This window comes from Hakea prostrata, chromosome 8, assembly GCF_041222555.1.
Source record: "Hakea prostrata isolate BN-2017 chromosome 8, UWA_Hpros_2, whole genome shotgun sequence".
Lineage (NCBI taxonomy): Eukaryota > Viridiplantae > Streptophyta > Magnoliopsida > Proteales > Proteaceae > Hakea > Hakea prostrata.
The window spans coordinates 37,624,187-37,762,355 of NC_142607.1; the positions used below are offsets into that span (position 1 = coordinate 37,624,187).

The 138,169-nt window shown below is 36.4% G+C and overlaps 6 protein-coding genes and 1 non-coding gene across 8 annotated transcripts; 5 read left to right on the top strand and 2 right to left on the bottom strand.

The window, feature by feature from the left end:
* Positions 1–2,892: 2,892 nt before the first annotated feature.
* LOC149007752 (ethylene-overproduction protein 1-like) lies at positions 2,893–10,423 on the top strand. Its single transcript, XM_089165866.1, has 4 exons — positions 2,893–5,543; positions 6,886–7,177; positions 7,282–7,591; positions 9,739–10,423. The coding sequence occupies exons 1-4, from the start codon at positions 3,574–3,576 to the stop codon at positions 9,975–9,977; spliced, it is 2,811 nt and encodes a 936-aa protein (XP_089021992.1). The 5' UTR covers positions 2,893–3,573; the 3' UTR covers positions 9,978–10,423.
* Positions 10,424–27,020: 16,597 nt separating this feature from the next.
* Positions 27,021–31,584, top strand: LOC149007753 (ARM repeat superfamily protein). The gene is made up of 3 exons (XM_089166521.1): positions 27,021–27,368; positions 27,807–30,235; positions 30,351–31,584. The coding sequence occupies exons 2-3, from the start codon at positions 27,819–27,821 to the stop codon at positions 30,547–30,549; spliced, it is 2,616 nt and encodes an 871-aa protein (XP_089022647.1). The 5' UTR covers positions 27,021–27,368; positions 27,807–27,818; the 3' UTR covers positions 30,550–31,584.
* A 1,808-nt stretch (positions 31,585–33,392) lies between these two features.
* TRNAK-UUU (transfer RNA lysine (anticodon UUU)) lies at positions 33,393–33,465 on the top strand. The gene has a single exon. It is a non-coding gene; the product is annotated as a tRNA-Lys (tRNA).
* A 15,066-nt stretch (positions 33,466–48,531) lies between these two features.
* LOC149007755 (Mad3/BUB1 homology region 1) lies at positions 48,532–54,769 on the top strand. Its single transcript, XM_089165156.1, has 5 exons — positions 48,532–48,689; positions 48,817–48,961; positions 49,059–49,216; positions 52,813–52,894; positions 52,986–54,769. The coding sequence occupies exons 1-5, from the start codon at positions 48,598–48,600 to the stop codon at positions 54,222–54,224; spliced, it is 1,716 nt and encodes a 571-aa protein (XP_089021282.1). The 5' UTR covers positions 48,532–48,597; the 3' UTR covers positions 54,225–54,769.
* Positions 54,770–55,203: 434 nt separating this feature from the next.
* LOC149007756 (putative inactive receptor-like protein kinase At3g56050) lies at positions 55,204–60,528 on the bottom strand. The gene is given in 10 exon segments (XM_089165155.1): positions 55,204–56,095; positions 56,638–56,770; positions 56,855–57,045; positions 57,372–57,916; positions 58,338–58,478; positions 58,569–58,712; positions 58,822–58,893; positions 59,999–60,070; positions 60,072–60,135; positions 60,226–60,528. Coding segments are annotated over 10 exon segments (2,067 nt in total). The 5' UTR covers positions 60,335–60,528; the 3' UTR covers positions 55,204–55,499.
* A 14,399-nt stretch (positions 60,529–74,927) lies between these two features.
* Positions 74,928–75,716, bottom strand: LOC149007757 (Glutaredoxin family protein). Its single transcript, XM_089167145.1, has one exon. The coding sequence runs from the start codon at positions 75,714–75,716 to the stop codon at positions 74,928–74,930; it is 789 nt and encodes a 262-aa protein (XP_089023271.1).
* A 10,586-nt stretch (positions 75,717–86,302) lies between these two features.
* On the top strand, positions 86,303–108,629 carry LOC149007758 (LRR repeats and ubiquitin-like domain-containing protein At2g30105). Of its 2 annotated transcripts, XM_089164711.1 has the most exons (10): positions 86,303–86,624; positions 86,723–86,817; positions 86,946–87,122; positions 89,395–89,505; positions 89,620–89,720; positions 91,800–91,937; positions 92,448–92,496; positions 92,639–92,704; positions 107,465–107,584; positions 107,674–108,629. In XM_089164711.1, exons 1-10 carry the CDS (start codon positions 86,444–86,446, stop codon positions 107,782–107,784), a joined length of 1,149 nt encoding a protein of 382 aa, XP_089020837.1. In that variant the 5' UTR covers positions 86,303–86,443; the 3' UTR covers positions 107,785–108,629. The 2 variants fall into 2 exon arrangements, with proteins under 2 accessions (XP_089020837.1, XP_089020838.1); XM_089164712.1 differs by lacking the exons at positions 107,465–107,584; positions 107,674–108,629 and adding an exon at positions 104,986–105,348 and having other exon boundaries at positions 86,305–86,624.
* Positions 108,630–138,169: the final 29,540 nt, after the last annotated feature.

A 138,169-nucleotide genomic window follows, 5' to 3' on the forward strand; every position in this document is an offset into this window, starting at 1 on the left:
TTTTTTAGTGTCAGGGGCCCATCTAGTTATAGGACAAAATTTCCAAATATATACACGTGAATCACAACTACATACACCATTTGCACAAAAAAAATTTCTAGTTAATTAATTAAAGTGAACCAATGATGGTAGACAATTATTGCTTACCTAGACCCGCGGTGAAAAACACTTTTTGAAAAAAAAAAAAAAAAAAAATTTTTTTCACCGGTAGGACCTATTGGTTTTTGTGACCAGGAAGCCATGAGGAGAGGAAGCCATGAGGAGATGATCCGGGGTGATAATCCTTGGTTCACCATTCATGGTGACAAATTTTTTTTTTATAATATAATATGAACATCCTGTTCTGTACCAAGAGGGAGACAAACAGAATCATCCATATCATTAATTGCTGTCTATTCTTTTGGAGTAAATAATTGAAAATATCTTTTCTTGAAATAAAAAATAAAATAAAACTTATCATAATCAAATATATGCATTTGGTTAATATTAAAGAATGGTAACTTGATGTACCAAAAATGAAAAAGAATAGTGAGTTGGGATGATGATTCCACTACTACTAATTCCTTACACGATTTTATCCAAAAATCCTTACAAGAAATACATAATTAACTTTCACCCTGAAACCAATTAAGCACATCCATAGACACGCCAATGCTATTGGTGGTTGGATGTCAAAGGTGCATTTGATATTAAAAAGTTTTGGTGTTCTTCCTTAATCTTCTTCTAGAATTGGAGGAGACGAAGGTGGAGCTAGAATTTAACATTGAATCGGGGGCAATCACTGGTATTAGATATTTTCGTATTTTTTGCTGTTAAGAAACTTGAGGCTATTTATAAGCATTGAGGTACTTCTACTGAACAGTTCATGACTCGCAAGGGTGCACCTCTCTGTAGCGTTGCAAATGCCTGCATTCAGATAAGTGCCGTCGGATCGTTCGGCCGCACGATCTGACGGTCTAGATTGAACCATCAAATAGACTTTTATGGATTTACTTCCATCGCCCTACCCCCCCCCCCCAAAACACCACCCCCCCCCCCCCCCCCCCCCCCCCCCCCCCCCCCCCCCCCCCCCCCCCCCCCCCCCCCCCCCCCCCCCCCCCCCCCCCCCCGCCTCTCTCTTTTTTTTAATCAGTTTAGTAGTTTTTGGAATTACTATTGCCCCCCTGTACTTTGATTTTATTACTAATGTATCCCCTGTATTTTGCAAAATTACTAATCCAACCTTTAACTTTGTATATAATTACTAATGCCCCCCTACTGTTAAGTTCCGTTAGTTTACTGATGATGTGGCATCTCCATATTTTTAAAATCCCAAAATACCCTTTTACTTATCTCTTTACTTATTTACCCTTTTGTCAGTTCGAATACCCTTAATTAATTGTAGAGAAAAATAATCATAACTGCTTTACTCTAAAAAAATCACCAAAATAAAGAAATAATAATTGAATAAAATTAAAATAGAAACCGAAGAGGAGGGAAGATAGAATTCAACTCAAATTTGGAAACCGAATATCACCTACTTCGTTAATTCCTTCTCGGCAAGATTTTGTGGTTTCGCAATGGTGGGTTAGTAAAGCGGTTAAAAATCTAAACTCCCATGGGGAGGTGTTACGTTTCATTTCCAATATTAAAAGCACCCCCCCCCCCCCGTTGTGGTTTCCTTCCCTACGTATGCTAGAGGAGAGGTGGGAACCATCGAATTTGAATTTTGCCAATTTCTTTAATTCAAAATAAATAAGTTTAGTGAAGGTGGAAAACCAATATTTTTTTAATTCAAAATAAATGAAGTTAGGGTAAAATTGACATTTAATCTGGTTTTTATAAATGGGGTAGTATCGTCTTTTGATTTCTTAATTTTAATGAAGGACAAAGTGGACATTACATATTCAAACTTAACGGCTACTTAACACCGTTATAAGGAAGGGGGGGGGGCGGTTTTTTTTTAAGGACGGGGGTTTTATTAGTAATAAAATCAAAGTACAGGGGGGCAACAGTAATTATCCCTATTAATTAACTTGGATTCCGACATCACGGTTTCCAATGTAGGACTATATAAAAGAACATTTTCCTAAAATAAACAAAAGGAAAGTCTTCCGCACTTATAAATTCAATAATATGAAACATATATTATTTTATTATATTAAAAATAATACAATATTTCACATATGGAAAGAGGAATAGAGGGGTATTTTTTTTAAAAATTGAAAGATAACGACCAAGTGCTAGTATTTCACGCATGAAAAAACAACCAAAGAGCTCTAGGGAGACTTCCAAAATTCGAGAATTAGAGGGCAAATGTTGGTATTTGACATACAAAAAGAGGGCTAGAGAAGTCTCTCTAATCTAAGGAAAGTAGAAACTTTAAAAATTCGAAGAAGTGGACCACAACCCTATTAGCCTTAAGAAAGCTCTGCCACTTTGAAGAGATTCTTTAATTGGATTTTGCAGGTTGCTCCTTTGAATGGGTTTTCTATTATTTGGGTTGTTGATCTATTTTATGTAGTGGAAAAGAAAATTTGAACCCTCTTGGTCTGTTCAATCTATTTTTAGATGGGCTAATTCAGTAGCCGATTGTCTAGCTAGGAAGGCTCATGTCCTTTGCTAAGTAGGACGGTTTGGTCTAATTCCATATCTTGGCTTCTTAAAGCTTGTACTCAGGATGTTTTGGCTTTTTCTTGCCACTCTGCTAATTAAATTTTGATTACAAAAAAAAAAAAGATTTTTTTTGACCCAAAATCGAGTCAAATAACCAATTCAAACCAGTTTACACTGTTATCAAGAACTAATAGAACCAACTAATGTAGAATTGGTTAATTGACAAGAACAACACCTACTAGTGAAAATGTTATATATTCAACCTTGCTAATGGCATTATGTAAATGGTAACAAAACTGAACTTGTTGAAAGTTGAATATGGGAAATTTGTTGAAAGGTGAATCCAAATATGTTCCAGCTTTGGAGAGAGATGTGCAAGCGTGAGCCTGAGCATGAATGTCCGGGGTGAGTTCTGCGGCTCTCCTCGTTTGACGGGAACTCACTCATCCAGGCATCCAGCGTTCTAAGCCAGAGACAAAGATTAGAGAGAGAGAAAGAGAGATACAGAGAGACACAGAGACAGAGAAGGGCAGATGGTATAAGAGTATAAGACAGAGAGTTATCGTTCCAACAAACGTCACCCAGCAACATCTGGTTGGCGACTAACGAGGGATGAAGATCCCAAAGTTATTCTTACAATAATGAATTTAAACTAAATAAATTTTAGTTGGGTTTCTTTTTTCTATTTACTTTTTTTAATTTTACCCCCAAAAAAAATTGGGAAATGAGAAACGAAGAGATATGATAATCTGAAGAAGGAAAAGAAGAAAGAAAATGAAGGAATTACCATTAATCTCTCCGTCAGCCAAGTTCTTCCGTTCTGCCGTTTCTCTCTTGGTTCTTCCCTCAAGCTGAACCTGAAGGTGGTGGGTGGGTGTTGCAGGTCAGAGGTATTCAACCACTCTCTTTGTTTGTATGATTTTTCTATTTAATTTTTTGTGAAGTTAGATCGAAGTGGGTAATAGAAGATAAGATAAGATGCAACACAATTTGTTCACCACGATTCGTAGTTTGAAGGTTGTGGATGGATGTAAGGGTACGCAAGTTTATGCCCTAAACCCATCTGCAAATGCCGCCGGAATTGGTGGTGGAGGAGATAAGCTTCATGATCATCTTAAAGCAAGCTCTATTCGTTGTAAATCTTTGCAAAACAACTCCATAAACGAAATTCTTCTTCCTTTTGGGCTTCCTGTGACTGATCTCCTTGAGCCCTCAATTGAACCACATCTCAGATTCGTGAATTTCGTTGACACCCTTTCGGATGTCTACCGTCGTATTGAGGACTCTCCTCCCCTTGAAAAATCCGCAGTCTACCTTGAACAATGCTCCATTTTTCGTTGTCTCTCGGACCCAAAACTATTCCGACGGAGTTTGCGTTCTGCACGTCAACATGCGGTTGATGTTAATTCTAAAGTTGTGCTTTCGGCGTGGCTAAGATTTGAGAGGAGAGAGGATGAACTCGAGGGATCATCTTCCATGGATTGTAGTGGACGCAATATTGAATGTCCCAAGGCTGCTTTGGTCTCTGGGTACTTTCCAGATTCAGTCTACGATCCTTGTTTGTGTCGTTCGAGCTCGGCGGAGGAGGATTGCGATATGGCAGTTTCAATGGAGCAGGAAGAATGTTCGACCTCTGATGAAGAGGGGGACATCTCATTTTGCATTGGAGATGAAGAGGTTAGATGTGTTCGATACAACATTGCGTCTCTTTCGAGACCATTCATGACAATGCTTTATGGTAGTTTTACAGAGTCAAGGAGAGAGACGATTAATTTCACCCACAATGGGATATCAATAAAGGGAATGCGAGCCGTAGAGCTTTACAGCAGGACAAGGAAATTAGATTGGTTTCCTCCAGATATTGTATTGGAGCTTCTTCGCTTTGCAAACAAGTTCTGTTGTGAGGAAATGAAGTCAGCTTGTGATGTCAAATTGTCATCCCTGGTTTCTGATCTTGATGATGCCTTAATGTTCATCGAGTATGGATTAGAAGAGATGGCGTATCTTCTGGTTGGTTCTTGCCTGCAGGTCATTCTGAGGGAGCTACCAAAGGCTTTGCAAAATTCTAATGTGATGAGATTGTTTTGTAGTTCGGAAGCCAGGGAGAGACTAGCCATGGTGGGTCATGCTTCATTTCTGTTGTATTACTTCTTGAGCCAGGTGGCTATGGAGAATGACATGAAATCAAACACAACCGTCATGTTATTGGAAAGGATGGGAGAATGTGCAGTGTTGGGGTGGCAAAAGCAGCTGGCGTTGCACCAACTCGGATGGGCAATGCTTCAGAGAAAAGAGTACAAGGATGCCCAGAAATGGTTTGAGGCAGCCACGGAGGCAGGTCATGTTTATTCATTGGCAGGTGTTGCAAGGACCAAATACAAACGGGGGCACACATATTCAGCATTCAAGTTGATGAACTCCCTCATCTCGGAATATACACCAGTTGGATGGATGTACCAAGAACGATCTTTGTATTGTATTGGAAAGGAGAGGATGACGGATTTGCAAACTGCAACAGAGTTGGACCCTACCCTTACATTTCCATACAAGTACAGGGCAGTTGCTATGGTAGAAGACAATATGATCGGAGCAGCCATCTCTGAGATCAACAGGATCATCGGGTTCAAAGTCTTGCCTGACTGCATTGAGTTACGTGCATGGCTTAATATTGCCATTGAGGATTATGAAGGAGCTTTAAGAGACATTAGGGCACTCTTGACTTTGGACCCTAATTACATGATGTATCATGGACAGGTTCATGGAGATTCTGTGATAGGGCTCCTTTGCCAACATGTTCAACAGTGGAGCCAGGCTGATTGCTGGATGCAGCTTTATGACCGATGGTCCTCTGTTGATGATATTGGCTCTCTGGCTGTTGTACACCAGATGCTGGCCAATGACCCTGGGAAAAGCCTTCTACGATTTCGGCAGTCCCTCCTCCTTTTAAGGTGAGCATCATTATTTGTATTTCCTTTTCATAATTTTGTTAACCCCTTTAATGCTTTGTTCAAATGTCTTCTGTCCATAGCATCTGTAGACTCTTTATTTCTAGTGTTCTTGTTCCTTTTGATGATTCTCTGAAACAGATCACAGTTTCTTTTAATTGTTTAGCAATTATATCTATCGAAGAAGTGGGGGTAATAATATCATGAGAAGAGCCTTGTATGTGGTTTCCTGTTTGTAAATGCATGCGTTCTCAATCTACTCACAGAGTAGTGGTTGTGGAGCATGGCATGGACACAGTGCATACATCAGATGTTCAGCGTGTTTATTCTTGTTTCCCTGTTTTCTGGTTAAACCTTTCTTATGATGTTGCAAAATATTGGACATGAATGAAGCCTATTGTACATGGATGGCACATTGAGATTTGACACTAATCCTTTTTTTTTTTTGGTACAAAGGCGCTTTATATATAGGGGGTAGGGATATTACATATGCCGCCGGTAGCGTGTGTTGACACTAATCCTTTATCCAGTGCTGTGGTGGTCCATAATTTCCATATTAGGGTGAATGACAGAAATTAATAATCGTTTCAAAAAGCAAAAGATTATTTCGCTTCTGTTCTTCAGCTCTTTATTGGCGACCAATTTTATTTGGATACATGTGGCTGCTTCCTGCAGTTCTCTCACTGTCAAACAGTAGGGAAGAAAAAAATGTTGAACCAATATGTCTAAATCTTCCATCCACTCTTCAAATCTAGCCAAAAATGGAGTTTTAAGGTCTAGATCACTTGCCTTCTGAGCTATCATTTAGGACGGAAGCTAGGTTCTAATCTATGGTTTTAACAGTGAAGAGCTAAAAATCAATGGTCAGATATGAAAGGAAAAAGGATGATATATCTAATGAAAGCTTGATGCACTTTGTAGGGATGAGTGGTGCATAAGATGTGATCTTGAAAACCTCCAATGTATTTTGCAAAATCTGTCCTTCATGTGGCTTCTCTACACTTCTGCAGTGTACCAACTTGATAAATATGTCATTTCTTTTCAGTACTATGAATTATAATCACACACATGCACACAGAGGTCTTATAATCAGTAGGAGTCTCTGTTCGTCTTCTAATTTATTTTTCTTTTAGAAGAGGACACAAACCGATTTGTTATTATTCAGACAGCTCGCATTGTTTAGTTACATGATAGGAAAACAAATCATAATTGCTAAATTTGACAAGCTGGAACTATTATTCTGGGTATTAATAGAGGAAATTATGTTAAACTCCACCTTCTATCTTTGTCACTATTCTGACCTACCATATTGTTGCAGAATCGCTGATATTTGTGAATCATGTAGGTTAAATTGCCAAAAGGCTGCAATGCGCAGTTTGCGGTTGGCTAGAAATCATTCTAGTTCTTTGCATGAAAAGCTTGTCTATGAAGGATGGATTTTATACGATACAGGTCACCGTGAAGAAGCATTAGCTAAGGCTGAGGAGTCCATTTCAATTCAAAGATCATTTGAAGCATTTTTTCTTAAAGCATATGCTTTAGCCGACTCTAGCCTAGACACTGAATCGTCATTGTATGTTATTCAACTTCTAGAGGAAGCTCTTAAATGCCCTTCTGATGGTCTTCGGAAAGGACAAGTAAGTATTAACCATGTTCCAAGTCGTACCAATTGACAGAGAATGTTATTATCTTGGTCATATTGTGTGAAATGTGTTGTTTTTTGCAAATGTGATACATGCAGGCATTAAATAATCTTGGGAGTATCTATGTAGACTGCGATAAGCTGGATCTTGCTGCAGATTGCTACTTGAATGCTCTTAACATTAGGCATACAAGAGCACATCAAGGCTTGGCACGTGTTCATCATCTCAGAAACCAAAGGAAGGCTGCCTATGATGAGATGACAAAACTGATTGAGAAGGCTCGAAACAATGCATCAGCATATGAAAAACGTTCAGAATACTGTGACCGTGAAATGGCTAGGAATGATCTCAGCATGGCAACACAATTAGACCCACTAAGAACTTACCCCTACAGATATAGAGCAGCAGGTGTGCTCCATGGTCACTCTCTAATAAATCTGTTTCCTTGATATCTAGTTATGCAAGTTAGTTAACTGTTTATCTTACAGGCATGTGCTCAAGTCCTACAGTTCACTTGTTATTTCTTCTTGTATGATCATCTTAATTTTTTTCCCATACCCTCTTGGGTGTTGCTAGCTATACAATCTTGAAATTTCATGAATGACTAAAGTCAACCTTGTTATTTGGAGCTTTCTAACGGGCATAAAGCTCAAAGTTTGTATCACCCATCCATTGATGACAATCATTCCAAGTGCATTTGACAATGTGACCTATCTACAAACACTTTTTGTTTCAATAGCTTTTGCAGGCTTGTCAGATACAAGCCAGTTAATTAATCATTTAGAAGAGAAGAGAGGGAGAGGGGGGGGGGGGGGGGGTTGACAATTTGGAGGCTTGGGCCCTAAAGGCCTCTGCCTTTTCAAACTGTCACAGTTTTGGTCCTATCTTTTATGGGGGTCAAGTTAGTGGCCTGGGAGAGCTGGAGTGTTCATTGTGGTCCTTGGTTTTAGCTGTTGTAGTAAAAGTTTGTTTTTTTTTTTCAACTCAAAGAGAGGCCTAAAAGCCTGTTAAGTAATTTGATGTATACCTTGCATTTTCCGTTTATGAGTTGCAGGATTTGATTCAGGTCTATAAATTTGTCTACCAATGTAAATGCAGAGATGATGCAATAGACTGAACTGTGAAATGCCAGCATTGCTCATTGAAAACTCTATAGATATACTCTACTTTTCTACCTCCCTTCTCTGCACTAACTGTATAATTTGTTCTTCATATATTTTGCACTCTTCTTCCTAGTGCATATCTTGTATCTAATTTATCACAAGTCTGTCTGTCTTCTTGTACTTTTTTTTCCCATGCGTCCCTCCAGTTCCTTTTTCATCTGTTTCTAGTAACCACCAAATTTAACACCAATAGCTATTCCTACACCTAGAATTCTGGATATCTTATACTTGTTAGATAAACCATTGACTTCTGAAACTCACCCTGATTCTTTTTTTAACCTGAACTTTCATTGTACAGCTACCTCTTCTTTTGGCTGAGTATGTTAAGCTATCCTACTTCAGAAACCCAATCGAGATATTATCCTTTTCCAATCATTAGAGCGCTCCGTATTTTCACAATTTTATGTATAGAAAAAATGTATATTTAGCACTATTTTTCAACTATAATGGTCTGTTAGTTCTAGGTTTGAATTCATGAATTGGTTGCTAGTTCTCATGAATCTAGTCTTTGTTCAGATACATTCCTTTCTGCGTTCATTTTGAGTTAATTCTTGCTTTATATGGTTCAATTGTCTTTTGATTTATGCCCATTATTTATATTATGATCACATTAATTTCCTAGTTTTTGCTATGCCAAGTTCCATAAACTGACAAGGTATGCATGTGAAATACTCTGCTTAAACTCATTGATTCATTTGCACCCCTAATCAAGAGTTCTGTTGGACTAGACTGTCATCTCTAGGTGGTGGCTTACTTGAATCAAACCAGTCTAATTATTCTAAACATCATATATGAAGAACATGCTACGGTACATTCAAATAGCAGTCCATGATCTCCATCATGCATATTATTAGGATAGTCTAAGCAATTTCAAGGAATCTTATATGCATGATCCAAGTACAGGGAAATGATTGACGTGAACGGTGGGAGCATTAAATACTTGAAAAGCATTAATTCACACCCCCCCCCCACAGAAAATAATAATAATAATAATAATAATAGTTGATTCTCTTGAAAGCGTCAGCTAACTTTATTATGACATACCTGAATTGAGTGGTTCCCTGGTTTGAGGTTGCTAGATATGTTGGTTCTCCATATGGAGAGTTGGCTCTCAGAAAGGGAGAGACTTGACTTGCAGTTAAAACCCAGTCATAGAATGGCAAGGAAGTTGGATATGATCTTTATTAGTAATTATGGAGTTTTTTTTGCAATTTATGTTATAGTGGACTGACATTTATACCATTTAGTCATTATATCTACTTGTTCTGTTTTCCAAGTAATCTTTAGTTTTAAGTTCAGGACAGAATAAACAGTGACATACTATCTGCTTCTTCTAATGGTCCTAACCTTCAAATTAATTGATTATTAACATTCTATATTGGGTCCTTCCAGTGCTGATGGATGACCACAAAGAAGCCGAAGCCATTGCGGAGCTTACGAAGGCCATAGCTTTCAAGCCAGATCTGCAGCTTCTTCATCTTCGAGCTGCATTTCATGATTCAATGGGCGCTGCTGCCCCCTGTTTGCAAGACTGTGAGGCAGCTCTCTGCCTTGATCCCAGCCACACAGATACGCTCGAACTTTATAACAAAGCGCGGGAACGAGCTGTTGATCAACAAGGTAAGAAGTGATGAAGCAAGATGGGTTTTCCAAATATTTCGTCACCGGTGGTGAAGCCAACAGTTATCACCTCATCCCTCTCTGGTTTTGGGATTCTGGACTGTTACCTCTAAAGCAACCGAGTCCAGATTCATCACAGACCATGAAAACAGAAGATGAAGATGAGAAGGAGAAGAAGGAGAAGCTGAGAGTATTATGTATATATATTCATACCCCAATTATGAAATTAGATATGATTACAGCACAGGGTACAACTGCTGCCCATTAGACTGCTCCAGTGTTAGAGAGAAATTGTGTACAATATGAAACGAAAGCTTGTGATAAATTGGGTGCCCAGTGGTAGTCTTCACTTTGTCTTCTAACATTTCATCCACATTATGTTGTTCTCTTTCACAAGTTTTGCTCATGAAAAAATTTAAAAAAATAAAAAAAGGGCAAAAATGCTTTCTCTTGGACTCTCCCTGTCAATGCCATGGCTTTTGTATTTAGTGATAAACTCTAAGGGCCTGTTTGGTTATGCGAATCCAGAGATTTCAAATCTCTAGATTCACAAATGGGAGATTTTTACCTGTTTGGTTGTGTGAATCTCTAGATTCATGAAATCTAGAGATTCACATTTTTACACTAAAAACGTGAATCTGTAGATTTATGGGTATGAGGTGAAATCCAAAGATTTCATCCATACTATCAAAGCGTTAAAGATTTGAACCATAATTCAATAAATATTTTTTTAGGATAAATCTAGAAATTTCATTCCAAAAATTCAAACTAATCAAACAGTTAATTTTACGAACCATGACTCTAGAGATTTGAAGTCCGTAGATTTGAAATCTCTAAATTTTTGAAATCTACAGACTCAAGTAACCAAATAGGCCCTAAACCACTTTGAGATTCTTGTAAAGTTGAGTCTCTTGTCTCATTAGAGTAAATTGTTCTCAGCACTTGAAACCAAAAGACAATAAGGGCACGTTTGGTAACGGGCCAAAAAATACTTTCTGTCTTTTTTCGTTCTCAACATCGAAGAATTCCAAAAAGTGTTTGGTAAAATGAGTCTTTCTATCACTTTCAAGATGAATCGGTTCAATTTTCTTATTTAAAAAGGTTTTTTGCAAAACAACTGTAATTTGTTTTGTCGTTTTCAAAAAACAAAAAGCACGTCAAAGAGGGACACTCAGCCCAAACTCCATACACATGTAACTCTTTAACTCCTTTTTGCCTTCATAAGAAATTAAAAGAAAAATTCCATTGCCTCAAATGTTCTGGTCAGACCACCATTCTTTGATAAAAATACTAGAAAACGATTCTCACAAAGAACGTTATTTTCAGAAAAGATGGTTATCAAAAGCACATTAAGAATCCAAGTTCTCTTTGAAAAGCATGGGTTTTAAAACGGCTAGAATACTTAGTGGTTTAATTGTAAAGACAATTATGCCCTTATATATAATGGGATGAAGTGATTATTTTATTTATCCGTCTCCATTAAATTTATTTTCTAACAAATTTTCATGATTTCTTTTTCATTCTAGTCATTTTCTTTTCTTTTATCTTTTGTAAGGGTATTTAGGTTATCACATTTAATCCAAAAAGGTATTTTTAGAATTTAGAATGGCACATTACAAGTGCAATTTTGAGGTATTTTGCTTTTCAAAAGGTAAAATTGAATGGTAATGTTTAAAGATTTCTATTTTAGGGTGTTAAAATAATTTACAGAATTATTATGATTATAGTATAAGATCGTGTGAATTCATTATGCTCTAAACTTCAATTATGACTTTTTCTTTCTTTTATTTTTTTTGGGAACAGCGAACAGAAAATTAGTAATAAACTTAATTTTTGGGTGATAAACAAATAAAAAAAATAAAAGTCAATGGGCTTGCCATGTGACTGACACATGAAACTTCCTTATATTACTGAACCAATAATTAAAACTAAAATTTGTAATTTAGCTTTGTAAAATTGTGATTTGACAATTATTGCAAATGACCATTCAAAATTTTGAATTTGATTATTTATATTTTTACCACCGAATAGTTAATTCGGTTAGCTCCGACCAACACCTATTAGTAAACAAGTCAAATTTTAGATACATAGGTATTTTTATATTATGCTAGTAAGAACTGCACGTGACCATACATGTAAGAAAAGAAATGAAATGTCTTGAAAATCAATTTTTAGTTGTATTGTAATTTCTTTATATTGGTACTTAGGTTTGTATAGAAAGAGTCACATTTTTTTTTTTTTTTTTTGGTTTGCCAACCCTAGTTTATAAACCGGTGGTTCGACCCGCGTCGCACACCTGGCTGTGGTGGGTGAGTCTCCCAAATGAGGATTTTTGCATCCACAAGGATTCGATACCGGAATCTTGCTTAAGCGATCCAAGCTGCTTACCACTTGGACCAACCCCCGTTGGTAAAGAGTCACATTTTTACTTTGTTCAATACTAACTTTAGTTGAGATGCATCTTCTTAGTACAAAATTTGGAACATTAATCTAGCTGTTCCATTGAAGCAAAATGATCTAAGCAATGAAACTTAAATAAATATTCAAAATCTGGAAGATGACAATACATAAAAAACAATGAATTAGCGAAGATTTAAGGAGAAGTGAACCTCTATAATGAAATTTACAAGAACTTCCTTGCTAATGCCTTGCTCTAGGCAAAGCTGCTTTTCTGGCGACATTCATCTTTGGTGATCCATTGGAGAAACTCTAATCACCAAAGAGTCCTTCCCTTCACCTGGTTATTCTCAAATTTGAGAATGTGACAGAGATGAGAGTGAGACTCACGTGGCGGTGAATGGATAGGGAATGAAAGATATATGTTAATGAGCATCCACTTGAATAAACCCATGATCATAAGCTTTTCACAATATTTCAAATAATTAATAACATGCTCTAAATTTTCACGGAAGAAGAGTATATGATTTTATATAATAGTATGATATAAGGTAAGGGAATAATAGATATGCCTCGGCGAGAGTTGAACCCGTGAACCTTGATTACCAAAAAAGAAGAAGCCAAAGTTGAACCCATTGCCTCTTTACTAACAGGTGTTGGCCTTGTTACTAAGCAATTCTATGTTGACATATGTCAGATTTTATCTTTCTTAATGATATATGTAATAACTATAAAGCCTTCAATTCCAAACCAACTTATATTTTTATTTAAATATACAGTTTTATTTTATTTTATTTATTTATTTATTTATTTTTATTTTTATCTCATTAGAATAAATATCCAATTATTTGTCAGAAAGAATTGCAAGGCTCTTACCAATTTGAGATTGGAGGGAGCCTTTTTTTTTTAGCTGAGGTTTGCTTGGGTAATCTTACGCCCGCACCTTGACTACATTCTCATGTGGTAGCTGTTACATTTAGTTTAAATATAAGACGAGGCTTCGCCCTTGATCCCGAGGGAATTTATACTCTTGACTTCCTATTTAGAGGTGTTGGTTTTATTCCAATTGAGCAACCCTTTTGTTGTTTCAATCATAGAAAAAAAAATTCGAGGGAAACTCAAGTTTCGACCAGGTGAAAATGGGAACCAAAGTGGAAAACTGGAAAATTTCAAGAAACTTAAGACTTTTTTGTATGGACTTTGCATTTAAGTTAATTAGAGTATAAAGAACACATTGGTTGTATTTTGCTAAAAAAATCAATGTAGATATGTCATTCAATGTAAATAACATCAATGTAGAGTTGTCCAAAAAATATACTATAAACTTAACTACTTAAGCACATAACATTCAATATATAATTTCTAACTTCAAAATAGCTGACAATAAAAAGAAAGTACAACTTAATGTCAAGAGGAGTGCCAATAATGGATACATCCTGTGAGCTGAGTAGTAGTAGTATTATGCCTATAACATCCACTCCTCTAACCAACGAACATAAACATCCCATGACATTTTATGTCTATGGTTGTCAAGGTAATTGACAATTGTAACTTTATGAGTCTGGTCATCAACATGCTTAAGATAACCAGCTTGAGGGAATACACAATTTGGATTGGGAAGTCCTGATGGAGGGGGTATTTGTCGTGGTATTTGGAAAAACATGAAATAAACAAAAAAATTAAAAATTTGGGAGAGCTACAAAATTTACAGGAAAAAGTGTTAGGTTTCCACGAAATTTCCCAAGTTTACATGAAATTTCCCATGTTTCCCATGAAATTTGGGAATTTTTTTTCTCTAATGAACCAACTAGTCCAGCTGGGTTGAACTAGGCTTCGACAAATTTCGACGAAATTTCGATCAAAACTGAGGACTTTTTTTTTGTCCTCATGAGTTTCGTTTCGACTTTTCAAAAATGCAAAATTTTGACCGAAATTTCATATGTTTCGACCGAAATTTGTACCGTGGTTTCAATTGTAGGTCCTATATTATTGTTTTCCACACTTTTCCACAAAATCTCACTTATTTTGTGGGACTTTATAAAGTAATGAGGTTAAAAGGTTAGCATCTCATTCAGCACACAAACTTTTTTAAATTGCTAACTTCCCCACCCCAGTTAATTGTTAGTAGGGCTCAGTCCACTTAATTCCAACCCAAACTTAAAGCTTACGATTATTTCTAATCGGATCCCACTTTCCTATTTTGATTCAAATAGTTAAATGTAGTTTTTTGGGTTTTTTCTTTAAATCTACAAATAGGGGCCTGTTTGTCTTCATTGAACAAATTTCACATTCTTTTGAATCGGTTGCCTTGTTGCGTCCAGTTTGGTCTGGGCTGTATTCTCCTTATCCCGCGCCTATTATGTTGCGCAACAAATAGTTTGTCTTCATTTGAACAACAGAAATTTCAGATATGATTTTTCTCTGTGAGAGCCTTGCTGTGTGTTACCGCTAGAGAGAAAAGCAAGAGAGAAAGAATAAGAACTACAACAAGAAGGAGAAGGAAGAGAAGCAAAGAGATTTTGGTTGCCATTAAAATCATCCATCTACAACTAGAGATTTATTTACAAGAATGACACTTTGTTAGATCTACTGCAATGTGGTATTTTTCTTACTTTGATTTCTTCTGAGCTAACCCTAATCTTTGTTATTACCAATTGATTGTTCTCTCAATTTGAGAAGGATATTTGTACTCATCTTTTTCTCATAGTGGATTGGTGCAATATTTGTCCCGTGGTTTTTTTCCTCTACACTAAAAGGTTTTTCCACGTAAAATTCTTAGCGTCGTTGTGATGATTATTTTTTTCCATTGTCCTACTTTATTATTTCTCAAATCCATAGTAGGTTATTGTGTTTGTTAATCCCAACAAGTGGTATCAGAGTCTGGTTGTGGTTAAATTATTTTTTAGTTATTAGTGTATTTTTGAGATGGAAGAAACAAATGCTACCATGATTAAACTTGATTGATCAAATTATGCAATTTTGAGACAGAAAATAGAGGATATTCTTTATTACAATGACTTGCATGATCCAATTAAGAGAGGTGAGAGTAAATCAAAAGATAAGAGTGACAGAGAATGGGAAAGGATGAACAGAAAAATTATATGTACCATTAAAAAGTGGGCTAATGATTGCATGTTTTATCATACAATGCTAAAACACTTTGGAAAATAATTGGAGAATCTTTATGAGAGGAAGACAACAAAAATAACGTTTTTTTTTTATTAGAAAACTTATTAATTTGAAGTATAAAAAGGGAAGTTTTGTCGCTAACCATTTAAGTGAAATTCAGAGTTTGGTGAACTAGCTGACTACAATATAGATGATTTTGGATAATGAACTGTAAGCAATATTGTTATTACTTTCTTTGTCTGACACTTGTGAGACTTTGGTTGTTTTATTAAACAATTCTGCACCACAAGCTTAGTAATCCTTAAGTGTTGTTAAAGACAGTATGTTCAATGAAGAAGCCAGAAGGAAAGATGTTGGTTTAGATAATTCACATGCTCTTATCATGGAGAATAGGGGGAAAGTAAAAACAAGAGATCAAAGAATCATAGCAAATCAAGAGGCAGATCAAAATCTAAAGAAGGTAGAGAGTGTTTTCACTATGATAAAAAGGGTCACATGAAAAGAAATTATTGAGAATGGAAAAAGGAACAGAAAGGGGGAAATGATCAAAAGAATTCAGATTACAAAAATACTACAACCACTATATATGATGATGAGGAATTTGTGGTGTTTTCTTTTGAAGAAGATCAACGTAATCATGTTGCAGACAATGATGTTGAGTGGGTTATTGATTCAGTGGCATCTTTCCATGCCACTTTCACAAAAGAATTCTTCACTTTATATAAAGCATGAGACTTTGGGACTGTAAAAATGAGAAATGAAAGTTGTTTAAAAATTATTGGAATAGTTGATGTATTGGTGGAGACCAATGGTGGTTACACACTAACCCTGAAAGATGTGCGCCATGTTCCAAATATACGTTTGAATTTGATCTCTGTTAGTGCACTGAACTGGCTTGGTTATGAAAGCCATTTTGGAAATTAGAAAATGAAAATTTATCAAGAGATCACTAATGCTTGCGAAAGGAGAGGCCTACAATACACTTTACAAAGATATACATGAATGAATGCATAGATGGATTGAATGCATTAGATGATGAGACATCACCAAACTTGTGGCACAAGCGACTGGCTTACATGAGTGAAAAGCACTGCAAATTTTGGTAAGGAAGTCACTCATTCCCTTTGCCAAAGGTATGTCATTGGATTCTTGTGATTATTGTTTATTTGAGAAACATCATAAAGTATATTTTAAGAAGTCTTCTGTTAGAAAATATAATTTGTTAGATTTGGTTTATCTGATGTTTGTGGTCACATTGAAGTTCAATCATTAGGTGGTAATAGATATTTTGTCATGTTTATTGATGATACTTCACGAAAAGTATGGGTGTATTTTGTGAGAACTAAAGACTATGTATCTAAGCATTTTCAAAATTTTCATGCTATAATGGAGAGAGAAATAAGAAATAAATTAAAGTGTCTTCGAACTGACAACGGAGGGAAATACATATCCACTCTATTTGAAAGCTACTATTTAGAATATAGAATTTGACATGAAAAGACAGTTCCTAGTAGCCCACAACATAATGGTGTAGCTGAAAGGATGAATCACACCATTGTGGAAAGAGTTAGAAGCATGTTAAGAATGGCTAAGTTGCCTAAGTCATTTTGAGGAAAAGCAATTCGTATAGCTTGTTACCTAATCAATAGATTTCCAAAAGTGCCTTTAAATTATGATACTGTCGAGAAAGTTTAGACTGGTAAAGATGCTTCTTATAGTCATTTAAAGGTATTCGGATGCAAAGCTTTTGCACACGTGTTTAAAGAACATAGGACAAAGTTAGATGATAAAGCAGTCCCTTGTGTTTTTGTTGGCTATGAAGATAAAAAAATTTGGTTATAGGTTATGGTATCCAGTGAAAAAGAAAAATTTTTAGAAGCAAAGATATAGCATTTCATGAAAATGAAATCTTGGTAGATATTGAGAAGACTAGACAACCTAAAGAAAATGCTTATATCATTCATGATCCCACCCTAATCTATTCTCCATCAAATAATATTACAAATGGATGAGAGATAGAAAAACATGATGAAGATGTGTCAGATGTAGAGGGTGTCGAGAGGGGGAACAACCCCTTCCACTAGGGATTATAAAACCTTTAGTAGAAGGTCTACAAGAAAGGCAACAACTATCAACAAAGTATTATAGTATTAATTATATTTAGCTTATTGATGGAGAGCCAAACAAATTTTAGGAAGTACAAAGTCATGAAAATAGACAACACTAGATCAAATCAATGCAGGATGAGATAAATTCTTTGAAAAGAATGACACTTATGATTTGGTGGAGCTTCCAAGAGGAAGAAAAGCATTGAAAAATAAATGGGTGTTCAAGCTCAAGAAAGATGGTGAAAAAGTGGTGAAGTACAAAGCTCGATTGGTGGTAAAAGGCTTTGGCCAAAAAAAGGGATTGACTTTGATGAGATCTTTTCCCCAGTTGTAAAGATAAACTCCGTTCGAGTTATATTGAGTTGGATAGCTAGTTTGGATCTTGAGTTAGAGTAGTTAGATGTGTCTTTCTTCATGGTGATTTGGAAGAAGAAATATATATGGACCAGCCAGAAGGATTTGAAGTGAATGGGTACAACAAGACAAATGCACAACTATATATGGTTTGCAAGTTGAAGAAAAATTTGTACAAACTGAAACAAGCATCAAGACAAGGGTTCAACAAATTTGATGCATTCATGATGAACCACAGCTACACAAGAACCTTTGCAAATCTTTGTGTTTACTTTAAAAAAGTTTCTGGAGGTAATTTCATTATACTTCTTCTTTATGTTGAAGATATGCTAATAGTTGGACAAAATTGCAAGATGATTGACAGGTCAAAAGATGAATTGTCTAAGTCTTTTGACTTGAAGAATTTAGGTCCTGCAAGATAGATTTTGGGGATGAAAATTGTTCGTGACAGAAAAGCAAAGAAATTATGGTTGTTACAAGAACAATACCTTGAGCGGGTCCTAAAGATATTTAATATGGAATATGCTAAGCTAGTTAGCACACCCCTTGCAAGCCACCTCAAATTGAGTAAGAAGACTTGTCCCTTCACCAAAAGAAGGAAAAGAAGAGATGTCATATGTTCCTTACTCATCTATAGTTGGAAGTTTGATGTATGTAGTGGTTTGCACACGCCCAAACATTCGTCACGTTGTTAATGTAGTGAGCAAATTTTTATCTAATATAGGCAAGGAGCACGGGGAGGCAGTGAATTGGATCCTCAAATATTTGAGAAGTAGTTTCAAGTTGTGTTTGAGTTTTGGAGGTTCTAAACCAATCTTTGAAGGCTATATGGATGCAGATATGGTAGGAGACCTTGATGGGAGAAAATCCACTTCGGGTATTTAATTTACTTTTACAGAGGGAGCTATGTCATGACAATCCAAGCTGCAAAAATGTGTTGTTTTATCTAAAACTGAAGCAGAATACAGTATTGCTACCAAAAGCAGGAAAGAGGAGGTGTGGATGAAGCATTTTCTTGGTGAATTGGGTTTGAAACAAGAAGAGTGCATAGTATTTTGTGATAGTCAAAGTGCTATGGACCTGAGCAAGAATGCTATGTATCATTCCCGTATGAAGCATATAGATTTGAGATATCATTGGCTATATGAGGCAGTAGAGAAGAAGTTACTGCAATTTGAGAAGATTCATACTATGAAAAATCCTTCAGATATGATGATCAAAGTTGTTCCCAAAGAGAAGCTCAACTTTTTGGTTGCATTGGTCGGAATCGACTCCAAGTAAGAAGTCGTGTTGTGGATCTCCTTCCTCATGGGATTGAGGGGGAGATTGTTAGTGGGGCCTAACCCACTTAATTCCAGCCCAAACTTGAAGCCTACAATTATTTCTAATAGGATTCTACTTTCCTATTTTTAATCAAATAGTGACAAGTAGTTTTTGGGGTTTGTTTTTAATACCTATAAATAGAGGCAACAAGTAGTTTGTCTTCAATTGAACAACATAAATTTTAGATATGGTTTTTCTCCATGAGAGTGTTGCTGTGAATTGCTGCTAGAGAGAGAAAAGCAAGAGAGAAAGAAGAAGAAGAAGAAGGAGGAGGAGGAGAAGGAAGAGAAGCAAAGAAATTTTGGTTGCCATTGAAATCATCTATCTACAACTAGAGATCTATTCAGAGCAAGGAGATTTTGTTAGATCTACTGTCATGTGTGATATTTTTCTTGGTTTGATTTCTTCTGAGGCAACCCTAGACTTTGTTGTTACCAACTAATTGTTTCCTCAATTTCAGAAGGATATTTGTATTCATCTTTTTCTCATAGTGGATTGGTGCAATATTTTCCCGTGGTTTTTCCTCTCTACACTGAAGGGTTTTTCCACGTAAAATTCTTTTTTTTTTTTTGATAAATTTTCCGTAAATTCTTCGCTTTGTGGTGATCATTTTCCGCCCATTATTATTTCTTATTAACGGGTTTTGGGTTGTTAACTCAACGCCAATAAGCCCAAATTCTTTTTCAACTTTTTACCCCATTTAGATTCGCGCGGAATAGGTTGGAGGGAGTTAGGACTAGCAAGGAGCTAGAGATAATCTAAACCCCTTGATTCAAAGATTGACATAAAACATGGATTCTGATAGATAAAAAATTACCGAGAATGATGCTGCTTCCTTTTAGTTTTTCTTTGAGTCTTTGACTCCGTTGTTTTATTATGAGAATTTTTTTTTATCAAAAATGATGCCACCTAAATTTAATCAAAAGTGGTTCTTCGTTGTTTATTATTGATTAAATTGATATTATAATTTAAATTATATAAAAACAGAAATTTTAAAAAAGAATATGAAAGATCTTATTTAGATGGAAAATATCCACATAAAAAAAATCGATTCAGGTCTAAATATGAAATCAATAACGCAATTTGACTTCAAGAGAAAGTTTTGACCCAGTTATTTATGACTCATTTCACCTTCATGATGACAATGAGATTAAACTAATAAATGAATCAAATTTGGCTCAAATACACCACTATCCATATCCGAATCCGATAAGTAAAACCGATTTTTTGAATTTGATCTAATATCTAACAGAAATTTATGAAAGATATCCGATTTCAAATCTGAAACTTTATCTAATATGTGATAATTATCAAATCTATTAAAGTAAGAACGATTGATCTATTTCCGCACCTTGAATTTTAAAATTACAACTTTATCCTTCGTATTGTGTTAGCTTTGACTGTTGCTCCCTTGCATTAAGAAACCGTTTCTTAACTAATGACATGACATTTTTCTAATTTTTGAAATATCAAAAATAACCTTGATTGATGATTACTATTAATTTAATCTTTAGTTAAATCATTTTTTTATTCTTAGTAAATAATAAATAAGAGACTTATCTCTCACGAATTTCCGTCAAATTAAAGTTAGCACATGGAGAAAATAGTCTGTCGATGACTCAACAATGAGGACAAAATGGTAATTTAACATATATCTCATTTTATTAAAAGGTAAAAAGGACTTTTAGATTAATACTTTAATTTGAAGAAGGGTACAATGGTCTTTATCACACTAATATCTAACAGTCGCCTAACTCAATCTGAAATGTGGGAGTATAGTAATTTCATAAAGTACATGGGTCAATATATAATTTTACTATAATACAAAGAACATCAGGAATTATTCCAAAATTGATAAATGGGAGAAGTATAAGTGCCAACATGTGAAATGTGAATTCTCCTTTTAGAAATTTTCTTCCTTCCACTAGAAAAGTAAAGTTACGTTGGGGGTGTAAAGTAATATTTTTGTTTATGGGAAACGGTTTTTCCTGGTTCTATGTATTTTCATTATTTTCCACTTTTTATAGGTGCAGAATCATTTGTGGTTACATAAAAAATAAATAAATAAATAAATAAGAGATTTTTGTAACCGCCCTCACCCAACCCCAAAAAATAAAAATGAAACAAGGAAGAAACTTTGGGATTTTAGGGTTTCAAAATAAGAGGTTATGTTTTGAAGTAAAGAAGACAAGGATGCCATTATACTTTTTTTTTTTTTTTTTTTTTTGATAATTTTTCAAAGTGAGCTAAAAACTGTGCCAAGCGCCGACTCGTTTAGTAAATGAAAAAAACACAATACAAGGAAAATTTTCAAAGACACCCCAAAATAAATAACAAAAATAACACACCCCAAAAATATATTAAAATTGGCAAAAACACCCTTAAATGTCTCTTAAAATGGCAAAATGGTACACTTCGTCAACAGATTCCCTTAGGGCCTGTTTGGTTACATGAGTCTAGAGATTTCAAATATCTAGAGATTTCAAATCTATAGATTTCAAATCTATGGAGTTATAATTTATAAAATTAGATGTTTGGTTGTGGAATGAAATCTTGGATCATCCTAAAAAATATTTGATCGCGGTTTTGTGAATGTGCAATGTATGCTTTTGAAATATCGGTTTCACCCTTACCCATAAATCTCGTTCCGTTTAGTGAATGTGAATCTCGTTTCTAAATCGGTTTTCCCCGGTATTCTCGATCATGAATCCAGAGATTTGAAATCTTCAGATTCACAAATGGGAGATTTATACCGGTTTGGTTGTGTGAATCTATGGATTCATAAAATCTAGGGATTCACTTTTTTACATTAAAAACGTGAATTTGTAGATTTATGGGTATTAGGTGAAATTCAGAGATTTCACCTATATTATAAAAGAACTAAACATTTGAACCATGACTCTATAAATGTTTTTTCATGATGAATCTATAGATTCATTCCAAAGATTCAGGCAAACCAAACAATTAATTTTATGAACTATGACTCCATAAATTTGAAATTTACAAATTTGAAATCTCTAGATTTTTTAAATCTCCAGACTCAAGTAACCAAACAAGCCCTATACATGAATCCAGAGATTTCAAATCTTTGAATTCATTAATGGGAGATTTACACTCATTTGGTTGTAAAAATTCATGGATTCATGAAATCTAGAGATTCATCTTTTTACACTAAAAACATGAATCTGTATATTTATGTGAGAGATTTCACCCTACTATAAAAGCACTAAACATTTGCGTGCAAGGTTGACTTGGCTCAGTTCAACTAGAGTGGAGTAGGAGATTCCGGTTTTGGTGCCCTATTGTTGAGTTTTCACAAAAATTACGTCAACCAAACAATTTTCATAATGAAAATTCCAAAAATTCATGTTAATATAATATTGCAATATAATTCGATAAATCTCAATTACCGTTTGGTCATCCATCATCTTCCTTTTACCCCCAAAGAAAAAGGCCGTCTATCTTGGATTCACATCCTCTGTAATTCCTTTCCCTACAATTCCCTGCAATTCCCTCATTGGATTGTGCCATGTGGCATTTAAGTAATCCAATGGTTATCCAATTTAAACTAAATTTGAATTTTATTTAAATCCACTCATAAATTTGAATTTTATTTATACTCTTGTTTGTTGGATAACCATTGGATCACTTAAATGCCACATGGCACAATCCAATGAGGGAATTGTAGGGAAATGAAATACAGAGGATGTGAATCCGTCTATCTTCCATCCATGTGAGGATGAGGATACCCATCAAAAGGTTGTCGTTTTCAAAAACTACAATCAAAAGAAGAGGCACATTGGCCTACTTGCATATTTTGGCAAAAATAAACATTGTTGATTTTCATTTCTTTTGAATGAAAAAAAAATCATTTCGACTACAAAAGGTCTTGATTTCAGGCAACATTGTTTTATTTTGAATCAGGAAAAGCTTGACAACGAGGGATGTCACACCCCACCCGTCGGTCTCGGTTACCCACCCGACAACCAGTGGGAGTGAACAGTCATAGGATCCACGGTCTTACCATCAATGATAATAAATGCAAGTAATAGATAATCATGAGCAAGAATAAGTGCAATAATAAATAAAAGGATTACATGAGTCCAAATACTCTAATAAAATAATAAATAAAAGAATCAATGATCAAAAGAATAATGAGTTCAGCGGAAGCAATCAAAATGATTAAATAAGTTTATTTCCGGTTTCTTTTTCTTTAACTAAAAACTGGTCTATTTAGCAAGGAAAGGGGTTCTCCAATTCTTCTCCATACGATCGGCAAAATGTCTGGCAACATGTCTCCTCCGTCCATCAATGAGTGCTATAAGAACATTCCATGCATTCGCAGGAGCTCTCACACAAGCTATCTTCATCTCCCATTGACGGTGCCACATCTTCTTCATATAAGAAGGGTCTTTCATACGGATCACTTCCAACTTCCAACGTTGGGCCACTATTTTTGTAGTTTATATAATACATACAAGAAAAGGAATGAGTCCTGACAAACTCAGTAATGACAACATAATTCTCATCCATATGTCAACAACATCAGCAATTCATATATGATATGTATGATATGCAAAAGTATGAATGCTACTAAGATCTAACTGTGCAAGTCTCTAACAGTTGATATGCTTTAAGATATACACCATCCCTCCTCTGGGTAGGTCTGGTTACTCTGATCCCTCACGGACTAGATACCTTTGTTGGGATCCTGGATAAAGGGGTAAGTCCACACCTAACTCACAAACCATGGTTGGGGTTTAAATCAACACTCTCTTACCATGACCATTGGCAGAAGTACTGGCGCATGTCGGCGTTTCTAATCCAATGCAAGTCATAATGGTAACACACTACATGAAGTCCAGATACTTCCCCTATGGCACCAACCAACTCGGTTCCGTATCCTTTGCAACTTAGGAATGAGAACCCTCACGGACTGGCTACCGCTATTGGACTCCACTCCCTAACCCTATGGTCATCCACATATTATTGGGGTGGAAAGCTCTCATGAATCCACACGACACCCGGTCCGCTCCTTGACATTCATAAGCCCAACCCTAACATATGCAACCCTACCATTGCATGAATAACAGTGGACCACTGAATCTCTGCGCGGATTGGTTACCACTGTAGGATGAATCAGAGTCATGTTACCACCGTCACGGGTCATCCGACTTCAATTCTCCTACCAAAAGGGTAGTAGTATGTGGAGTACCTAGCCATGCAACTCTAGACTCTCCCAAGGTATGTCATCCAGTAGTTATGATAGTGTTGGAGGCATCAGTGAGCATGTGTCCCATACCACAGCCCTCTGATATCTCAAGCCAAAATATCCCAATGGAATACCCTTTCTATCAGAACCACAATACATCAATCATCATCATACCACAATCATAATTGATAAAGTACATACAAGAATATTACAAACAGTAAGTATACAATAAGATCAACATGCTTATTACAGTTACAACAAGATATGCAATTAAAAAACAGTAAGAAAAGACATTGATCTAGCATTCAAGTCATTGCATAAAGACAAGAATGTATATCCTTACTTGTAAATAATTAGAAGCTCTTTAAAATGCAATCCACAAATAATTATAAAACTTTTAGTAGAAACAAAGGACACTTATAAACAGGGTTACAAGATTATATAAATCAAATGAGTCAAATAGACCAATAGCCAAAAGCCACATACTTACTGTGACCCAGCCGATCGCTTGGCTCAAGCGACCATCTTGAGCAATCGCCCTAAAAACTGTAAGTTTCCAATCCGAAACTCAGGCTTTTGATCATTCGATTTCAATCCGATTTTAGGATGATCTCAATCCGAATTTCGAAATAAACACTTCTAGAACCAAGGGGCAAAACGAAACCCTAAAATTAACGTAGATCTGTCACAAAATCCTCCCTTTGATTAGATCCATCATTTCCACGAATACAGAGATTTGTTTTCAGATAGGATCCCATCAAGACATTGGAAAGGAAGCTACAACTAACCAATTGAGTTATCACTAACAACATGGGGATGGGTTAACACCAATTAGAAGCTAAAGGAAGAGAAAGGGTGAAAGAAGATCCAATTACCTTAACCAGAATCACCAAATAAAGAAAGGGAAAAATCTCCATATCTCAGTCCACGCTTTGCTCACCTTCCAGAGTGTCTCCACTGCTTCTTAACCACCAAAAACAGCAATTCCCAATATAATATTCGTTAATTGGGCGAGGGTTGCTATTTATAGAGGTTTGGGGGCAGGGTAAAACCCCACAACCAGACCCGGTGGTCGCTTGGGGCGGTCGGTTGGTTCAATCAACTGCCTCAAGAAACCGCCCCCTAGTATATTGCTATACAAGGGTGCTTTGCTCAAGGGGTTGAAACCCAAACACAACCTAACCCTAATCAACACATGGGGGAGGTTTTACCTTCATTTCGGACATCTCCAGACACCACTTGCCTTGATCCAGAGATCCAACTTCCAAGTAAGGCAAGTTCATCATCAAGAGAATTAAGATCTATGAGTTTTGGATATGGATCATGGACTTTTATCCGGACACTCCACAAATTAATCCGGCTAGATCTTCGGGTTTTCGGACCTGCAATATGGATCCGGGTTAGAAATACAGGGGTTGTTCAGGGGATATATATTGTTTCAATGATGAACCAAAGCGAGAGACTCCTACTATTGTTTGCACTAACCATTGAGGCTGCTTCCACTATGATGAATGCCAATAATTCTCTCTCAGGGGTTGTTACAGGGGATATATATTGTTTCGATGATGAACCAAAGCGAGAGACTCCTACTATTGTTTGCACTAACCATTGAGGCTGCTTCCACTATGATGAATGCCAAGAATTCTCTCTCAGGGGTTGTTACAGGGGATATATATTGTTTCAATGATGAACCAAAGCGAGAGACTCCTACTATTGTTTGCACTAACCATTGAGGCTGCTTCCACTATGATGAATGCCAAGAATTCTCTTTCTGATAGAGTGTTTGATTTTTTTTTCTTTTGGTAGACCAAACAGAACATTTGATCAGTAGGCAATTTTCTAATTCTGAACTCCTAATGAGAAATTTTGTTTCGTCATACTTGTGAGAAAGCAGATTGTATTTATTTAAAAAAAAGAAAAAGAAAAGAAAAGAGAAAGGAGACTTTAGATTTTGGAGGATAAGAAAAAAGATAAAGTGTATTGGTGTTTCTAAGTTATAATATATCAAATAGGATAAAATTGTAATTTTAATTTTTAATATAAAATACTAATAAGGATATAGTTGTCCTTTTCACTTTGGATTGTCTCTTAAAACAGCAAGAACCCCTTTCTGGAGTATCAGTGATTTTTGCTATCTATTTTGGAGTGTTTCTCAAAATTTTTCAAAAAATATAATAAACAAACCAGGATTACACATACATAATTTGAACCGTTTCTAATCCAAAAATGCAAAAATACGGAAAAAATTACAACCAAAAAACATAAACATTGCCATACAACTCCTTGTTTGATAGTTATATATTATCATGTGACCCTCACTAAAATGAAAATTGCCATTCAAGGTCTTAGACAGATGTAAATGCCTAACTTGCCCCCCGCTATTGCAGATACTACAAGATCAGGCAGCTACCTTTATTTGTTTTGTTGCTTTTTATTTATTTATTTATTTATTTATTTTCTGTTTGGTTACTGGAGGTAACCGGGAAACGGGAAATTTCAAAATGAAAATTAGGGTTTTGGAAAATGGATGGGTAAACCCGGGCCTACTGAAGTGGCTCAGAGTCACCAAACCCTGTGTTTCTTTCGCATGAGATTCCTGCCGCTTCTTTCTTTGCATTCGAAATTTTGACAATAAAAACCATTTCCAACTCCCAATCCGAGTTTAAAATCTCAAACCATTTCTTCTCTCTCTCGCTCTCTCTCCCCTATCGATTCAGTTCGGAGAAGGCGAGTGAGTTTGAGGGGAAAACCTAAACCCTAATCCTGTTTCTAATCTCGCTATTCACATATTCGGGTTCGAACCACTGAACGCCGGAACCCTAGTATTGTTCTTCAACTTCAAGCGGAGAGTTTTTCCGTCTCGTCGATTTCGATCCAAGGTATCCCTCCTTCTCTCTCTTATTCAATGATTTGTTGTTTGTACTTTCTTATGCCATGGTGGATCTATTCTTCTCTGTTTGTTTGTGGTTTAGGGTTTTACGTTGGAGTAAATGATTGTGGGTTATTGTTGTTTCTAAGTGGGTTCTTACTTTTTTTTGCTGGAATTTATGTCGATGAGTGCATTTCTGGATGGGTTTAGGTTTTAGTTTAGAACTTCCGTTGGGTAACTCAACTTTGATTGTTTGTTTACTGGTTAAATGTTGAATCGATGAAAATGGATTGTTGTTCTTATTTGTTATTCGTTTTATGCCCCTCTTGTTTTTTTTTATTTAGTTGTGTTGAGGGTTCTTCTGAATTTGACATCTTTAAGATCTCTGATATCGTTTACTCTCTGTTTTACTCTCTCTCTCTCTCTCTGGCTGATTTGTCTTGAGTAGTTTGGGAGACAAATGGCAATGGAGATTACTCAGTTCCTCTTGGCTGCGCAATCAGCGGATGCCAAAATCCGAACTGAAGCAGAATCGAACTTGAGGCAGTTTCAAGAGCAAAACCTTCCTTCTTTTCTTCTATCCTTGTCGGTTGAGCTCTCAAATGATGGGAAACCTCCCGAGTCCCGGAGATTGGCTGGTATTGTACTGAAGAACTCATTGGATGCCAAAGAGGCTGGCACGAAAGAACAGTTAGTCCAACAGTGGGTGGCGATTGATGCTTCCTTTAAGCTTCAGATTAAAGAGCTTCTTCTGAGGACTTTAGGATCATCAGTGTCAGAAGCAAGGCATACTTCCTCGCAAGTGATTGCCAAGGTTGCAGCAATTGAGATTCCTCGCAAGGAGTGGCCCCAACTCATTGCTGCTTTACTTAACAACATGACACAGCAAGACAAGCCGGCTTCCTTGAAGCAAGCTACCTTGGAGACTCTTGGATACGTTTGTGAGGAGATATCTCACCAAGATCTTATGCAGGATGAAGTAAACTCTGTCCTCACTGCTGTAGTTCAAGGCATGAACCAAGCAGAGCACAGTCCTGAAGTTCGTCTTGCTGCGACTAGGGCATTGTACAATGCTTTATATTTTGCACAGACCAATTTCGAGAATGAGATGGAGCGGAATTATATCATGAAGGTGGTTTGTGAGACAGCCGTGTCTAAGGAGGCTGAGATACGGCAAGCTGCTCTTGAATGCCTTGTCTCAATCTCGTCAACTTACTATGAGGTGATTGAACCTTACATGCAGACCCTCTTTGAGCTAACTTCAAATGCTGTGAGGAATGATGAGGAAGCCGTTGCACTCCAAGCAATTGAATTTTGGAGCTCCATCTGTGATGAAGAGATTGAGCTTCAAGAATTCGAGGCACTCGAGAATAATGATGCGCCTCAAAATTTTCATTTCATTGAGAAGGCTCTGTCGTCTCTTGTACCTATGTTGTTGGAGACTTTACTGAAGCAAGAAGAGGATCAGGACCAGGATGATGGAGTTTGGAATCTGTCCATGGCTGGAGGAACTTGCCTTGGTCTTGTTTCAAAAACTGTTGGGGATGCTATTGTGCCCCTTGTTATGCCTTTCGTGCAAGAGAACATACAGAAACCAGATTGGCGTAGCCGTGAGGCAGCCACTTATGCATTTGGTTCTATTCTTGAAGGCCCAACTATTGATAAGCTATCCCCGTTGGTTGTTGCAGCTGTAGATTTTTTACTTAATGCAATGAGAGATGAGAATAGCCATGTGAAGGACACTACTGCTTGGACTTTAAGTAGAATTTTTGAGCTACTGCATGCCCCAGCTAGTGGATTTTCTGTGATTTCTTCAGCAAACATCCAACGGGTTATTCAGGTGTTGCTAGAGAGCATTAAGAGTGCTCCAAATGTGGCTGAGAAGGTTTGTGGGGCAATCTACTACCTTGCACAGGGCTATGAGGATGCTGGGACAGATTCCTCAATCATCTTGCCTTACCTCCCTGACATGATCAGTAATCTCCTTGCAACAGCAGACAGGAGTGACTCTAATGATTCTAGGCTCAGGGCCTCTGCCTATGAAACACTGAATGAGGTGATCAGATCTGCCAATCTTGCTGAGGCTTCTCACGTAATAGCACAGCTCCTTCCAGTGATCATGACCAGGTTGGGGCAGACAATGGAGCTTCAGATTGTATCATCAGATGATAGGGAAAAGCAGGGAGAACTGCAAGCGCTCCTATGTGGTGTTCTCCAGGTCATCATCCAGAAACTAAGTGCATCTGACGATACCAAGCGTATAATCCTGCAGGCTGCTGATCAGATGATGGTCTTGTTCCTTCAAGTTTTTGCCTGTCGCAGCTCTACAGTTCATGAAGAAGCTATGCTTGCGATTGGTGCTCTTGCTTATGCCACTGGAACAGAGTTTGGCAAGTACATGTCGGAGTTCTATAGGTATTTGGAGATGGGTTTGCAGAATTTTGAGGAGTACCAAGTCTGTTCCATCTCAGTTGGGGTGGTTGGGGACATATGCCGTGCATTGGATGAGAAAGTTCTACCGTACTGTGATGGCATCATGTCCCACCTTCTCAAGGATCTTTCCAGTGGAGTTCTGCACCGATCTGTCAAGCCCCCAATATTCTCCTGCTTTGGAGATATTGCTCTTGCCATTGGTGACCAATTTGAGAAATATCTCCCTTATGCAATTCCTATGATGCAGACAGCTTCAGAGTTGTGTGCTAAGTTGGACACTGATGATGAGGAGATGATGGATTATGGCAACCAACTAAGGCGGGGCATTTTTGAAGCTTATTCGGGTATCCTCCAGGGATTTAAGAATACAAAGGCAGATCTTATGCTGCCCCATGCTTCTCATCTTTTGCAATTTATAGAAGAAGTCTGCAAAGATCCACAGAGGTGGGTTGGGTGTTTGGCCCGTGGTGCTGAGCTTGCTTACTGCTTCTGTTTCTAATTGTAGTTTTTCCTATGTTTAATATTCTATCTCACTTCAATATCTTGTTGCTTTTTGTAGGGATGATGGTGTGGCAAAAGCTGCTGTTGCAGTGATGGGAGACTTGGCAGATGCACTTGGTCCAAAGATAAAGGTTCTGTTCAAGGATCGTACATTCTATGTAGAACTTTTGGATGCATGTCTCGAGTCTGATGATGAACAGCTTAAGGAGACAGCTACATGGACACAGGGAATGATTGGTCGTGTGTTGGCATCATGAGGTTATCATCTTATATCTGAATTGGTCTAGTATGGTTTCCTTATCCATCTAAACCTCTTGTTTGATATGGTGGTCTGGTCCTGGTCTGTGTCCTGGTCTGCGTCCAGTCTGGTCCGGTCGGTTCCTCGACTCCCTTCTGGTCATAATGGGTAGAGGGTTGGGAGTTTAAAAGAAAGTTGGTCATTCAATGCTGTTTTTCTTCTTTGGGGGTTGGGGTTGGGGGAAGATCCATGTATGTCTCACTGGGCAATTGCCATTTTTAGGACTAGTTTGGGAGGCCACTGGGGAAAATTAGTGGTCTGGTTCTAGAACTCTATTTTGGGTTAAAGCATATCCACTAATCGGTGGTTCATTTAGTGATTTATATTTTTTTTGTTATCTTGTTCTCTCCTCATCTTTCTTTCTTTCGTTCTGTTTTAGCCTCTCCTTGTTTAACCAGTTGATGTGAAGTGTTACCATTCCAAGGACCAAAACCAATGTTGGACCGGTATTTGTAAGCCATAGTGGTGCTTGGAGTGGTAAACTTTGACCCTCAAATATAATTGTTGAACTGAACCACTTTACAGGGTTGGGAAATGGTAATTTAAAGCTGGCCATTCCCCCTTTATGCTATGTGATGGAAATGATCACACAGCCATTTTCACAGTGAATTGCTGGAACATATAAAATATGACGAGTCTCCAAGCATTGTTTTTTGAGTAGTTCTATTATGAGTAATGGTTTCCTGAAGCCTAAACCCCCCTAAATTAATGGGGAAGGCAAAGAGGGATGTCAAACTTGCAAGAGGATCTATTGGAGACAAACTTGCTTTGGAATGGGCAACACATATGAGGCCAGGAATGATTTAATCATCATCATAACCCGCAAAACTTGGAAAATTAGCTTTCCATGTAATCTAGTAGAAATTGATCTACTGAAAAATTGAAATCACTTATTCTTGATTTAGAATGGAATTAGTTTGTGGTTAAACACTACTTTTTGAGTCCATTGAAGGAATTCCAACAAAATCACACAACTACTTGCTCTTGAGTTCATATAAGACATCAGCACCGAATTGACTTTCAGTTTTCAGGAAATTGATTTCTTGATCGAGAGGAGAAAAGATCTGAAGTATCTTTAACCGATTCTCCTCAACAACCCTCTTTCTCTTTTTCTCTTATGGGGTTCCATAATGCATTCTAAAATGATGGGAGTGACATTTGGTATACATCCTTTGTTCTTGGGATGGGATTACAAACGGTCTCTTGAGCAGATTAGATTTGAAAATTATTTGAAAAAGTAAGTTCTTTTTGTTTAGGATTTTGATAAAAATGTGATCAATAACTCTTAGTGAAGAGGTCATGGGTTCAATTCTTCTTAATGGTATCTATAATAATCTCCCAATCATGGTACACTGTGTCGGCGATATATCGCCGAGTCGCTGGGGGGCGACACGACTCCCCCAGCGGACACGAATTCTCAAAAAGTCGGCGAAATATCGCCGAAATGTCAAAATTTTGGGCGATATATTGCCGAAAAGTCGACATTTCGGCGATATATCGCCCAATTCACATATTTATTAAAGATTTATTTGATTTTTCACCGATTTTTCGTTCAATTTTTGCTAAAGTGATGTAGGACCTCTATAGGCTCCGGGAGCGCTGCTCACACCCCCGCTCACTCACCGGGGAGCGGGACCCGTGTCTGTCGACAACAAAATATGAAGCATGAACCATACTCAACATAATTGTATAATGAATTGTAAACTTTAATACATCTATTCACTAGTTGTGCATTTGTGTTCTCTTTGCATTGTTTACATTAGTTTATATGAATTTTCCAAACTTCCAGTTTTGTCCGCATATAGCCAGACATGTGCCAATCAAAAACTTAGATTACGTGATGTTTCAGGCCAAAAATAATGTTTCCAGTGTGTTTATTAGTATCAAATTCGGCTACACGTCAAATTTCATATCAAAATGACCTTAATTACCCTTTGAAACAGGGGTTCGATTTTTCATCGAACCCCTGCAAAAAGCTGGGCGACATGGCGACACGGCGAGTCGGGCGACATGTAGCGACATGGCGACATGCAGAGTCGGGCGACATGTAGCGACACTGTCCGACATGTCGGACCATGCTCCCAACCCAATTTCCTATATATAAAAAATACCTTTTGAAGAAAAAGAAAAAAGACAAAAATTCTCCAAGTTAATATTAATATGAATTTTTTTTTTGTTTCTCCCTTATACATACTCTCTATTTACTCACTCCTCTCTCAAAAGTTTTATCTTTGATTTTTCCAAAAAAATGACATTTAATTTCAAAAGTTTCCCTTGATATTTAAAAATGACCAAACTACCCTTTATTTTTACTTTTTTTAATAGGTTATGCTGATATTTTTTTAACTATACCTTGATGTATTTTTATAAAAGAGGGGAAGGATATAAAAAATAAAAATTCCATAATCACATATTTAAATGGACGAAAGAGACAAATAGAAAAGGTAATTTGATACCAACGTGCGTTGGTCCAAGTGGTAAGCAGCTTGGTTCGCTTAAGCAAGGTTTCGGTATTGAATCCTTGTGGATGCAGAAAATTCTCGTTGGGAGACTCACCCACCACAACCAGGTGTGAGACGCGGGTCGAGCCACCGGGGTTGGCAAACCAAAAAAAAAAACAAAAAAAAAGAAAAGGTAATTTGATTATTTTAAAGTATTACGGAAAAGGATAAGGACGAGTTCAATATTTTTGGGGAATTAAAGGGGAATGTTTTTGAGTGGGAAGTAAATAGAGGGGAGAGGGAAATTTTCTCCATTAATATTTGTAATTTTAATTTAAAATACTTATAATTGTATATGCGAGCCGTCTTAGCTCAGCTGGTAGAGCGCGTGGCTTTTAACCACGTGGTCGTGGGTTCGATTCCCACAGACGGCGAGATTATTTTTAAATTGTCCTTAAAATTAACCATTAGCTGAAGAATGTTCGTTTTTTGTAGTGGCTTTTTTATTTTGGCTTTTGTTGGTTTTGAAGTTGATTTATTTTGCAGGAGGGATGCTCCTGAACAGAGAAATCTCACTGGATATTGATACTATTCAACTCTCCTCTCATTTAGTTCAGTTCTTACCTATTTTCATGTAATCTTCACACAAGCTATAGGCATATAGCTATGGTGGGGTCACACCACACGCCAATTAAGGTAACATTGCAACCAGTGAAGAGAAACCCCAGTTAGATTTGATTATGAACAAATGGGAAGAACATCCAGAACAAGATTAATCATGGATGGAGCACTATAAAGCAAGGATCAAATGCCTACAAACTCCAACTTAAAGTTTACAATTGCACTCAAAACTCTTGGAATGTAGAGCTAGTCATCAACTATATTAATGGCAACCAAGGAAATTTTCAAGATACAAATGGATTTGGAGGAGCTGCAAGCCTGCAACAATAGGATCCATCAGATGATATATCCTCACAAGAGGCTAAGTTGACTCATAGAATTGCTTCCCTGATAAAAGAGGAAGAGTACTTATACTAGCATCAGAGGTCAAGGATCAAATGGCTACAAGCTATGGATAAGAACACTACTCCTACTCATTCACAATTTAGAGGAGACAACAACATGCAAATCACAGGTTGAAATCTAGTACAAGGCAGTGGCTGAAAGAGGAAGTGGTTATTTCAATAGATTTATGGTCTCATTTCTCAACTCTATACACCTAATATGACCCAATCCCCTACCCAATTTTTGTCTAGTTTATCATCATGCATCGACTCTGGTGAGGATAATAACTTATTGTGTAGGGCTTTTTCAAGAGGAAATTAAAAAAGGGTTCATATTCCAGATGATGAAGGGGAACAAAGCCCCTAGAGTGGATGCCCTACCACCTAGGTTTTATTTTAGAAATTGGGATATAATTGAAAATGATCTAGTGCTAGATGTCCAACATTTCTTTGAGTGGGAATACATCCTTAAGAGCTTAATAGACTAATCATTTTCCTAATCCCCAAGGGAAGTAATCTTAAGAGTAGACCATTTTAAACCTATTAGCAAAGTGCTTGGCTAACAGACTGAAACCTATTCTCCATTCTATCATTGGTCTCTTCATTGGCGAGACCGAGAGTGCCTTTGTACCAAGTAGGTCTATTTCTGATAACATTGGCCTTGCTCATGAGTGCATCCACTTCATGAAGAAATCAAAATCAAATTTCAGTATATGGCTTTAAAGCTTGATTTTTGTAAGCATTATGATAAAATGGAGTGGAATTTTGTGTAATAAAAAAAAAAATCTTTAGTTTCTAGATTTCTACCACACTTGGATACAATGGATAATGCGATATGTGACTATAGGGGAATACCAAATAAAAGGTTAATGGCCAACTGACTGGGAAAATGATCCCTTTAAGGGGCCTTAGGCAGGGATGTCTTGAGTCCCTACATTTTTATTCTTTGTTGTCAAAGATGTTCAATTCTATTTAGAGATACCCAGATTGCTAGGAATTAAATTGTCTAGAATAGATCCTCAACTTAATCATTTATTTTTTTGCAAATAAGCGTATGCTATTCTCCCCCATTAAACCTAGACAATAATGCAAATCATATTGCACAAATCTATCAAGAATACATGCAAGTCTTTGGTCGATATATCAACCATTCAAAGTTATCGGGAAAAAAATCCTCTGCTGTACACAATAGTGCATTTCTATACCAAATGATTGGCTGAGATTAAAAACTTAATTTTAAATTTTTGAAATTCTTCAATAGTCTTGTATTTACTTTGTTTTCTTAGTCAATCATTTGATATATATGTCAACTGTTGTGCACAGTAGAAAAGTGCACAACAGATGATGTGTTCCCCAAAGTTATCCATCTTATTTAGTAGAAGTACACCATCTCAAATTCAAAGGTATGTCTCTTCACTCTTAATATAAAAGAAGTCTCTTCACATGGAGTGTACCTAGGACTACCATCCACTTTTAGCCAATCAAAAACCAAATTTTCTTATCCTATTACAAAGAATGCATAATACATTGATACGATGGAAGGAAAAACTTTTCTCAAGTGCAGGAAAAGAATTTTGATTTTTTTTAAAAAAAAATCAAAGGGTGTTGATATATTTCATTACTGGCAAGTAGAAATAATAAGTCTTAAAAACAATAATAAGTAAAGTTCTAAGCATCCCCTTGCACTAATTCACGAAGGTGTTCAGGAATATTAGAAGAAGTAAAAGACATCTTTAGTCTACCTTGGAGCAACCTAGGTAGGAATTCTGTTGGAATATTCACATCCTGGTTATGATGGTTAAACACACACAAATGGAAACTAGATTTGAGGTCCCAAATGTCCTCTACCAAGCCGATGACCATGTCACGTGTATCTTTTCCCGAACAATCTATATTGCTCACATGGAGTCCGATCACAATTGAATTTGATCATTACCGCAAGCCAATTCACACAACATCCTTTTGTAAATTGCCATGAGTTAAGTTTCCACCACGGTGAGTCTCGCAACTCACCTACGATTGCAATAAGAACAACACCCGTTGTATCTTGGCTGATAACCCGTACCCACCAATGCTCCCCATCACCAAACCATCCCAATTGACTAAAATCCAAGTGTGTGGTGGAGGCTATCATTTGACTTGCCTACATATGCCATGTCAAATTTCCTATACCAAAAGAAGTCACAGGTAAACTGATCCAACAAATTTGGCAATTTTGGTGGGGTAATGGGGAAAAGAAATGGACAAATTGGGTGAGGTGGGATCATTTATGTCAAGCCAAAAGAGAGACATGGCTAGGCTTTAGTGTTCTTGATCCTTTTTTTTTTGGGTGGGATGTTATTGATACTTTCATTAAGGCTCTTTTAGCAAAACAAGCTTGGGGTTTGATGCATTTACCAAACTCATTATGGGCTCAAGCAATGCAACACAAATACTTTCCCCATTCCTCTTTCCTTAATTCTACATTTCCTAAGGGACTTCATGGGGTTGGAGAAGTCTGATGATGGGTAGGGATGTCTTGGAAAAAGGCTTGCTAAAGAGAATGGGAATTGATTGAGGTACATCATTATATAATGAGCTTTGGGAGCCAAATCTTCCAATCCAACACATGACAAGTCCTCCTATCTTGGGTGGACATGCATGGGTTAATTAGTTAGTGCATTGGAATTCTAGAACATTTGAATCTAAGGGGTTGTATGGTAACAATTCTGGCACACTTATGCTTTGCCATTTGCCCACTTTGGCATAGAAGTCAGCAAAAACATATATGGTAAACCGGTTAAGCTTTTGTGTGCTAGTTCAACAAAACGTGCTGAACCAGGCATTTGGCACATAAATTCCTTGTGTCAGAATAGCTCCAAATTGGAGCTTCTGGTGAAAACGCACGGGCACAAGTCTCAGCTGACGGTGATGGAGGTCATCGATGTCATTTTACATTAAAACCTAATGTATCTCTCGTCGTTCTCTCTGCACTCTCGTCTCCCATCTCTCTCTGGTCTCTCTCAGTTCTCTGAACTCTCTCGACTCTCTCTCGTCTCTCTCAATTCTCTCAACTCTCTCAACTCTCTCTGGTTTCTCTCTGAATCGTCTCAGTCGTCTCTTGTCTATGTAGAAGCATCTCTGCAACCGATCTTTTTGTGGGGGGCATCTCGCACCGATCTCCCTTTTGGAAGCATATCTACAATCGATCTCTCTGTTTGGAAGCATATCTGCAACCGATCTCTCTACCAGAAGCTGAAAACCTCTTGTGCAAGCAAAGCCCTGTCTTTGCAACCGATCTCTCTTCAACCAAAGCCGTGTGTCTGCAACCCACTTCTTGATTTCGTTGATTTGCTTCTGATTTGAGGTATTTTCCACTTCCTTATGCATATTTTATTATTAAACATGTGTTGTTTACAAATCATTCTCCTAAACTCATTTTGGGTGTTTCAGGTTGTGTAATTTGTTAGCCATGCTTATCATGTTGGCTTTGGCTAAGTCAGTTATTCGGTCTTTACGTATGTTCACCTCTTATGAATGTGAAACATTTCCTATGTATCATCACTAAATTAACTAACGAAGGTCCTTCAGATGTTCTTTATTCAAATCTGGTTTCATGTATGCAACATCATGATCAAAGATAGAGAAGTGAACAACCTTCAATCTTTCCATATGAAAGGCAGGGTTTATAATCTTCCTGTGTTTGGCCCATTTCTCACCCTCATAGGAAACTACACCACTCACAAAATATTTTAACAGTGGACTTCCTTTGATCTTTGCAAAGTGTCCAAATTTGTTGCTCATGATATCCCTTATGAGGTAAGGATCCATGAGAAACAACCTTGGAGAGGTTCCAAACCAAAAGGCAACATTGTTACCTATATGTTTAACTTTACAATTATCAGAAATTGATTCTCTTTTACACATACAACTAAGATATATATTTTCAAAACTAAAATGAGAATAAAAAGATGCAACAAATTAAGACCATAACCGAGACTTATTTATACTTGTAGTTGAATGAAAAGAACTATGAAATTAACAAAGAAAATAATGGTAATAACTTGAAAAATGCATGGGTAATTGCTGCTTTTATTAGTCTTGCATTCAGAGGGTAGTGGTTATTATGAGCCATTTCTAATTTGTCTTGATTAAGTAATATGCAAGTGTGTGTGTTAAGTATATTTGCTATATTTTTATTTGTCTTTACAATTGTTGAGCAAGGAAACATTTACTTATTCACTTGGGGGAATGGCTTTTCTATTTTGTTTGTTTTCCTATATTGAAATTGTTCTTCTTGATGTATATCATTGGTTTAAAAATTGTAAGTTCATAAGATGATCCAATTGTTGAATGCATAAGATGAGACAATTTGGTTTGACTTGTTCATGATATGATCCATTTGTTGATTGCATGAGATGAGAGAACTTGGTTTGAGTTGGACTTGACTTGATTTTAATAATTTTTTCTTTTTGGTTGTAATGAAGCTTAATGAATTGGATATCTTCTAGTGTTGGAGAAAAATGAACTTTGGTATTTTTGTTTCATGTTGTATATTTATATTTTCTTTTTGGAAGCTTTTCAAAAGCCAAAAGTTTATGTTGAATTTGGAGTCCGATTGATAGAAAGAAAAAAAACACAATGTTTTTACTAGGTCATCAGTCATATACCTTTTCTTGGGAAAGAGAGACAAACCCAAAACTCCCCCATGGTGGTTTCTCTTGTTAGTTTCAAACTAAGTTTTCACATTTTCCAATCTCTACATGAAATCTGAACTTGGTTAAAGTTCTTCCCTCAACTCCACTCCCAAATTCTTACAACATAGAGAACCCCCACTTTTCCTTGATGCGATGAACTGATGGCAGAACACTTTTTATTCTTTCTCTTTGGTTGATGGTGGGCGTTGGGTTCTTTGGATATTTAATTGAAGTAATCTCATCTTTTATACCTTATAAATATTCAAATGGGTTAAGGAAGTAACCATCAAAGGGAACATAAAATTGGTGAAATGACAGAAACTAAAGTTGTGGCTCAGATCCCTATTCTCACCCCATACAGTATAGAAAAGTTTAATCTTTCTCATAGGTCAGTGACACTAGTATTGCATTTCTTCCTTTTCTGTTTTAGTATCTAATTTGGTTCCAGAAAACTTGGAAAATCATGTGCTGCTTGGTTTTCTTGTACTAGTAAACTATGAACTATTCTGTTGTAATTTTCTTGAGGTCTAAATGGGTTTGAAAGTGGATGTTTGGTTTGACAAGATTAGATCTTTTTATGCTTTACTGCTAATTGTAACCACTCCATTATTTAATGAACTTGATTTTGCTTAGTAGGATTTTTGCTCTAAATACTCATTTGGAAACATATCTAACTTGAAAGTGCTAGGATCAAGTTGGCTTTTTCAACAATAAACGTGTTGTGTTATTGTTTGATGAAGTGATGACCTTATTGAGTTACAATTTTTTTGGGTTATAATGATGTGCTTCTCAATTTCCCACTATGTTTTACCACTGCTTGATTTCATCAAGGAGGCTGTGGGCTGATCCAAGAGCTCAAGTTTCAATTTGTGCTACTAAGAACTATTTGCAGGAACCCCTTATCTAGCTCTTAGACTTAATTCTTCAAATATTAGGAACTTCTTGTGGGCCTACTTTTGATAATTGTATTTCTGATGTCATTCAAATTATCTTTGTCCATTACATTACTATGCCCATTTGTATTAGGATGTTAACATCCAATGCCAATGATGCCAGAAGTTCTTAGTTGAAATTCAACAATACAAATTGCAATTGTGGGAACCTAGCTGCAATCAAAATTTCAACATTAGTCCGACATCCTAATAAGTTATATCAAGTATGTGCATCATTTTCGAGGGGATGTAATTTTTTTCAATGGTGTAAACCAATAGGAGAAGTGCCGACACCCACTCCTTCACATGGGATTGAAAGAAGCCAAGATGACTCACTAGTTAGGGAACTGTTGAAGTCCCAAAAAAGGGGAAGGAAATGCATGGAGAGCATAGAGAAGGATGTAATGTTAATTAAATATTTAGTGATAGGAATAGTTGTATTATGTGTGTATTTTTTTTATTACTTGGTTCACTTGCAGTGTAGCATTTTATTATGTTGTTATGGACTATTAACTGATATTATGACTGCTCTTATGTAATTTTTTTAAATGTTAGAAACATTGTCAGCATCTTTATTAGTTATAATTTGATTAGTATTACATATATTGCTAACTAGTATGACATATCATCATTATTTGTATGAATTAGTAGTTTCAAAAATGTCAACGTCAAACACTCAAACTGCCAATTGGAGTCAATAAAATACCCAACTTTTTATTGAAATAATGGTTGAAGAGGTTAAGGCAGACAATAAAACAACATCCACATTCAACAAGGTAGAGTGGAAAAATATTCTGGAGAAATTTAGAAGTAGGTCAAACATTAATTATGAAATGAAGCAGCTGACAAACAAGTTCAACAAATTAAGGCAACAACATGCTAGTTTTCAACAAGAAATTGTTGAAAACTACAAGATTTGGGTGGAATGCTATTACCAAAACTACCATTGCCGAAGATGAGTCATTATGAGAAATGCACATAAGGTAATTTCGATTAGGTTTATATTATATTTATTAAAATTCAGACATTTTATGGTATTAATTTTTTTTTTAATAATAGTATATGAACCCTATGCTTATATTGTACAATGACTTGTAATGTTTATGATAGGACAACCTAAGCTGGGCTAAGTTTAAAAAACATGGCTTACTGAGTGAGAAAGACTTGTGTAAAATTTTTTGAGGTAGTTATGCTACCGGTGATGAAGCGATTACTCCTGATACACTGCAACCTTTAGTGGACTTGAGCATGGATAGTTATGAGTTTGTGGATGATGCTAGCTCAGATGAAGATAACTTGAATATGTTTTCTAATGTCAATCTTGCGATGTCATCTTCCCATCAACTTCGTTCACCTAGTGGACCAGTCCCTTCCTACTGAATGACAAGACTCTAAATGCAAAGAGAAGGAAGAGAAAGAGCACAGGCCCATGATTCTCCAATTCTACTGCACTTGAGTCATTCTCATAAATGTGTTTGGCAAAGTGGGACAAGTACCTAGCTTAGAGTACAGCAACATCCACTGATAGTAATGACTTCAGCGTTGTTAAGACCTTTGGTGTTCTGATGTCAATGAATTTGGATCCCGACATATTAGGCAATGCAATCTTACATGTTAAGTTGGATCCAACTTTCAGAGAAACGATAATATGTGCCCCCTTGAAGTCAGACATCTTACACTAAAACGGTTGCTTCAGCCTACCTAGCCACCTCAGTGTTTACACTAAACCATTTTGTGTTTGCATGATGTTTTCTATATTTATTTTTTTAGGATTATACTTTATGCAATTGGTATGCATTATGTTTGGATATATATTTCTAGCTTTGAATTTTTTTTTTAGAGACTCTTTAGTTATGGATTGTATGGATGATAAGTATTTTGAAATATGGTATGGACCTTCCTACTTTGAATTTGCAATGTATGCATGTGTTTGCTTTTAAATAGGGTATGGAGTATAAAAATTTGGATTTGCATGTTATGCATTATGTGTGATTTTTAATAGGTTATGCACTATGAAGATTTAGTTGTGATTTCTATTTGAACATGGTTTGTATGATTATTTTCAGGGACTATCGTCATAATATGGATACATCTAATGATTCAGATGAAGAGAGTCTTATCGAGTTTTTAGGTTTCGAAATGTTGTTGACGGATCAAACATAGATGACCCGTGTCCTTGAGCCAATAAGAGATAGCAAACTCAAGGGACTGGAACGTGTTAGAGAAATATTAGAGGGACACGTAGATCATGTCTTTGAGAGATTCAAGATGGAACACCATGTGTTTTGATTACTTAGAGGTTAAGATGTGGCATCGAGGATGGTTCGATGATGTTAGGTATATTTGTGTTGATGAGCAACTTGGTATATTTATGACATTACTTGGTCGAGACTTTAAATATAGAGATGTGGCCGAAGATTTCCAACGTTGGTCTGAGACAATCACAAGAGTATTCAAGAGAGTGTTAAAAGCTTTTGTGATGTTAAGTAGAGAAAACATAAGACCTCCTAACCTAGATGCATTTCCGCCAGAGATACTGACAAATCCCCAGCCTCAAAAAAACTTTCTTTACTTTAAGGTATGATACAAGCCTTCATTATTGGAATACCATCTCGCACATGTATACTTTATGCTTCTCACCACTTCTATTAATGGGTTTGAGAATGTTCATTGTACTAAGATTGTATTGGTGCAATTGATGGCACCCATGTGCATGCAATGGTACCGGCTGAAAAACAAGTACCATATTGTGGAAGGAAAGGAATCACCACCAGTGGGAGCCACATGGACAGGGGCCATGCCCCCGATTTTTGTTGAATATCCTTGTTTTTTTCTTTATTTCTCTATCTTTAAATGTAAATACCACTTTTGGCCCCCTCCAAAATTAAAATAAAAATTTAGATAAAATTGGGTACAAATGTCATTCATAATCTCTATTTAATGGTTATCATTCAATCCCTAGTTTTAGGAATAAAATGTTAATTCTATTAAAAACTAACTCGTTGATTTCTCTTATATATTCTCTCTTTTTCATTTCTATTTATTCTCTCATGGATTTCCTCTTTTATTCCTATTTTTCTCTTTTTTTTCCTCACCGTCTCACAAATATTGAAGTAGTTAGCAAACTTTGGAATTTTCCTAATCTTCTCCACATCGTATTCACTCTCTTTCTCAAATTATTCATTTCTCTCTCTCACACTCATGATTTTCTATTAATTTACCTAATTTTTAATGTAGACTCTCATTAAATATATAATATATTCGAGTGGACCTCGTGTCCCACATTGGCCCCTTTTCGCCCCTCCTGTTCTCCTTTTGGATATTTTATTAATGTCACACCCACCCGCCGGATCCGGCCATACCCGATCCGTGGGGGTGTCCCGGGACCTGGTTCGTGACATTCCATACAACACAAGATATAACATAATTGGACAAGAATAAATCAAGTTCAAGTATAAGTTATCAAACTTGATTGATCAAAATGTTACAGTCATCCATTATCTAAAGTTAATCAAAATGGACATCGAGTTTAAGGAAACATAGTTTGTTGCGCGGAATTAAACTAAGCTGATTCCCTTGGAATCCAACCTCATAAGAATAGTCTTTGCACGGGCATGAGCTCCATGCAAGTCTACATCTTCTTCAGTCCCTCCTTCAAGACCTTGCGCGAATCCTCCACTTGGGTTCTCATGACCTGCGATATTCTAATAGCACATACAAAGGGTTCAACAACTCGGTGAGGTCAACTCAACATCTTATCATCATTCGTCCACAAGATTCTACATCATATCATGCATTCGTACATAAGATTCCACATCACACATATAACTTGAGTATCGATAATGTAATTAATGATAGTAATATGATGTATGAATGATTATGATATTATGCTCCTAATTCTATCATGAAGTCTCTATGATAGACACGCATTAAGTTTGTATACCAATCTCCTTTGGGCGGTCTCAGTCACTCTCCCTCAACAAGAGACGTCTATTGGGTTCTTCGCGTTGTTGGGTAAAGTCCTGTCAAGCCATGGTTGGGGTATAGGTCACCACTCTCTCACATCACCGTTTGGTATGAGATTGGCGCGTGTCAAGGATAATCTTAGCCCGGTGCAAAGTCATCGGTCTCGTACTACATATGGTCCGGATATCTCCCCTCATGCCTAGTGCCCTTTTGGTTCAATACCTTTCCACCTATGAATGAAATCCTCAACGGGAGGCATCTGTTGGATCCCATTCCTTAACCCAGTGGTCGTCCACATATAATGGATAGGATGCTCTCCATGTCCTCTCACGGATCATTTCACCGGTCTTGAGTGCCCAGGAGCTCTTATCTATTATATGCAACCCTACCTCTCTATGATGATAGTGGGCCTGCTTGACGCTCAGGACCCAGCCACTAACATCACGGGTTAACCGGCTTCAATACCCCTGTCGGGGGTAGTGTACTCTGAGGTTACCTAGCCAAACACTTCTAGACACTTAGCATTCATGTACTTAAGTCTAGATGCATACTCATGTAAGTTCACTAGGGTAATGGGCGAACCCACAACCCTAGTTTGAAACATAAAATAAAAAGAGTAATTTAATTCAACATCATCCATATATCTTCATATCAATGATTTAGAATTTGAAAGTAAAAGAAAACATTTAATCCATTCAATCTCATCCATCCCATACATTCTCATATTGTTTTCAAAGAATATTGAAAATAGAAGCAAATATACTTGCTTACCTTTCATTCGTGCAAAGTCCCACACATAATCACAAGATAAAAAATATTAAAACAAGGCAATATTATCAATAATGAAATTTAATTACATAATTAAACATGCAAGATAAGGTTGAGTATATTTCTCACCTTTTTAGTTAGCATAAGCTCTCCAAAGTTCCACAAAGTCACACTTACGAGTTGGTGATTATAATCAAAATAAACCTAATCATGTAAGAAGATCAATAGACATAAATTAGAAGTCAATTGGGTTTTAATAGAGTTCCCAAAATCACCCAACAAAAGCCTAATCTGCCAACTAGTTTTGAACCCACCTTTTCAACCTAGTTTCGACAAAAATCAAATTTCACCATCGATTCGAAGTCGAATCGAAACAAAACTTTGGGAATGTCTAATTGGTAGCAATTGGGTCCTAAGTATACCTTCAATTTGATCTAATTCCATCTCAATCAAAAAGCCCCAATTTTGGGCTCTCGCGAGTGCTCTCGACTGGGTCTAAGAGCCAAAATGCAAAATCGTTTGCAACGACTCGCACAAACCACTCACAAACAAAAGGGAAATATAAATGAAACTATTTGCAAGCATTCAAAACACCTATCATGTTACAACTACTCAAATCCAACATTTATAACGAAGAACTACTCCTAAAACAAAGCCCAAAGAAGAGGGTTTGATGATTCTTACCTTTCCTAACGTTTCCGCAATGATCCGGGTGCCGACACGCGTCTGAACAGTTAGGAACCTTCCTCTCCCTTGCTTTCTCCTCCTCCTTTAGCCTCAGCCTCGTACTAGCCTTCTAAAATGCGAGTATGAGTGAAAGAAAGCTTCAAAATAGGGTTTTAAAGGGTAAAACCCGATTCTGCCCCGAACTGGGTTGGGTGCGGTCTCCCGGCCGTTCAACCGGCCGATCGACCGGTCCTATTTTGGAGGGTCAAACAAGGTCCAAATCAAGAGATCTTTGGCTTGTTGGAAAGGTCTTTCGACGCTCTTCGTTTTGATACCTTATTCGCGTCAATTGGATTCTCCATCACCGATCTATGGCCGTTTCAAGATCACCCTTTTTACACCATCATGATTAATCTTCTCTCTTCAATTAAACTTCAGGAGAGTTGATGAGTCATCACAAGGGTCATCCACCAACATTGGTTCCATTTCCAACCCTTCAAGCTCCACTTGAATGGCCCACATTTGCTGTCAACTCGAGGCCCAGTTTTCTCGATTTCGAAGCCACGGGTTAAAGGGGTAGAAATCCGGGGGATTTCACATTCCTCCCCCCTTAAAAGAAATTTCGTCCTCGAAATTGGGAGAGTACTAGGCTTTCGAAAGAGATGGAGATACATCGTTTTTACCTTGACTTTCTTCTCCCAAAATCTACGGGAATCAAATAACAATAAGTCTTTTGTAATAAAAACAAAGGAGTAAATCTAAGATGCTTTGAAATCAAATCGAAAGTATGATCATGGCTTCATGAAGATTTCACAAGGATCATGGAGAAGATCAATATGAAGATTATAAAACCTTAAGAATGAAAAGAGATTGTAGAAGAGATGGTTGCAAGGTTGCAACATCTTCTTCATAGTCTCAATCACAAAGAATAAAACATAGTAAGAGTAGATCAATACAACACAAGAGAGATTATTAACCTTTGATTGAAGAATAGGAGATGAAAAGCTGGAAGTCTTGAAACAATTAGAAGGAATAACGAATCATGAAGATCACACTTAATTTCTCTTCGAACTCATCATGTGGAGAATTTGCAAGGTTTTAGAGTGTATGGAGGTCCACTCTAGAACAGTAGGGATAGAAGGATCGGTCATGGGAATGGCTTGAGGTCACCCTCCTATCAAAGGGAATAGAAGGCACAAGAAGAATTCGTGAGAGAATAGATCAGCGGGGTAAACTTCTCCAAATGAAACTAGGCAACTCATATGACAGAGAATAAATCGAACAATGTATATGGTAGGTATGCATTTGGCACAGTAGCAAGGTTAGGAATAGGTGGGATTTCACAATTAACCCTTCATCAGATCTAAACTTATGGGACTAACTTTTGTTATCTTAAATTGTCGTAGGTAAGTATTATGTGGTTGACTCCGGATACCCGACTATAACTAGATTCATGACACCATTCAAGGGTAATCGGTATCATTTGCGAGATTTCAGGGGGAGAGGTCGAGGGCCTAGGACTTCTATTGAAATTTTCAACCACAGGCACTCTTCGGTAAGGAATGTTATAGAAATGTCATTTGGATGCTTAAAGAGCAGGTTCCCAATTTTGAGTAAAATGTGTCATGGGTTCACATTACGTACTCAAGCCAAAATTGTCATAGCTTATTGTGCTATTCATAACTTCATCCGCGATGAGCAAATTGCTGACAAAAAGTTTGAAGAGTACGGAGACCCACATTGGATATCTGAAGAAGTAATATCGGATCCGTATATTTCCCTTGAAAACACCCAAGCAGAAGCAAGATAAATGGAAGAGCAAAGGAAGAAAATTGCAAATGAATTGGCAACAAGAGCGAGACTCCCATTAATCACTTGAAAACATTATAATCTCATTTGATTGTATGTGAGCACCTGTGTATGAATTGAACCAGAATATTTACATATTTATAATTATTTTATATTTATCTTTTTAAATATTTTATTAAAAGAATGTGCCCATTTTGGCATAGAAGTTGAATATACCATACAAGATTTTGTGCCAAGATGGGCAAGAGAAAGGTGTCCATCTGTGTCCAATTATATAAGATTTTGGCAATGATTCTGTGCCAAATTTGTCCACTTCAGCACAAAAGCATAAAAAGTGAATTATGTGCAGAAGTGGGCAAATTGGCACAGAATCATTACCATACAACCCCAACTCTACTTTGGTCAATTCTCTCCAACAAAGAAGTGCAAGCTATACAAAAAAAATCCATACTCTCCTTGGATACAAAAGATAAATAAGTTTGGGAATTCACAAAAATAAAAAAGAAAAAAAAGAATTTTAATGTTAAATCTGCTTACCATATGGAGTTGACTTCTCATTCTTCGCGCTCTCAAGGCACATCATCTTCCTACCATCCATTTTGGAAAGAAAATATAGAGTATGAATACCATAACAAAGGTAAAAAATTCTTATGGAAGCCTAGGCATGAAGTGCTACTTACTAGTAAGGCTTTGTTTGATAAAAAAGGATCTTACTTTCGTATTGCTTTGATGTGCATTTCTTCTTTTGAATCAGTGGTGCATGTTTTATTTCATTGTTATCATGCTCAACAATGTCAAAAAGCATCCCTTTGCGGCTAAATGCAAAGCTCTTCACAAGTACTACTATAATGGAATGGTTAGAAATTTTGTTGGTGGAATAGGTGATTTATTTTATATATTAAGGATGGAGGCATTACATAATCTAAGGTGAGGCTACCCCTTTGGCCCCAAGGGAATTCAAACTCATTCAAACTCTAACCTCCTACTTGGAGGTGTTGGTTTATTACCAACTGAGCCACCCCTCGAGGTTGGAATGGTTAGATTTTATTAAAATAGAATATCAACATTTAGGTAATTTAAATCTAGTTCATATGATGGAGTTTAAGAGTTGGGTGATTTAGAAAGCTCGCAATGAATTTCTTTTTTCCTGGAAAAAATGTCATGTCTCCACAGGTCTCTAACTCTGTTTAACAATCTATTAGATGACATAGAGCATCATATATCTCATTCCCCTCATGTCCACAATTGATTGAGCAACATCACACTCAAAGTCAGTCATTGAGTGAGTAACCATATAAATTGTGTTAAATCGTATTGGGTCGGGTCATAACCCGTACCTAGGTAGAGAGGGTAAGGTAGTGGAAATTAAGTCTATAAAATTGTGGATCAACGTCTGCTTGGATTTATGGAAGGCCCATCCCAGCCCAACCCAACCCAACCCAATCAAGGTGAATTTCTATCAGCTTGGGTTAAGGAAAACCTTGACCAGATTGAGTTGGGTTCAGGGTATCTAGGCCTCAACAGTTGGGTTGGGTTTAGGTTTGATTTAGGACATTAAGCCTGGGCTTGGGTTAATGGGAGGCCCAGCCCAACCCAACTAAATCCAAACACACCCTTATATGTTTTGTTGAGGCGCCTCTCGTTTCAAATTTAAATCGAGTGCTTTCTTTTCCCTCTTTGCCTCTTTGCCTCTTGATAATTTCTCTTTATTGTGTTTCTCCTGAGAAATTTTCAGCGAAGGGGAAATGGCGGAAGGGCTCCAGAATGAGCTCTTCTCTTCGTTGATATCTGACATAAAGAACTATACGGGCAGAGACCCTCTTCTCCCATGGCTTCGGTAAGAAAAACCCATTTCTTCTTTCTCTCTACTTTTTCCGTTTTCGATTTTTCTTTCCATTTTCTTTCGTTTTGCACTTCTCCTTATTCCCCTTTTTTATTATTATTTTAATCGAATATCATACCAGAGGAATTCGAAAGATGAAGGAATCTCTTTCACCTCATCTTCTCAAGGGAAAGCTCCCCAGATTTCTGCAGAAATGCGTTCAGACCTTCGAGTCTGATCGGCGTTACCGGAATGACTTGCGATATCTTCGTGTATGGATACAACTGGTAACTGAAAGAAACCATCTTCTTATTGGAGTTACATTTAACATTTTTGTGCTTCCCCCGTCAAATTATTGAAAATTTTTGTACTTCATTTGGGTAGTTGGATTTCGTGGATGATCCTCGAGGGCTACTGAAAACGATGGAAGCGAATCGGATTGGGACAAAGCTAACCATATTTTATCAGGCCTATGCTCTGTACTATGAGAAGCTCAAGAGGTTTGAGGAGGCAGAGAATATGTATCGTCTGGGGGTGCAGAAGTAAGCCATCTCCGCTGATCCTATTTCAGTATACTTTTTTTTTTTTTGTTCCAGCAGTCTATACTATTTCCAATTTTCAGTTAAGAAGAATTTCTGAGTTGCGATCTAGTTCCAGTGGATATCGACTGCTAGCAAGTTAAAATATTCTTTTGGTTGCTGAGTTAGCCGTATTAATTTCTTTAGGGCTTTCTGGCAAGGAAATTGAATTTTGCCATTATCCTCACCAATTTCAACTTTAGTTTTAAGAAGTATCTAGTCTTAGGGTTCTGTTAATAGTCACTTACCTTCATTGACGTTGCATTTCCTTTGAAGGATAGACATAGACCTTGATGAAAACATTTGGTGAAACATAGCAGAATCAGAAGGGGGCTTACCGTACCTCAATCCAGATATTTTAATTGGAAAATAGTTTCACTTTTGTTATTTATAGCTACCACCGGATTTTATTGTCATAGCCCTATGGTATTCTGTTTCAGTTTTAGTTGCTTTAGAGTTCAGTTTTTTAAATATGTTGACTATATTACAGATATGTATGATGGTTTGTTGACTAGCATCAGAGCTGTGAAGGTTCAAAGAAGTGAACCAAATTACATTTGGGTTACACAAAGGATCATACTTTTGCCTTTACATTTTTGCTCTTATCATGGATGATTAAGAAGAGGCGTCCAAGTTGAAGTTCCTTGATTCTTGGTTAATTTTGATTACATTGTTTTGATGAACAAGGCAAAAGATGAATTTTAATTCCATCAGCCTAGTGTTTAATTAATTTTTAAGATAAGCAGAATGAAGGCAGTTATATGGTATGTAACTTTAACTAGTTTGGGACAATAATGAATGGGTGAAAATTTTGATGAGATGGATATTCCATGAAGTGGCCTTTTTAGGTATAGAGGATCAATCATAAGTGAAAGACCATAACGGATCTGTTGTGGTCTTTCAATAAGGAAGGGATGCAATATAGAAGATGCTATCTCAGACTGGGTATAAGTTAGGGTGGATGAATGGAGCAATGCATCCGGAATGCTATGTGATCAATGGATTTTCTTGAAAAGCATAGAGGTACCTTTTGTAGGACAGTCATAAAACTGACTATGATGATGGCATAGAGTGTTGGTTGGTTTATGGATAATAGTGACCATATTAGAGTTGGTTTGGGAGTGACCTCGATTCTAGATAAGCTTCAAGAAAGTTGCTTGAGGTGGTATAGCTATGTTCAACAGAGAATGCTGGATGCTTCAGTTCAGAGGAGTGATTTAATTCAGATTGAAGACCCTAAAATAGCACCAGATGAAGTAGTGAGGAAAAACATGCACACTTTAGGTATTGTTGCTGGTATGACATCAAATAGAGCTGCTTGGAGGGAAGGACCTATGTGATGTAACTCTTCTATTTTTACTGTGAAGTGTTATGATGATCATTCTGTTTTTCTGCTGTTAGGACTCTACTGAGGTAATTGTCCTTTTTGTATATGTCCATGATAATGATGATATAATAGGCATATCTGGAAATCATGTAGATGGGTTTGCAGATGTTAATCTTATCTACAACAACATTTCAGGTGAAAGACCTGGTAATTCTTGGTATTGATGTGCTTCAAAGTAAGAAAGGTCTTAACCTCTCATAGATAAAATATTTGGTAGGCATCATTGTATAAAACTGTTATTCTTTCTTCTAGACGAGTTGATACTTTGATCTACATTAGCAAGCACCGGTGCAGAAGATTAGAGGGGAAATACACCTACTTGACATTAGCTTAGTGGTTGGAATTGATAGTCAGTTTATGGATTCATCTATAAGAATTCGCTAGGCGAGCATGTTGAATCTTAAAAGTAAAAGTAACTTAAGGAGGCTTGAGTGAAGGGGCTTATTTACCAACCTCATCAGTATATTGGTTTGGTTGGTTATTTTATGCAGACTGAATTGGTTCTGATGGTGATAGGTGATCTACCACTGGTTTTTGTATGTTCATTGTTGGCAATCTTGTCAAATAAGAAGCAAATGACTTGCTAGATCTGGCGTTTAAACCGAGTCTAGAGCTATGGCTTATACTGCAGTTGAGTTAAGTGAAAAAGTATGAAATCATTGCTTCAATAGATGGAGTTTTCAGATACCAAGTTGATGAATATAGCCTGTGATAATCAAGTTGCTACTTATATTGCAACAAACACACTATTTTATAGAAGGAACAATTTCAATTTGTGAGTTATGTGGTGATGAGAAAAGTTGATTGATGCTCCATTTATTTATTCTACAAAATCAGTTGGGTGATATGTCTACCAATCCTCGGTGTGTAGTCTTGTGATAGGCCTCTAGTATTGCTAGTGTACACTGACAAAAATAGAAAGAGAAGCGAGGGATCATAAGAGCAGAATTAAAAGAAAGGAATCAGATCTGAGATAGAGATTGCTGTCCTGAAACGGAAATAACTGAATCGGAAAGGGTGGGGAGAATTCATTATGAAGGGAACTATTTGTATTGGGGAAGGATAGCAAGGTAGGTAGTTTTTTATTATTCTTAGGGAAATTGCAAGGTAGGCAAGGTAGGCCTTGCACAGGGAGAGCTGTTGCTCTCAGGTAGCTATAGGAGGAAGAATGGTTCACTGAATAAAATTAATTATATTTGCTGAGTGATGTTCTGTTCTATTCTTGAATGCATCATCAATAAAGTTATTTTCTTCATTGTAACCTCTGTGTTGCTGTGTGTTTCCTGAGTGATTGTGGAGTGTAGAGTGAGAGAGAGGAGCCACTGTTAAGCCAAAATCAGGGGCTTAATATCTTGCTTTCCAGAAGGATTGTTCCAAACTGCAAATGGGTGTCAGTTGTGAGGGTCAAGTTATCTATAGGTATCACATGGTTTTACTTTTAGAACTGTAGGGTTCTGTTTCTGTTTTAGTTGCATTTTAGCTGATGTCTAATTACTCTATTGTTGCCACTCTGACAGAAGTGTCCTCTAGTCCTCAGGTGTTTTAATTCTTCTACCTGTAGTTAATATTGGTGAGGGACTGCTGCAACTATGTACTGTTACTCTATGCCACAGTCTTTTCTTGCTCTGCTTCCTTCTTATAGGTTGTTAGTTTGGTTACTTTCTTCTAGTATTGTTTCGACTTTAAGATCTCTAAATTTTCACCTCACTGAGAAATTGCCATTTCAAGTATAACATGCTTTCCTACTGTTTGGTCATTTCGTAAATCATCATTTATGACTGCAATAACTGAGAGAGATAATACCATCATGCGATCTGGAGTTGCACATCTCTTTTTTAAACAGATCTGCTTCTACAGGTCTAGATTAATCACTCAAATGCATTGCCATAACAATAAGGTATCAAACTGCTGTAAGATTCCAGTAGTTTCTAGTTTGAATTGGAGTAAAGATAGTTTGCAGTCAGACTTGATTTTTCCCTCCTAAAGACAGATTGGAACATCTTTTCCCCCTCCTATACTGTACTACTTACTCTGCTCCTTATATGAACTACTCAATTACCACTTATTAGAGCAGCAATTAGGTATTAGCAAGTTTAATTGGTTGACTAGTCATTCAGCTGCCCTTGTTATGTGGACTGTGGAGCCAGTTTTCCATGTAATAACGTCTGAACAGTCTTGCAGAGCCTGCTAATGAATTGCAGAAATCATACGAGCAGTTCCTTCATCGTGTGGAACTGAAGAAAAGGAAAAGCAGGGTAGTGCTTCTGCTGTTTTATTAGTCTATTTGATTTTGTTGGTGTTGTGTCCTCAGTTACTAATTATTGAAGAAATCTGACTGGTTGCCAGAACGGAAGAACTGCAATGAAGACCCTAAGTACCAGGACAAATCCTGCACCCTCTAGAGAGATCAAAGAAGATAGCCAAGGAAATGCTGAGAGGAAGAAGGCTGTAGAAGAAAGCTATCTTGAGAAGGGAAAAACAGATCATCCTAGTCATCTTGGAATATCCAGTGACTTTTCTCCAAAATATGAAGTCATAGGAACTGTGGCCCCAAAAAGCTCCTTCAAGCATCAGGAGTCCATTTATGTAGAATCAGACAAATCAAGCAGAGTCTGCAATGAAGACACTGTAGTTGTGAAGTTCGTAGATACTGCAATTGTTGGACAGTCTGAACCTGAAGATGCCTGCCATCATGGTTTGGTAGATCCAACAATCAACATGAAGGAAGTCATGAATGCCATTAATGGCATGTTTCAAGAACCTTTAGAGGCAGAACCAGTGGGTCGGAGAAAATCACATAGAACCCAATCCAAAGTAAACCAGATGGTTGGCAATGAATTTGAGGTGTTCATTGATGATGACCTGGATAATGGGGTTGTGTTATCTGATCAGAAAGTAGACAAGAACTCTCCACTTTCATTGGACCTTGCACATCCTACAAACACATCACCCAAGAGAACCATTGGATCTGAAACAAATGAGAATCTTCGAGAACCGTTCAAAATATTTGTTGATAATGCCAATGATGACAACAACAAAGAGAACTGCAATTTAGGATATCATGAAGCTCAACATCCTCCTGGACGTACTGTGTTACCTGCTCCACATGTAAATGCATTTGTATTTCCATGTCCAAAGGATCTTTCACCTGGTAGCGCTGATAGTCAGAACATTGGGAGCTCAGGAAACTTGAAATTCCGAGAAGATACTGTTGTTTGCAGATTTGTGGGATCTACAATTTCAGATGAGCCGGAGGTGGAGAATGCATGCCACCATGGCTTAGTTGAACCTACAATCAACTTGAAGGAGGCTATGGATGACATAAACAGCATGTTTGGAAAACCACTAGATTTTGTGAGGACTAACAGACCAAAGAAACAGCCAAAAGTATCAGATACTAAGAGAGAGTATAGTAGTTTTTCCATTTTGCCAGATGATGACGTAGAAGATCAACCAAAAGCACAAGCTCCGTTGAGTTCATCTACCAAATTGGTCAGGGACTTTGATTTATTTGAGCCAACTGCATTTACAAAGGAAGCCATGGCTGATATAAATGAGTTGTTTGGCAAAGCACTGGACTACTAGAGTGTTAATTCAATTCAACTGCTTGTTCAAAGCAGTTACAGCTTTCTTTCTTGGAAGAAAGAAAAGCCAGCTGCTCGCTGTATCACCCTATCTCATCCTTTGAATAGAAGCTTTAAGGGTGCTTTAGTTCCTTGTTCGTTGTAAGATCTACAGTTCTTTCATAATTCAGTACAAGTGAAGAATTGTGGGCGGTGTTTTATTTACTGTGTCAAGTGAGTGGCAATTGTTCTTGATAGGGAGGATGAGAGTTTCAGGGCACAGGCCTTGCTGATTTAGTTTCAGTGCTTTGATGAGTCTTATATGTGACGACTGGAATTTTTGAGGCAGAAAAGAAATGAAATCAAAATGAGTGAATTGTTGTTTCTCAATACACGTTTCTTTTTTGGGTATTTTCCATCATTCGTAACTGCAGTCCATGTTATCCAATTGGTTGCTGAGCCAGAAAAGATATCAAGTCATCCAATGAATGATTTCTGAGTACAGAGAGCGTCCAGCATCATCAGCTACAAGCGCAGATTGAGGAGAAGAAATTCTGCTACTTCATTATTAAAGAAGGGGAAAAAAGCAGCATAAACACTATTTTTAAATGGTGATGCAGGTATTTTTCAGAAGGAAATACTTGTTTCCTTTTCTTCTTTTTCCTCATTGAAGGAAATTTTTTGTTGCACAACACTTAAAACAGAAAAGAAATTGATGGAATCTGATCTATGATATCTAACATATTACAGCTTTGCCTAGTTACCCTATTAACAACCATCAACGTTTAATCTGCATCCATCTGAGGGTGGGTGGTCGCTTCCACTTCACTTCAATCTCCAGAGCTAAGGGATGTATCATCTCTGTTTTTTTCTTTCCATCCGTATGTCATGTTTGCATGAAATTCCTTAGCTAGATGTAGTGAACAGGGTAGTGGGAATTGGCATCTTCAAGCCTCTGTTTTGGAGCAGTTCCCACATAAATGTCCCTTGAGAGCTCCTCTGAAAGAGTGAAACAGGATGTAACCAACATATGGAACTCGGATATTATTGATATGATAATTGAATTTTGGTGTTTGCACAATTTTAATTCTAACTTGTACAGCAAAACAAATCCAGAAATTACACATAGCTTCTCTTTATCTGTGTTATATACAAAAACCAGTATAATACTTGACACTAGATACGAACAGTACCTACCTGCAAACACACCGTTGCTTTAGTGCGCCAAAAAAGTTTAAAAAAAGTAGAGGTTGGCTTATTTTCACAGTTGCAGAATTTGCAACTTCAGAGCTCCCCATTAGCATGCCTCTGTGGAAAGAATCTCGAGCTCTGCCCACCAAAGCGGAGTTAGTTTTGGTATCGCCCCATCAGGTTCCAGTCCTGTAATATTCTTTAATTGGGTAGAAACCTCTCTCATTGTAGGTCGCTGTTTTGGGTCAGGATGTATACAAGATGCTATTACTGAACAAAGTTTCTCAAATTCATCCTCTTCGAAAGATTCAAGCATTGGATCTACCATATCAATGTAGGGCTGCTCTCCTCTTAAATAGATAGATGCCCATTCCTCAAGCATGCCATTTTCCTCTGAGTACCGGAGTCTACCTGTTATCATCTCCAACAGTATTAACCCAAAATTATAAATGTTATTCTCAAAAATGGGTGATGGCACATCCTCGATCTCTGTGGCATCCGATTCCACTTCGGGATTTCCTTCATGCCAAAATACGAAATCTGAGATCTTGGCTGCATAATCTTCAGTCAAGTAGATGGTGGATGAGTTCAGATCTTTATGTGTTACAGGTGGGTTCAGTTGGTGCATGTAATCCAGGCAGTATGCCATTCCCATTCCGATCCTCAACCGTGCTCCCCAGTCCAAATGCTCAGATTCTTTTACTGCATGACACCACCATAACATGATATAAGTAAAACTATAAGGCCATCTCAGTAGGTATCATTAACCCCAAAGACCCAATTGCTCCTATGAAAGGAAACAGAATGCATAATGATCACTGTACTGCAGTATGAGACACAATGTTAAGACTAAAATATGGTTTTCCTATCCAAATCATCCATAGCTAAGGTTAGTTAGTTTCTTGAAAATGATAAGTTGTTTTAGGTCATCTAAAAAGGGTCACTTGATGGTCAAAACGTAAATAGAATGAATCAAACCCCCAACACTAAAAAGAGTCGTAGGCATTTTATATCTTAGTTATGGGCGGTGCAAAGGAATGTGACTAATAAGATCATTATGATAATGTGATGGTTTCAACTGAAGACCTCTGAGGTTGGATTCGTCAATTGTAAGTCCCAAACCTTGGGCATGGGTTTCTTACCATAGTTCATGGTCTAGTTAGTGGCAGTCAAAAGAAGGGGAAAAATTGACCAGATTACCATATGCTTCACCACAATACACAGATTAAGATTATGCAACTCACTGTGTAGATGCTCGAAAAGTGTTCCATTTGGAGCATACTCGAAAACCATCATCCTTGTGAAGGGTTCTTCCTCCTCACAATACCCAAGAAGGTTCACAAAATTCTTGTGGTTCAGTTTTGATAATGTATCTACCTGAGCATAACAGAAGGAAACTATTAGGAACTGCTGAAGGTTATATAAGGTCCCATGGACTCCATTCTGCAAGTAATTTAATACCTTCTTCCTGTACTGGGCCTCAAAATGATTTGACCACTCCTTGGACGATGCAACTGCGGTAGATACCACAGCTATTTCAACTCCAGTTGACAGTGTCCCCTTGTACGTAGTGCGATTTGATGAGGAATCTATTATATTACTGAAATCTTCACAAGCAGATTCCAGCTCCGATCGCTTGAGCTTTGGTACGCCTGAAGTGCAAACTCTCCATTAATAATAAAGAAAAATCAATAGTTGTGGCAGCAAAATGAGAAATTAAAGGATGTTGAGTCCTCCAAAAATTTAGCAGTCAAGCAACACGGTAGGACACATCATATTTTGGCAATACAAAGGTTATGAACATTCAATCTATAGCTGGCAGGTGGAGACCACCAGACAGTAGGTCCAATCCTACTGCATTATTGCTGTGTCCTGGAGTTTCTGTAGTAGAACAGCCTCATGTAATCTAACTTATGTTCAACTGAAATCAGAATCAGACACAACCAAATGATTAAATTCAATATGAAAGAACAATAACCTGTTACGAATGCTTTCTGTAGTTGCCCACTCAATCCTGTGGCCCACGGTTTGACGGTGCCCATCCTATTTTTTCGACAGACGAAAATACCAGCGACAACTAATAACGCAAAACATGAAGACCCCAAGCTTGCACCTATAATTATACTGCTCTGATGAGAAGAATTTTGGGGGGCAGCTGTAGAAGGATTTTGGGCAATGCTTGCTGGAGGAGATTGTGAAAGGCTTTCTGGAGGAGAAGGAACTGGTGTGGGTGGATCTCCTGGAGGAAAGGAAGGTAAATCTGGTGTTGGTACTGGTGCTGGTGCTGTTGCTGGTGTTGGTGCTGGCGCTGGAGCTGGTACAGGAGAGGACCCTGGTGCTGGTGCTGGTGAGGATGACGGTGTTGGAGAAGGAGCATTAGGAGATGGTTCTGGGTAAGGTGGTATGACTGGTCGAATTGGTGGAGACTTCGGTGAAGATTTTAGTTTCTCTTCATTTTTTCTGTTAACGACATGCTCCAGTAGCAGCCTCCTTTCAGCTACATTTCCAGATTTCACCATGTTCCTGAAATAGATAGAAGCATTTATGAAGATGCCACAGAAACATCTATTAGTCGTTCTGAATAATTCAATACCGAAAAGCATAGAATTTTATAAAAGCTCCAGTGAGAAGGAAGAATCAATATAACAACCTGCAAGAGTCTGAGTAACACATTTCAAATGCAAGTGCAAATACACCATTCAATTGAACCTGGATTGAGATCTAATCCATTCATACCATGTCAACTATATGAATATTTTTCCACATGATGAAAGAATGAAGGTATTGAATGGACAAAATCATGCCTGTTGTCTATTTCAATAGAATGATGTAGCCCAACATGCCACAAACATCAATGGCAAATGCAGGAAGGTCCTTGTTGGCCTCCAAATGAATATACTGAACCAGACAGATAGATAATCACCTGGAAAATATATAATCTTACCTTGCAAGTAACCTTCTTTGGCATGATGTTCCTTGAACAGCATCATTAAGGTGGCTTTCATCAACCTGAAGTGCAGAAAGCATATTAAGCTCATGAATTTCAGGAGAAATGTCTTCCAGAAAGTCATTGTTGTCGAGCAAACTGCAATATTACCAGAAGGTGATGTTAATACAAGTTTCCTATGTCAACAGAACAAAACGGAAACTTAACTGTTAGATAGCTTTGACTAACAGGATTGTCAGGGATAGGTTGTTGCCGTTGTCCAATGGAAGTGGTCCGCTGAAGTTATTAAATCCCAAATCTAACACCTCTAGATCCTTAAGTTCTCCAATTTCTTTAGGAATGACACCATAAAATGAATTATTGCGTAAGATGCTGCAGGGGGACAAAAAAGGGTTATACATGTGACAGAGATTGTAAGAAGACGTTAAACACTAGGACTGCATAGTTTTAAGAGATTAGGCCATGAACTGCATATACTTACATAGACTTTATGTGTATGAGATTCCCAAGTTCAGAGGCTAATATTCCTTGAAGACACAGATCTCTCAAGTCCCTACAACATTTTTTCAAATGCCAAAAAACAATCAAATGCAAATTTACAAAGACTTGGAAACCACATTGATGAAATTGTACTAATATTCCACAAAATAGTATATAACAGTATCTGTAGTTTTAGTTTCTCTTTGTAAGTCCAAATGACTTCCAAAAGAATTTGATAACTTCTCATGTACTATTCAAACAAGTTGGCTATAGATTCAACAATGCTGAGAGCCTTATCTCAATTTATTGGGTCAGCTACATGGATTCCAAACATATTATAGATAAAACCAAGGTCTAAACAATGAAATGGGGAAAAGACAGAGAAAAGGAGGGAGGGGGAAAGATTTCTAGCTTTCTTAAGAGGTATTCAGATATGACTTCAGCTCCTGGAGGCTCACTAGATATGAGTTCCACAACAAGATGTTATACCTAAGTGTTTGTTATCATATGATAGCTGAAGTCCTCCATGATTTAGGTGCTTATCTTACAATGACCTAGCACCTGAATGGAACAGCTTTGCTTATCAGTATCTTTCTGTGCTGTACTCGATAAAAATGTCAAAACTTTTGAATTATTCATCATATTCTGGTTAGGAACCCAAAATTATTCCACCAATAGCCAAACAAAGACCACTAGATTTCCATACTTCAGTAATTACTTAATAATTTCATTAATGAAAGTTTTTCTGGCAAAGTAACAAATCGAAATCATTGGCATCTGTTCTGTAAAACTATAGATTAGCTGTTGCTTTCCAACAGAATATGGTTCTTTTGCCCTTAAATCCACAAAGATAGCACTGCAGAGGCTTTCTAAATCTCTTAAGAAACAATTCAATCGCACAAGAACAGGGTCCCGGTTCATGTTCATCAACTAATTCAAAGCAGCTCAGATAGTTCAAACAGAACAACTCATCCAAAAAAATACAGGAAATTGCTTCCAATGTCTAGTTCATGTACCAAATACTCAACACCCAAAAGTAAATTTGAATAAAGTTTCTTTCATATTTATTACATCAATTCATTCGCACGAAAAAAATGAAAATTTGCATCATGATTTTGGGGTGTGGGGGAATAATAAAACAGAGTATATTTCATGGACACAGGAAAAGAATCGCTTACAAAATCACAACTTTTTCGTCGGAGCACTCGACTCCAAACCAGGAACAGGGATTATTGAGTCCATCATCATCTCCAATTCGAAAGAGCCCCAAAAGGATCTACCTCCACTCCTTCACGAAATCTCAACAGCGCTAAACCTGCACGCAATCAACATCCTCAATAAATTACATACCCTCCCAACTTCAAAGCCTGCAATAGTTTTGATCAGAGTAGCAAAGCTCACACACCCTCATCGTTGAGAGACAAGCACAGCCACAAATTATGATTCAATAAGCACAGCACCAGGAATGCGACCATGCGAAACCGGAGCCCATTGAATCTCCATCTCTCAACCATTTCCCAAAAGTCATTCAACTGCAGATTGTATTGAATGGAACAAAGCTTTCACACCAAAAAAAAAAAAAAAAGAAACAAATTCCCAAAATTTCAGAGTTTTGGATTAAACTGTTAGAACAAGAGAAGAAGAAGATAACGAAGAGAAATAACAAACGAGGTCCTGGGCCTCATGGCGTCTCTGCAAGCATTTTTGGACCGATAAGAGTTGACATTTTAAAACGCGTTTATCGGTGCTATTTGACTAAAATAAAATAACCCGAAAAGTTGCCGAAACTTAGCAAGAAAGGGAACGAAACAAATACTGAAATTTGATCCCTTATTCTCTACTCTATTACGAGTTACATTATTTGACCCATTCCAGTAACCGGTTCAGAAATTTGAGATTTGTTGGGATCTTACTCGTGTGTTGCGTGTGACGTGGTAGTGCCTGTAGTGTTCATCGTTGAATGTGTTCCACTGGACTCTATTCAATTTCAACTACTCAAAATATAGCCCGGTTCATTGTGTAGAAAAATCGATTTTATTTTACTTAAGTTGGTTAAATGTGCACATACTCCACATAGTGTTGAATGACTGAAATTTAATGACATTCACGTCGCATGCATCCAACGGAGTTATATGCACCATCATGTCAAATACACCATAGAAGCATGATCCGTTTTGTTGTCCTAATGTTTGAATTAGGGTTGTAACATGGTAAAGTTGGTCGGGTTTTTTTAAAACTTGGCTCTAATCCTGACAACCCCCCCCCACCCCAGGGTTAGTATTTCGAATTTACACTGGTTTTAGACTCAAGATAGGCCAAGACATGTTTGAGGTCGAAATTTTGAACATCCAAAATTGCATATTCTAGTTTGATTATGATCCTGACTCACTTGTAGGACCATTTTGCACTCAGATTTTTTTCGGACTCATAACAAGTAAAGACGCATTTAGTGACAAACTTTTCAACATCTTGACATAAATATCCTGATTCTGTTTCGATCTTAACTCACCCACATATCGAATTCAGACTTTTCCAAATTTAGAATAAGTCAAGTCACTCATCCGAGTCAATAAGGCTAAACTTACTTACTCCCTTAATATCAATCAAATACTGAATATACAATGCTCTCTCTCGTGGGCCCACCTTAGATACCAATCAAATGGTCATAAGAAGGAAGGGAGGCTCAAGTTTGAATTGTTCAATGTTGATGGGTTTTTTTTTTTTTTTGGGGGGGGGGGGGGGGGGTAGCATCTTAGATCTTATTCCCACTCATATGAGAGACCAAGGTGGGAGGTTCCGGGTATTTTCGTAATAATAATTAAAAAAAACAAGCCATGTGGAAGCCAGGTGAGATGTTAATATATTTAAAATAATAATTAATTCTAAGATGCTTTTTAATTTGGAATGATTGGATCTAGGTCACCGTCGTCAAGGGTTTTGGTGGGCCAGCATTGACGAAGTCCACCTCAGTGGACTCCAAAAACAGCTTGCGTCGTACATTCTAAGACAGACGCGGCGTGGAACCACTTGCTTGACAAATAACACATTTTCACTCAACCTTTATTTTTTGTTTTGTTAAGAATCTTTCTTCAATTATTTTTTTTATTTATTTTTTTAACTTGAAATTTTCCTCCGACGAAATCATGAAAATGAAATCAAAACTTTTTTCTAGTGACTTTGCATCAGCCAGCGTTGAGAAGCTCTATTCATCAGGGTTCACAGTTGGTACTCTCTCACATTCTTTTCGGGTCTGTCTGGTTACATGAGTATGAAGATTTCAAATATATTGAGTCATAACTCATAAAATTAACTGTTTGGTTAATCGAATATGTGGAATGAAATCTGTTGTGAATTCATTTGTAATTTTTATGAATATACAAATATTTAGTGTTTTTAGAGCCCATTACCCATTTTAAGTATATATATATATAAAATCTCCCTTTCAGGAATCTAGATCATGGTGCAACCAAATGGGTGATAAACCTCATCCATTCAAGAATCAAGAGAATTCATTTGTAATTTTTATGAATGTACAAATATTTAGTGTTTTTATAGTAATGGGTAAAATCTACCCATTTTTAGTGTAAAATGATGAATATCTAGATTTCATTAATATTTTCACAACCAAATGGGTATAAATCTCACATTCATGAATCAAGAGATTTGAAATCTCTAGATGGCCGGATGAACCTCATCCAAAAAAAAAAAGATTATATTTGAATCATTTGAAAATTTTTATTAATGTAGCAAATATTTAGGTGTTTTTATAGGTAATGGGCTAAAATATTCACCATTTTTGTGTAAATTGAATATCTAAATTTCACTAAGGCTATTTGTCACAACCAAATGGGTCTAAAGATCTCACATTCATCAATCAAGAGATTTCAAATCTATAGACTTCAAATCTATGGAGCCATAATTTACTAAAATTTAGTGTTTGGTGGTGCATTTGATGTAGTGGATTCATCCTAAAATAATATTTGATCGCGTTGTCTATTTTTGTCATTGTCCTCATAAATGAGTAATACGTGTCCAAAGTCAAATTCCCTTCCAAAAGTAAAGATTATATTTGAAAGGTGAAAATTTTATTTTAATTTAAGGACTAGAGATTTTTACAACCGAACGGATGTGTGAATCCAGGTTCAGTTGAATCGATTTAAAATATTCACCTCAGATTTGTTAAATTAAATCTAAAATCCTCTAATAAAATTCTTTTTTTTTTCTCCCATTATTTATGAGTTAATTAAATTTAACATACTATCACCGGTTGTCGATTCTTGTTGGTGGTGCCATCTCTTTCTTCTTCCTCTGTTTCTTCTCTATTTCTTCTTTTGTTTCCTTAATTTCCCAATAGTATTATCCATTGGAAGAAGTCCCGGAGTTATCTCATGAACTAGAATCCTCTGTTGACAACAATTAGATCTAACATTAGACACATATAACTTATCTGTAAGAAAATTGATGGTCCATTTCCATCCTAGACATGGATAAAAATAAAAATCTATATCTACAATTGGATGTATGCGACGTGAATTTTATTCAATCCCGACCATTTAAAACATGGTTCATTTAAAAAACTAGTTTTGTTTAACTTAAGTTGGTTAAATATGCACACAGTGTTTTGAGCCTCTAAAATTTAATGAAATTCACGCGGTGTGCATTCAACGGTGGACACCACAGGCACCACCATGTTAGATGCACCACACAAGTAAGAACCCAAGTTTAATAGATGGGTCCACCTCTAAGTCATTTGGTTGGTGCCCCTCTCAAATGTATATTAGAAAAGTTTGAGAGGAGGTTAGTTATTTATTTTTATTTATTTTTGTTTTTTGGTTTGCCAACCCCGGTTTCTAAGGCTTTGTCCTGACTAATCCAGTGTTCGACCCGGATCACACACCTAGCTAGGTGTGGTGGGTTTGTTATTTATTTCTACTAGTTGATGATCCAAACACCGTACACAATGCATTTAATTTTTTTTGTACATCAATATCAAAGGGTGTAACATCACTATTAATGTCAAATGATCGAATGAGATTGGTTTTCAGAGCCAGCTTGGAATTGTCAATATTATTCGATTATTATTTGATATTATCAATATCCAACTTTATTAAGTATTAATATTGGACAATACGTCTCTTACCCATCTCATTACTTTGCCTAATTAGCAATCTGGCGATGGTTGTTTTCGAATTTGAGAGTTGGGCGATAATTGTAAATGGTAAACGGAAAAAAGTTGGTTGTGGTGTTGCTTGTCCCCCTCTTCCAAACTTTGTCCCGTTTTTCTCCTTGGCGTTCTTTGGTTGGTTTTTTTTTTGTTGCCCTTTTTTTTCTGTTCCATTAATTAGTTAGTTAGGTGGTAATTGTGAATTTCTATTATATGGTTAGGTGGTGGTTGTGAATTTGTGTTGGAGGTGGGGTCTTATAGTAAGTATGGTATTATTATTTTGCCCAACAAATTAAATCATGCGTTTAGAAGATCCCCTTTAATTTTTTACATAGAAAAGCCATAAATTGAAGCACGTTTGTTTCGATTTCTAGGCAACATTTTTATCTTCAAGAATTTTGACATTACATTAACATTTAATGTTATTCATTAATAAGTTCTAAATATAAGGTGCTCAAGTCTTTTAACTCTTGCTGTCAAAACGGATTGGGGTAGGATCACTTGGTAAAAATCAACACCTCATAGTACAAGATCAATCGTTTAAATTTCGTTGGGGCCATGGATAGACCTGTATATATAAAATTGTAGCTATGAGTTCTCAAAGAAAAATGAAGATTCTATCATTTGATAGCTAAAGTACTACATCGAAGCCAAAAATTTCAATGAAATATTAACGATATTTTAAACAAGTTGAAAAAAGGTAGAGGCAAGTTCTTACGGTAAAGATCAATTTTCACTAGGAAAATGTTTCAAAGCCTGTTTCGGGCCTAAAGATGTCCGGGTGGCTGCTTGTCAATGTTGGCCATCCTCAAGTAGGATGTGTTTTGTTCAGAATTTTGAGTTCTTAAAAATGGCTAATTATGGATCTTTAACATTTTGGAAGTCTTGCCTTGCTGTTTTGAGTGTTCTGTATGTAGTACAAGACCTTTCGATCTTTTTCATTGAATTACTAACTTATTGTCTCTCAAAATAGTAGAGAACGGCAGAAAACAACAAGCTACTGTTCTTCTTCATTGTGAAATCCATCCATCTCTACTCAATCGTGGGCATAACCTCCTTTTTAAGAACTCAAAATTCAGAATTTTGAGTGAGTTCTTAAACATCATCGTAACCCCCTTGAATATAATAGGGTGAGAAGATCTTATTTACCCTTTTCTTAGAGGAGTGTTTTGGGATTTTAGCACTTATATTAATTGATGTTAATTAAGGGTTTTAACCAGGGTGCGAAGTTTCGTTGAAGTTCCCCGGTTCATTGGCTATCGAACCGGCAAACTTTATCGAAAGTTTCGCCGAGCTTACAAAGGCCAGCAGAAGAGCAAAGAAGAGCTCTGTAAACGGCGCTATCGTGAGGAACAATATCAGTCCCGTTGATTCTTCCTGCTTGGATTGGATGGTAGTCTTCTGCGTAGAACACACAGTTTATGTTCCTTCTACTCATGAGTTGTCTCTGTTTCCGCTTACCTCTGTCGACCTTCCTAGGTCCTAAGTTTGCAGTAAAGTCAGTTGCGGGTGCGCCTAGTCCAACGAGGAGGATGAAGAGGAGGTTGCAGGTTGGAGCTGTTGTCTGACCACTTCAAGAGCTCTCGGTGGTTTTCTCAGCCACGAAAAGTCGAAAACCCCCAGTATTTTGCCAATCGTCGGAATATCGTCGATTTTCAGGCAATATTCCAGCGACATATGGTAAAGTCGGTTTCGGTGGTGGATTTCGATTTGCTTACCACCGAAATGAGTGAAATTTACCGAAATTTCGGCGAATTTCGCCGAACTGTTGTTCCATAGTTTTAACTATTAAGGTAATTGAGGATTGCACTAAAATATTGTCATCGTTAATATTAGTTTAGGATTTACATTAAAATATCCTCATAGTTAATGATACCTTGGGGTTTTTAACAAAAATATTTTATAGCAAAGGCACCACTTAATTGAGAAATTTAATAGTACATAGAGAGATTTGTTTCATTTACCAGGTAAGTGGGGATTTAACTGCCATTATCCAAATAAAGAGTCCAAGTGTTATTTAGTCAACTAAGAGGGAAATTAATTGTGATTAACCGCTTTTAATATAATCTAGCTTCTAATATATCAAGAGAAATAAGTTTCACTAGAGAAGTAGAGATAAAAGAATTATATTTGCTTCTACTTTTTGGAGTCTCCAGGGGTCCCTAGGTATCAAATATTCTTTTGGAGACTTCTCCAAGGGGTTCTGGTGGTTGATTCGACAAGTTGATGGACTTCTATTGACCCTTTTTGTGGTTTTTGTAACAATTCTACTAAAACTAGCAATCATTTCTTTTAAAGATTGGATGAGAAAAATAAACATGTAAGACCTATATGTAATAGGGTGGGGGAACATGAAAAGATTTTGTAAAAATGCGGGTCCTATTTTATAAGTTTTTCATACTTTTTCCACAAAATTCTATATATTTTGTAAGCCTTTGAAAAAAGATTGGGTGAGAAAGTTAACATGCCACATCAGCAAATGAATATCAACTTTCTCACACCCAATAAACTAAACAAACCATACTTCAAATTTTCGTGAAAAAATTAAAATTTTCAAACTTTTTCTCAACTCACTTCAAAGTTAGCACACAAATGATATGCATATTTATTTTTTAAATGCAACATTTCATAAAAATTGTTGGTGGCTGGACATCTTGGGTTACATCTTAGAAGAGTTCAATTCAACTCTTCTGTAGATAAGAGTTTTGTATTCTAAGTTATTAGTCAATTGTTTAAATGGAATAAGGTGGACATCTCTTGGGTCTTCCAGACAAATACCTCAACTTGTTACTTCATTTTTCATGCTAGAAATAGGTTATGAATTTCTCAGCTGAATGCTAACCCTTCAAAGCTAATTCAAGTCGTTTGTAACAAAGTTGTTTTGGCTGTAGACACTTTGGTTGCATTTGTTTGCAAAGGTGGCACGGGAAAAAAATGGTGGGAAAAAAAAAGATGTGTAGTGGGATGAAGGAGATGGAAAAGAAAGGAAAGGAAAGGAAAGAAAGGAATTTTGTGAAAAAATGTTAATTGTGGGTTTTACTTTTTACTTTTTCACACTTTTTTCACAAAATCTTATACATTTTATTGGGTTTTGAAAAGACTTGGGTGAAAAAGTTGCCTTACCACCTCACTAGACTTGTCTTTAATTTTTTTCACCTCAAACAACCAAGCAAACTACACTTTTAAGATTTAAAGGAAAAGTTTGATTTTACAAGAATTTTCTCACCCCACATTTAGTCCAGCAAACAAACATAGCCAAAGAGAATTTGTGCTATTTCAGCTAGATTATCACTGCAACTCAGTTTAGCGGAAACGGTGGATACTAGAGGGGAGGGGGAAAAAACCCAAGGTGCTATATAAAAAATAAAAACATATAAATGATCCCTACATTAGGAAACCATTTGCCTTATATTATAAGGAAAAAGAAAGAAAAAAACCTGGTTGAAAAGGATTTAAGGTAATCAAAAATATTAAAAATGATAAGATTTTGCTTTATTCAAGCGAGCTTACATGCACTTCGACTTTCTTTAGAGATAGCCTTATATATAAAGGTGGGGAATACCTGTTTTATATATAAGGTGAGGCTTGCTTATGGTCTTAAAAATATTCTAACTCTTAATATCATACTATGGAAAACGGTGTTAGCCGAATCCCTTGAGGTTGACATAACTAATAAATTCATGTCAATTATTCTATCAATCAAAATAATAATATAATATTATCAATCAATAATAATGCATTACAGCATAACCAATTCAATTTATACACTCTCAATCATCCTAAGTGTTAAAAATGTATTAATTATTGAATAGTAGATCTAGTGATTCTTCCTTAGATTAATGGCCTTTTTATTTAGTCCGAGATATAATTATTATCTTATGATATTAGAGAATACCATTAATTACCCCAAAAACAAAAGATATTAGAGAATATCATTAGATATTTAGCAAATTTTTTTTTTTTTTTGAGAGATAACATTGGATGGTACATCCATATGAGTCTGGATCCTCACCCCGACGGCAACCACACAAATACGTGGGGCCCACAAGTGAAATTTTGAAGTTTTTTTTTTTTTTTAAATTTTTTCAAAAAGTGTTTTTCACTTATGGGCCCCACGTATTTGTGTGGTTGGGAAGCTGTCGGGGAGCAGTTTGTGCTCCCCTGACGGGGTGAGGATCCGGACTCCATTCGTATCAAGCATTGGCCACAGCTGTTACTTGATTCACTTATAAGAAACCACACACGCATGCTGACATTGTTTGGAAAAATGGAAAACTCTCCTGGTCTAGTCTGAATTGGATAATCACCACCACCACCATATGGCAATGCCTAACGTCGGCCAAAGGACTAGCCACGACCGATTCGCCGATCCCCAATCCGAATCCGTTACATCCCTCCTCCGATCCATCCGGCAATTTAGAGGCTCCGCTCCCTTTTCGGTTCGTATAATCCGATCCGATAAATATCCGTTATTTTTGATAACCTTTTTACATGTTTTATTCTAAATTTCTAATTTCCGGTTACCGAATACCGCTATCCGAATCCGGTTACCGGTATCCGAATCCGATTATCACCTATTTTTAAAGAAAAAATGTTAAATACTCTATTCTATCCGGATAAAAATTTATCTGGATATTATCCGATCCGATAAGCAATTATCCGAATCCGAATCCGGTTGCTTAATGAACGGATACGGATATTTTCCGGTAAGAAAATTTTCGGATACGGATACCCTTAAACGAATACGAATGCGAATTCGGAGGTGGATTTCGGTTATCCATTTGCCGTGTCGCTGGGACAAAGGACTAACCCCATCTCAAAGGCACTGGATGGGTCATGTGGAAAAGAAAATTTTGTCATGAGTGGGACCCAAGGAAAATTTGTCATGAGTGGGACCCATGAGACAATCAGTGGTACAAAACCTTGGTTATTAACTCCTTGAAATGGGCCTTGCTCCTTGAGCCCAAGTCACGCGACAATGGGTTATCATGAGATGGGAGAGACGTGTGGTCGCGTGTCCAAGGGTATCAAATTCGAGAGTCTAGATCACCTACCCATCAGGGGAGCACACCTAATGTTTTTTCAGCACACACAAATTGTAGTGGGCCACGTCTGAACAAGATAAATAATAACCCAAATGTAGAACTCCCAGTGGGTCCCACATGGCTCCGTACGATATGTATAGTGTAAAACGATCAAGAGAGCACTTAAGGGAGGTGATTCGAACTCTCAATTTGGTTTGGTTGGATCGAATTTGTGGTGGGCAAGCATGGAAACTAGGATCCCTTTATCTTTAATAATTTTTCCCCTGTTATTGTTACTATACATTTAAGAGGGAATTCACCTCTAAACACTGACGAGATGGACCCCAATTGGATATATGGCAGCCAAAATTAAGAGAAAGCTATCTTTCAACCTTATGATTGGTAGAGGAATCGAACTCATCAATTATGATTGGTTTTTAATTAAGCCAGTTTTATTCAAGCTAAATGGGCATTAAACGGATTTAAAATTTAAGTAGTATGGGCTTAGTAATTGGAATGCTTTGATAATTTCAAAGTTGGAAGAGGAGTTGAAATTATACCAAATAGGCCTAACTCAATATTTTTTGGTAAGAATAAGCCTAACCCAATTTTTTTTTGGTAAGAATAGGCCTAAGTACCCAATTACGGTTATATAAACAGGCTTAGTCAAGAAATCAAGTAAAGACCCAACAAGCCCATAGAAAGGAAGGATTTTTATCGGCTGCTGTTCTTACATGGTACAGTTTCCTACTGTAAGTCATTAGATTGTCGACTAAACTGTTTCGGTACGCAATTGACACCCTTAAGGTTGGGAGACAGTCGAAGGAAAATGAACCTGGATTAAAGATGGGTTAGCTGCTGTTGAACTATTACCGTAAGATTAGAATATCACACTTGTCAGTAATCTAACCACTCACAAAAGGAAACTGTACCATGTCAAAACAGCAGCCGATAAAAATCCCCAAAGGATCAATTGATTTTTGATAATTTTCATTTGGACCTCCTGAGGTTCCACCTTGATTAGGTTATTTTAAATTTATAAAAAGAAGAATATCTTGCATTTGCCTCTCGTGTGATATCCAAAACAATCAACTAAGAATACATCATTATTTTTATGACCAAAATTCATATATGCCTTTGTGATTTCATTTTTCCAACTTACTTACATCTTAAACGAAAGTATAAGTTACCAACAATTTGGCATTGGAGTTACATTAACATTTCAAATTTTAATGCTAATACACTTCAGATTTTGGAGAATGGCAGGATATATTTCCACAATTGCTTATGGAAGACTTAGAAATTCTAGTGTGCAAGTTTGCTCTTGACAATTTGAATCCGCCCTAGGCTTGAATAAGGTTTAGGCTCAAAATTTTGGTGTCGAATGCGGGTTAAGGCTACATCAACACGCCTCTTAGAGTCTAGACCAGGGTTAGTGTCAGGTCATGCATTTAACCTATATCAAAAGGTATTTAATTGTAAAATAAATTAAAATTCGATAATGAAATGTATTATGCTTGAAAACGAATATTGCATTTTTATGATTTAAAATGCTAAATGATTCTTCATGATTTACTAAATACCCCTAAACTAGGTTAGTATGTATTGTTTTATTGTTTTGTTATTAATATTAATTACGATAGAGTCAAGTGATCAAAATGAACCAGCGGGTTCAAGACATGTCGCCAAACTTGCACCCTAGTTTATATGGTTTGGAAATTGAAAGGATTTGTTCCTGAGAAAAAGATTAAAGATCACAATACCGATGGTGCTAACGACATGAATATTTGTCTCTCTGTTGCATCTAAAATTTCTTTGAGAGCCTAATAGTTGAATAACCTCTTTGAGGCTTCACCAACCGAATAAAAGTAGCTAAAATGCCTGCACCCACAAAGAAAACAAGAACGGGCCGGGCCGGCCAAGTTTTGGCTGGGAAACCGCCTCCAACGCCCAAGTTAGTCTAGGCAACAATCGAAGACCTTGAGAGAGTTCTCAAGGCGTAGTGAATAATGGTAAGATGAAACTCGTACCTTTCTCCATATAGGATGAAGGCTTATATAGAGGATACCTGGAGGCGGTGTCTACTTGTATTTCGCCCTTTCTGTTGAAGAATGGGCGAGAGATCTAAGGAAGCACACTCCCTTCTTTGTCGGGCTAATAGAGCCGTTATTCGCCTATCCATTTCCCCAAGTCTCGAAACGGATATGTTGAATAGTTATCTGTAACTGACCCTTGACTTGGTCGTCTTCAATGTCACTCTTGGTACTAAAGGTCTTCTTATATTTCGAACTCTTTTCAGACAAGGCTCCCGAGGGGATAACGCACCTGCACCTGCCCGAGTGGGTATGTGCTCTCTCCTCAAAAGGGCTTTCTGAGTCTCCCGAGGAAAGGGACACACTTACCCTAGTGGGTGTGTGTGTTCCCCCGAGGGAGTTCTTTGAACCTCCTGAGGGAGAGGGACATACCTTCCCGAGTGGGGCTATGTGTCTCTCCCGAGGGGCTTTCTGAACCTTCTGAGGGAGGGGGACACACCTTCCAGAGTGGGGGGTGTGTCTCTCTTGAGGGGCATTCTGAACCTCCTGAGGGATGAGGACACACCTACCCGAGTGGGGGGTGTGTATCTCTTGAGGGGCATTCTGAACCTCCTGAGGGATGGGGACACACCTACCCGAGTGGGGGTGTGTGTCTCTCCTAAGGGGCCCATTGGGCTATATGTTCTCCACAACACTCTCAAATAGAATCTTGTAATATATAATAAAGAAATCTAACATTCATCAGTGAGAAAGTTCTTGTGCAATCCAAGTTCTTTTGCTGAGGTAATTCTAATTTCACCCCAAAAAAAAAAATTTTGACCCGATAAATTGCACAAGAGGAAGGGTAGAAAACAAGATACCATCGCACAATCTTGAATGGACATGGTTTAAGGGATTTTTATTCGCGGCAGTGAGCGGACGATAGCGTTTCATCTAACGGCTAAAAACCAATAAGCGGGGACGTAATCGTAAATCTGAATTTTGTTTTACATGTGAGGTTCTAAAGTTTTTAAATTTACAATCAAACCCCTCAAATTTACAAAAGAACTCTCACTTGATTCGTGGGCTCTTTGCCGGCAACCCCACCGTTGGTAACCACTACCTCCCCCTCTCTTTGCGGCAACCACTGCCCATCTTCCCCATGCCAGAAATCACCACCGCCCATCACACCCCCTCCATCATATGGTTTTATCTTGTTGTTGAATCAAGTGAGAGTTCTTATGTAAATTTGAGGGGTTTGATTATAAATTTAAAAACTTTAAACTCTCACATGTAAAACGAAATTCGGATTTAAGATTACGTCCCCGCTTATTGGTTTTTAGCCGTTAGATGAAACCCTTCCACGTGTCATGTTCGCGGTAGTGAGCGGACGATGTCCGCTCTACCACGAACAAAAATCCTAGTTTAAGGTATCGATATCGTTTTGATAAGTATCAATCTTGTGACATTGTAATACTAACACTGCAATAGTTGGGATACAAACAAAGATAATAAAATCTAAAAATTCATTCTTAAAGATAACTATGTTCGATACCATAAATACTCACTGATATCCAACCCTATATTGTATCAAATTCCATGTCAATGATACTTATTCAATATATACCATGCATTGAAACCATGATTTAGATTCAATTTTGACAGTCCACATGTTCGATCACTTTCATCTCCCCTCAATTCTATTATTATTATCATTTTTTTTTTTTGCAAGTTATTTAATTTTTCCAGTTTCAAAATTAAGCTAGTAATGGACGAATCTGGATCATCACCCCGACGGCCACAAAAGAGGTGGGCCCCACCGCTGAAAATGTTAAAAAAAAAAAAAACAAAAAAACAAAAAAAAAAAACACCTCCCATCACCACCTTGGGCCCCCTGTTTTTTGTGGCGGTAACCCGTCGGGGGAGCGGGTTGCAGATCCGGACTCGTAATGGACGCGGATGCAGATGAAGAATGTCCATTCCATGACTTCAACCCCAAGGATGACAACTAATTCTACCCAAAAAAAGGGAAGACAACTTATGCCTGGAGGTCCAAATCTCAGAACTGACAGCTGACGAGTGACGACCCAATTAATTATTATTATTATTATTATTATTATTATTATTATTATTATTATTATAAATCATTTATTCCCTGCTTTTAATACATACAAGGATACAACCTGTTTCCATTGTGTGAAATTATTTCTTATAGAATTACAAGTGGATTTATTGATGTGGAGGGCAAGAGAAACACCAAGGGTCTTCAATACAAAGATCAACAACAATTCACGAGTCAGAAGTGTAGACCAAACTGTCTTACTTGCCACACCAAATGCAATGCCAATTATACCATTTAGGGAATACTTAATAAAAAGTTACAATATTGGTTATGAGGTTCATAATATCGCTACATGCCACTTCCATTTCCATACCAACTACGTATTGAATTCCAATACATGGTAATTTATTTATTTATTTATTTATCTATTTTAGAATGCAACAAAATAAATATTATATGTTTCAAATGCATCGTATGACTCTTGTACAAATACCATATGTCCATATCATATTGAAGAGAAAATGTTACTACTGTATTTGATACAATTCAAGATTGATGCAAGATGTTTGCCTTCAATACGTATCGAAGGGTTTTAGACATTACGATTCATATCAAAGGGTTTTTTTAGATTAAAAAATAATGGTTCATCAAGGTATTGACGTACACCAATACAAATACTATCACCAATACCTAACCATGATGCAAGAAGTTCGTCCTAAATTGAACTAGATATGTCCTCTTCGTATGCATCAATTGACGTAAAAAAATCAATGAAATCAAATGTTATGCGCCTAATGGACCTACTCCAGTATATTGGCATCAAATTCAGCCAACCTAATACGAGATAGATTAAAGAACTTGACTCAACTTATTCCATCAACCTCAATATTTTTGATATATATTATTTATTTGTTTGATAACCCAACAAAAAATAGTTTTTCAAAAATAAAATGTCTAAAATGTCCAAAAAAAGTATTTTTTTTACTAATTCTTAAAGCAGAAACGTTTGGTTGAAGAAGACTGCGACACTGGTTGGTGAGGAGAAGAAAATTGGAGTGAACAAAGTCAACTACTAGTCACGACTGTTAGCTTCGGTAGGGTGGGAACTGAGAAGAGAGAAGGTCGGCTTTCAAACTCTCTGGCCCACTTTGCATTATTAAGGATTATGATTTATTATCGAACGCATGTGCCATTTATTTATTTAACTCCTTTATTATTACTTTCTATATTATAGAAATACAGATGAGAAGTAATTTAATTACTCAGTTTAGGTAACCCAATTAGATTGAATTAGTTGGATAACTTAATTAATTTCTAATGATTAATACCAATTATTATCATCCATCCATCCATCCTTAATCACTAATTACGCAATTAGCTGGTGGAAGCGAGAGAGCCAGAGAGGCACCACTCACTACTCACAACTCACAACTTCACTATAGCACGTGTTGTGGTCCCCACCTCTCCAGAGGAGGTTTTCAACACGCCATCTCCGCCATTCAACCCCTTCCGTTTAGGATATCCATTCACACCGTTAGATCCACTTAAACTCCTGACAACACCCACGCACCCCCTGACGCCAAAAGCGAGCGGACGACACGTGACACCCACGGGTATCACGTGCCGCCCACCCCCCTTTGTGGGGACCACAAGCCATCACATCGTCTATCCGAAGTAAGAAAAAAAAGATGATAGGAGTATTTCCTTGATGCGAGAGAGACTTACATGATCACTATTTATGAACAAGTAAGTAAATCAACAAAATTACAAAATAAAAACGTCACTATTTGTTTTCTTAAACTAACACTCCCAGAAAAGAAAAAGAGAAAAAGAAAAAAAAAAAAACTACTTGAGCCTGGGTGTATCTACGCCTAGGGAAGAATAACAAGACGGGCACCTAATCAGACCGTTGACATTGCAAGATGGGCAAATCTTGAACCCACCTTTCTCAATATAGCATTTATGGCTGCCGTTGCACTGATCGCACAATATAAACCGGAAACCGCCGCATTCGTCGCAAACGCCGTTCTCCGCCGCCGGAAAGCCTTCAACGAACCTCTTCAGCTCGCCGGTCTCGTGAAGTTGACGGATCTCTTCAGCTCCGCCCATGTATCTGCCGCCGATGAAAACCCTAGGTAGAGTAAGCTCCTTACTACCCAAGATCATCTGTAGTTCTTCCAATAAGCTAGCGTCCATTGATATATCTCTCTCGTCTAACGAGACTCTAAACCCTCTGAGAATCAATAGAACGTTTTTGCAGTCCTCGAAGGTTTTGCGGATCACACGGAGGCTTGTGTAGTAGACGACGATTCGCTTCTCGCCGCCTGGGATAGAGACCGAGTTTGGCGGCGGCGCCGGATCTGGTTGTGATGGAGTCGGTGGCGATGGAGAAGGGATGGGAGGGAGTGATTTCGTACTAGGACGAGATAATGAACGAAGAACTGCGGTGGCGATGCGAACCCGTTGGAAGATGTTGGATTTTTTTTGGGGTTTTGGTTCTAGGTCTTCTTTGCATAATTTTTGAATGTCTTTGAATGAAGAACAGGCGAAAAGCTGGGCGTTGTGTGATGGACTTCGACCTGGAGATTTCGTCCATGGACTTCGACCTGGAGATTTCGTCCATGGTAACCACATTAGCGATTGGGTTGGAGAGATTCAAGCAATCAAAGACAGAAATCCAAAAAACCCAAATGGGAGATGGGGAGAGATAAGAAGTGAAGATGAAATTGGGGGCTTCTTTTGCTCTCTCTCTCTCTCTCTCTCTCTCTCTCTCTTTTTCTTTGCTTTGGGCAGATGGGTGTGGGGCTATGAAGATGGGGTTTTGCTTAAAGTGGATGTTTTGGTGGGATGAGATGAGATGAGAGGCAGTGGAGCTGCGATCTGCAAAAGAAGGTAGAAGTTGCAGGTTTTGAAAGAGGGGTTTCGGCTTTTTCTCTTTTCTGTGGGGGCAACCAAGGACGAAGGAAGGTTGAGAAGAGACTTGTGAGAAGGAGAAAGGAAAGACAAGAAATGAAAATTTTCTTTTTTAGAGGGAAAGGAAAGAAATCTGTGTGTTAGATCACCAGGAAAAAACGGAGAGCTTTCAAAGCGGTTGTTAAGTTGGTTAAAAAAAGGGTTTTTCCATCTCAGAGCTAGAGAGAGACCTACTATGCTTCCCTTCCCAAAATTTAACAATAGAAGATCTTTTATAGTCTAATAATGGAGGTTAAGGGTTTGATTTTCTGCTTCAGGGTTGAAAGGAACCTTTTTACATCTGGGTTTTGGTGCACAGAAATGGAATCTGAAAAATTACTTGAAAATAAAAGAGAAGTGAGGGATAGGTATGAATTACAAATACAAAGATTTGTAAAATGACAAGAACCCTAGTGAAAATGGATTATTTGAATCTTCTAAGTACTAATATTTCACACATGATACTTAAAAAGATGATTAAAGAGATCTTTTTTAGAAGATTTTCAAAAATCAAGAAAGAGTCAGAGATCCCAAGTTTGCAGAAGCTTCACCATTGAATATTATGTTCGAAGAACCTCATAATTCATAAATATTATATGATGATTAGCTTAATCTTTTCCTAACTTAATAGATTATGTGTGATAATATATATGGAAAATGTTAGGTTTATAGTAAATGGATTTTGTAAACCATTGTCTTAAGTAAAAGATTTAGTCTTAGCTGTTATACCTAACCCCTAACTCAAGGGTTAGATAGGTATAGATTTTTTTTTTTTGGTGGTAAATATAGATAATAGAGTCTTTCTTAATGACCCAAAAAAAAAAAAAAAACTCTTACTTAATGATGTATATACTGGTAAAAAATAATAATTTATTAATTATTTAGTATTTATCAAAACATTTAATACTTCCCATTGCCATCACCTTGTAAATTCATATGTAATTATCAACTTGTCATATTTCATAAAATTTTATGTTTCAAGTATCTTTTGGTAAAAGGAAGGTACAAAATCAAGAAAGATGGTAGATTTAAGCATAGCATTCGTAGTTAATGTATGAGTTTGATCGATAAGAGCCCTAACCCAACTAGCAATGCATCTTTATATCTGTCTTCGTGTTCAATAATTGGTAAGATTTCCATTTTCATTGATAAGAACTTTGAATTATCTATTTTTATTCTTTTCTTTTTTGGTAAGAGATATATCCAATTAATTCCCCCAAAATGTATCCAAACAACTGGCATACCCAGTACTTTCTCTTTTATTAGAATACAAAAATTTACAAAAGAAAAAAGAACCCAAGTGAAAATAAATTATTTGAATCTAGGAATCTTCCAAATTGGAAAGATTAGCTCTTAAGTTAAGTAACACCCGTTGACTAAGTCAAATATGTTCACTTCAGTTCAGTATAACAAATTAACAACATGATTTAGGAATCCATATGAATAAATATTAGTATAATCATGATACATTATTATTGAAGCCAGGATTTAATATTGGGAAGTAGAATAATGATTATAAATTTATTTTTTTCATTTTTTGATCTTGATAGTGGGATAATCTTTTCTAGCAATTGTTTTTACTATTAAATATTTTATGACCTATAGTTCAAGTACTAATATTTTTACATATGAAAAGAGGACTAAAAGGTTCTCTCTAGGAAAATTCCAAAAAAATCAATGAAAGGAGGCGGAAGCTTATTCATTGAAAACTATGTTCAAAAAATCTCATAATTCATCTAATTTATTATATGACAATGAATTTATTCTTATCCTAACATATATAGAAAATGTTAGATTTGTAGTATTTTTTTATTTTATTTGTTGTAATTCTCTATACAAAATTAAAGATTTAGTATTAACTATCATGGCTAACCTAGTAATTAGATATGTATGGATTATTATTTTGTTTGGTAAATATATGCATAGATTCTTTCTTAATGACACCTATATTAAAAATATTATTATTATTGATTGATTATCTAATATTTATCAAAACAATTAATAATTTTCATTGTTTTTCCTTTTGGTTAAAGTGTAGATGAACACACGCGTAAATTTTCTAAAAGGCGGCTAATTGGAAGAGATGATCTGGTCTTTTTCAATGATCCCCCTCAGGAAATGACAGACATCCTTAGAGAGGATTGTCTCAAGAGTTGTGCTCTAGTTTGATTTGTTTTGTTTTTTTGGGTCTTTTGACCCCGTTTTGTAACAAAAAAAAAAATTGTAGATAAACACACGCGTAAATAGGTTAGATGAATAGCTCTAAATATTCACTGTCAGATTTGTTATACTAAATCTGAATAAAATATCTATTTTTCCTTCCATTATTTATGAATTAGTTAGGTTTAATCTAATATCAGTGGTTGTGGATTCACGTTGGCAGTAACGTCTCTTTCTTCTTCTTCTATTCATTTTCTATCGGTCTCACTGAAGCCCTTTCACCTAGGTTCATCAAGCTAAGAGTTTATCACTGAAAATCCTATGATTTCAGTTGTTCTTTTGTTGTCGTTTCAAAGAAGTGAAAAAGAAATCTCGTTTCATAGGTACTTCATTTTCTCGTCTCACTCGCACAAAACTCTCCAGATAACAGAATATCAAATCTCTTATCCTACCCACATCATTTTCTCTCGTCTTATTCCTAAACCCTCTCAATGTTTTTCATAACAATGTTTTTCTGCTTGGGATTATCAACCATCTCTATTAAATTATCTCTCAATTGTCGCACATTCCATTATTCTCAAGATAATTCTTTAGGTATTTATCTATTCTCTTAAAAAAAAAATTTCCATTCTTGGTTTTCTATGGTGAAGGAATGTGTAGTAAAAAATATCTTAGTGTGAAATTTGTGATTTCGTTATTTCGTATATACATATTAGATGTTTTTTTTTATTTTTTTTATTTGAGGTTCATCCGGGCCAGCTTGCGCGCACTTTGATTATATCCTCAGGGGAGCTTGTTATATTAATGCTGTCGAATGGGTGCGAACCCAAGACTTCCCCTAGGGACATTACTCTAATGGCCGGTGTTGCTTTTCTTCTTTTCTATTTTAAAATTTAACTGATGATAGAATATTAACTTAAATAACCTATAAATAATATGATGGAAAATATGAATTTTATTGGACAATTGAGATTTAGTTAATAGATATGAATTTTTATATATAACTTAAATATAAGACAAAATTTTGGGACAGTTACTGTTACCCCCTTGTATTTTGATTTTATTACCACTTTATCCCCTGTACTTTTTAAAATTACTATTCCAACCTTTAACTTCATCAACAATTACTAATGCCCCCCTACCATTAAGCTCCATTAGTTTACTGATGATGTGCCATCTATATATTTTTTCAAAATCCCAAAAATAACCCTGCAATTATCTTTTTACTTATTTGCTCTTTTTTAAGTTATAATACTACCCTTAATAAGAAAAAATTAACTTTAATTTCACTTTTCTTTTTTAAAAAGAAATCACCAAATAGAGGAAAGATGTGATTTTTTTTCTCTAAAAATAAATCACCAAATAAAGGAAAGATGTAATTAAATAGAAACTAAAATATTAAGAAATATAAAATTTAATTCAAAGCTGAAAATTGAAAATCACCTAATATATGCTGATCATTATGTATGTTACTAAATTTTCTATCAATTAGATCTTATATGTTAATTTGTTTGTAAAACTTCCATAATGGTGATTATGAAAAATTTAAGTAGAATGTGAATGTTTCAACAATCATAAGTATGTGGTCCCACCAAATCCAAAAATAATTTTAAAATATAAGATTTGAAGGATATAATTGACATGCAATATAGTTTCTATAAATGAGGGTAATGTCATATTTTTTACTTCTTAATTTTAAGGGCAAAATAGACATTTCATATTTGGTGTTAACAGCCACTTAACACTGTTAGAAGTGAGGGGGGCAATAGTAATTATACAAAGAAGGGGGTTTGATTAGTAATAAAACCAAAGTATAAGGGGGCAATAGTATTTACCCCAAAATTTTCCATTGTTATCAACTTGTAAATTTAAGTGTTTTTTTTTCATATTTGACAAAATTCTATGCCCCAAGCAGTATCTTTTGATAGAAAAAAGACTCATAAATCAAGAAAGATGGTAGATATATCCATTGCTTTCGCAACTAACTAATGAGTTTGACCCATAAAAGCTCTAACCTTTTTAGTAATACATCTTTATATATGTTTTAATCTTTGAGAAAAATGGTAAATCTTTTCAATTACCATTGATAAGTATCCATTTAACAATACATCTTTATAGCCGTTTAATTTTAATAAAAAGGTAAATATTTTCCATTTCTATTGATAAGTGATTTGAGCTATCCAAGATTTTTTTGGTGAAAGTTATCCAGTTATCCGAAAGTCTATCTAAACTTTAATAATATTTAGGTTCCTCATGTTTCATAAATATAATGTTTAAGGACTTTTGTTCATTATCAAATAAATAAATAATTTTTATTCATATAAGATTTATTAATTAATTGTTTTATTCAACTAGTTTTATAGGACAAAAAGGATGAACCTAATGTTGAATGATTCTACAAAAGCATAATCCTACTCATAGATAATTTTAATCCAATAATTCTGGAAAAATTATATGATTAGTTACTTTTAGGTTTCTTTTTATAAAAATAACTATTCAATGTTTCATTTAAATAAATTAAGCTAAAACTGAGTTTGTATTTACAAAACTAACCAAAATAGGAATTTTTTTTTTGTCTCTTTAGACATTTTTACTCCTAAAATTAACTATATTGACATAGGAGTGAAAATTTTCATATGCTATGAAAAAATAGTGACTTTTTCTTTTTGGACAAAATAGCAATTTTCCCCTTTCAATGTGGTTAGTTTTAGGGGTAGAAAATATCCAAAGAGGATGAAAAATCATTATTTTGATTAGTTTTGGAAACCTAAACTCAGTTTTAGCTATTTTGTTAAATGAAACATTGAATGGTTACTTTTATAAAGGGAAAATAAAAATGACTAACCACGTAATATTTCCAATAACTTTTGCTGAAAAATTATTTTAATACCTTGACTCCTGGTTTCAACTGGTTTTATATGTTGTAAAAAAATAATAAACAAATGATATGGTTATTATGTTGAACCATTGGTTCTAAATTTGACAAAAATTCGATAAAATTGAATATCTAATGAAGAAAACTACATCTATTGCTTAAATTTTCAACTATTTATACTATTTCCAATCAACTCCTTATGTCTCACCAAAAAGAAAAAGTCAAGTAAATTTTTTTTTTCCACTAGAAATCCCAATTTTTACAGTATCATATCATAGTGGATAGTATTATACTATTATATTATATTATGTTATTGTATAAAAGTATGAACTCAAGTCATAGCAAATCTACCATTAGACAAAATAATCTTATTTCATATCTAAAAAAACCTACCCACAAAATTTTTTTTTCCACTAGAAATCCCAATTTTTACAGTATCATATCATAGTGGATAGTATTATACTATTATATTATATTATGTTATTGTATAAAAGTATGAACTCAAGTCATAGCAAATCTACCATTAGACAAAATAATCTTATTTCATATCTAAAAAAACTTACCCACAAAGTTAATGAAAATAGAGAATTTAGCTTTCTTATAAAGACAAATTATCCATTTATTATTATTATTATTTTGGATATGAGGTTCATCCGGGTGTGCGTCACGATTTACATCCTCAAGGAAGCTTTTTTATATTAATGCCACCGAGTGGGTGCGAACCCAAGACCTCCCCTAAGGGAATTAAATCTTTAACCGCTTTAACAAACTATCCATTTATTTTTGTTGCGTATATTTTTCGAACAAAAGTATTTTAATTCCTTTTTGTTCTTCATACTATTATATAAAAGTATGAACTCAAGTTGTAGGAAATATTTCATTGGATAAAATGATTTCATTGCGTATCTAAAAAGACTACCCACAAAGTAATAAACTAAATAATTAGCTTTTTTATAAGGACAAATTTGTCCATCTATTTATGTTGCAAACATTTCTTGAATAAAAATATCCTTATTCTTTTTTACCCATACTATATTATTATATATTATATAATAGTACAAACTCAAGTTGTAGCAAATCTTTCATTAGACAACATAATCATATTTTCATAGTTAAAAGGATTACCCACAAATAAAGAAAATAGAAAAATTAGCTTCTTAATAGGGACAAATTTGTCCATTTATTTTTTGCAAACAAAATTATCCTTTTTTGCAAACAAAATAAACGATTGGCTAAGGGATGTCAAAAAATGCACAGTTGTATTCTTGATGTTAACTATCATATGCAACTTTCTACTTTCATCTTCTGATCGTCTCTGTTCTCTACTTCTTTACTTCTTCGAAACGGTTCTAAAGAACCTCAACATCTGTCGTTGGTTCACTACCTTCTTCTCTTTCACCTCTATTTCCTCTCTCTGTTTGCTGAAACACTCTGATATCTAGCTCTCATCCTCTTCTGCGGGTGCTGTGAAGGTATAATGGGTCGTCCAAGATCCTCTTCAACCTCTCAAGGCCAGCCACACAAAGCATCTTCCTCTGGAATTCTTGGAAGCTCACCTTTGAAAGGTCGTATACATTCGCCGGGTGAAGTACCAGGGTCTGAAGATAGGGTGGCATGCTGGCGCTTCTTTGGACAGGGCATTCCCATACTTGAAGACTCGGTCACTAGACATCTCCCTCACAAACGCAAGCGAGTTTGCTTTGGCAAACTGCTAGGTTATAAAAACTTATCGGTAGCTAAGGTGGTTGAACATTTGGCACGTATGTGGGAGAGTGGTGGAGCTACATATATTATTTGCTACAGCCAAAAGCTGATGGCTGCAGAATTTATGTCGGAGGATCATCGGAGCCGAGCACTTTCTTTGCTCCTTGGTGGGTTGAGTCTTGTATTCTACACCTCGCTCTCACGCCATTTCCTGATAATGTTGTTGTTGGCGACCTGGCACCCCCCTTGGCTGTTTGAATACAACTTCATAATGTGTGAGAAGATTGCTATAAGGAGTCGTTGATTGTTGAGGCGGCATCAACCTTTGGCAAGGTCGTAGATGTTCAAATCAACCTCAAAGTTTTGGGTCTCCCGTCTTGATGTTGCTCAAGTGAAAGTTATGTTATGTATGACCTCGATCTACCGGTGGAGCTTCAGGTGTCAATCCGTAACACTAAAGGGGAAGTGGTTCAAGCAAAATGTATGTTTGAACTAAAAATGATTTGTTCCCGTTGCGGACACATATCTCATGGAGATCAAACCTGCCCATACTGAAACCTCTCTAAAGGGATCCCTAACATTGACATCCCACCCACTGGATCTTTTGTGACGGCAAAGACACGTTCCATTATGTCAAGCTCTTCAAAAATCTTCTCAACAAAAAATTTGGAGATGTGAAATCCCCCGGATTTCTACCCCTTTAACCTGTGGTTTCAAGACCGAGAACCCGAGCCTTGAGTCAATGACAACTGTGGGCCATTCAAGTCAAGCCCGAAGGATTAGAAATGGAACTAATGCTGGTGGATGACCCTTATAATGACTCAACAACTCTCCTAGAGTTTAAGTGACGAGAAAAGATTAATCATGATAGTGTAAAAATGGTGATTTTGGAACGTCCATAGATTGGCGATGGAGAATGACTTCTGGATTGATATAGTCTCTGCTATTGATATTAAAGAGGTCAATTCTCATGGAACCTATTTGGGTCTTCCTTCCTCTATTGGAAAATCTAAAGTGCAGACTTTCTCTTTTATTTTGAAGCGTCTAAATTCTAAATTATATGGGTGGAAGGGGAAATTGCTTTCTCATGCAGGGAAAGAGATTTTAATCAAAGCAGTAGCTTTTGCTCTTCCTGTCTATGCTATGCCGTGTTTTCTCATACCCAATGAAATTTGCAAACAAATGAATCAAAGGTCCGACAATTTTGGTGGAAAAATGATCAAGGAAGGGGTATTCATTGGGTCAAATGGGAAACCCTGTGTAAGGGCAAAAGAGATGGAGGCATGGGGTTCAGAGATGTACACTGTTTCAACAAAGCTCTCCTTGCCAAACAAAGTTGGAGACTTTTAACCAACCCAAACTCATTATGGGTTCAGGTGATGCATGCAAAATACATTAAAGACATTCCATTTTTTGAATGTTGTGTCCCAAATAATTGTTCATGGGGTTGGAGAAGTTTGTTGTCTGGGAGGGATATTCTCAGACAGGGCCTTATTAGGCAAGTGGGAAATGGTGCTAATGTGCATATTTTTAAGGACCCATGGCTTCCCTCTTTGCCTTTCCATGGCATTAGTAGTGCCCCCTTTGGGACATAGTCCAATTTGGGTGCAAGAGCTTATTGATTGGGACACTTGCCATTGGAAATTACCTTTACTTCAGTCTCTATTTTCTCCGCGGTGAGGTTCAAGCTATTTTAACAATCCCTTTATTGTCTCATGATACTTTAGATTCTTGGATATGGGACAAAACAAAGGATGGTAAGTTCACTGTGAAATCTGCTTATTATCAATGTTTAGTTATGGCTGATGATCAAGGTAATGTGGCTTCTTCTTCCTCCTCTTCCATATATTGGAAAGATATTTGGCAAACTCCTACTCTCCCAAAGATTAAACACTTTTTGTGGCGATCCTCATATGAGGCTATTGCAATTGGGAGATCTCTCTTCTCGAGGAATGTTTCACTTACCCCTCATTTGTTTAATTTGTGGTCATGGTTCAGAGAATGTATGTCATGCATTGTTTTTTGTCATTATGCAAAAGAGAGTTGGAGACTATCCCCCTCCGAATTAATACATCTGATTTTTTAGGGACAAATTTATTTGATTGGATGGATTTTATCAAATTAAAGTTCAATGGTTGTGATAATTTAACCCTAGTGAATCAGATGTGGAGTGCTTTAGCTTGGTGTATATGGAATACTAGGAATGCTTTACTCTTTAGAGGGATTGAGGCCTCCATAATTCATACAATGACTACTTTCTCTTATTTATGTGCAGATATACAATCTCATATTATGGAATGTCAAAGGGCTCATGGGGATTCTTATACAAGGCCTAGTCATATCATTTATGAAGAACTTGCTATTTTTCAAATTTTTGTTGATGGATCATGGGATTGTACTTCACACAAAAGAAGTCGAGGGTGCATCATGTGGGATTACAATGGTGGTTTTGTAGCGGCTCAAAGTAGATATGGTCATAGTGCTTCAGCTACCTTAGTTGAACTTGAAGCAATTAGAGATGACATTATTCTGGGCTCTTCTTTAGGAGCGGTTGATTTGCATATTCATTCGGATTGTTTACCTGTTGTTAGGGCTCTCCAAGGTCTCCACTCTTCTTTAGATTGGATGTGTCTTAGTTTAGTAGTAGATATTTTGAAGCGTTGTTCTTTCTTCCCTAGGGTTTCTTTTAGTTATATTCCTAGAATTGACAATGGTTATGCTAATTTCCTTGCTAAAGGTGCTTGTAGGTTATCTCTAGATAGGTCCTGGTGGGGTATACCACCTTTGTTTATTGTGGATTCCTCCTGTATGTATAGGTCTTTTGACCTTAACCCTTTCATTTAATTTAATCGCTATTTTTTTGTTTTGGCCAAAAAAGATAAAAAAGTTATAGGGCAATACCTCTCTTCTTCTTCAGAGAAAATTTCTTTTGTCTCTTCATTGTCTGTTTCTCAATCAGAATCAACATCTAGTGCAAATCCATCCTAATCAAAGCCTCCTCCCTCCTCCATCTCTTCATCAATCTTCTCATGGGAATGACTCAATTTTATCACTGTATCCACAAAAGATCGCCGAGAGCTTGTGATGGATTGTGCTTCTAAAGTAATCGATCTTTCTCTTTTAATTTTCTTGTTGCTCCATTGCAATTAATCCATTTCTTCCATCGAAACCTCCTTCATTAGGTTTCCTTCCGTTGTTCTTGCAGCCATCTCGCTAGGTTTTAGTGAACAAAAGAGTACGAAGTCTAAGTTGTAGGAAATCTTTCATTGGATAAATTATTCCATTGCCTATATAAAAATACTACCCACAACGTAATAAAATAAAGAATTTAGCTTTCTTATAAGGACAAATTTGTCCATCTATTTATGTTTAATACATTTGGTAAATCAAAAATATCCTTACTCTTTTTTACTCATACTATACTATTATATATATTATATAAAACTACAAATGTAACAAATCTTTAATTGGATAAAATAATCATATTTTCATAGTTTTAGATAATTTTTATTTATCCATCTCTAATATTAACCTTACATTTAATATTAGAGATAAAATAATCATATTTAACATTTCGCGCGGTTTGCTTGGAAAAAGATAGCTTGAAATTTCTTGCAGTTCTGCATCAGTAACCAGAGGAATTGAATAGAGAGAGAAAACAGAAGAAACGATGGAATTGAATAGTGGTGTTTCTGTTGATCCTTCTCCTTCGATGATCGCCATCCAAGTGAAATTCAAGAAGGAAACTATCCGTCTCTCCGTCAACCCTGAATCCACCATTAAAGACTTGAAATCTCTTATTCAATCGATCACCGATGTCCTTCCAAGAAGACAAATACTCATCTGCAAAGGCAGGCACCACCGTCTCTTCCTATCACTGCTTACCTCTGGTTGTTAACTTCTTCTGTCAATTTCTCAAACCCTATTGTCGCTCTTGCTGCTACGCCAGGGAAGACTCTGGTGGACTCAATGACGTTGAAGGATTCAGAACTTACTAATGGATCGAAGCTCATGCTGATTGCTCCTGAGGGTTTACACCAAGGGGTAATTCTTCTTTCTTGCATAAATTTTTGCAGATTTTGATTATGTTTCTTTCAGTCTTTTATATTTCGTTCCTAATTTGGAACGTTAATCCAGAACTTCTAAATTGTTTACGTTTCTTTCGATTAAAGGGTGGGCCTATCACTAAAGAAGCTTCTTCAGATCGGCTCGTCCTGGCTCCAACGACAAAAGATAAGAACGGGGATGATAAGGATAGGATGTTGGCACCGAAGACAGTCATTGAAAGCACCCAAATAAAACGCTGGAAACTCTCAGGAGTTGTTGCTTTGGCAAAATCTTATTTGAGGGTATATGCATTTCCTTGGTCTGTCACTGATTTTTCTTCTGTTAGGAGATTATTCTTTTATGATCTTTATTGGTTGGCTTGCAACTAAGTCTTATGTTTCATGATGGCTTTGTTTGTTCCGAAATTCCTGATTTATTCTTAGTCTGGCCAAATAGAACGTTGCGCTAACTCAACACCGCAGATTAAAGTGGTAGCTGCTAGGAGCATTGAAATGTTTATTTATTTCACTTTCAACCTCGTCGAACAAATTTTGTGATTTCCTCTCGAATTGGTTACTGCTGTGTTTCTATATTTGCCTAGAAGGCACCCAGGAATATTACATCTTGTAGAAGCAAATAAGCTTGTCCACAATAACAAGAGATCTTATCATTTGCAATTCTACTGGTGCATACAGTAGCTCTTTGTGCATAAAATATTTCAACCTTTCTTCTTTTTTAGTTTGTGGCAATATACTTTTCATCATAGTTGTTAAAGTGGATTTTTTGCCGAGTTGACAATTTGCCTTGAAGGCAAGCAAGGCGACTGCCTTGGTGACCTTGGATGTCTTGGTCCGCTTGGTGGCATAGTCAGGGGTGGGGGCTTTGTGGTTATTTATATTTTCTTTCTCTTCCTCATGTGTGATTTGAGATAAAGTATAGCTGCATCATATAAAAATTCTTCAGAATATAGGTTATAGATATTGTTACTATGTAAATGCATCATATAAGACATAAGAGGCTGGCCTTGGTGCAGTTGGAAAGAGCCTTGTACCATGGTCACACCCTTTTTTATTGGTTATTGTGATTTAGACTACTGAGATTGTGTTTCTTGGCATGCTGATATGGAAATTGTTACTGGGTACACCAATTTACAGTATTTTGTAGGGCAGTATTGCTGGAGTACAACATAGAAAGTTCTTGAGTAATAACCTGTATTGTTGCTCAATTGTGCATTTTTTTAGGGTGTTTTTTTCTCCTAAAGGACAATGCATGGAGGAATATTTAGAATGCCAGTATTGTTCAACTACAACATAGAAAATTCTTTAGTATATAGATGATTACCTGCTTTGTCATTTTAGGGTGTTTTCTCAAGGCCAATTCATGTGTTGCAAGTAAATATGTGGACATAGTTAAAGATATGTATGATTGTCTATTGACAAATGTAAGAATGGTGGGAGTAATCCAAAAAGGAAGTATAAGAATGGTTGGGGGGGGGGACAAGGTGGTGAATTCCCCATTATAGTTAGACTACATCAAGGATCAGTTTTAAGCCCATACTTATTTCCACTCATAACGGATAAACTAACCAAAGATATTCAAGATGAAATTCCTTGGTGTATGCTTTTTGCTAATGATATTAGTTTTGATAGATGAGACACAAATAAGGATTAATACCAAGTTAGAATCACGGAGAACAATTTTAGAATCAAAAGGTTTTAAAGTAAGTAAAACGAAGATGAAATACGTAGTGTGTAACTTTGGTTATGATAGGGTGGATGATGAGGTGGTGAAACTTGATGAGAAGGAGATTTTGCAAAGCCATAATTTTAGGTACCTTGGCTCAACCATAAATAAAAATAGGCGGTATAGAGGATGATGTTTCCCAGAGAATTAAAATAGGGTGGACAAAGTGGAGACGTGCGTCTTGGATCTTAGAACTCTAAGAAAAATTCTATAGGACCGGTATGCAACCAACTTTGATATATATGGTGTAGAGTGTTGGGCTGTTAAGAAGCATTATATAGATAAACACAATGTAGAAAAAGTAAGGATGTTAAGATGGATTGACAATCTAGGAAGGATAAGATAAGGAATGATCGTATTCCTAGGAGTAGCTTTGAAAAATGATAAGCTAGGAGAAAGTCCTTTCAGGTGGCACAGGTTTGTAAATGCCCCTTATACAGAGAAGCGATTTAATCCATATTGAAAGAATAAGAAGGGCTAGGGGCAGACCTAAGATAACCTTAAGAGAATTGGTGAGAAAGGATATCCATAGCTTAGACCTTATATCTAGTATAGCCTCAAATAGAGTTGATTGGAAGACAAGAAACCGTGTAGCCTTGGAACAAGGCGTCTTGTTGTATTATTATATAAGTTTGTTGCAGCTCATATTGATTCGTTTATTGCTTCATTTCTAATGAATATGTTTGTATAATTTTCCATGCTTTCTTTTATGTTATTTTGCATTTATATGGCTTATATGTTGATTTTAGCATGGCAACTATGCTTTGATTGTGGTGTTTTCCTCAATTCTGTCAAATCTTATTCCTTTTCTTTAATAACTGGATTTGGTAGACTATACCGGATGAAGTGTGGGCTTGTGGACCTTCTGTAAGAATGTTGAATCTCAGCTACAATTCTATTGATGAAATATCAGTTAAAATTGGCAATTTGAGGTCTACACAGGTGACTTTTCTGCGAGTTCTCAATTTCTAATTTGGCTCATATATTTGCAGCGTTAAAACACTTCTGACTGCAATTGTGATTCTTTGCCATTTGGGCTCTTAACCATCCATGTAGAGTCTGTTCTTGACTGCAAATGATATTTCAGACAATTGCATTAGCTGGGAAGGTATTACATCTCTGAAGTCTTTGACAGTTCTGTCTCTCAACCAAAATCGGTAAGTGGTTCCCCTTTTCTATGGTATTTCTTGATCTATATCATAGGCAGAACAAGCTTCAGATAACTAATATTGATGTGTTGAGAAATTCAGTTAATGCAAGTGTTTTATCTGAATAGGATCTATCCTAGTTGTCAATATCTGAAATGCATCAGTAATGCAGTAACCTTGGCTAGGCCTAAACCAGAATTCTGGTCTAGAAAAGGCTGGAAACAGTAACATTAGTATTTCTTTACTTTTAAGTATTATAACTATTTTTGGGTAGATTACGTAGAATATCTTGTCAGTTGTTTCTTTTTCTCAGCATTAGCCTAGTAGTACAGTTTCCTATTTCAGCTATTGAATACTGAAGTTAGTAGAGAAAATCCAGCGTGAGTTGTGAGAGTGATTTTTCCCCTTTGCCATCTCCTTCCTATTCTCTAATTCTCTCTCAGTGAAGCCTACCTCAGTGGGCCTTCTTCAGGCTCTGCTTTAATGAGACAATTCAAGTGCATAATGGAAGGTTGTATTTGACAAAGCAAAACAACCTCAGGATATCATCTTATGGAGAAATTATTCTCCATAATTCAAGTACACCTATGAATGGTCTCAATCGATCAGCAAATCTTGATATCAACTCCACACTCAAAAATCAATCAAAGAACTAGCAGATAGGAATATGATAACTGGATTTAGCTTCTCACTCTCACCTGGGCCTCTCATCCAGTTCTCAGCTTCATGGAAGAAAATTTGGAACATGTATTGTCTTTGCTAATGGCTATTTCAAATATACCTGGGGAAAAAAAGGCCCCAATAGAAATCATAATTTATGTAGGAAATTTAATGTAACTATGGTTCTAATTTCAGATAACTAATAAAGCCAAAATAGAAACAAATCCATAAAGAAACCTATCTAATTATAACAGCTGTAAGAGTCCTCCACATATTTGTGGTTGAGTCTTAATTTGTTTTCACCAGCTACCTGGTTGGGGCTTCTTGATCACTTCAGTTCTAGAAAATATAAACCATTAATGAGAAGCTAGCCGATAATGACATTTCTACATAAAACTAATCAATAACCCTTTATCTCCTTAAATAACTGATAGACTTCCTCCCTTTTTTTTGGGGGGGGGCAGGGGTGGTGAATGACTGATTGGCGTCCTTTATTAGCCTTGGAAGTAAATCCACCTGATTTCTGCTGGACAGTACCTCTATATGGGATAGAAATCAATGGGTTTGAATAAAAAAGAATTTGGACCAGGTGCATAGTGGTAGATTTACATCGCTGCAGGGCTGCAAGTGTTTAGATTGAGATGTTCATGATGGAACCACATAAAACTTATGATGTTGTTGTAGCCATATATCGAGATGGATCAACTAGGAGCCAATTAACCTCAGGACTTCGTGTTGGGAAAACCAGGGTTTATGATGGTTGAATGGAGGCAAGGTGGATCAAGTGTAGGACATGGGGGTGCAGTGGATTAGGTTTCAATGAATTCTAATGGTGAGTTGGGCTGGAAATGTTGAGTTTGGTAACCAAAGTTCGCGTGATTTGGTAGGAGTTGGATAGAATAGGGGTGGGATTTGAATTGCTACATCATTAGACAAAGCAATTTGTATTGAATCATTGATCCGCTAGCCTTTGTGACTTTTTTTTTCCTTTTCGGTTAAGCTTTTGTGACTTCACCATCTTAAATTAACTAAACAAGGCTGGGATGTAATTTTGAGGTGCCACATTAGCATTTTTCCACCCCACCTAGGTCCCCACAAATGGAGCCTTGATTAATTAACCTAGTTATTTCCTGAAAAGAAATTCTTCTTGAGAGCGATTCACACTTTTGAGCCATCAGTATACTACAAGAATTATGTCTCTTGATCTTTAGTTGATAGTAGTCCAATATACTTTGCTTATCACCATTTGTTTGTGATCTTTGTGCTCTTCTGGCAAAGTATCAAAGCACATGGAAAATAATAGATTATTCTTTGATACCTTGTTTGGTTACTATGAAGCTTAAGGTGTTGGGCACCATATGATTGTGCATTTCTTGTTAATTTATACATAATTGTGGACTAACATTTGGCATTGTTTTATCTCTGCAGTTTAACCAATTTGCCATCTTCATTGGGTGCTTTGACTTCTCTTATGCGACTTGATATTGCTAATAACAAGTTGACAAGCTTGCCAATTGAAATAGAACTTCTTACTCAACTTGAATTTTTATTCGCAAGCAACAATAGGTACCATTTTCCTTCATATGTAATTGATTTATTTTAATTTTCTTTGTGCGCTATTGCTATTTTTGCTCTTAGTGTAGGTTATGTTCTTAACTCATTTAGGCACAGTTAAATTGACACTTGGAACTTTTTCATGTAGAAAGCTTGCATTGCACCAATACCCACAACCCACGGCTTGTAGACTTCCTTTTTTTATGTATAAATTTTCATGAGGCGTATGGTTTTACGTTTCATGTTGAAATTGCTTTTTCTTCTCCACTTCATTTGAAAGAAGACTTCAATACAGGACTTGTCTGTTTTATATGTTGTGCTAGTAACAAACATACCATGAGTTTTCACTTTTCACAATGATTTTAGGTGTCCTGTGACTCATAGTAATTTAGTAAATCATCCTAGGCTTAAGGTCTAAGTTAAGACTACGAATTGTTCGATTTAAGCTTTCAATGGCAACCATATCTTTTATATATTTATTTTTTGTGACATTATTTGACATTATTTTTTGTGCATTGGAAGGTTAAGCTCTGTGCCTTCAAGTATAGGAAACTGCAGATCTCTAATTCAGGTGATATTATGTTGTTCAAGATTTTGACAGTTTGTAACTTTAATGTTCCTTTTAGTTTCAGGCTCTTGCAGTTGTAAGCTAATTTTTTATATTCCAGAAGAGGTGTAGTCTTACATGTTAGAGGGGTTCTGGTGTACTGCAGATTGATCTTTCATCGAACCTTCTAGTGGGGCTGCCTGAGACAATTGGAGATTTACACAAACTCAAAGTATGTCTTCCTATTCTCTACTGATTTCTGTTTTTCTTTGTTTTCTTTTCCTTTTGGTCCCTCAAGGGTTCCTATTTCCATCTTAGTGGAAACTATATAGATATAGATAGTGTAAGCCGTTCCTACTGTCTGTGAATTTTAAAAGTAACCGCAAGCGCATGGTATCGTGTAACTAACGGGTCGATCTCAAGGAGATATGCCACTTATAATTCAACTTCTTAATAGTAATGCAAGAGTGGAATGATTCAATTTTTGTTAACTAATTAACTAAACTAAACGATCCTAATCTATATGTCTAATGCAATCGAATTGAAACGAAAAATAAATTAAACATAATCAATGCATAAATAAAAGACAGGAAAAAGAAAAAAATATACGAACAATAAAAATAAAAAGGAAAAAAAAAGTAAAACCAGTTAGTATGTTAGAGCAATCAGTAAAATTTAGTTCATATCTAAAATGCAGATGCAACACCACCCGTCACCAGAAGCAGAGGCACGACTGTAGGCTTGCTCCGGTTATGTGGTCCGAGATGATGAATGAATAGGCAAAACGTAAATAACAAAAAGTAAATAACAAAGCAATAAACAAAGCAATAAAAGGAAAAGGAAGCCTTAACCAAAGAGAGGCACGACTGTAGGTATCTCTGATCAAGGATCCAGGGGAAGGGAGAACAATAAATAATGCTGAAAGTAAATTGCAGAAAGTAAATGGAGGGGTAGATAGAAGCGGGAATGGAGGGAGGAGAGAAGATTAATAAAGAAGGTTACTTACTTGCGAATTGAACAAACGATTCGAATCTCAACCAACCCTAACAACCAGATCTAGATCTAGAATGATCTAAATCTGCAATTGTTAGACCCAGAGAAAAACGAATCTAAAAAAATTGAAACTTGAACTTGAAGCTTGAACTTGAATTGCATTACATAAAAAAATTAAACCTATAAACATTGAATCTAGAAATTTAAATCTCACTAATGCAAGCAAAGAAAACTAGAGAAAACCTAAATAAACTGAAGAGAGAAGAAAGAATGCTTCTACTAAGCTCTAGAACATGTTCTCCTTTGATGGAGTATGCTCTCCTTTTATAGAGTTTACATGAGATATGAAGCACGGCTGAATTTGAATAAAACTCAGGGTTTTTATCTGACTCAGCCAATTAGGGTTTTGACGTAGTAATCGCACCAACTTAGAGAGATCAGATGCATAATTCCACCGTTGGATTTGAGGTTTAAGTAGACATGAAGCTCTCCTCCAAAAATCAGCACGATCGGACATCGGATGACCGTTCGATGAAGGATTTGATCGAAACTGGACAGAGGCATTCAAAAACGGGATTTTTCCTCTTTTTCTTTCTAAATATAATTCTTTTTCCTCTTTTTCTTTCTTTTAATTAAATCCAAGATAGGAAATAAGATATTGAGGGGTATGCAAGGACTCTTTTCCATTTGGACTCTCTCAATAATATCTCTGTAGATTTGATTTAAAATCGCAGCCGTAGATCAAATTTGCCTTCTTTATCTCTTCAATATTTCGGAGTTGGCCCATAATCACACATCTCTAGCCCATCATGCTCCAGATCAGGCCCATTTTCGCATTTGAGAATTTGAATGGAATTCTTGACGTGTAAAATAACATGATTCAAGCCCAAAACTCCAAATATTTGCTTAAATCTTGAAAAGTCCTAAAATCTGCAAAAACAACATAAAACCCAAGGACTCCTCTCTAAGTGTATAAAATGCATGCTTTATGCCCTAAGATTTCACACATAAATGTGCTCATCAGATTCCCCCACACTTAGATTAAGCTTGTCCTCAAGCAAAAATTAAAGAAAAATACAAATGCAGGTAAGAAACTAGTGCAACAAAATAAATCCTAACTCACTTTCGTAGGAATCACGGTTACACTTAGCATGTGCAACAGGCCTTTAAACCACTAGGTTACCCCTAGAGGACGAGTTTTGTCTCGTGGATGTTTGCAGTGAATGTTCATCCAAAATTCCAATTTTAGCTCAAAATAAAACATTGCAAATTCCAACTCTAACAATTGGTAAGTACTCATACAGGATCAATAACTATGACAATTTTTTTTTCTCACCATTGATTTAAAATCCCCCACACTTGAACTTTATTACCCCATATTGATTCTTGAGACTTAGCATATATCTTAATCAAAGACTCACCTTATATCTTTCAAGTACACCTCTCCTTTAAGCAAAACCACTCATAAAGTAAGGGGACCAAGGACTAAGGTTTTGAAGTATTTTTGACCGAACAATTTTACCAAGGCTTTGATGACACTTGTATTTATCTCTCTCTTTTCTTTTGAGTAGTGAACTTTACATTACTCCACTACGGTTGGCTTGAATGACATGGTGGAGCAAACACCAGAAACCCAAATTACTTTGTAGCTTTGCTTTGCATATGCCCACATAGATAGTGATGCGAGAGTTCTTTTCAATAATCTCCTTCCTAAGAGTTTCAATCAAGTCACCTCGATTCCTGAGTCGGAGTGCCTTGTCTAGTCCAAGGAATTCAACTTTTACTTTCTACTCTTCTTCTTTTCTTTTCTTTTCTCTTTTTTTCTCTTTTTTTTTTTTTTTTTTTTTTTTTGTCATATGCCATACACAAAATTGATCTCAACTTCTAGCCAAAGAAACAAGGACCCACAAAACTCATAGATGGTCCAACGCCTTAAGTTAAGGGCCTTTTATTTTTCTAAGGAAAGTTCTATCTATCCCATATATACAAGTTACCTTCCTCTCAATAGGGTTTTTATGTGTTCACAATGGGTACCAAAATCACTCTCATTTCACATATCATAGCAATTGAAAGAATATGTATACTAACCAAAAGTCAAAGTTAAAATCTACAACGAAGCTATACCCCCCCCCCCACACTTAAGTAATGCAATGTCCTCAATGCATGATGAAAAGAAGAATAAGGGCAAGGCAAAAGAGGGGTATACCTTTCAATCAAGATGTGTTTATCATGGGAAGCTTTTGTCTTATCTTCAATAGCAATGTATGATGGGGAAGACACTCCAAATAAGAAAAACCGTGAATCGAAAAATCATCTCTAAAGATCTCAAGAAAAACATTCACAATGTTAAAGAAAATTCTCATCATATGTTGAGGTTCTCTAGAAGGTTTTGCATCTTTCATAAGATGAATATGATGTTGTTCAATGGAAGAGCTTAGACCTTTGATATGAATGACAAACCAACCCAATGCTTCTTTATTATCATTCAACAGTGTGATCAACTCTTCTGCTTTGTTAGAAGTTAAATCAGAGATAACAATGACAGGAAGATGATTATCTTGTCCTAGGAAAGCATACTTCAAATTAGAAGGCAACTCTTTCAATTCTAGCTTAGGGGGTTCAAATATTGAGGGCTTGGGAATGGAGATGGAGATGGATAGAGGTTTAATAAGCTCCAAAGGTGTGTGAAAATTTAGGACTTCAGAAAAGAAAGTTTCACTATCATCATCCAACATATCCATACATTCTTGAAATTCAGAATCAAAATCAATCTCAAAGTTTTGGTAATCACATCATTAGGAAAATCAAAAGATTCCTCAAGCATATTGATCTCTTCTTCTATTTGTGGTTGTTTCCCTATCCTGAACATATTAAACTCTACAGTTTGATTTCCAAAAGATAACCGTAAGAGGCCATTTCGACAATTGATTAATGCATTACTAGTAGCCAAAAATGGTCTTCCTAAAATTATTGGGATTTCATCCTTGATTGAAAAAGGTTTAGTATCTAGCACAATGAAATCAACTGGAAAAAGAAATTCTCCCACTTTCAGTAAAACATCTTCAACCATCCCTTTAGGAATTTTAATTGACCTATCTGCCAACTGAAGAGTAGTTCTAGTTGCTTTCAATTCTCCCAATCCTAGTTGCTTATAAACATGGTAAGGCAAAAGATTCACACTTGCACCAAGATCAAGTAAAACATGTTCAATGTGTGTATTGCCTATGACACAAGCTATGGTAGGGCTCCCTGGATCCTTATACTTGGCTGCTACAGGTTGAGTAAGTATGGAACTAATGTTACCTGCCAAGAACGCCTTTTTGGGAATGCTAGTGATTCTTTTATGAGTGCATAAATCTTTCAACACTTTTGCATAGGCGGGGATCTGGGATATAGCATCCAAAAGAGGGATATTCACTTCTATCTTTTTGAAGACATCAAAAATTTTCTCCATAGTTGCAGTCTTCTTCTTATTAACTAGACGACTAGGATAAGGAGCCTTAGGAACATAAGGACTCTCATTTGAAATTTGATCTTTTCTTATAGTTTCTAATAGTGGTTCACCAAACTTAGGTACTACTAAAGCAACTGGCTCATCCTCAACTTCTATGAGTTCCTCAGACAAACTTTTATTAGGAGATACTTGAACATTCTCCTCATCACAGTGGTCACTAATCTCGCTCTTTTCATTAATATGTGACTCACCTGTTAAATACCCTTTCCCACTTCTCAATGCAGACACAGAATTAATTGAAGCTAAAGAAGAATGGGAGGATTCAACTTGGTTGACTTGATTTTGTGGTCTTTGTTGAATCTGAATCCTAGGATTTAACTCAAGTTGGCTAGGCATTTTACCTTTTTCTCTTTGACAAAGCACTTGAAAGAGTGGAAATTTGTTTTTCCATATTATGCATAGAAGTCATGAAGGTGCTGGAAAGTACTTACATATTCTTCTCTAAGGAAGAGAGACGAGAAAACTCTGGATTGTTACCTCTGTTGAAACCAGGTGATGATTGATTTTGTGCAATGTGAGGCATATGAGGCACAATAGGTGGATTGATAGGTCTAGCTAAATTGACATTCTAGAAATTTGGGGCTTGAGGGAACTGGACATTTGGATTATGAGAAAATTAGGCATTTTGCTTTTGAGGGGCACCAAAGTGATTTTGTGTGGAATAATTGCTTAATCCATTTTGGTTTTGCCCTTGAGACCATGAAAAGTTAGGATGATTCTTCCCCCCAAGATTGTACGTGTTACTGTATGGGTTTGGAAATATCGCACTGACATTCTCATGTTGGCCTCCAAAATAGCTAGGACATTCCTCAATTATATGTGTAGGAGATTGACACCATGCACACATAGCAATAGATTTGTCACTAAAATGTGCTTGACTAGGTGGTGGTGGTGCAGCTTTAATTACCAAAGTCTCTAACTTTTCAAAAGATTATCTAGTTGTACTTCCTTATGAACTTGGCTATCAACAAAATATCCCCTACTAGTCCTTTCAAATTCTTGGGTTGACTCCCATTCTCTAGTTTTATCTGCTAGGTCTAAAAGAAATTCCCAATCTTCGGAATCATCAGTGAATGATGTAAATCTTGTGGGGCACATAGATTTCAAAAGTTGCTTTGTTTGGTAATCGATACCCTCATAAATTATTTGGCATAAATGCCATAATTCTATACCATGGTGAGGGCATTCTTGGAGAAGGCTTTGAAATCTCTTCATTACCTTAGCAAAGGACTCATTGGGTTTTTGACGAAATTGAAGAATATCATTTCTTATTTTATTCGTCTTAGAGAAAGGAAATAATTTCTTCAAGAATAGGACAATGAATTGTTCCCATGTGATAATGCTATCCCTAGGTAAGCTATAAAGCCACTTTTTAGCTTGATCCCTTAATGCAAATGTAATGAACCGTAGTCTTACGGCATCATCAGTGAGTTGTTGTACCTTCATAAGGACACAAACCTCCTCAAACTCCCTAAGAAACAAATATGCATCTTGATCAGGTAACCCATGAAATTGGGGTAACATAGACAGATTATGAGATTTGAACTCACTTCAGGTAAACGTATACAGGAAGGTTGTGCAAATCGGGTTGGATAAAATCTATCCCTAAGACTCTTAGGTGGAGGTGGTGGAGGTAGACCTTCCATGGTCAAGTTAGACACTCGGACAATTCTATTTGTAGAATCACGAGTCCAGACACACATGCACTTAACTCCATAATGCAATTAATGGCTCTTATGAAAGAATGAGATTTTTTTTATTTTTATTTTATTTTTATATAAAAATAAATTAACTAAAGAATAAAAGAAAAGAAAATAACAAAAACAAAAGGAAAGTAGTGAATTTCCCATCACAAAGATTGAAACAATGATTCCAAAGCTGTAAGGTTGTCGTATAGTTGAGCGTTGTATAGGTTTGACAGCAAGGGAATCCGTATAGTCTTCGGAGCCACCTACAATCGAATCCTGGGGATTCTACAGTAGAGTTGGGACTACTATACGTTTTTGTTTCTACTCAAGTTAAGAGTAATATCTTTGAATTTTTATTTATTTATTTATTTTAAAACACTTCGATTTACCTAAGAATTAGAAAAATAAAGTGGACTAATACCTCCCTGGCAACGGCGCCAAAAACTTGTTTTTGAAATTTAAAAGTAACCGCAAGCGCACGGTATCGTGTAGCTAACGGGTCGATCTCAAGGAGATATGCCACTTATAATTCAACTTCTTAATAGTAATGCGAGAGTGAAATGATTCAATTTTTGTTAACTAATTAACTAAACTAAATGATCCTAATCTATACGTCTAATGCAATCGAATTGAAACGAAAAATAAATTAAACACAATCAATGCATAAATAAAAGATAGGAAAAAAAATGTGAACAATAAAAATAAAAAGGAAAAAAAAGTAGTAGTGAAGCTCTCCTCCAAAAATCAGCAAAATAGGACATCGGATGACCGTTCGATGAAGGGTTTGATCGAAACTGGACAGAGGCATTCAAAAACGGGATTTTTCCTCTTTTTCTTTTTGAATATAATTCTTTTTCCTCTTTTTCTTTCTTTAATTAAATCCAAGATAGGAAATAAGCTATTGAGGTATGCAAGGACTCTTTTCCATTTGGACTCTCTCAATAATATCTCTGTAGATTTGATTTAAAATCGCAGTTGTAGATCAAATTTGCCTTCTTTATCTCTTCAATATTTCGGAGTTGGCCCATAATCACACATCTCTAGCCCATCATGCTCCAGATCAGGCCCATTTTTGCATTTGAGAATTTAAATGGACTTCTTGACGTGTAAAATAGCACGATTCAAGCCCAAAACTCCAAATATTTGCTTAAATCTTGAAAAGTCCTAAAATCTAAAAAACAACATAAAACCCAAGGTAACTCCACTCTAAGTGTATAAAATGCATGCTTTATGCCCTAAGATTTCACACATAAATGAGCTCATCACCTACCTAAATGGCATTTATATCTTGTATAGATTAGCTCCTGCTTTTGTGTGTTGTTTACTGAGGAAGATGATTATGAAAAGATGGAAAAGGGATCCATGAGTTCATGCTAGTGCAAGGGTAGGATTAACCATGCTAGTAGCATGATAATATTAATGATTGCCACATCGAGATATCATTCTACACTAAAAAAGGGCAATCGTGGTGTTGAAGGCTTCTGCACAAGTGGACTACCCCCGCCGGGGGGGGGTTGGACCATTTTCCTATACTCCCCTACTCCGACTATATTTGCTGAGGGACTGTTCTGATGCCTTGATCACAGGCTACAACTATGGTCCACTAATCGTTGCGGCAAGGCCTGACCCTGAACATTGAATCTGTAAATAGCGTGAAAAACTATAACATTAAACATAATGCAACAACTATAAGCTGAAGACATATTCGTCTCCAGTTTAGATGGGTTCCATGGTATAAGAATGCTACTTTATACATGGACAGTTATTCTTTTACTGGTTTTTGATGATATACACATTTATGCTGCCCTCCTTATCAATTTGAGTTTTTAGGTGAAATGGTATCAAATATGGTTCTGGAGTAGGGAGATCATGTGTTCAACCATTGGGAAATCCATGGAAATGTCTTTTTATTCCTGACATGTCTTCTTCCTAGGTGCCATGTGATCTTGGCACATGCAAGGACATGTGATTTTTGCCTCTACCTGCAAGGGACTGTTGATACATTTATGCCACCCTTTTCTAACAGTTTTAGCTTTTAGGTGAGATGGTACTGAACAATTTGTCACCTAAATCAATAATGTTCGGACTCCAGATCATTCTAGGGGGGAACTGCCTAACCATCAGGTCATTAGGGTAGCAAAATTATTCTCTGGAAAGGTGAAGTAAGTCCCCTAACTGGAAGAGTGGAAGGCCGGGGCTCAAGGGATACCCTAGGTTTGCTGCACAGCAGCACTACACAAGGAGCATGGCAGCTTTACTTAGTTTTTTGGGCTCTCAGTACTCGTTAATTTTGGCTGTGTAAGGGTAGTATGGTAATTCTGCCCAGCTTTTATTTATTTGATACAATTAGGATTATTATTAGTAAACCCATGATGGGATTCTAATATGGGTGCAGTTATAATACCCTAGTCAGTTCTGGTCTAATTAGAACTTCGATTTTTAAAGTTTATAATTTCAGTTCTTAGTTAGTTAGAAACATAGATCAAGTTCACATAGGAGTTCTATTTTTGTTAGAATTTTGTCTATTGTAGTAAGTCTATAGGTAGCACACCATTGTGGATAATATACCAGTTCATGTAAAAAAAAAAAAAAAATTCAAGCTGTTCAGCCCTTTTGATGTTTTTTCTCTGCTGTTCCATCAAGAATAGTATTCTGGCCCTGGCAAGGAATCTCCTAAGTTCATGGGTGTAAGTTTCTTGTAAAGACAAGTAAGGATCCTCTTGGCTGTGGATTCTAGCCTGCATTCAATCCATTCTGGCTCCTCCACAGCATCATTCAGGGCTCCAGCATCCAAGTGGCAGCCAGCTACCCCCATCCCCTTTTCCTCTTCCGCTTTTATTTCTATTTGAAACCCTACTCCATTTGATCTCTTCTCCATTGTCGCAAACCCGAAATCCCATATCTCCCTATTCCACCGTCAAAACCTTACCAAATTACAGCCCCCCATCCCCCTAACCTATATTAGCACTTGATCCAAAGCGCAACCCAAAGGGCAGTTCTTTCCATCAGGCCTACACCGATCTGATCCTTAAAACAAATAGCCTAACCCTAGAATTTGAACTTCCTTATCTCCCTAATTAACCTTTAGAAATTCCCCACACTTGATGTGCATAACATAGGCACACAACCCTACGTTTGATCCAAGTTTGATCGCAAGAATACCCTAGAAGCCTCACCTGAACGTTTTAAAGAACCTTAGTTTTGCCCTAAAAGCTGGTTCCATCTATGGATATTGAATATTTTCTCTTACATCTGAAAGGCTAGATCGAAAGTTGATAAACTTATATTTTCCATTCACATTCCAAAATAATGAGATGTCATCTGGTAAACACATCTAGGCATATCCGTCCCAAAAATTACCTTCTGGGCAGCAATGCAACTCCTCTTTGTATTTTGCTGAAAATCGGGGAGGTAAACAGAAACATCTATGCAGCGAAGGAGTCATTGACAATCATGGCATCCCAACAATTGAAAAGGCAAACAGACTCTGATCTGTTTGTGTTCCATAAGTTACTGAGAGTTTCTGGTAATCCAACCGTAAACTGAAAAGCAGTAAAGACTGAAGCATGAGAAAATTTCTCTAAAGCCCTTAGAAATCCCTTGATGTTAAAGCCTTGTGAGTTATATGGTAGCTAGTAAGTTGATCAAGATGCTCTTTGGCTTTAGATTGGGAGTAGGCCAACTTTTATTGTCATTTATTACTGTTGTCGAGCCCAGAGCCATCTCAAAACAAGAAGGCTATAGAGAATCTTTTTTTATCATTTTATCTTGAACTTCGTGAAGAATTCCATTCTATTTCTCCATCGTTAAAAACAAAATGTGGGGCTGTAACACTGTTGGATGATTCATTTGTTCTACAAAGCTGGGTTGATTCTGAAGCTTGTTCCCAGAGGAGCTGAGCTTCTGATGGGCCAACCCAATTTTTATTGACCCTGGAAGAGAAATGAGCTTCACTCCTCTGGGCTTTTGGTCCTCCTGTGGTTTGTGAGTGCACCTAGCCGTAACTCATCAAGCAAGGTCACCAAAGTGGCCTGTGGTAGCATATTATCTTATAAAATCGGAGCATGCCTGCCTTCATCTCAGAGTGACCCTTGCTTTTGTCTTACCTTCTATTATATTAGTAAAGTGTGTGGTCTGGTTTTTGAAAGAAAGATGTGCTGTGGTGGTCTTTTCTTGTCAATATTTGGAGCTGAGCTAAGCACTGGCTAAACGGAGAGCTATTGGAATCCAGCTGAGACTCTTTTTTCTTATTTCAGTATGTCAAGATAGAAGAGTAGGAGTTCTTAGTTCCTACTAGCAATCATCTTCAGTATGCTAGTTCCTACTACCTCCTTAATAATGGTAAATCTTATTTAAGGATGTGTATAATTAGAGAAAAACTAGAGAAAGAGAAGTAGAAGGAGAGAGACCTCTGGTGAAGGGAGGGATTAGCCATGTATGTAGTTTCAGCATGTAGTTTAACTGAATACCACATGTATTAGCATGCATAACCAAGTATGTCCATGCAAATCTGTGGCACTGTACTGTGTTTTCTTCTATTGTCCTGATTTTCAAAGCTGTGTTGCCAATTGGTAAACCCGTTTGGGCCGAAATTGATATGAACAGGGGGACCTTGGGGATAACAATCCACATAATTTTTTTTTCTACTGAGTTGCCGCGTGGAAAGTATTTGGGCTACCAGGGAAGGCTTAAGGTGTAGGTGCCGGCCTCTTACTGGAGAAGAGAGATGGAACAATGAAATAGCATAATCTAAATCTGGAGAGTACTTTTCAAGTTTGATGGGGGCAGCGATCACCATTTCTAGCAAAAAATTATTTACCATTTCCTAGGGGCATCATGCTAAATTAATGTTTTCAGCCAGCTCACTTGGTTTAATGACTCAATCAAATCTTTTTTATCTTCTTTTTGTATCTCATTTTTGTTTCAAGTTCTATGCACAATTCAAAATGTATGACCTTTTGAAAGGAGACATTGATTAGGATCCGCTTTCAAGAGTGCTCTCTTGAGTTGGTATGATAAACTCCAGCCAGTTGAGAGAAGGAAAAAAAAAGCGATATTGATTCGTGGTTCATTTCGGAACCAGTTTTTAATAGCTGGCTTACTAAGTTGTGGGGTCTAGTTTGAAGTCTTGATTACTGGATTTTATATGAGATTAAATTGTTGGGACCTTTTATGAGTCCAGCCTTTGGTTAGTAGTTTCAATTGTTTAGTTTCATCACGGTCTTACTATGCCATGATCATAGAAATACTTGGTCTTGATGGGCCTAGAAATGACATGACATGACATGCGAAATATGAAATATATGTTACTTTGCCAAAAAGACCAGAACAAGACCATTGGTTTAAGTGTTGAAATTTCAAAATAATCCAAACATTACACTTTTCCCCTTATGATACCAAGTTCCAAATCTGAAATTAGGGAATGTTGGAAAATTGTTGCCAAGATTCAAATTTCTTCAGAATTTGCAAATATTGTGGTTTCGAGACTCATCTAAGCTCGTATGGCAATATTGTGTAGTAGATGTAGTCGAACTTAAAGGAGATATTTCCCTAAGTCTTTTCATCTTGGTTTAATATTTTGCTGAATAAGAGACATACACTGTCACTCATTACCAACCTAGGTTCCAATGCCAAATCACCACTTGCCCCACATTTCTCCTAAAATTTCAGGTGTCGTTTCAGCCATGGTCAAAATGGCCACTAAAATCAAATACTAAGACGGGTTAATACTGTACGCATGGCAAGAACTTCCCCAATCATTTTGGTTAAGCACGCAGTTGGGATTTTGGTTAAGTCTCTGTGGTTGACTCCAGCCTTTTCTTTTCGGTCTTCAGTTAGTATGGCATTCTTTTGTACAATCTTGTAAAAGGATTATACAGACGTTTCAACCAATTGTGTAAGGGAGACGGAGCTTCTCAGTTGTCTTTGGATTCAAGTGTGTCGGCTCTTGTGGATTCAAGGGTGGTGTTGGGAACATAGTTTTCAAGGCGTTGCCTAGGTGTTGGGCACTTTGGTGGTGCTGTGGTGTTGCCTTGTTTTTCTTTCCTCCTCGAACGCCTCACCTAGACACTGTGACATCTATGCTTGGGGATTCAGTAGCATGTCTTTGTTGTGGTGCCCAGCAAAATTCCGTCATATTTAGATCCATCTGCTGGGTGCAAATCATTGATGTTTTCTCTTAATCAGATTTGTTTTGACAGACCTATTTGATTTTCTCTTTTGCTGGTGTTCATTCCATAGCTGCATTTCTGGTTTCATTGATGTTTACTATACATGTCAATAGTAGAAACTCATTATTGTGTTTGGTTGCATTCCCAGGATGGTTGGGAAGGAGAAAAGTGAGGAGTTGTTTGGTTGTGCTTCCAAAGTGGGGATAGGGATTTGTATCACAAATTTAGCCACATTTATTGGAGAAACATTTTGTGGCCAATATCATTCCAAAATTATTCTGGAATTGCTGTTGTTTGCCCTTGGTATATATTTTTTCAGTTGCTTTTCTCATCCCATCATGAATAAATTATGGGGCAGATGCCAGTTGTGTAAACTTGCTAAAGAAGGTGAGGTCCAGGGCCTAATTTCAGTTGAAGCTTTTGAAGCTGTTTGGGGTTGCTTGATGATTGTGTGAGAAAATGTGAGGAAAGTCATTTCCTTCAGCTTGATTTGTTGCAATGGGAATGTAAGGTAAGGGTTGGGCCGCCCCCCCGCCCCCCTCCCCCACGGTCCCCCCCCTCACTCTGACACCGCCTCCTTGCTGCCGTGTCCCCCTCTCCGCCGTCTCTCCCGTCTTGGTCTTTTTCTCCCTTTTCCTCCTTGTTGTTCTCTGGCCCCTTCCCCTTCGCTCCCCCCCCGTGGTCTTTTTGTGGTCTCCTTCTTCCTCTTCGCCCTTCTTCTGCCTCTTCTCTCGTTCCCTTTCTTGTTTCCTCCTTTCCTTCTTCTTCCCTTGCTTTTCCTTTTCTCTCTTGTTTGTCTCTTTCTGCTTTTCTGCCCGTCTTCTTGGTCCCTCCTCCTCCCTTTGTTCTTGGTTCTCTCGTCTTTCCCGGCTTGCCTTGGTTGGGTCCTTCTCCCCGCCCTTTGTCCCCTCTCTCCCCTTTGTTCGCTGTCTCCTGCCTTCTTCTCTTGTTCTCTCTCCGTCTTCCTTCCTCGTCCCTCCTTTCCTTCCTTCCTTCCGTTCCTTGCCCCCTCGGCTCGGCTCTCCCCTTTGGTTTCCCTTGTGGCTCTCCTCCTCTCCGTTGGTTCGGCTTCCCCTGCCCGTCTCCTTGCCCCTCCTTCCCCCGTGTTCTGTCCTCTCCGGGTTGGTGGTCTTGGCGCCCTGTCCCCTTGCTCCCGGGTCTTCGGTCTCTCCCCTCCGTTGGTCCTCCTCCTGCCCCTCTGCTCCTGTTGTCTCCCTTGGTGTCCGGCTCTCCGCTCCCTTTTCGTTGTCCGCTTCGCCCTCTCCTTTCCCCTCTTGCTCCTGCTCTCTTCTCCTTTGGTCTTCTTTGGTCTTTCTCCTTGTTCTTGGTGTTCTCTTCTTTTTGTGTTGCTCGTTCTTTGCCTTTCTTGTGTCTTTTGGTCTTCTTGTTTCTTGCTGTTCTGCTTCTTGTTTGTCCTCCTTCCTTTTTCTCGGTCCTTCGTTCTTGGCCTTGGGTTCCTCGTTTCCTTTGGGTCCCTCTCCCTCCCCCTCGTTCTTCTCTTGTCGTGGTTGTCTGGTCCCCTCCCCTGCCTCTTTTGTTGTCCTTTGGTGGTTCTCTTCGGGTGCTCTCTTTCTCTTGGGCCTCCCTTCCTCGTTCGTCCTTGCGTTCCTTTTCTCTGGTCTTGTGTTTGTGCCGCTGGGGTGTCTTTGCTTTTGTTCCCTCTGTCTTCTGGTGCTTGGCTTCTTGTCCTCCTTTGTCTCCTGCTCTGGCCTGTTGTGGCCTGTCTTGTTTGGTCTGGGCCTTCTCTCTGTCCTCCTCGTTAGTCTGGTTTGTCTGTTCCTTCGCTTGCTGTCTGGTTGTCTTGTTCTGCCTCTCCTTGGTGTCTGGCTTTCGTGTTTGCCGGTCCTCTCTTCTCTTCTCCTCGGCGTGGGGGGGGGTGCTCCTTTTGTGCGGGTTTCCAGTCCGTCCCCGGATGCGGGTGCTTGCGGTCTTTGGTTCGTTCCGGGTTTGGGGCATCGGTGGACTCGTTGGCTTTGGCGCCCTTTGCCGCACTCTTGGTCGGTGGTTGGTCGGCCCCGCCTCGCCCTGCCGCGCCCGGGTTGAGGTCCGGATCTCCTCCTGGGTTTTGCCACGTCGTGCTTACCTTGGTGTGCCTTCAAACCGTGGGCCTCCGTCCATCCTTCGGTCTTCTCGTTCTTTCCTTGACCTCTCTCCTTTCTGGATTCGCCGCCCGTCCTCTGGGATGGCCCAAGCGACTTCTTACTTTACTTCGGGTCATCGGACCTACAAATAACAAGGTTTCCGGGTCAAGGTTAGGGCTGGGTTTTACAGTTGGAACCTCACAAAATTTCCTCATTTTTTGTGGGAGATATTTTGTGGGCAGTAGCTTCTAAAATCATCCCTTGGATGGGGCTGTTGCTTTCCTCCCGGAAACACGGTCAGATTTCCAGAAATTTTGGGACATGGCTAGTCTCTGCCCTTGTGGTCTTTTTCTGGAAAAGCAAAGATGTAGTACGAGACTTGAGAGAGATCACAGACTTTTCTTCCAATTGGACTTGGTTAAATTTTGTGTGGTCAGATTTCTTACTGAGAATTCTTCATGGATTGTATTATTGAGCGATCATATACAACTGTATTTTCTGCCATCATGGTTGATAAGGTAAATAATTATTGCATGCATGGTGTAGACTATGAACCTCAGAGATAATGGGCTCAAAGCTCTCCCTTCTACATTATTCAAGTCATGTACCCAGCTCTCAGCACTTGATCTCCGTCGCACTAAAATCACAACGGATATTCTTCACCAGGTGGGAGCTTTATGTCTGTTTAATTTGTTTGAATGCATCATAATATATATTTTTTCATACACTTGATTGTGAGATCACATTGACAACAGTTGGAAGGATGGCAAGATTTCGATAAGCGTCGCCTTGCAAGAGTTCAGAAGCAATTGGATAGGGTAGTCAGGTTCGGTGCTGAATATGTTGAACGTGCCTATACGATATGAGGGCCGTTTTTCTATCATTGTTGCTGACCTAGTGAATTGGGCATCATGCGATTGCTCCACATCAACTTGGGACCAGTAGAGGATGCCTGCAAATGTTATCGATGAAGTGAATTGTTGAATTGCATCAAAAGTTGGAGAGCCTACTATTGACTGGAAAACATTCTTCGTCTTGTTCATAATGGTAGGATGGAATTTTTGCCAGAATTTTTTTTGGAGGCGAACTTTTAGGCAGAAGTTTTCATAGAACATTTGAACATGTCTGAATGAAATTTGTTGTTAGCATTTAGGTTATGTATGGTTGTCCCAAAATGGGTATAAACAAAAGAAACAAAGGACTAGGGATTTTTAATTGATTGTAAGGTGATGGAAATTCTTTTGACGATCTTGAAGTTCTTTTTGCTAGTGAAAATGACTTGAAAGTGCATTCAAAGTAGTGCGTAAGAAATCTTTCATGTCTAGAGAGAATCTTGTGATGGGGGTTCACATCTTAGGTTTTCTTGTTCCCTTTTCTGTGAGTAAACCATACATCACAAAACAGCTTATGTTTTAAGATATTTTTCTTTTTCCTGTTATTCTTTCTCTTTGTTACCTAGCTATTAAATACAAACCAAACACACAACCTAGGTTTTTGATATTAGGCATTTCAAGAGGTATCAGACAAAGATGTTCTTTAAGTTCATATTTGTTTGTTCCGTATAGTCTTCGGAGCCACCTACAATCGAATCCTGGGGATTCTGCAGTAGAATGGGGACTACTATACGTTTTTGTTTATACTCTCAAGTGAAGAGTAATTTGAATTTTTATTTATTTTTATATGCTTAGATTTACCTAAGAATGAGAAAAATAAGATGGACAAATATTTCCTCGGCAACGGCACCAAAAACTTGTTTGCAAAATAAAAGAACCGCAAGCGCACAATATTGTGTAGCTAACGGGTCGATCTCAGGGAGATACGCCACCTAGAATTCAACTTCTTAATAGTAATGCGAGAATGGAATGATTCAATTTTGTTAACTAATTAACTAAATTAAATGATCATAATCCATACATCTAATGCAATCGAATTGAAACAAAAAATAAAGCAAACACAAAAAATGCATAAATAAAAGACAAGAAAAAAAATGCGAAGAATAAAAATAAAAGGAAAAGGGAATTGATCTGAGTGCCAGCTCTAGATCGAGGGAAGGGGAGTATAATAATAATGACTTTGACCGTGGACCCTTTGCTGTAGCTTAGAGTCCACCGATCGGGGAAAGGATATTAAAGAGAAAAAAAATTACAGAAATGAAATAATAGAAAGTAAATAACAAAAGTAAATAACAAAAGAGAGGCACGACTATAGGCATCATTAATCAAGGACCCAAGGGGAAGGGAGAACAATAAATAAATGCTTTTTAAATCCTAAATTAAGAATATGGAGGGGTAGATAGAAGCGGGAATGAAGGGGGGAAAGAAGATTATTGAAGAATGTTACTTACTTGCATCTTTGAATCTCCAAAAAAAACCTTAAACAAACGATTCGAATCTCAACAAACCCTAACAACCAGATCTAGAATAATCTAGATCTGCAATTGCTAGACCTAAAGAGAAAGCGAATCCTCAAACTTGAACTTGAAATTGCATTGATAGAAATAAAGGAAATACACTTGCATCAAATAAATTACACAACTTCAATCTTCCTTGCAAAACATTAAAACCTAAACATTCAATCTAGAATAAGAACCCACAAAGTAATCAAAGAACTAGAGAAAACCTAGAGCAAGCTAAAGAAAATAGAAAGTGCAAGACTAAAGTAAACTAAAGAGAAAATAAAGTGTATAGACCTAAGAGGGAGGTAATATTTATAGGAGAAGGAGAATAATTTACAAATAAGGAAATAAAATTATATGCCAATGTAGGTAATACTCCATATATATTCAATTCTATAATTGATGGGGAAAGATCCTTACCTGGATTCGCTTTCTCTTGTTATGAAGTATTCGCAGCGGAAGTAAATTTGAATCCATGTTCTCGTTCCACCACCAAAACTCTACCGGGGTGATTCCACAATCACCAAGAAATGGAATAATTTCCACAACCCAAATTCCGTATGGAAAGAAGATGGAAGAGTGATCTAAAGCAAATGAGGAAACCTCCATTGGGTTTCTCCTTCCTGCGTTTCTTGGAGAAAGGGAGAGAGAGATGGGAGCCGCCTCTTCTTTTTGGAAGACTTACATAATGTAATCACACTTATGCGGTGGTTGCCAAAATATATAACCCTATTTTGTAACCGCCCTAATAGTGAGTTTCCAATATTGCCCTTGGGCATATAATTAAATCAATAATTATAAAATCCCAACAATAACCTTAGGTGGGATTGGCTCTGCCATTGAGAAGAGTGGAAGTGCTAAATTAGCGAAGGTGTTGCGGTAGTCTTCCATCTTGTGTCCTCCATCCAAAACCTTGTACAGTTCTAGGCAGACGAGACCAGTTGCCAATGCTGTGGCAGTTGCTATGGCTGGGATGATCCTCCCAACAATGAACTTGGCCTTGAGCTTGTCAACTTCTGGAATAGATATTTTTTTGGTAAACATAGGTAATAGAGTCTTTCTTAATGTTCTACTAAAACAAGAACAACTCTTTCTAATCATGCATATACTGGTAAAAAGATAATAATTTATTAATTATTTAATATTTATCAAAACATTTAATACTTCCCATTGCTATCACCTTGTAAATTCAAATGTTATTATCAACTTGTCATATTTCATAAAATTTTATGTTTCAAGTATTTTTGGTAGAAGGAAAGTTCATAATCAAGAAAGATTGTAGATTTAAGTATAGCTTTCGTGGTTAATTTATGAGTTTGATCGATAAAAGCTCTAACCCATCTAGCAATGCATCTTTATATCTGTCTTAATGTTCAATAATAGGTAAGATTTCCATTTTCATTGATAAGAACTTTGAATTATCTAGTTTTTCTTTTATTTTTTGGTAAGAGATTTATCCAATTAGTTCCCCAAAATGTATCCAAACTTCAATATTATTGGTTTTGCCAATCTGAGGGACTTTTAAATTTACAGGGTTGTTGTTAGTAAAAGACCATTGCATTCATATAGGAGGCCATGGTTTGAATTTCTTCGAGATTAAGGGCGAAGTCACGCTATATATTTAAATTATACCCAACAGCTATCTCTTGAAGAGTGGATAATCAAGGTGCACATAAGCTAGTTTAGATGAATTTCAAGTCCAAAAGAAAAAAAAAATGATGAAAGACTCTTGTTGAAATAAGACTCATTGATGAATTACTTTATTTAATTGGATTATATGGGTAAAAGGGTGAACCCCCAATTTAACAATAGATTTTTTATAATCTTATAATGGAGATTAGGAGTTTGATTTACTGTTTCTGGGGTTGCAAAAACTTCTCTACTGTTGGGTGTTCGTCCGAAGAAATGAAATCTCAAATAATAATTTTAAAACAAAAAGGAAAGTGAGGGACAGATTTGTGACAACTGGTATACCCAATATTTTCTCTTTTATAATAATACAAAATTTTACAAAATAAAAAAGAACCCAAGTAAAAACAAATAAAAGAAAAAAGAACCCAAGTAAAAACAAATTATTATTTTTTTGATAAGAAGAAAAGTTTCATTAAATTAAAAACACTTACACCCATAATTTTTAGTTGCATTACCTGTTCCTATTATTCTGAATCAGATAGTGCTAACTTTTCAAACAAACCTTGGAGCATTTGGGATGGGAATTTGTTAAGTATTACATATTTGGTTGTCCTAGCAACCTTAATTAACATATCTATATGTTGTAAAGACCATGTTCCAAAATTTGGTTTTGGTAACAGATTTGGCAACTCTTCTATATTGCACCAAATTTCCTGTATCTCAATCCCTTGTGTTGCTGCCTTATCCATCCCATATTGTATTCCAAAAAGAGCTGCTTCTAGCTTGTTCGGTATCTGCACGGTTCCAAAATTGATGGACTCTATATGTCCATTCCTGTGCATCTCAATGCTCCATCCTGCCATCCCTAGGTGCTGGTTAAGTACTCCTACACATATTAATACAATATTATTAGTTTTTGGGATGATGTTGCACCAATTTAAGTTCTCATAAATTAGGTTTCCTACATTTGGGATTGGAGAATTATGAATTGTAATTTCATTTTTCTGTAGTTTAAGATTTGCAATCCATTGATTCAGGCTTTTAAACACCTTCAGAGGGTTAGGATTTTTTTGTTGAAAAACTTTAAGATTTCTTTCCTGCCAAATGAAATAACAAGAGGTAATAAAGACTGAGAGAAACCATTTGGATTTGGATATATCCAAATGGGTTTCAGGGTTTTGACACCAACTTAGAATTGACGAGTCTCTCCAATTTTCAGTTCGTAAGCCCAGTGGTCCAGCAGCATGTATTCTTTTGGCCCATTCACATGATATAAAAACATGCCAACTTGTTTCGCTTGCTTCATCGCAGAGAGCGCATTCAGATGAACAGTTAGACCACTGGGCTAGTTTTGATCTGATTGGTAGACCGTCGTGCAATAATCGCTCAGAAAAACACCTTGAATTTTGGGTGTATAGGTAATTCCCAATAGAATTTCCACCACCTAGAAGAGGGGTTCCCTAACGAAGAGAAACGCCTCTTGATTATCTCAGAAAAAGCTTTTTTAACTGTGAATTCTCCATTTGGAGAAAGCGGGGAGGACCATGAGTCGTCATGATCCGACAAATTAATTGGTGTTGAAATGATGGAAATAAAATTAGGATGAGTTAGGGATATCTCCCTGTTGATGCTTTGGATATTGTTGAGGACCTCAACAACCGTTGCTTGGCGTGGCCCTATTGAGAGATCATTTGTTGATGTTGGATCTGGCATTTGTGTTGGTAACCAGGGATCAAACAAGAAAGAAGTTTGTGTTCCACCTCCGATTTTTTGTGTCACCATTGTTCTTAATTGCAAAATTATAGTCGTGAGACTATTCCAAATCCATGATCCTTTCTTTGCACCAACTTGAGGGTCAAAAAGAGATTGATTTCTGAAATATTTTGTTTTTAGGATTCGGACCCATAAAGCATCGGGTTGGGTTAGTATCCTCCATCCTTGTTTCAGAAGCAATGTTGAGTTGTAATCTTCCATCCTCTTAAAACCCATACCTCCCATCGCTTTTGGCTTGCAGAGTCTACCCCAAGCAATTAAGTTCAACTGTTTTTTCTTGTTTGGCTGGCCATTCCAAAACCTTTGACAAATCGCATCTATTTTGGTGCACATAGTCTTTGGGAATTTCAAACATTGCATTTGGTATAGCGCCATAGATTGCAGTGAAGCTTGCATCAAAACTCCTCTTCCTGCGAAAAAGAGATTTGTTGCCTTCCAACAAGCCATCTTCTTGGTCATTCGCTTGAACACAGATTGCAGAATTTTTGTTTTTCCTTTCCCAGCCAATAATTTTGTTCCCAAATATGTTGTCTCTCCTCTTAGTTCTGGTACCCGTAAGATAGAAAGTATCACATTTCTGTCCTCTCTGGGCACATTCCGGCTGAAATGAACTCCACTTTTCTCAAGGTTGATCTCTTGTCCTGTTAAATCTGAGAAAAGTTCTAGGACAGCCTTCAAAGCCATCACTTCTTCAGTGTCTGCTTTGCAAAACAAAAATGTGTCATCTGCAAAAAATAAGTGAGTGATATCTGGTGCCCCTCTCCCTATTTTGACACCACTGATTAGATTGAGGGATTTATATTCATCAAGGAGTCGAGATAAGACTTCCATGATTAAAAGAAAGAGATATGGACTTAGGAGGCACCCATGTCTAAGACCTCTTGATCCCGAAAACCATGAGGAAGGGGATCCACTCATTTTAATAGAGAAGGTGGGGGATGAGATTAAGATGTCAATTAATCTACACCATTTTTCATCAAACCCAAGGAAATGAAACAGCTTGACTAATATGCCCCGATCAGCCTTATCATAGGCTTTTGACATATCTAGTTTTAAAGCAATGAAACCTTTTTTGCATCGAGTTTTTTTCATGAAATGAAAGATCTCATGTGCCACTATGATATTATCCGTAATTTGCCTTTGTGCCACAAATGCACCTTGGTTTGGTGAAATGATTTCTGGGAGAAAGGATTTCAATCTTTTTGCAAAGATTTTAGTAATAATTTTGTAGGACACATTGCACAAACTAATGGGACGGAAATTCGATACTAGTTTTGCATTTTCTTTTTTCGAGATGAAGCAGAGTAGAGTGTGATTAACTCCATCTGGGAGAATCTCATTCAAGAAGAAAGACTTAACGAACTTGAAGACGTCCTCACAAAGGACATTCCAGAATTTCTGATAGAAAAAAGCATTAAAGCCGTCCATTCCTGGTGCTTTATGAGGACCCAATGAGAAAACATCACTCTTAATCTCTTGATTGTCCGGTGTGATAGACAAATTTCCGCCTTCAATATTGATGGGAGGAAAGAGACATTCAACAAAACTAGGGTCCAAATTTTGATTAGATTGGAACAGATTTTTCATAAAATCTGCAAAAACCCCAGCTATCTCACTAGGTTTCGTAAAAATTTTCCCATTTGCCTCAACCTCTGAGATTTTTCTCTTGTGGAGGTTAACTTTACTAGGCAGGTGATAAAATATGGTATTCTTATCCCCATCAGAGATGTACATGCCCCGGGACTTTTGGAACCAAAACATCTCCTCCGCCTCCATGGCCCAATCAAGCAATTGTTTTTTTTTCCCCTAATTCCCTCCCAGTCAAGATTAGGCCCTTGTTCAAGAAGCTCGATTTCCATTGAAATACGAACAAAAATATTGTCCACACGGCCAACCACCGAGTTGTTCCAGTGTTGTAGGAATCGAGTCATATTGGCTAATTTGACATGAAATGGAGAGGGTGAATTTTTAAACCAGGCTGATTGAAGATCCATCAAAAATCTAGGATGGGATATCCAAGCATTTTGAAAATGGAACAATTTCCTTTTGAAATCCCCATCAGAAAGAGGGAGCAAGATTAAGGGGTTGTGGTCAGAGCCAACAGCTGGAAGTCTTTCCATCCATTGGTTGGGAAAACAGCTTATCCATTTTGGTGAGGAAAAGACCCGATCTAATTTTTCTTTAACCAAATTAGGGGGTCGTTGTCTATTTGTCCAAGTGTACGGGCATCCGATGGCAGAAATTTCACTTAGACTCTCATCATTTATGAGAGTTTTCAAAACCGACAAAGCCCCATATGGCCTAAACATCCCCCCAACCTTATCTTTAGCCTCTAACAATTCATTGAAGTCCCCCATGATTATAAAGGGTTCGGAATGGTTTTGAACTAAAGATGTCAATTCCTCCCAGAAGATCTTCTGATCCGAATACTTGGGAGGGGCATAGATAAAACAAACGATAAATGATAAATCATTCATCCAACAACGGATCAGGAGGGCTGAAGGTTGTGAAGAAATTAGTTCAGATTTGAAATCATTTGCTTTCAACACTACAATTCCACCCTTCAGCCCTTTTGATCCACTACTTGCCATATGCCCCACAATATTGTACTTTGAAAAAATATTCCGCTTCTTTGAGAAAAGTTCATCATGATCCCTACATTTTGTTTCACAAAGGAACACCAGATCCGGATTGTGTTTTCGCAACAATTTTTTGATGCAGAGTTGTGTGAAAGTGCCATTAATCCCTCACACATTCCAAGACAAGAATTTCATGTTGTTCGAATGAACAATATAAAGAGCCACAGCAAGACTCCTCCACCAATCAAAACACTCCACACACCACTTATGGACATAATGAAATTTACTATAAATCAGGATAAGAAAAAGGAAAGGGGAATTGAAGAAAAGGTAACAATAAGTTTTTCCTTTACACCACATTGAAGTGTATAATGGGAAAAAACACAAGCAGAAAGAAACAAACTGAAATTAAACAGGGTCAACAGTTAAGCATAAAATCTATTTCTAGATTTGGGTTTGGGTTTGAGTTTTTTAAGCCAGCTATTTATAATTGCAAGGATTGAAATGAAAAGCACAATGCAGAAGTCAAAAAATTCAGAGTATTTGTGGTAAGGAAAGACCTGGGGGATGCTAGAATCAGTGTTCATCACCATGTCCTGAAACCCAGTCTGCAGGGGTTGCTGTGGTTGTGGTTGTGCCATTTGTTGAGTGGGTATCATTGGATCAGCTTTGATCAGAAAACGTGCCTCGACAGATTTCCCCACACTCCAAAGTAAAGAGGTTGGGTCAGAAGATTCTATCAGAAGTGAATCCAGAAAAAGATCAAATCGATCAATGGGTGGGAGTTGCATGTAGTTAGGAGAATTCCTGCGCCGTTTACGCATGAAAGAAACATCAAGTTCAGCATGGTCCCTGTTTTCCCCAATAGGCCAGGCAACATCCTTATTTTGTGTACATGCATCAACCGAAGCATTAGCTTTCGAGACCCTCATTTCCGAGCCCTCACTTTCCCCTTTTGTATCTTTATGGTTTGAATTGAAAGTGATTGAGTTAGTGTGCAAATTCTGAATAGTGACCCTTTCCACTTTTTCTAGCCAATCAAGCGCCTTTAAAATTTTCCCCAGCAACACCGGATTTGTCTCACTTGGTTCGATGGCTTCATCCACTTCCATACGTTTCCCTTCTAAGAAAACCGATTTTTCAACATCCCCTTTAAAATCATCTTTTTTTTCCTCATTAAGGACATCAATTCCTATGTCCAGATTTCCCATGTTTTCCATGTCAAACACTAGCTTAGGAAGTGAGCTAAAGATTTGAGTCTTCAAACCAGACTCTTCAACCATACTTTTGCTCTGAAACTTCAAACCAGATTCCTTCGTATTCTTGACAGCTAAGCCTTCATTTTGTTCAAGCATATGATCTTTTTCTTTTTCCTTCTTATTTTCTTTTTCTTTTTCTTTTTCATTCACTTTCAATTTTTCCTTGATCATCGGCTCACCTACCATCACCACATCTTCCCCAGATCCTTTCTTCCCCTTCAAATCAGCCTTCTGATTTTTTATTTTGATTTTATAGCTGCTCTTCCCACTTTTATCAGCTTCTTTCAGACCCTGTGTCTTCGAGGCCCTTGTCTTCTCCACCCGGGTGCTTTCCTCCCACGAATTCCTTTTGCTTTCATAAGGAAATTCCTCCACCGAAGCAAAGAACCAGTGAAAGATGTTGAGGTTCTCTAGAACCGTTTCGAAGAAGTAAAGAAGCAAAGAACAGAGACGATCAGAAGATGAAAGTGGAAAGTTGCATATAATAGTCAACAGCAAGAGTACGATCGTGCATTTTTTGACATCCCTTAGCCAATCGTTTATTTTGTTTGCAAAAAAGGATTATTTTGTTTGCAAAAAATAAATGGACAAATTTGTCCCTATTAGGAAGCTAAATTTTTTATTTTATTTATTTGTGAGTAATCCTTTTAACTATGAAATTATGATGTCTAATGAAAGCTTTGCTACAACTTGAGTTTGTACTATTATATAATATATAATAATATAGTATGAGTAAAAAAGAAAAAGGATATTTTTATTCAAGAAATGTTTGCAACATAAATAGATGGACAAATTTGTCCTTATAAAAAAGCTAATTATTTACTTTATTACGTTGTGGGTAGTCTTTTTAGATACGCAATGGAATCATTTTACCCAATGAAATATTTCCTACAACTTGAATTCTTACTTTTATATAATAGTATGAAGAACAAAAAGGAATTAAAATACTTTTGTTCGAAAATGATATGCAACAAAAATAAATGGATAATTTGTCTTTATAAGAAAGCTAAATTCTCTATTTTTATTAACTTTGTGGGTAGGTTTTTTTTAGATATGAAAAAAGATTATTTTGTCTAATAGGAGATTTGCTATGACTTGAGTTCATACTTTTATACAATAAAATAATATAATAGTATAATACTATCCACTATGATATGAAATGATACTGTAAGAATTGGGATTTCTAGTGGAAAAAAAAAATTGAGTTGATTTTTTTTTGGTGAGACATAAGGAGTTGATTGAAAATAGTATAAATAGTTGAAAATTTAAGCAATAGATGTAGTTTTCTTCCTTAGATATTCAATTTTATCGAATTTTTGTCAAATTTAGAACCAATGGTTCAACATAATAACCATATCATTTGTATATTATTTTTTTACAACATGTAAAACCAATTGAAACCAGAAGTCAAGGTATTAATTTTTTTTCGCTAAAAGGGTCATTTTATAAGGAAAAGAAGAAAAAGAAAAGAAATACAGCAATTAGTACCTACCTTGCTCACCCGCAATAACAGTTGCCCCCAATACACCCTTCCTCACTGGTTCCTACTCATCATTCACAACAACTAAACCATCAGAAACGATATGTAGGAGTAGGACGTCTAGATGCATCCAAATCAAGATCTTTAAGAAAAGCTTCATAGCAATAGTTACATAGCAGCACTATCTTCTCCCAATGGGAGGCTTTGATGCACTGTAGATACTTTCTCTAAAGCTGCATCTACCCCTTCTTGAATTCCTCTGCCATAGAACCCTTTTTACTTGTTACTACTTTCTTCACTGCGTGAGCCTTCTTCGAACGACCAGGTTTCCGACAAGGAGAACCTTCAGCCCACACTGATATAGACGAAGACGAAGGTGGAAGAACTACTTTCAATTGCAAAGTTTCATCATTGGCCGAACTCTCCAGCCTGGCCGAATTCTAATGGGGCCCACAACAGTCCAATCATCCTCCCTAGTTCCTTCAAAGACCGAACTTCTAATAATATTTGCAACTTCAGGTCCCACCAAGGAACACCCTAAAGAAGGGTTTCCAATTTGCTTAGAACTCTTACCTGCAACAAGCACTTTTTGAAATTCAAATGGATTGGCCGAACCACTTTCGAGCTTATCTGTAGGTCCCACTAGTGAACTCCCCAAAGGAAGTTTACCAATTGAATCAAAACACTTTGCCGCATCTAAGGAATTTTGAATTTCAAAACTAGAGTCCACGGCCAAAGAAGCTGCTTCAAAATTATTCAAATTCTGTTGGGCCCCGCATGACCCCACTTGAAGCTCCAAACTAGAGTTCACGTCCAATGCAGCTTCTTCCAATCTAATCGAATTTTGTTGGGTAGAAAAGTCTTCCACATAAACCGAATTCTGTTCCGTAGAAGAGTCTTCCACTCTAACTGAATTCAGCAGGGCCCCACAAGGCCTCTCATTAAGCTTTTCAAACCGTTCAAAAGAGCCAATATCCTTAGTGGCCGAATTAGGTGGAAGTTGGTTAGTCGTGGGACCAACAGAGGTAACCACGTTATTTGCAAGATTACCAACCAACATCGAACTCTTGCCCTTATCTAAAATTTTTTGAAGTTGAAAATGATCACTTTCTAGAAAGAGAGAAAGATCAAGAGAAGAGTTCTCGCTAGACGCGATCACCACATTAGAGGGAACCAACCTTGTTGATTTGAAATTTGAATTGAAATTTGAAATTGAATTTGCCGCACCCTCATTGGATGAAATAGAGTCCTCCAAACCCGCCACCTCTAGAGCCACACGAATCTGATGTTGGAGTGAACTTGGAGTCTGCACTCTCACACCGTCAGTAGGAATGCAATCCACAATAGGATTATCAGCTGGGAGGCTTTCTGCAGGAACGATAGAGGGCTGAACTTGCAAACTATCCACAGAATTGTTTGAAGCAAACCTACAATGAAGACCCAAGTGGCCTTCTTGATTACACCGTGAGCACCGCAGAATATCATCCTAAAAAATTACCTTCTGAAGAAAACTAAAAACTCGAATAGTTCCTGGTTCAAGGCGCTCAATCTAAACCTCATTCACTCGAACAGCATCGACCTCCAACTCAACAAAAATTCGAGCATAATGACCAATAGAACCAAGACGAGTTCGTCTATCAAGAGAAATAGGTCTCCCGACAGATTTTGCTATAGCAAGAAGCACTTTCTCATGCCAATACTCAAGAGGTAAATCAGGGAAACGAACCCACACCAACTTACCCGCTGGTTGAGGAGAGTGGATATTAAAATCCAGCCTCCATCGCTGAAAACGGATGTATTGCTTTCCAACATTCCAAAAACCTTTGCGCCACACCTGAGACATATCTGCCTCACTATGAAACTGAGATGATAAACCCTTTCCCCAATGAATGTAAGATCACCCCCTTGAGACAATTTCCAAGCACCCCTAGCTAGCTCTCGCAATTCATTCATGGTTGTGATGCGAAAATTAGCTCGCCCAATCAACGAAAAACGGAATTTATTTCGTTGCATCTCGTAATCCTATTGTGGGATTACAATCTTGTGAAACTTACCCGCTTGTATAGGAGAAGGGAGGGAACCGATCTCAGGCAACAATGAACTCCCCACTACTCCCGCATAAGATTTGTCCCCATTGGTAAGCATCTCAGGAGGCTTCAAACGCAGGAAGACCGATTCCCTAGGCACCTCCGAATTTCCTAGAGCTTCCATCTCCTCCATCTCACATCCTTTAAAGATAGGTGTTCAACCCTAGCGGACAGCACCGGTAAAAAAATAGCATCTTGAGGAATTTAGTGGGTTGTTTCTGGCTTATTCTTTTTTTTTTTGGATGAGGTTCATCCGGGCCAGCTTACGCGCACCACGATTACATCCTCGAGGGAGATTTTATATATATATATATAATTAATGCCGCCGAACGGGTGAAAGTCAAGGTACTAAAATAGTTTTTCAGCAAGAGTTATTGGAAAAATTACATGGTTAGTCATTTTTATTTCCCTTTATAAAAGTAATCATTCAATGCTTCATTTAAATATAGCTAAAACTGAGTTTAGGTTTCCAAAACTAATCAAAATAATGATTTTTCATCCTCTTTGGATATTTTACCCCTAAAACTAACCACATTGAAGGGGGAAATTGCTATTTTGTCCAAAAGGAAAAAGTCACTATTTTTTCATACCCTATGAAAATTTTCACCCCTATGTCAGTATGGTATTTTAGGGGTAAAAATGTCTAAAGAGACAAAAAAAAAATTCCTATCTTGGTTAGTTTTGTAAATGCAAACTTAGTTTTAGCTTAATTTATTTAAATGAAACATCGAATAGTCATTTTTATAAAAGGAAACCTAAAAGTAACTAATCATATAATTTTCCCAGAATTATTGGATTAAGATTATTTATGAGTAGGATTAAGCTTTTGTAGAATCATTCAACATTAGGTTCATCCTTTTTGTCCTATAAAACTAGTTGAATAAAACAATTAATTAATAAATCTTATCTTAATAAAAATTCTTTTTTTATTTGATAATGAATAAAAGTCCTTTAAACATTATATTTATGAAACATGAGGAGCCTAAATATTATTAAAGTTTAGATAGACTTTCAGATAACTGGATAACTCTCTTACAAAAAAAACTTGGATAGCTGAAATCACTTATCAATGGAAATGGAAAATATTTACCTTTTTATCAAACATTAAACAGCTATAAAGATGTATTGTTAAATGGATACTTATCAATGGTAATGGAAAAGATTTACCATTTTTTTCAAACATTAAAACAGATATAAAGATGTATTGCTAAAAGGGTTAGAGCTTTTATGGGTCGAACTCATTAGTTAGCGGAGAAAACAATGGGTAAATCTGCCATCTTTCTTGATTTATGAGTTTTTCTTCTACCAAAAGATACTGCTTGGGGCATAGAATTTTGTCAAATATGAAAAAAACAATTAAATTTACAAATTGATAACAATTGAAAATTTTGTCTTATATTTAAATTATATATAAAAATTACTTTTCTAGAAGTAGTCAATGTGTGCGTAGGCTGACCGAACAACCTCAGATCTAAAAAGAAAAAGGAAAGTGGTAGGTGAACGTGTGAATATGTTAGCTAAATAGTTCTAAATATCTATTAATTAAATCTCAATTGTCCAATAAAATTCATATTTTCCCTCATATTATTTTGTAGGTTAGTTAAGTTAATATTCTATCATCAGTTAAATTTTCAAAAAAAAAGAAGAAAAACAACACTGGCCGTTAAGAGTAATGTCTCTTTCTTCTTCCTCTATTCCTTCTCTATTTCTTTTTTTGTTCCTTATAACGAGCAAAACAACTCTCTTAATTGATCATATAAACATCTAATATATATATATACGAAATAACAAAATCACAAATTTCACACTAGAAGGCTCCTGATCAGAATTTCTTCACATGAGATATTTTTCACCACACATTCCTTCACCATAGAAAATCAAGAATGGAAACTTTTTTTTTAAGAGAATAGATAAATACCTAAAGAATTATCTTGAGAATAATGGAATGCGCAACAATTGAGAGATAATTTAATAGAGATGGTTGATAATCCCAAGTAGAAAAACATTGAGAGGGTTTACGAGTAAGACAAGAGAAAATGACGTGGGTAGGATAAGAGAACTAATATTTTGTTATCGTTATCGGGAGAGTTTGTGAGTGAGACAAGAGAAAATGAGGTACCTGTAAAACGAGATTTCTTTTTCACTTCTTTGAAATGACAACAAAAGAACAACTGAAATCATAGGATTTTCAGTGATAAACTCTTAGCTTGATGAACGTAGGTGAAAGGGCTTCAGTGAAACCAATAGAAAATAAATAGAAAAAGAAGAAAGAGACGTTACCGCCAACGAGAATCCACAACCGTTGACATTAGATTAAACCTAACTAATTCATAAATAATGGAAGGAAAAATAGGTATTTTATTGGACGATTCAGATTTAGTGTAACAAATTTGACAATGAATATTTAGAGCCATTCATCTAACCTATTTACGCGTGTGTTCATCTACACTTTAACCAAAAGGAAAATCAATGAAAATTATTAATTATTTTGATAAATATTAGATAATCAATCAATCAATAATAATAATAATAATAATAATAATAATAATAATAATAATAATAATAATAATAATAATAATAATAATAATAATAATAATAATAATTATTATTATTATTATTATTATTATTATTATTATTATTATTTAATATAGGTGTCATTAAGAAAGAATCTATGCATATACTTACCAAACAAAATAATAATCCATACATATCTAACTACTAGGTTAGCCATGATAGTTAATATTAAATCTTTAATTTTGTATAGAGTATTACAAAAAATCAAAAAAAAAAAAAAAATAAAAAAATCTATGCATATATTTACCAAACAAAATAATAATCTAGCATTTTCCATATATGTTATCATAAGTAATCTATTATGTTAGGATAAGAATAAATTCATTGTCATAATAATCCATACATATCTAACTACTAGGTTAGCCATGATAGTTAATACTAAATCTTTAATTTTGTATAGAGTATTACAAAAAAAAAACTATAAATCTAACATTTCCCATATATGTTATCATAAGTAATCTATTATGTTATTTTACTAAAACAAAAGTAATCTATTATGTTAGGATAAGAATAAATTCATTGTCATATAATAAATTAGATGAATTATGAGATTTTTTGAACTGTTATAAAATAAAGAGAATATATCAGAGACAAAGAAGAAAACTAGAACAAGATCAATCAGAAGTGATTCATTCAGCTGAGTGCATTAAATATTTATAGTAGAAGGAGCATCTACTCTGATATGGAAATACAATATATGATTCTTGCACACAATAAGATATTTTTTATATGGAAAGATAGATTGTCGCCCAAGATAGAAGGTGCATGGAATGGAAATATTGACTGCCAACATTGTGTGTTGAGATCACTGTAATCTTCAATTAAGATGGGAATGTGAATCACCAAGATTGTATGCTGAGGTGGTTGAGATCTTCAATTGGAAGTATTGCTCCTCCTTGGATGTTCATCAATAGATAATGTACCTCATTAAAACCTTACTAAGAAAAAACCCTGTGGGAAAAAATCTTAGTGAAGGAAAAAGAGTATACATATCTAAATAATATGTATTGGTAGCTGCCTCATTAAAAACCTTACTAGGAAAACCCAGTGGGACAAAACCTTGGTTAAGGGAAAAAGAGTGCAGCACGTATTTTACTCCCCCTGATGATAATATTATTGAGTATATTTAAGTACGTACATTCCAATATCATATACCAGTTTCTCAAGATTTGAAGTATGCAACTTCTCAGTAGATAAATCTGTCAAATTATCACTTGAACGAGTTTGTTGAACATCGATTTCACCATTTTATTGAAGACCATGAATGAAGAAGAATTTCAGTGAAATATGTATCGTTCCATCTCCTTTGATGTATCATCGCTTCAATTGAGCTATGCATGCAGCATAATCTTCATATAATATTGCTCAGACCCCTTTTTCTAGTAGAAGACTCATGCTTCCAGAATGTGTTGTATCATTGGTCTAAACCAAATATAAAATAGCTAACATTCACTTGTGAATAAATAGCTTGTTTGAGATCTAGTTATATATAGATCAGAAAAAAATCTTGCATCTGCATAACAAGTAAGTTAATGTCCACATTCATAAAATAATATCATGTCAATAATTTCTCTAATATATTGAAATATATGATTTATAACATTTCAGTGTCTTCGTATTGGAGAAGAGAAAATCTTGCTAATACAATTATAGAAAATGCTATATCCGATTGTGTATTATTAGCAAGATACATTAATGCCCCAATTGCACTAAGATATGATACTTCAGGACCAAGAAATTCTCCACTGTTTTCTTGGAGTCGAAATGAATATTTCTTTATATTGAGCGATCTCACAACCATTGGGGTACTCAATGGATGTATTTTATCTAGGTAAAATCTCTTCAAAATATTCTCTATATAAGTTGATTGATGAACGAATAAATATTCGTCAAATGCTCAATTTACAAGTCAAGACAAAACATTGTCTTTTCAAGATTTTCATTTCAACTTTCTTCAAATAATCTACTGCTTTTGGAAACTCTTCAAGAGTTTCGATGATATTTAAATCATCAATATATACTTACTAAAATTAGATCCATATCCTTTAATAAAGGCATAATAATAAATTGGATCATTTTATACTTTTCATTTAGTAAATATCCACTAAGGAGATTACCATATATGCCTTGATAATCTTTGAAGCCTTATTGAACAAATTTCCTAGGAATTTTTATATGCTTCAGTCATTTTGAATCCTTTCCAGGATTTTCATATATATTTCACACTCGAATGAGCCATATAAATAGGCTGTAATAATATCCATTAGACGCATGTCAAAATTTTCATATATTGCCAGATTAATAAGATATCTGAAGGTGATTGCATCCACCACAAGAAAACATGTTTCCATGTAATCAATGCCAAGCATCTGCGAAAATTCTTGTGCCATAATTCATGCTTTATATATCACGATTTCATTCTTTTTCTTATTTCATTTCTCGCAGAAAAATCAATTATACTTCACTGGCTTTATACCTTCAAATGTTTGACTACAGGTCTAAAAACTTTATTTTTCAAGCGAATTCAATTCTGCTTGAATTGTCTCTACATTTTGGCCAATCTTTCTTGATTTATATTCATCAACAAATTTATGTTCAAGATCCTCGTCTTGTTGTATTATTTCAACAATAACATAATATGCAAAAATGTTGTCGACAACTTTATCTTTTCAGTTCCATCTTTTTCCTGCAATGACATAATTAATCGAGATCTCTTCATTATTTTCAAGTACCTGAACCTCTTTTGGGGTTTCATAGAAAATTATGTCTTCAGGATTTTCATAATCAATTGTCTCCATTTTATGACCATCTTGATCATTTGCTTCTTCTTTTTTTTCTAGGATTTTATCCTTGGAACCGATTAATCTTTCACGTTTTAAACGTGGTTTAATTTCATTTGCACTGATAGATTGTCCTGTTGGAACATCAATTCTAATTGGAGCATTTACAGCTGGAATATGAGATTTAGTAACTCTTAGTAGGTCAAACAAATCGCGAGTTGATTTATAATATTTATTGCATTATCCTTTGAACTTCAAGTTCACAGTGCTCAGTGCGAGGATCTAATGAGATAATGATAATGCATACAATCAATCTCTTTTTCCAACTGTTTGTTCTCTCCCCCTCATGTTGGAAAAACTAATTCATTAAATAAATCTCCTATCATTGGCAATATATTGCATTATATAACTAGATTCATATCCAACATATATTCCCAACTTTATTTGGGAACTCATCTTTGTGCGTTGTGGTGGAGTAATTAGAACATAAGCCGCACATACAAAAAAATTTTAAGATGATAAATATTTTGCTTCTGACTATAAGCCAATTGTAACAGGGAGAATTTATGACAACCTTTTGGCCTGATGCGTACAAATGATGTTTTGTTCTCATAACCAATGGTTTAGCTATTAATTGGAAACATTTAATAAATGATTTTGCTAAACCATTTTGGATATAAACATAAACAACAGGCTATTCAACTGTGATCTCAGTTGTTATACAATAATCATAAAGCCTGAGATGTAAATTCACCAGCATTATCAAGACAAACTGTTTTCACTTATAATCCATAAATTATGCTCTTAATCTCATTATTTGAGCAAACAATCTCGCAAACACCAAATTGCAAGTTCATAATGAACATACATGTGACCACTTTATAGATGCATCTACTAAAATCATATATTATCTGAATGATCCACATGATGGGTGAATGGGCCCATATATTTCACCCTCTATATGTTTCAAAAACGTAGAATGTTCAATCTCAACTTTAGCTGGTGAATATTTAATAATAAATTTTTCTTGAGAACAAGCAATACAAGAAAATTCACTTAATTGAAGAATCTTCTGGTTCTTCAATGGATGACAATTGAATTTTCAATAATTTTCCGCATTATATTTGATCCGGGATGGTCCAACCGGTCATGCCAAATAATAAAATTATTGGAATCAATGTTCATTTGATTTACCTAAGCATGTGTTTCAACCATGCGATATTCGTGTAGTACAAATTGGGAGAAATATCTAATACCTTTGTATAGATATTTACTTATACCATTATTTGTAGTCTCAATTTGATAATTATTTTGGCAAATAGCTTTGAAATTTAATAAGTTTCTTTGAGACTTACTACAAAATAATGAATTATTCATAGCCAATTTTATCTCCCAAATAATAATAAATTAGCTCTTCTGGAGCTCCCAATCAATGTTGTACTACTGATTTTATATAAACATTGGTTTCCGCATCATCAAATAAGAGAAATATGTATATTTTTCTCTCAGTATAATATGCGTCACAGCATATAAGAGAATATTCACATTCTTCATCAAAATGAAACAAAATATATTAAAAGATATATAGAAAGTCAATAAAAAAAGTTATAGAGGAAAAAGATTAAATTTAAGATAAATTAACATATGAGATGAGATTTGAAGAGAAAAGAACTACAAACTAATATAATATTATTTTTATTTTTATTTTTATTTGAATTCTACTAACATAATCAAATCTTCAACTATTATCTTCAAAGAAGTATGCAGCATCTAGATGTGTAGTATCTGTGAGGCTATCAAAATCATTCCTTTTATAGGCAAAATTTGCTCAAGTATCATGATTTTGAAAAATTCAATTTATCTCCACATTATTTTTATTTATTTACTTAAGGCTTGACAAAGCTTAATTAAATATTCTGGAGTATAACAAATACATGTCTAATAGCTTTCATACCGTATGACAAATACATGTCTAATAGCTTTCATACCACATCGGTAACAAATATTATCTTCACTTCTTGAATTGTTATATTGAGAATCCTTATTGTTCTCTTATTTATTTCCATAATAATAACAGTAATTATTTTTGCCTTATTCACTTCCACAGTCATGACAATAATTTTAATTTTTGTCTTCTTTCAGGCATATCATGAATTGTTGCATTCACTTCAAGGAATGGAACAGAACCAATAGGATGAGTTTCATGACTTTTCATTAATAGTCCATTATTTTACTCAGCCACAAATAGGCATGATATCATTTAGAGTATTTCTTAAAACTCCTTTTACAATATTGTTATTGTAACAACAAATCTGAAACTTTAAAATTTTCTGGCATATTTTCATGAATAATATTTTCTCCTTATAATTTCAATAGAGAATTAACTTCAAAAACTACAGAACTGTATTTATTTACACATTTCAAATCTTGCAACTTCATCTGCATCTGCAGAACTGTATTCATATACAGTTTCAAATCTTGCAACTTCAAGTGCATCTCAGAAACTGTACTCATTTACAGTTTCAAATCTTGCAACTTCATATGCATTTGCAGAACTGTACTCATTTACAGTTTCAAATCTTACAACTTTATGTGCATCTGTAGAACTGTATTTATTTACAGTTTCAAATATTGCAACTTCAGGTGTATTTAATAATATTTGTGGTGCAAAACTAGCAACCACTATATACAATAAATAAAATCATTTGTTAATGGCAAATCACAATTGTTAAGGAAATCTAATATCTTATTATTTGTTTGATTCTTAGATTCAATAAAACACATACCTTTTTATCATGATGCACTTACATTTCAAGATGGACAAGGTAAACTCCATTGTTTACAAAAACGTGCGAGGAGGTCGGTCATTCTTTTCACTTTGGAATAGAAAACATAATGATACATAGTCTGCTATCTTTCTTCTCAAAAGGCAATACTTCTAGCGGAGTCGTTCACAATTACTTCGAGCGGAATCGTGCTAATAACGTGTTATAAAATAAAGAGAATATATCAGAGACAAAGAAGAAAACTAGAACAAGATCAATCAGAAGTGATTCATTCAATATGCTAAGTGCATTAAATATTTATAGTAAAAGGAGCATCTACTCTGATATGGAAATACAATATATGATTCTTGCACACAATAAGATATTGTTGATATGGAAAGATAGATTGCCGCCCAAGATAGAAGGTGCATGGAATGGAAATATTGACTGCCAACATTGTGTGTTGAGATCACTGTAATCTTCAATTAAGATGGGAATGTGAATCACCAAGATTATATGCTGAGGTGGTTGAGATCTTCAATTAGAAGTATTGTCTATTGGAGGGTGATGGATATCCATAATCAATATTATTTATAACATGAACATAGTTTTCAATGAATCTAGGAATCTTCCAAATTGGAAGGATCAGCCCTTAATCCAAAATAAAATTTGAATTGAAAGTTAAGTACACTCGTTGACTAAGTCAAATATGTTCACCTGAGTTCATTATAACAACATGATTTAGGAATTCATATGAATAAATATCATGATTGAGTTTAATCATGATACATTATTATTGAAGCTAGGATTTAATATTGGGGAGTAGAATAATGATTATAAATTTATTTTTTTCATTTTTTGATCTTGATAGTGGGATAATCTTTTCTAGCAATTTTTTTTACTATTAAATATTTTATGATCTATAGTTCAAGTACTAATATTTTTACATATGAAAAGAGGACTAAAAGGTTCTCTCTAGGAAAATTCCAAAAAATCAATGAAAGGAGGCGGAAGCTTATTCATTGAAAACTATGTTAAAAAAATCTCATAATTCATCTAATTTATTATATGACAATGAATTTATTCTTATCCTAACATACTAACATAATAGATTACTTTTGTTTTAGTAAATAACATAATAGATTACTTATGATAACATATATGGAAAATGTTAGATTTGTAGGGTTTTTTTTTTTTTTTTTTTGTAATTCTCTATACAAAATTAAAGATTTAGTATTAACTATCATGGCTAACCTAGTAGTTAGATATGTATGGATTATTATTTTGTTTGGTAAATATATGCATAGATTCTTTCTTAATGACACCTATATTAAATAATAATAATTATTATTATTATCATTGATTGATTATCTAATATTTATCAAAACAATTAATAATTTTCATTGTTTTTCCTTTTGGTTAAAGTGTAGATGAACACGCGTAAATAGGTTAGATGAATAGCTCTAAATATTCACTGTCAGATTTGTTACACTAAATCTGAATCGTCCAATAAAATACATATTTTTCCTTCCATAATTTATGAATTAGTTAGGTTTAATCTAATATCAACGGTTGTGGATTCTAGTTGGCGGTAACGTCTCTTTCTTCTTCTTCTATTCATTTTCTATCGGTTTCACTGAAGCCCTTTCACCTACGTTCATCAAGCTAAGAGTTTATCACTGAAAATCCTATGATTTCAGTTGTTCTTTTGTTGTCATTTCAAAGAAGTGAAAAAGAAATCTCTTTTTACAGGTACCTCATTTTCTCTTGTCTCACTCACAAACTCTCCCGATAACGATAACATAATATCAGATCTCTTATCCTACCCACATCATTTTCTCTCATCTTACTCGTAAACCCTCTCAATGTTTTTTTGCTTGGGATTATCAACCATCTCTATTAAATTATCTCTCAATTGTTGCGCATTCCATTATTCTCAAGATAATTCTTTAGGTATTTATCTATTCTCTTAAAAAAAAAAAAAGTTTCCATTCTTGATTTTCTATGGTGAAGGAATGTGTGGTGAAAAATATCTCATGTGAAGAAATTCTGATAAGGAGCCTTCTAGTGTGAAATTTGTGATTTAGTTATTTCGTATATATGTATTAGATGTTTATATGATCAATTAAGAGAGTTGTTTTGCTCGTTATAAGGAACAAAAAAGAAATAGATAAGGAATAGAGGAAGAAGAAAGAGACATTACTCTAACGGCCGGTGTTGTTTTTCTTCTTTTCTTTTTGAAAATTTAACTGGTGATAGAATATTAACTTAACTAACCTACAAAATAATATGAGGGAAAATAAGAATTTTATTGGACAATTGAGATTTAGTTAATAGATTTGATAAAAGATATTTAGAACTATTTAGCTAACATATCACATGTTCATCTACCACTTTCCTTTTTCTTTTTAGATCTGAGGTTGTTCGGGCAGCCTACGCACACCTTGACTGCTTCTAGAAGATTAATTTTTATATATAAGACAAAATTTTCAATTGTTATCAATTTGTAAATTTAAGTGTTTTTTTCATATTTGACAAAATTCTATGCCCCAAGCAGTATCTTTTGGTAGAAGAAAAACTCATAAATCAAGAAAGATGGCAGATTTACCCATTGCTTTCTCAGCTAACTAATGAGTTCGACCCATAAAAGCTCTAACCCTTTTAGCAATACATCTTTATATTTGTTTTAATGTTTGAAAAAAATGGTAAATCTTTTCCATTACCATTGATAAGTATCCATTTAACAATACATCTTTATAGCTGTTTAATGTTTGATAAAAAGGTAAATATTTTCCATTTCCATTGATAAGTGATTTCAGCTATCCAAGCTTTTTTAAATCTTTTCTATTACCATTGATAAGTATCCATTTAACAATACATCTTTATAGCTGTTTAATGTTTGATAAAAAGGGTAAATATTTTCCATATCCAGTTATCTGAAAGTCTATGTAAACTTTAATAATATTTAGGCTCCTCATGTTTCATAAATATAATGTTTGAAGGACTTTTATTCATTATCAAATAAAAAAAGAATTTTTATTAAGATAAGATTTATTAATTAATTGTTTTATTCAACTAGTTTTATAGGACAAAAATGATGAACCTAATGTTGAATGATTCTACAAAAGCATAATCCTACTCATAAATAATCTTAATCCAATAATTTTGGGAAAATTATATGATTAGTTACTTTTAGGTTTCCTTTTATAAAAATGACTATTCGATGTTTCATTTATATAAATTAAGCTAAAACTGAGTTTGCATTTACAAAACTAACCAAGATAGGAATTTTTTTTTTGTCTCTTTAGATATTTTTACCCCTAAAATTAACCATACTGACATATGGGTGAAAATTTTCATAGGGTATGAAAAAATAGTGACTTTTTCCTTTTGGACAAAATAGCAATTTCCCCCTTCAATGTGGTTAGTTTTAGGGGTAAAATATCCAAAGAGGATGAAAAATCAATATTTTGATTAGTTTTGGAAACCTAAACTCAGTTTTAGCTATTTTTAAATGAAACATTGAATGATTACTTTTATAAAGGGAAATAAAAATGACTAACCATGTAATTTTTCCAATAAACTCTTGCTGAAAAACTATTTTAGTACCTTGACTTTCACCCGTTCGGCGGCATATATATATATATATATATATATATATAAAATCTCCCTTGAGGATGTAATCGTGGTGCGCAAGCTGGCCCGGATGAACCTCATCCAAAAAAAAAAAAAAAAAAGGAATAAGCAGAAACAACCCACTAAAGTCATCAAGATGCTATTTTTTTACCCGTGCCGTCCGCTAGGGTTGAACACCTATCTTTAAAGGATGTGAGATGGAAGAGATGGAAGTTCTAGGAAATTCGGAGGTGCCTAGGGAATCGTTCTTCCTGCGTTTGAAGCCTCCTGAGGTGCTTACCAATGAGGACAAATCTTATGCGGGAGTAGTGGGGAGTTCATTGTTGCCTGAGATCGGTTCCCTCCTCCTATACAAGCGGATAAGTTTCGCAAGATTGTAATCCCACAATAGGATTACGAGATGCAACGAAATAAATTCCGTTTTTCGTTGATTGGGCGAGCTAATTTTCGCATCACAACCATGGATGAATTGCGAGAGCTAGCTAGGGGTGCTTGGAAATTGTCTCAAGGGGGTGATCTTACATTCATTGGGGAAAGGGTTTATCATCTCAGTTTCATAGTGAGGCAGATATGTCTCAGGTGTGGCACAAAGGTTTTTGGAATGTTGGAAAGCAATACATCCGTTTTCAGCGATGGAGGCCGGATTTTAATATCCACTCTCCTCAACCAGCGGGTAAGTTGGTGTGGGTTCGTTTCCCTGATTTACCTCTTGAGTATTGGCATGAGAAAGTGCTTCTTGCTATAGCAAAATCTGTCGGGAGACCTATTTCTCTTGATAGACGAACTCGTCTTGGTTCTATTGGTCATTATGCTCGAATTTTTGTTGAGTTGGAGGTCGATGCTGTTCGAGTGAATGAGGTTTAGATTGAGCGCCTTGAACCAGGAACTATTCGAGTTTTTAGTTTTCTTCAGAAAGTAATTTTTTAGGATGATATTCTGCGGTGCTCACGGTGTAATCAAGAAGGCCACTTGGGTCTCATTGTAGGTTTGCTTCAAACAATTCTGTGGATAGTTTGCAAGTTCAGCCCTCTATCGTTCCTGCAGAAAGCCTCCCAGCTGATAATCCTATTGTGGATTGCATTCCTACTGACGGTGTGAGAGTGCAGACTCCAAGTTCACTCCAACATCAGATTCGTGTGGCTCTAGAGGTGGCGGGTTTGGAGGACTCTATTTCATCCAATGAGGGTGCGGCAAATTCAATTTCAAATTTCAAATCAACAAGGTTGGTTCCCTCTAATGTCGTGATCGCGTCTAGCGAGAACTCTTCTCTTGATCTTTCTCTCTTTCTAGAAAGTGAACCTTTTCAACTTCAAAAAATTTTAGATAAGGGCAAGAGTTCGATGTTGGTTGGTAATCTTTCAAATAACGTGGTTACCTGTGTTGGTCCCACGACTAACCAACTTCCACCTAATTCGGCCACTAAGGATAGTGGCTCTTTTGAATGGTTTGAAAAGCTTAATGAGAGGCCTTGTGGGGCCCTGCTGAATTCAGTTAGAGTGGAAGACTCTTCTATTGAATAGAATTCGGTTTATGTGGAAGACTTTTCTACACAACAAAATTCGATTAGATTGGAAGAAGCTGCATTGGACTTGAACTCTAGTTTGGAGCTTCAAGTGGGGTCATGCGGGGCCCAACAGAATTTGAATAATTTTGAAGCAGCTTCTTTGGCCGTGGACTCTAGTTTTGAAATTCAAAATTCCTTAGATGCGGCAAAGTGTTTTGATTCAATTGGTAAACTTCCTTTGGGGAGTTCACTAGTGGGACCTACAGATAAGCTCGAAAGTGGTTCGGCCAGTCCATTTGAATTTCAAAAAGTGCTTGTTGCAGGTAAGAGTTCTAAGCAAATTGGAAACCCTTCTTTAGGGTGTTCCTTGGTGAGACCTGAGTTGCAAATATTATTAGAAGTTCGGTTTTTGAAGGAACTAGGGAGGATGATTTGGACTGTTGTGGGGCCCATCAGAATTCGGCCAGGCTGGAGAGTTCGGCCAATGATGAAACTTTGCAATTGAAAGTAGTTCTTCCACCTTTGTCTTCGTCTATATTAGTGTGGGCTGAAGGTTCTCCTCGTCGGAACCTGGTCGTCCGAAGAAGGCTCACGTAGTGAAGAAAGTAGTAACAAGTAAAAAGGGTTCTATGGTAGAGGAATTCAAGAAGGTGGTAGATGCAGCTTTAGAGAAAGTATCTACAGTGCATCAGAGCCTCCCATTGGGAGAAGATAGTGCTGCTATGTAACTATTGCGATGAAGCTTTTCTTAAAGATCTTGATTTGGATGCATCTAGACGTCCTACATATCGTTTCTGATGGTTTAGTTCTTGTGAATGATGAGTAGGAACCAGTGAGGAAGGGTGTATTGGGGGCAACTGTTGTTGCGGGTGAGCAAGGTAGGTACTAATTGCTGTATTTCTTTTCTTTTTCTTCTTTTCCTTATAAAATGACCATTTTAGCAAAAAAAAATTTAATACCTTGACTTCTGGTTTCAATTGGTTTTATATGTTGTAAAAAAATAATAAACAAATGATATGGTTATTATGTTGAACCATTGGTTCTAAATTTGACAAAAATCCGATAAAATCGAATATCTAAGGAAGAAAACTACATCTATTGCTTAAATTTTCAACTATTTATACTATTTTCAATCAACTCCTTATGTCTCACCCAAAAAAAATCAACTCAATTTTTTTTTCCACTAGAAATCCCAATTCTTACAGTATCATTTCATATCATAGTGGATAACATTATACTATTATATTATATTATTGTATAAAGTATGAACTCAAGTCATAGCAAATCTCCTATTAGACAAAATAATCTTATTTCATATCTAAAAAAACCTACCCACAAAGTTAATAAAAATAGAGAATTTAGCTTTCTTGTAAAGACAAATTATCCATTTATTTTTGTTGCATATCTTTTTCAAACAAAAGTATTTTAATTCCTTTTTGTTCTTCATACTATTATATAAAAGTAAGAATTCAAGTTGTAGGAAATATTTCATTGGATAAAATGATTCCATTGCGTATCTAAAAGACTACCCACAACGTAATAAAGTAAATAATTAGCTTTTTTATAAGGACAAATTTGTCCATCTATTTATGTTGCAAACATTTCTTGAATAAAAATATCCTTATTCTTTTTTACTCATACTATATTATTATATATTATATAATAGTACAAACTCAAGTTGTAGCAAAGCTTTCATTAGACATCATAATCATATTTTCATAGTTAAAAGGATTACTCACAAATAAATAAAATAAAAAATTTAGCTTCCTAATAGGGACAAATTTGTCCATTTATTTTTTGTAAACAAAATAATCCTTTTTTGCAAACAAAATAAACGATTGGTTAAGGGATGTCAAAAATGGCACAATCATACTCTTGTTGTTGACTATTATATGCAACTTTCCACTTTCATCTTCTGATCGTCTCTGTTCTCTGCTTCTTTACTTCTTCGAAACGGTTCTAGAGAACCTCAACATCTGTCGCTGGTTCTCTACCTTCTTTTCTTTCACCTCTATTTCCTCTCTCTGTCTGTTGAAACACTCTGATATCTAGCTCTCATCCTCTTCTGCGGGTGCTGTGAAGGTATACTGGGTCGTTTAAGATCCTCTTCAACCTCTCAAGGCCATCCACACAAAGCATCTTCCTCTGGAATTCTTGGAAGCTCACCTTTGAAAGGTCATATACATTCGCCGGGTGAAGTACCAGGGTCTGAAGATAGGGCGGCATGCTGGCGCTTCTCTGGACAGGGCATTACCATGCTTGAAGGCTCGGTCACTAGACATCTCCCTCACAAACGCAGTAAGCGCGTTTGCTTTAGCAAACTGCTAGGTTATAAAAACTTACCGGTAGCAAAGGTGGTTGAACGTTTGGCACGTATGTGGGAGAGTGGTGGAGCTACATATATTATCTGCTACAACCAAAAGCTGATGGCTGCAGAATTTATGTCGGAGAATCATCGGAACCGAGCACTTTCTTTTGCTCCTTGGTCGGTTGAGTCTTGTATTCTACACCTCGCTCTCACGCCGTTTCCTGATAATGCTGTTGTTGGCAACCTGGCACCCCCTTGGCTGTTTGAATACAACTTCATAATGTGTGAGAAGATTGCTATAAGGAGCCCTTGATTGCTGAGGAGGCATCAACCTTTGGCAAGGTCGTAGATGTTTAGATCAACCTCAAAGCTTTGGGTCTCTCGTCGGATGTTGCTCGAGTGAAAGTTATGTTATGTATGACCTCGATCTTCTGATGGAGCTTCAGGTGTCAATCCGTAATACTAAAGGGGAAGTGGTTCAAGCAAAATGTATGTTTGAACTAAAAATGATTTGTTCCCGTTGCGGACACATATCTCATGGAAATCAAACCTGCCCATACTGAAACCTCTCTAAAGGGATCCCTAACATTGACATCCCACTCACTGGATCTGTTGTGACGGCAAAGACACGTTCCATTATGTCAAGCTCTTCAAAAATCTTCCCTACAAAAAATCTGGAGATGTGAAATCCCCCGGATTTCTACCCCTTTAACCTGTGATTTCAAGACCGAGAACCCGGGCCTTGAGTCGACGACAACTGTGGGCCATTCAAGTCAAGCCCGAAGGATTAGAAATGGAACTAATGTTGGTGGATGACTCTTATAATGAGTCAACAACTCTCCTAGAGTTTAAGTGAAGAGAGAAGATTAATCACGATAGTGTAAAAATGGTGATTTTGGAACGTCCGTAGATCGGCGATGGAGAATCTAATTGACGCGAATAAGGTATCAAATCGAATATCGTTGAAAGACCTTTCCAACGAGCCAAAAATCACTGAATCAGAGTCTGTTTGGGGGGCCAAACATGGAAGGCCCAACCCCCCACCTCATTTTCTGTTTAGGGGCAAATATGGAATTTCGCGTTTTTAAGCCCTATTTTATGTTTTAACTCATCCATAACCGCATTTCTTTATGTAAGAACGAGTTTGTGGCAGCGGGAAGAGGAGAGACCAAAGAGAAGAGCATTTCCATCCTTTCAAAGGTGCTCTACGACTCAGATCATTGCGGGAACGTTGAAGGAAGTGAGAATTCTTAAACCCTTCTCTTTAATTATAGTTGGTGGGAGTTTTATCTTCTCTTTTTTTCGTGGAGATCTTGAAAGGAAAGGTTGTTAGGTATCTTGGATGCTTTTGTTTTCTTGTATTAATGTTTCCCTAGAGTATGGGTGTAACAACCCCCGTATTTCTAACATGGGATCCGTATTGCAGGTCCGAGAACCCGAAGGTCTAGTCAGGTAAATTTGTGGAGTGTCCGGATAGAAGTCCATGATCCAGAGCCTAAACCCATGGATCTGGATTCTCTTGATGAAGAGCCTGCCTTGCTTGATAGTTGGACTTTTGGAAGGCAAGTGATGTCTGGAGATGTCCGGAATGAAGGTAAGATCTCCCCCATGTGTTCATTAGGGTTAGGTTGTACTTGGACATTAACCCCCTGAGCAAAGCACCCTTGTATAGCAATATACATGGGGGCGGTTGCTAGTGGCGGTTGATTAGACCAAGCGATCGCCCCAAGCGACCGCCTGGTCCTAGTTGCGGGGTTTTGCCCTATTTTGTCCCCAGACTCCTATAAATAGTAACCCTCGTCTATTTTACGAATATTATATTCGGGATTACTATTTTTGGAGTTTAAACGGCCGTGGAGACGTGCTGGAAGGAGATTTGAAGTGCTATTAGTGTCCCAGAAGGTTCTACTGTCCTTCATAGCTGATCTGGTTGAGGTAAGTGATTCCCTGTTCACTCAAACTCCACCACATGCTATGATAAAGGTAGATTAGTGATCCTCTTTGGTTGTTCATGACCTTTCTATTACATTGTCTACCCTTTTGATGATCTTGGTGAGATCAAATCCGAAAACGAAACCATGCTTTAGTGAAAAGGGCTGATCTAATCAAGGGAAGGTTTCTGGATAACCAATTTGGTGTCATTGTTTAGGTTTTGTATCACCCTTGGCTATAGGAGTGTTAGATTTGAAATTCAAACTATGATCATTCGAAATTCGGATTGAAAATCGATGATCAAAAGCCTGAGTTTCGGATCTGAAACTCACTATTTTTGGGGCGGTCACTAGTGGCGGTCGCTCAGCCTAAGCAATCGGCCCAAGTGACCGGCTGGTTTCCAGTGACCAAATGACTTTTGGTTTTGATCCGATTTGATTCATTCGACTTATACCTTATTGTAACCCTGTGTATAGGTGTTCTCTGTTTCAAGAGAAGTCTTATAATTATTCCTGGTTTGCAAGTTAGAGGAATTCTACATAATTAC

Coding starts and splice junctions, on each gene's coding strand:
- LOC149007752 (XM_089165866.1), top strand. CDS start 3,574: ATGCAACACAATTTGTTCACCACGATTCGTAGTTTGAAGGTTGTGGAT. Junction 7,178..7,281: donor ATGGTCTTCGGAAAGGACAA/GTAAGTATTAAC, acceptor TGATACATGCAG/GCATTAAATAATCTTGGGAG. Junction 7,592..9,738: donor CTACAGATATAGAGCAGCAG/GTGTGCTCCATG, acceptor GGGTCCTTCCAG/TGCTGATGGATGACCACAAA.
- LOC149007753 (XM_089166521.1), top strand. CDS start 27,819: ATGGCAATGGAGATTACTCAGTTCCTCTTGGCTGCGCAATCAGCGGAT. Junction 30,236..30,350: donor GTCTGCAAAGATCCACAGAG/GTGGGTTGGGTG, acceptor TGCTTTTTGTAG/GGATGATGGTGTGGCAAAAG.
- LOC149007755 (XM_089165156.1), top strand. CDS start 48,598: ATGGCGGAAGGGCTCCAGAATGAGCTCTTCTCTTCGTTGATATCTGAC. Junction 48,690..48,816: donor CCTCTTCTCCCATGGCTTCG/GTAAGAAAAACC, acceptor ATATCATACCAG/AGGAATTCGAAAGATGAAGG. Junction 49,217..52,812: donor TATCGTCTGGGGGTGCAGAA/GTAAGCCATCTC, acceptor ACGTCTGAACAG/TCTTGCAGAGCCTGCTAATG.
- LOC149007757 (XM_089167145.1), bottom strand. CDS start 75,716: ATGTGGTTACCATGGACGAAATCTCCAGGTCGAAGTCCATGGACGAAA.
- LOC149007758 (XM_089164711.1), top strand. CDS start 86,444: ATGGAATTGAATAGTGGTGTTTCTGTTGATCCTTCTCCTTCGATGATC. Junction 89,506..89,619: donor GCAATTTGAGGTCTACACAG/GTGACTTTTCTG, acceptor CCATCCATGTAG/AGTCTGTTCTTGACTGCAAA. Junction 92,705..107,464: donor GAGATTTACACAAACTCAAA/GTATGTCTTCCT, acceptor TGCATGGTGTAG/ACTATGAACCTCAGAGATAA.